Genomic DNA, 140,586 nt, shown 5'->3' on the forward strand with positions numbered 1-140,586 from the left:
AAATACAGTTCTATTGTAGAAACTATTAAGGCTCGTGGGGGAATAGGTGTAAGACATAGTGACCACACTGAATGTGCTTTCAGCACTCCTTCACTTTCCACAGTACTTACCCTGAACGCCGACATTTGACTTGGCAACATCAGTGCCAATATCACAGGTATATAAACCTGCATCTGACTTCTCGAGGTCATGGAGAAGGAGACATAGGGTCTTCCCAGACTGTAGCAGCTCAAACTTATTGCCAGAAGTGAGCACATCATCGTCCTTTTTCCACACTGGTTTGACCTTCTCTTTAGAGACTTCGCATTCCAATTTAATCACACCCCACTCCTCAACAAAAGCATCATTCAAACACTTCATGAAGACAGCAGGCTTCTCTGCAATTAAACAGGCAAAACAGAACAACGTGATACAGAAGTTGAGACATTTCCAGTTGTGTTCAGATTTTTAAAGAGGTATCAATAAATCTTTACCATTACTGACGACACCAGTATAGAACCTAAAGTGGTTTCATGTCTGTTGACTGAATACACTTTAAGGAATTCTGAACTAATCAGTAGGAGAATACAGGGAACAGGAGGGACAGCCTGCATTGCCGTGGGTGGGACTGATATCATATGAAAAAATTGGGATGTAGCTCTTCTAAAGCTGGAGAGCTGGCATTGCCCTCACGTGGAGCAGAGCTCATACAGCAGGCCACAGGATTAAGAGGATAAGCTGCTGAACACTTTTGATTTTCCTCTTTATTGACTCCTTTTATCTATCTTCTATTTCACACATCAGAGGTTTATACTGGGGAAAAAAGATCCACCAAATGCAAAAGAAAGGAGAAAGAGGAAATCCTTCAAACACTGAGCGCGTAGAGTAAAAGAGCTTAATTACTGGGGAGAGCAGATTAGAATCACAGTATCCTTAGAATTGGAAGAGACCCTTAAAGGCCATCTAGCCCAGCTCCCCTGCAATAAACAGGGACATTCACAGCTAGATCGGGTTGCTCACAGCCTGGTCATTAGTCATTCCAGAGGCAAAACATACACTGAATGATCTCTCCCTGCAGTCATAAATCCTTGGAGACAACAGCATTGACACTGCATGGCACTGAAGCAGTAAAAAAATTTGCTCCTGTAACTCTCCTTGTGTTAAGTAAAATGATGATAAAAAGCAATGGAATGCTTTGGCAGGACACCAAAACCATCCTCTTTCGTTAATATCTGCTGCAATGGAACCTTCCACTGGAAGAAAGCCCCTGATGACTTGTCACCCAGAGAGGTGAGTTTTAGAAGCAGGATTGCTGCACAATAGAATGAACTGGAGCTCCTTAGCATCTCTTACATCCAGGAGGGCTGTGATCAGACCCACCTCTCACCTTCAGGCGCGCGCTTTCTGACACCTTGTCTGACTTCACTGTCACTGGGCCAGCATCCTCAGGCTTAACCTGCTTCACTGTCAGTGTGCAGCAATTGCGAGCGTTCTTGATTTCATTGTAATTGTTGGTGTAAAGGTGGTTGCCATTCAGGAACCATTCCACGTCCTCGTCATCATGGGACAGCTCGCAGGAGAAGACAGCAGAGCTCTCTTCTTCAATTTCCACATCCTGCAGGTGCTTCGTTACTTCTACATTGCGGGCTGTGGGGAAACAAGGTGAACTGTTACCACTGTTACTATAAAGCATACTGGGATGTGGTAGAATGGCTGGACTAGATAATCTTTGTGTAATCTTCTCAGTGAAGTTTATACATTTGCAAAGTTAGCAGGAGAGAACGGCAGAAATCAACCTCAAGAAGGGAAATCTGAGGTGAAATAGGACATGGAAGAGGCCACCCTCCCTGCTCATACCTTCAGCTGTCAGCGTGGCCTCAGTCTCTGCAATTCCCGCCTTGCACTTGTACACACCAGCATCATCGGGCTTCAGCTTCAGAATCTGGAGCTCTGCTGAATGCTTATCCCTCTTGATCTTGTACTTCTCAGAGGGCTCGATGGGTGTGTGCCCCTTGAACCATTTCACAACCTTTGGAGAAGGCCTGAAGTCACAGGACAGGATGACAGAATGACATTCCAAAGCTGTCTTGTCCTCCAACTTCCTGGTGATTTGTATATGGTAATCTGAAAAGCAGGGGTGGAAGAGAAGAAAGGATGAGGACAATTGGAAGAAGAGGAAAGTCTCTTGCAACTATTCCATTCCAATTAATTTCATGTTCACAATGGTTCTTTGAACAACTCTAAAGATAAAACAAATGATTGTCTATAGGGAAGGCCATTGATTATATTTCTATAAAGTAATACTGTATAGTATCTACCAAATGCAAGCTCCAGCTCTTGCTCTGTGCTTATTAAATTGCTCCCAGTTGAGGCTTTTATTCAAATAAGAGTGACTTGAAAATATAATAAGTACTTTAGGATGTGAATGGAGACTCTTACGCTGGGGACAACAGGAGATAAAAAGCCTGCAAATTTCTTTCAGATAAAATCAATGACAAACTGCATCAAATTTAGGTGCTACCAAACTTAAACTTGTCTACTTCAGAAATACAATTAATTTCACCTGATTTGACTTCTTTGCTATAGCCAAGGACAAAACCTCAGCTCTGTAGATCTGAATAGTAAGCACATCACAACTATTCATACAGATCTTTTACTAAGACGCATCGGTCTCATTTAGTGTCCAATGACTTTGAACTGGAAATGGAGCAGAACCTCCAGACACACACACAATATTTCAAAGACCCCAGTGAAGGAAGAGTGGACATTAATTAATTCTTCATCTTCATGATGTAAACCAAGCCAGGATATGTTACCTCTAACAAGCAGATTGGCTGTGGATTTGGATCTGCCAATTGAGAACTGAATGGTGCCTGTCATATCAGTGGTGGTTTTCAGTATGGTCAGCTGGTGGATGGTGCCTTCTTGCTGCATAATCAAGTTTCCGCCAGCCTGTAAGACTTCCCACTTAGATACCACCTGCGAGGTTTCACAGAAGGAATGGATACCTCGCATTCAAATTTGGCTTCTTCAGGCTCAGTCACATCCTCATCACACAGCTCCTTTACTAGATTAATGGATTGCTCTTTAAGAAAGATGGAACAAGAGAAAGCAGAGATTTAGAAGGAATGTAAAAAACCCTTACATTATCACCCTACTTACTCATGTCAGCATTACTGCACATGAACACTACACCTATCAGCTCAAAATGCCTTAAAACATCATTAAAAAATAATAGAAAGAAAGGAATGTTGTTAAGAAGTCAGACAATAAGATTGACAACCTGAAGAGAGCCCAGATCTTTTGATTCTTACTCCAACATCCAAATCAAACTATGACCTTCCCATCCCGATATCAAACTCCTCGCATTACAAAATGGAAAAGAGGTTCAATGAAACACGGACATTGATAATTACTTTGGTTAAATACAGCAACTTAGCTCTGAACAACAAGTTTTCTCCTAGTAAAGGTCTCTGTAGCTCAAACGTAATGACTCTACTTAAGAGAAATTCATTTTCCAGAATGTTCTTGCCCTTATAATTGTAACAGTGGCAAAGCTGGGGACTGAACTCTTGAGTAGTGTGCTAACTCAAATGTCTCCCTCTTCTTTATCACACTTAACATCATATATATACCCTAACATTGTATATATTAAAAGAAGAACCCTGTGCTCTTTTCAAATTGACAGAAAAAATGAAGAAAAAGTCAAGCTATGTTTTTTATCCCTCAACGTTCAAATACAAATCTCAAGTCTAGAGGTAGAAAATCAACCTCCTAAGAAAATAATCTGTTTTACTTAGCAAAAGTAAATCCCAAAAGACAAGGTGGATACTTTGTGGGCAGAAAGGTAGGTAGGTAGGAGTTTTTATTTCTGTGAAAGGTCCTGGTGGTGTTTAACTTCTTAGACATTAAAGCAAAGGATGTTAGCTGGTTTATAATATAAGATAATTTAAGCAAAATCGTCATCAGAAGCATAATTACCTTTAACTGTAAGATGGGCACGAGATTCTGCCTTTTCTGATACAGATTTGATTTCTGCTGCATCCTTGACTTGGACACGTGTGTAAGTCAGAGAGCAGGTCTTTCCTGAAGCAGAGAACCACAGAGTCACTAAGGCTGGAAAAGACCACTAAGCTCATCTAGTCCAACCGCCAACTCATCCCTACCAAACTGTGCTCTTGAGAGCAAACCCACAACTACACTTGGCTTCCTTGAGCAAAGAGCTCTGAGGCACATGGCCAGGCTGAGCATCATCCATCTGGTTTCACAGCATCACTGCCTCTTCTCTCATGTCAATGAAACCACCCATTCCACCCCAACCACATCCCACCAAAGCTGCTTAGTGCTCCCAAAGCGAATGCTCACCAGTTGATTCCAACTTGAAGGTCATCTTCTGGCCAGCAGCCTCGCAGATGTATTCTCCAGCATCTTTCTTCTCCAGCTGCTCCACAACCAGATGCCGTGTTTTGCCCACAGATTCCACTCTGAACTTTCTGGAGGAGGCGAGCAGTCTTCCATCCTTGTACCATTTTACTTCGCTTGGATCCTGTGCTACTTCACAGCTGAGGGAGGCACTTGCTGCCAGGGCAGCACTCACCTCTTTCTGCACCTTCTCCTGGTTTATAAACACAGGTTTTGGCTCTGAGGGAAGAAAAGAAAAAGTATTGACTGAGGGACTGAAATGAGACCATCTTGCAGGTTTGTATGTACAGGTTGGAACAGGTTTAGGTTACCACTTGTGCCCAAACTAATAGCATTCACTAGAGAATATCAGCTCTTCTGTTGAAACTAAGTGTCAAATCTAGGCAAGAAAGAACCTAGGAACTGAAGGAACCAAGAGGGTCCTTGAACACCAGTCCCATGGTTGCAAGTCACTATGCAAACATATTGAACCCAAAAGAACATCTGTCCTGCAGGCAACCAAAACCTGAGTTCCTTTTACTTCAGACCCACTGTGAAACATCAAAACATATAAACATGTGATAGTCAAACCACTGGCTGCCTTTTCATGACCCAGAACAGTACTCCTGGCTTCCTGAACAGACTCCTCATGGCCTCTACCATTGCCACAACTGTGACTGTCAAAGGCACAAAGGAAATATGCTCACCAACGCAGTCCTTTGTTCTTTGTGTGTGATTTCCAGATATCTATCTTACTTTGAGCTCTGGCAATAGTCAGCTCTACCAAGTCTCTTACTGGGAGTAGCAGACTCACCTATCCAGATGCAGCCTCCAACATAAAGGCATAGTAAAAAGGCAGTGTACTACTAGGAGAAGTTCCTGCTTCTCCTGCCATGAAAGGCTGCATGCACAACATGCACTCCAGCCTCACTGCACATACTTAGCTTAGTCAAATGTTTCGGTGAACAGGAATTACAGTTTGGGATCTCAGGCACAGGAGAGATTTGAATAATATCTTGAATATTGCTTCCATTGTACATATATCAGTAATTATTATTCTACAGACAGACTGAAACAGCACTTTGTGCGAGACTAAAACCAAATACTTTCTACAAACCCAGGCAATCAAGTATAGGGAAAAAAACTCAGCACAGACTACTGCATCTGGATCACTGTATAATAGAAACTAGATTTTACTTTACTGTTCTCTGCTGTATTTCAGACAACACCTGTCTTACCTGTGACATGAATCTTGAAGGTGAGGTTCTGGCCAGCAGCCTCGCAGCTGTACTCCCCTGCATCTTTCTTCTCCACCTGGCTCAGCACCAGCCGACGCTGTTTGCCCTCTGACTCCACCTTGAACATCTTGCTCCAGGTGATCAGTTTCCCCTCCTTGTTCCACTTCACCTCCGTCTTCTTCTGGGCCACCTCGCAGCTCAGCTTGGCATTTTGAGTCAGTACAGCCTTCACCTCCTCTTGTACCTTGTCCTTGTTTGTAAACACGTCCTCTTTCTCTGCAGGGACATCACAACAGCCACACCGTTTTGCTGCAGTCTGCTGCAGAGCTTACTCCAGTTCCCCATTTTCACTGTACTTGCCCTTCACAGGGAGCATCGTGATGCCTCATTATGACAGGAAAACACTTTTCTCTCTATTTTGCCTTGGGAAATGATAGGCATATCATTTCATATCATTTCATATCATATCATATAATTTCATATCATTTCATATCATATCATATAATTTCATATCATTTCACATCATATCACAAAGCTAAAGATTTTACAGTCTGACAGCAGATTTGGACATGAGATTTAGAACACCTGCATGCACTGCTGAACCTCCTCCCTTCTCTTTTTTTCTTCTCGTGTCTCTCTACATTTCCAGTAAATCAGAAGGGAACAGCCCTCTAGAACAGGTTGCCCAAGGAGACTGTGGATGCTCCATCCCTGCAGGCATTCAAGGCCAGGCTGGATGTGGTTCTGGGCAGCCTGGGCTGCTGCTTGGCAACCCTGCACATAGGAAGAAGGGGGCTGGAACTGGATGAGCACCGTGGGCCTTTGCAACCCAGGCCATTTATGAGTCTGATTATTGGCATTTTCCACCTCATTGTGTCATTCAAATTTTGTAACCAGATCTCTTCAACCACCTCCCCTTTTCTCACTCCTTGCATGCCTGGTGTGCTCTTGCACTGTAACCCTGCAGACAACAGCTGACTACAAGAGCTGTACAAGTTACCCTCCTTGCCTATGGTTTGTTGCAGGAATTCATTCCTGGATGGAAAAGCACATGTAGAAAAGTGTTGCTATGACACTAGTTGACCAAAATGTTTTGCACCAGAGGGGCGGCAAGTTGATCCTACAAATGCAAGACACACAAAATGAAGCGTTCCTTTATCTCTGGGATTCCAAGCATTTTCTCACCTCTGACTTTCACTTGGAATGTTGCTTTGTCATCTTTTGTTTCACAGCTGTAGCTCCCTCGGTCTCTCAGGGTCACATTTTTGACCATGAGCTTGCGGTGCATCCCCTTGGAGATGATGGTTGTCCTCTGGTCCTGCTTCACCTCTGTTTGATCTTTCTTCCATACGAAAGCTCCGCTTGCAGCTGACACCTCACACACCAGCTCCAGGTCTTCAGAAGGACTGACTGATATTTCTGGAGTCGTTTTGGTCTTTTTGACAAAATCAATGGCTTCATCTGAAGAAAAAAAGAGAAAGTGGTTTACATCCTGACTCAGGCTTCTTCAGTACAGCATTAAGATACAGTTAGAACTGATTGTAATGTCTCTGCTCATTACATTTGGGTGATGGAGTTTCACCTCTGGAGGTACTCACATACAAACGTCTGCTTGATTCTCCTGTGTAAAGGAAAGAGTAAGTTCTATGCAGACAGTTCTTATTTCTTTTAATCAATTCTGTATTCTGCACATGTTCTTCTGAAGCTAAAATGAAGGCAGCTAAGTAACGTGTTTGCAATACATGAACAAACCTATTCAACACCTTGTCTCTAAGCTAACAAGCAGCGTTTGATGAGCACATCAGTATTTCATGCCCTTCATTCCATCCAGACAGAACCTGCCTGAGGAGCAAGCTGATGGCTGTCAGCTACAGGCAGACCTAGCTTAGTATTGCATTTCTTAGAGCAACAACTGTTGCTTTCAGTCACTGAATATACCAAGGGCAATTGCTATGCCAGGCACATTTATGGCATCAGTGAACAAATAATGAGTTAAAAATTGTAATAGACAGGAGCCATCTATTCTTTTAAAACTAGGTGACCAAAGAAGAATGGTCCCTCTAGAGTCAAGCTGTTTAGAACTAATAGCATCAATCAGTATCACATAGGTAGATTACTTCCCTGCCCTAAGACCAACTTGTGAGCATTTGGTGCTCCTAATTAAGCCCTCTTGATGGCATTTTTGTCAGAGCCATGTGACATTTTGTGATAGGAGTTACTGCTAGTGTTCCCTTAGCCCTACACCAAAGTAGGAGGTATCCATTCTCAGGGAATCATGCAGGCTTCCTCTGGATTTGATGCTCAGAGACAGCCCCAGAACTTTTTAAATCTTAGCTTAGCTCTCATCCAATAATGTTCATCAAACAGTGCAACTTGTCCTTTGGGGATGCCTTTGTTCTGCATCAACCAGTTCCAACGGAGTCTTCTCTGCTTGTTTTAGATCAGTTTTTCAACAGATAAAGCCAGGGTCTTTGAATTACAAAGTGAAATTGCAGAATGCATGATTCTCAACCAAACAGAACGGGAGGTGGAATGCAGGGTGAATACCTGAGCCAACACCACCTGCAAGCAATCCTTCAATATCTTAGGAATCTCTAGCCATCCCAAATCCAGTGTTGTGCTTGATCTATCATCTCTGCTGAGTTTTTAGCTAGCTGATGGTGAGCATCATGGTGGTGATGGGTGAGCAGTCGGACTAGAGGCTCTCAATCAACCTTAAGGATCCTGTGATTAGAGGAACATGAACGTGCTGTTAAAGGTCACAAGCACTGCACTGCAGCATGAACATACACAGTGAAAGGTTTCAGTAGAGCTTCAGTTCATAAATGAGGACTGGGTTATGGATAACAGGATCAAGATAGAAACCAGAAAACAGATCTTAACGCCAGGTTCTGTGAATGCAGCCAGCTGAATTTCACAGATATTGAATTTCAATGACAATTTCTTGTGTTATTTTACCCTCCAGCTCCACCCTGAACTGGAACAGGTCAGTGACAAGCATTACTCCTCCAGGCTTGACCTGACAGTGCTTTACTTGCACTATGAGCTAATGGCTGTGCTTACAGCACCTCAGGGAGACACCTCAGAGATCACAATGTCCTTCGGGTACAGCAGGAGACACTCAACTCTCCAAATGTGGAGTTTAATTTGTCAAAAGAGGAGACAGGATTCCCATGCTAAGAACTTAGGACCATTTCAGTCAGAGGTTTAAAGATGATGTAAGTGCTGAGGCAATTCATGAACTAGAAGAATGAAGCCCAGATGTCAGGGCTCAAGTCATGTCTCCAGCCCCAGCTGGAGATAAGGCTGTCTTGAATTCATCACAACACAGTTACATTATTTGCTCATACTGTGGATTTGCACAGGGACAACAGTAAGGTCAGAATTGCTTCAATAGAGATATGCAATCTTTGTCCTAAATACTGGAAACCCACAGGGTTGGACATATAAAATGAATTAAGTCTGAAGTGCTTTGCATGGATTGCGATCCCATGTTTGCCTCACAAACTTACCTGAGACTTTCCAATCAAAAATCAGAGTGTCATCTCCAATTTTGCAGAAGCATGTTCCCTTGTCTTCTTTCGTTACAGCTGAAGCCACAAGCTTACGCACTTTCCCTTTATCTTCCATTGTGAATTTCTTACTGGTTGTGATTTCTTTGCCATTTTTGTACAACTTCACCATGACACTGGCTTCAGAGGTCTCAGAAACAAATTCAGCTTGTTTTCCAGCAACGGCCCTGATAACTCCTCCAGTTGTCTCTTTGTTTATGAAGTCTGCCAGTGCTGAAACAAAATATGGACACACAAAATATGTATGATGGTAAAGAACTGCAGGGACATTGCTGACCATGAGGCATTCATTTATCATAAAACCAAACGTACACGTTTAATCCCAGTTCTAATTGCTGGATTCTAATTCAGAAGCTGGCAAATTGGCAGCTTTTATAAACCACGTACCAGATTACCTTATATCCACAAGTTGAAGGACATACACTGTACAGGGGACAGAGCCAAAGGAAGAAGCCCAAGGCTTCAAGAAAATGTTTAAAATAGGAAAACTGAGGAAAGAATTGGAACAAGCAAACTAGAAGGAAATCAATGGAGGGGGTTCTATTACTGCATTGTAACCCCCTGGCAAACAAAATGAGCCTAAAAGATGGTGATATCACTTAGGACTGAAAAGAAAATCAGAATTCCTTTATGGAAATTAATTGGAGCGCAAAAGTTAGATGATGAAACTGGCCCCTATTAACACACAGTGGAACAATTGACTTCAAAGATTCAAAATCTCACCACTTTCTTAGCCAAAAGTTTAAGCCTATGGCCACGGTCCTATTTTACTCAGGGTAATGGAGTTTGTTTTCCAACTTGTTGTTAACATATCATTTCAAAACAGCGCACACAACTGAGTTGGGTCTGTTGAGACAGCGCAGTCAGAGCTGCTAAAATCAAAGTCTGGATTATGCATGCATTTGTTCTGCAGTTCCAAGAACACACATGTATAATACAAATTCAACAACGTTCTACAGAACGCCTGTCTTTTAGGAGCTCGAGAGCCAGCTGATGGACACTGGGATGCCTGAGATCCTGTCAATGCATTTAACTCCATCCTATCATACAGTCAAATTTCATTCATTTTTTCAGCAACTGTCTCTTATCATTGTAGTTCCCTCACCACTGCTGGATGTGAGCCCAGCCACACAAAAGCAGCTGCTGGTTTTCACTGCAGATACTGCAGGAAGGAGGAACAGCCTCCGGACTGGACCAGCTGAGCGTGGCCCTATCAGGATTTGCTCCAAAGGTCTTATTACCAGTAGTGCTTCCTGCTGAAATACATGGGGGTCCTCCTTTGATTCCAACCCCAACCCACCTCACCATGCCCCCTGATAACATCCATCAGGGCCACATCTCCACAGTTCCTGAACACCTCCAGGGATCCCACCACCTCCCTGGGCAGCCTGTGCCAGTTAATTCTGTGGGCAGACCTGCCAGTATGAAATATTATGCTAACATGACAAAGAGAGAGAAGAAAAGCAAAATTAAGACTAGCTGACAAGTCTTGGCAGGAAGTTCTGCTCTCCATAAATTCAGTCCCATTATTCAGTTCTCTTTGGAGATGTCTCCATGCCTCTCTGGAGTTTGTTCTTTGAGAAGAAGCAATTAAGTAAGCTCTCCAATGCCAAAGTGCATACACTACTCTAGGGCTTTCTCGTCTCTCCATGGATCAACAAGGGTGACAAGCCAGCAGAATATGATGAAGAGCCTCATTCATATTCAGTGTAAAAAAAAAAAAAAAAAGGCAATTGTTGCTGGGAAGAAGGTGCATTTGCATTTGTGTCATCCGCAGAGGGTACTGCAGAAATGGAAAGTCTTCCACTGGAGCAAACAAAGGGCTCTCATTTATTGCAATCAAGGCCCAGCGTGTGGATCTCAGAGATCAGACCTACACCCTGCAGCAAAACAGAGACCTGCGTGGGAAAGTTCAGTTTCTCTCTACATCTGTGTAAGAAAAAGCCCACCATGGAATGACAGCTAAGTAAACATCCCTGTGACTCTTCACAGGTCTCTTCTACATTTGGGATCACTGCTACAAAAAGAGATGTTGACATCATCTCTCGTGGCCACCCTGAGAGAAGAGCAGGAAGGCTGGGATGCTCTTTTTCCTCTCTTTCCCTTGATTTCCTCTGGATCTTAGGGACAAATCACAGGACTGAACACAGAAATCAAATGGCTCTACAAAGCAGATTGGCCAGTTCAAGTCAAAACAGCCACTGAAAACACCCCACATGCTGTCTGACAACAGCTGGACTGTCGGGGAGTCAGGTGAATGCAGTCTGCTGGCCCTAGGCAGGAAGAGGACAGCCCAGACTGTCACATACCTTTCACTGAAAGCTGATAGAGCATTTTATCCCCCTCACAGATGCACTGACAACTTCCAGCATCATCCATTGAGACGCTGTGAATTTTCAGGGTGTGTTTCTTCCCCACAATTTGCAGTTCATAATTTTCACTGGCCTTGAGCTCCTTCCCATCCTTCATCCACTCCACAGTAGCGCCTGTGTCTGAAAGCTCAGCCTGCAATTTGGCTTCCTCATGCAGCCGAGCGGAGATCTTTTCTACATCTTTGCTCTTATTGGTAAATCTCACTGCAGCACATGTCAGGAGCAAAGGCCTCGTTATTTCAATTTAGATCAGGCTAACGTGGTCAATGTTTGCTGCAACATCTCTGAAAAAGTATCACCTTCTGTTCCTGCACTCATCATTGTGTCAGTGCTGAGCAATTCAAGATATTTCATTTGGTCTTCTTGCCGGATTTACTAAGTAAAAATCAACCAAACATCTCCTTCTACTGATTAAGAATGCTCTAAACATGCTTCTGCAGAGGTTTCCACCCAATGACAAACAGGTCCTTCCATAATGAATGTTTATTTGTTCTATTTTGTCATGCAAAGCTGATTGATAGAGATATTATTGGAATGATTGCTCCCCTACTTCTAAACTATTCCAGTGCAATCAGAAAGGCTGTCTGAACCTGGAGCTGAAAGTACTGCTCTATGGTGATGCAGTGGTAAACCTGCTGACTGAATGCACTGGCCAATAGCTGTGAACTGCAGACATTCATCAGCTGGCATGAAGCAATCTGGTTCAGATACCAAGCAGCTGGGTAGACTGGCTTACCCTACACTCAGTGCTATCATGTTTAGGTCATTACCAGGACTCACGTCAGTCCATGGGATGCAATTTCAGGTATTTGATACAGTCAGTGAATGCCTGCAGCCCCAGTTCTAATCATCAGACCACAGCAACTATGCCTTGACTGGAAGAGGAAAGGAGAAGGATCAAAGCAAATACCTCTCACTCTCATCTTGGTGCTGACATCAACATTTTTGGTAACAAATTTCACTTCTGCTCCATCATCGTTCTTGGTGATGTTCTTTATGATTAGGCTGTGAGTAGTTTTGGTTCTCTTGATGATGCAGGTCTCGCTTTCCTGTAAGACTTTACCATTGAGTTACCAAGTGCCGCAACACGTTGTTGTAAGGTCAATAGTAAACATGGCATCCCCTCCAGGTACAGCTTCACCAGTTGTTAGGGGGGATTTCACAGCCAGGACTGGTTCTGAGGAACAACAACATGGATGTCTTAATGCTCTTGAGATGCAAGTCTGGTATCTCATCTAAAGATGGAAGATTAAATCATAGGTACATTTCTACTTCTCCCTTTGCATGAGTGCTAGAAGAAGCACTTCTGTGCTTAAGATCTGTTACAGAAAGTTCTGCCTCTTGCACATGTGAGATATCAAGAGATAAGGATTTTCATGTCTCTGTCACAGAAACAGAACTTGTATCACTTTAGTGGTAGCTGGAGGTTGATAGGAGAACTAGGAAGAAGGGAAAGCCTTTGGTGTGTTAATGCACTACTATCCTTAAAGTCAAAGGAAACATCTTTAGGGAACCAACACAGCTGCTCAGCACACACTGACCCAATTTCCATTGGGGTTTTTGTGCTTACCAAGGTGCACGCTCCCTGGGAATTCCAGAGACGGGCTCTGTCCATGCGCATTGACTGCAGACACTCGGAACTGATCATCAGCCTCTTCAGACAGATTGCTCACCGTGAACTCTGGGACGGGGACATGAGACTCGTGGCACCTCACCCACGTGAAGCCAGTTAGTTTATTGCCTTCCACAATGTAGCCATCGATTGGAATGGGGCGTTGCATCTTCGGAGGGGACCATGCCAGCGTCACTGAGGTTTCTGTTTTATTTTTCACCACGGGGTCAGCTGGGGGCTGGGTGGGAGGTTTTCTGGGAGCTGAACAGAAATAAATACAGAAATATTAGCATAAGGTCATTTAGGCTGGAAAAGGCCTTCAAGATCAGCAGACTCAACTTTCAGCATGACCTACTGAGTCCCACCACCCACTGTGGTACCTGAGGACATACATGACAAGCTTATTCCTGCAGGTATTTGCATAGTGAATATATTCACCCTCTGGCTGATTCTGAACATTTTAGAGGTTAAAATCCCATCAGACTTTTTCACCGTGTGCAGCCACTGATACAGGCAGGAGGCTGGGAATTACCTGATGGGCTCTAGTTACAGACTACTGACACAGTCAAGGATTGATTTCATTTCATTTTGGCCATCAGAAAGTTTGGTGTCTGGTTTAAGTCATCCATCTAGACTCCAATTATCATCATATGGAGAACAGCGCATTTAGGAGAACTCATCTCATCTTAATAAACCTGAATGAAATCACAGAATCATAGGATCACGGGAGGGCTTGGGTTGGAAGAAACCTTCAAGATCATCCAGTTCTAAACACCCTGCCATGGGCTGGCTGCCCACTAACCAGCTCAGGCTGCCCATCACCCATCCAACCTCGCCTTCAACACCAAGGACAGGCATCCACAGCTTCTCTGGGCAGCCTGAAATGGAAGCAATGAGCCACATGTTGAAGATACTCAAACATTCATGACTGTAGAGAGAGCCAAATACTCCATACATATTGCCTGCCTGGTCAGTGGTATTAAAATGCCAACAACAGACTCATCCAGCTCATTGAAAATGGTGTGAACATGGCGTACAGGATTCTTCCAGCAGCTAGTTAGATCTGCAAAGAGTAAAAACTGGAAATCTCAATGCGATACAATTTTCCCTCATAACATAAATAGACACATAACTGTTTTGGGGTGCACTGTTACCAGCCTGTCAGTTGCTGTTGGTCAGTGCTAGATGCCAAAGGTCCCACTAACATAGCATGAAGCCGAAAGCTAGACGCTGGAATCAGATCTCCTGACCTTACCATCAGAAATCGAGATGTCATATTTTGCTCAGAGGTGCCTGCTTGTAGGAGGGACAGCTTCCGAGCTTTTTCTGCTCCAGGAACCAGCTCGAGCTTCAGAATTTAAACAGCAGTCAGAAATTAAACTGAGCTTTGTCACCTCCATCAAATAGAAGGAGTGGTTGGGTGGTACAGCTTTCCAAATAACTTAGAAACTGTCACAACAATCAGATGCCTACCTTTTCTTTTTGAACTTGTTAATACATAGAGCTTAATAGCATCAGAATGCCCCAAGCACTTCAGATAACACGACAGCTGTAAACCCTTCTTTAAGGATTCCTTTGTTTAACCACTGAGTAACTGTAATTCAGTGGTGCTGGTGGGAGAAGGGAAGTCCTAATCTTCCCAGATGGTGAATAGAGCTGATGTTCACATGCAGACTGGTGCTGCAGCACAGCCAGAAACCACTCATTTGGGAAACACAGCACCAAGAAAATAATGGGAATAGCTTCATAAAATCAGGCAGCTTCACCCAAAATTTCATGTCAGGTCCATTATTCTTCCTATTTTCAGGAAGAAAGTTTTTCCCTTATTCTTGTAGTTTTATTTTCTTTTCCTTTCATGCAAGCAGCTTTGTAGCTTACAAATTGTTTTCTAATCACCTCCTGGTGTGGACAAATCACACAGGTTTGACTCCATGTTTTACATAGTTAGCATTTTATCTTTGTTCCATTATGGAACTGTACAGTCATAGAATGGCCTGGGTTGAAAAGCATCTCAAAGATCATCCAGTTCCAACCCCCTGCTATGTGCAGGGTCGCCAACCACCAGACCAGGCTGCCCAGAGCCACATCCAGCCTGCCTTTGAATGCCTGCAGTGATGGAGCACTGCAAGGCTGGGCTGAGGGCACAGCCCTTCCACTGCAGGGTCACTGGGGAGCCCTGAACAAGGGCCAGGACTGGGGGCCTGGATGGGGTGCTTGGGCTCTGCACACCAAGCAGGGCACACTGCACCATCCCATCCCATCCCATCCCATCCCATCCCATCCCATCCCATCTCATCCCATCCCATCCCATCCCATCCCATCCCATCCCATCCCATCCCATCGCATCCCATCCCATCCCATCCCATCCCATCCCATCCCATCCCATCCCATCCCATCCCATCTAGCTCAGCAACAGCTAGAAACACTGCTGCGTTACCAACACTGTTTTTCTCCTAAAGCCGAAACAGAGCACCAGATGCCAAGAAGGGAAAATCAACTCCGTCCCAATGGAGACCAGAACATGGTTTAATTTGACAGGGGGGGATGCGGGGATGGACTGAAGAAGGACTCCCGGATCCCAACACTGCAGCTGTGGCAAACACACACAGTGAATACAAGGGCTCCTTCCAGACCGAACCTGCCCAAGGACAGGGACGGCTGTGGGGCTCTGGGGCGAGCCCAGGGCAAGAGGAGGGGTTCTATGTGGAGGCGGATGGAACGGGGTGAGATCACAGCCCCGTTACAAGGGGCTTTGACCACCAGGAGGCAGAGCTGGAACACGAGGCTCATTCGCCGCTGTTCCTCGCTGCGAGATGGAGCAGAGACCCCCACTCCGAGTTCGAGAGGCTTGGCCAGAGAGGCGCGGAGCATCCCGCACCCCCACGGCCCCGCAGGGGCCCGGCGAGGTGCATGGGGTGCAGCCCCAGCAGGGGCCCGTGGGCTCAGCTGAGGATCCTTTTGCCTCCGTCGTGTCACCTCAGGACGAGGATCCCCTGAGCTACATCGACGCCTGCTGTGCATGCAGACCGCAGGTAGTGTGCACTCTGTGCTTCCATGGCTGCCCCTGCCCGGCTGTGCCCAGAGGGTGCCGGGGTCCCCCGATGCCAACCCCTGTAACTCCCCTCCTGTCTCAGACACAGGAACAGAAGCTGCGCTTTCTGGCCTGCGTCCGCACTGCCTGCACAGCTGCCATCACGGACAGCGTGGTCCACAGCCAGCTGTGTGACTACGTGCTGAAGGTGGTGCTGTGCATTGAGGTAATGGAGCACTGCAGGGCTGGGCTGAGGGCACAGCCCTTCCACTGCAGGATCACTGGGGAGCCCTGAACGAGGGCCAGGACTGGGGGCCTGGATGGGGTGCTTGGGCTCTGCACACCAAGCAGGGCACACTGCACCATCCCATCCCATCCCATCCCATCCCATCCCATCCCATCACATCCCATCCCATCCCATCCCGCTGTGCCCACAGGCGCTGCTGCAGGAGGAGCCCGCCGAGCACCTGGACACGGAGCTCCGGCAGCAGGCCATGAGCACCATCGCCGCCATGAGGTACCTCCCCAGCACGGCTTTGCCAGCGTGGAGGCATTGGTCCCAGCCGGGGCCCTGAGCGGGACAGGCTGCAGGGCACAGGGTGCTGAGCGGAGCATCACACCTCTGCCCACTCTCCCCTCGCAGTGGAGCATGGCTGCTTCCAGAGGAGAAGAACGGTCTCCTGCGTGCCTGCCTCGGCAGCGTCCTCCACCTCCCTCGCTACGAGGACGACGCGGACCTGGATGCGGCACTCTACGTGGAGGTGCGCATCAGCTGAGCCCTGGGGACGCTTCCTGGGCACCAGCACCCGGGATGCCCCTCTGCTGCCAGCAGGACGCAGCAGGGCAGGCCGCCCTGACCCCTGTCCTCCTTTGCAGACCATGGAAGCCCTGCACCACCTGCTGCAGGTGCTGGTGAGCAGCGCTGGCCGCTTTGTCCTCGTGGAGCTGCAGAACATCATGGAGGTTTGGATGTGGCAACGCTGGGGTTTGCGGGGATGGTTCAAGGCCACAAAGGAGGGATCCACACGAGGTCCCCCCAGGGCCTGCTGCGGGCAGGGGGTGCTGGCCCAAAACTAGCCCGTGTGGTGTTAGAGGGATGGGTGGGGAGCAGCGGGAAGATGGCAGGGCTGCAGCAGGACAGGGACGCAACCACCCACCCCGCTGCAGCTGGGGAGCAAGGGGAAGGACGAGTGCCCCGTGCTGTGGGCACAACAGCAACTTTTCTCTCCACAGCTCCTGCTGCCCTTCACCACGTGCCAGCTGGCGGCCGTGGAGGAGAGGGCTGTGGTGTGCATTGCCAGGCTGCTCGCCTTCAGCAACACCTGCGTCTTGCCTGAGGTAGGGAGTCCCGGCGCGCTCAGCTCTGGGACCACATCCTGGCTCCCCAGCCAGAGCCCACCTGTGTCCAGGCTTGCACAGAGCCTGGGCTGGGCCCTGCTGCCCACTCAGCCGTGCTGCCTCTCTCCCCAGCTGTGCACCTGCTTCGTTGGAACCGCGGTGTTCCAGCACAAGTGCCAGGAGAACCAACGCTTCCCCGTGCTGGGAAAGCTGGTCGGACACCTCATCCTGTCCTGCACTTCCACGGATGACAGGACCAGAGATGAGGCGATTAATGCTGTTCATCAGCTTTTCATCTTCATCGCTGCCCCAAGTGAGAGGAGTTGTGTTGGGCTAGGTCCCTCCAGATGCCCAGACCCCTCACTGACACCGTGTGTGCTCCTGTCCAGGACTGCCATGGCAACCGGAGGAGCGCACAGTACCACAGCTCTGGGACAGCCAAACTTCGCTCCACCAGGAGGTTTCCCGTGAGGACAGAGCCAGAAATATCTTCGAGGTACAAAGAGCAAACCCTGAGCCCACAGGAGAACCCAGGCCTGCAGTGTCAGGAAGAGTGCACGCACTGTCCCCGAGCAGCCCTGGTGCCTTTGGGGCCCTCACGCTTCATATCCCTGGCATCACCCAGCACAGCCTCTGCTCCCAGTTCTCCTGGGACACCTGCACAGCTGAGCAGCCAAGCAGAGGATAAGTCATCCCTCCTCTCCTCCCTCCCACAGGTCCTTCTGAAATACCTCCTGTACCCTGAAAAGGTCAACATTTTACTCACAGCCATTGAGAGCATGAAAGCACCGAGCCTCCACAGCACCCAGCTGGCTGCCCACATGGTGGATGTGCTCGCAGGAGAGGCTCGCTTCCCTCCACAGCAGGTGGGAACCTGCTGCTGCCTCCGCTCCAGCCCTGGGGGCTCTGCTCCATCCCTGGCACTGCGCTTGGCCGGCAGGCAGCAGTGGGGATGGCAGCAGGGCCCTGCTCTGGTGCCATCCCATTCTCACCCATGCTCCCCCCCTCCAGGTGCAAAAGATTGTGAAGGCGATCCACAGCAGCCTGCCTTCCATCAAAGCCAAGCCAGCTCTTGAAAGCCTGAGCAGGGCCTTGCTTGTGCTGGCCAGCAAATTCCCAAAGGAGATGGTCAGCAGCCTGCTGGTCTGCTCTCTCACCTGCTCCAGGTATGGGGCCACAGCCCTCAGGGCTCCTCTCCCCCCCCCTCCCCACCCCACGGCCATCAGCCAGGCAGGAGCAGCCACGCTGACAGCCCTGGGGACCTGCAGAGTTGCTGTCACCATGTGGAGGGAAATGCTCTCGGAGTCTTCAACCGTGAAGACGGTGCTGCAGGAGGTGTTCCAAGTGCTCATAAACCACACTCTGCAGCACACCTCCCCATTCATCAAGGAGAGGCCACGTGTCCTTGCCCTGGCCGTGAGTTCCTCATTCTGCCAGCTGAACCCCAGCTGAGTCCCCACTCCCCTTCCCTGTCCACCCCCGAGCCTTCTTCCTGCCCTGGGATGCATCCATAGACCTGCCTGGGGCTCTGGGGGTCTCCCTCCCCCCCCCTCCCTTTCTCCATCCCTACACTTCTAGAGACGGGGTGGAAACCCAGGGGACAGGGCAAGAATCATATCCGGGTGCTTTCTGCAGGCAGCAAGGATCCTACCAGAGATACTCCAGCTGCCTCTGGTCCTCAAGGAGGCTGAAGCCATCTTCCCCCAGCTCTTCCCAGCCCTTCTCCTGCAAGTGTCCTTCACCACGGAGCTGACGCTGCAGGAGGTGGAAATCTTCTGGGAGGGGCAACAGCAGCACCAGCTCACTCCCATCAGGTGCCACATCCCCGTCCCCCTGCTGCACCCAGGGACCCGGTGCTGGGGCTCCTGATGTGACTCGCACCCTTCTCCACCTGCAGGTCCGCGGTGCATTCCTTGAAGGTGCTGCTCTGCAGCGTGGGCCTCCAGAAGCAGATGGAGGCCATCCAGGAGCAGGGGGTCTGGGACGCGCTTCTCAGCACTGTGACCCACCTCCAGGGTGTGCAGGTGGTGGCCAGGTGGGAGCCCTTCCTTGTGGTGTCACGGGGGTCCCCAGTTCTCAGCCAAACTGCAGCCACAGCACCAGAGCCTGTGGCCCCTGCAGCAGTGGCAAGAGGGCTGCACAGCCAGAGCTGCGTCTGCCTGGTTCAGGGCTCACGGTGCCTTCTTATCCCTGCAGGGTGATGAGGGAACTGCCTGCTGCTCTGCGTGACCCCATCTTCCAGCAGCTGGTTGAGCTGCTCAGCACCAACTTCTACTCCTGGGATATGGTGGCCATGGTCTTCCTCGTTGAGGTGAGCAACAGCTGCAGAAGCAGAGAACACTGGAGGCTGCAAGGCCACTGGCAGCACGAGCCCTGCTGCCTCCCTCGGGGCCTGCTGTCTTTCCCCAAGCTGACTGTTAGATCCAGCACTAAGAGCCACGTGTGTTGTTGCAGATGCTGGAATGCATGGACCTCAGCAAAGAGCTGCACCGCATCATAGGAATCTTTGCCCACTATCTGCAGAGCAAGAGGGTGGGCATGCAGCAGCTGGTGCTCAGGGGCATCCTGCAGCTCAGCAAGAGGCAGGACACGGTGAGCAGGGGTGGCCAGGAATGCCACAGGTTGGGCTGGGCCTGCCATGGGGCTGTAGCGGGGCCATGTACAACTCGGCAACTCTTCAGGCAGTGAGGAGCTGGTGCGCTCTGCCCACCCCATCACTGCCTGCTATTCAGGGCTGGTACTGGAGTAGCCTTGCCCTCATTACGCTTGCTGCCGTACCTAAAGGATGGGGTGTTTTTCCCCACAGGCAAGGACAATGATCATCTTCCTGCCGTGCATCATGGAGCAGCTGCAGGATGCAGATAGTGACATCCGTGCCACGGCCCTACCAATATTCAGCAACCTGCTGCACCTCCTGAAGGAGGTTAAGCTCAGCGTCATGGCTCTGGAGCTGGCCGGCAAGCTCCCAGCTCTGCTTAACGATGTAAGGATGATAGGGAGTCCAGCACACGAGGGATGTGGCTGCCAGCCCAGCGTGCCCATGCCTGCTGCCTTGTGACAGCGCACCAGGGGACTTTCCTGGCCGCTCACCAGGTTCAGGCACTGCGTGGTCCTGGGCAGACTTTCCACTGGGCAGAGCTTGCACACTTTGGAGCAGTTCTGAGGGCATCCTCAAGATCTGCATCCTCTCAGCTCGGAGATTTTGCCCCCACTTCACTGGTGGTGCTGTCCCTGCTTGCCATGGACTTGGAGCTGCTGACACAGATGTCCTTCCTTCCTCCTCCACAGGAGTCCGGCACGGTGCGTCAGCTCTCCATCGACTTCTTCCTCAAAACGCTGAGCTTTGTGGAGGGCCAAGAAAAGAGGAAGATGCAGAAGACGGTGTGCAGGAACCTGGTCCTGCTGTATCTACACCTGCACGATGAGGAAGAGAACGTGTCCAAGGTGGGAATCAGGTTCATCTGGGGGAGGGTGATGCTGCTCCCGTGGTGCCCCCCATACATCAAGAGTACTGCAGCCCACAGCAGCATCAGCCCCTGCTGCTGCATCCTCCCTGCAGAGGGGCTCTGGGGACACGGGCTCTGCGGCTGCTCGGGCTGCGGTGCTATCTCAGCTCTTTGGCAGGCCTCCCAGAAAGCCCTCCTTGGTGCTGCACGGTTCCTGCGCTGGAGGAAGCTGGAGCACCTGGTGCAGACAGAGCAGTTCTGGCAGATCAGCGACTGCATGGTGTGTATGCGCAACAGTATGCCCATTCCCACACCTCAGGACAGGGTCGGGACCAGCCTGCACTGACCTCACATTCTTCCCTCTTCAGCTGACCAAGAGGAGGAGACAGAGTGCAGCGCAGGACTACCTGGGCGACTGCCTGCTCTACCTGCAGAGCCTGCAGGAAACCCTGCGACTGGAGGCCGTGAGGTTCATCGGTGAGCCACGAGGCTGAGCTTCCCCCATCCCCGGCCCTCCATGCTGCACCCACGGAACAGCGGGGGTCGCTGACGGGGCTTTGTGTTCGCAGGGCTCTTAGGGCGGCACATGAGGGATGAGCAGCGGGCTGACAGAGAGCACATCTACCAAAGTAAGCCAGGGAGTGGGATGTTGGGGCAACCAGCAGGTGACATGCCTGTCCCTCGCTCCCTCCTGCCAGAGGGGAGAGCTGGGTCATCATGCCTCTCTGTTCCTCTTATCGCAGGCCTTCAGGGAATGAAGCATGACCCCAGTCCAGCTGTCGCTTCCTTGGCCCTTCAGACGCTGAAGATCCTGAAGGAAACGAGGCCACATCCACAAGGAGCCATTGGGCAGCTCTCCACCAGGCTCCGTGGCACATGGAGGAGGTGGCGCTCCTCCCGGGCAGACAGCTGAGCGCCCTGCAAAGCTCCCAGCATCTCCTGCCTGCTGCTCAGCCCCACTCCTCGGGCACATCACTTCCCTTTGCCCCATCGCCCGCACAAATTGTGCTTTTGGAAAGTAAATGGGAGTTGTTAGGACTGGCCCTAGTATCCAGTTTTCATAGTGACTGGGCCCGTGTGCTGCTTTGTAACCTGTTATACTGCAGATAACAGCGGAGCGACATAATGGGAGAATTTCTAGCATTTCCAATGCAGTCTCAGGAACTGCAATTATTAGGCATTATCCAGGTTATTATCCAGTGTGCTTCTATTTTATTAATAAATTGGATGTGAATCAAATAGGATCTAATGTTACCAATGCTGGAATCTATGGGAATAGGCATTTGATGTGTTAGTAATGCTGGTTACAATGCTGTTAGCCTACCAATGAGCCTTTTCTAAATTGGAGAAGACAAAACCTGGACAGAAATCTCGGGTGAAGGGGATGTTCCTGTATCATAGTGTGATCACTTCCTTTCAGCCCGCTCATCAGGATTTGTAAACTATGACCGTGCATCACTTGAGACAAAGCTGTTGGGTGCACCTGGGCTGGAGTCAGGGAGGTCACAAGTACCTGATGGGGGCGGTCACATGTACCGGTATATACTATTTGTTGCAAGGCATTAAATTCGTTCTTTTGGCATTATGCACTGTGTGTGAGTCTCATCTGTTCCCCATGTGCGGAGGCACGGTACTTTCACACGCAGCCTTGACTTGTCGCCGGATTTGGAGGCGACAGTTAAGAAAACATTTCTAACAGAACCAAACATTTCTAACGGTACCACAGTGATACCAGAAAGCATTTCACCCCGTCAGCTCTGTCCATTGGTACCAACTCCTCACTGCCATTGGAAGTGAAGATGCTTCTAGAGCTGTCTCAGGACCTGTGGAGTTTGCTATGTGATGACAGTGAAGTCTTCATGCTGTACGTCTCAGCACACTCGGCATTTCCTGCTCCACTCAAACCATGTGAAGGGAATGCTGGTTGTTACAACGTGCTGCTCGTATGCTCTGAAGTCACATCTTAGACCAGCAATATGACATGGCGCCCTTAGGAAACAAAATTCAATGCTTTATTGCTTCTGAGCATTGACATTTTCAATAAATTAAATCAACACAAAGGTTTATAACAAACACAAAAAGGAGCAACCAGATGAAAAACCTCGTTGTAAGAAAAAGCAGCATTTTTTTAATCCAAAAGCAAGAGATCCAACACGCACAAACCCAGAAGGAAATCTCATTCAACATACACAACGTTCCACTTTGCAGAAAGGCGAGACAAATCTGCTCATAACTGCACTGATCACCTCAGGTAGGAACAGAACAGCAGTGAAGTCAATGATATTTAACTCTACCTTCTGGAACTTGGACGTGACTGTAATTCACAGCTGTTGTTCGGCACTGCTCAAAAACCCACCACACTTCTGTCTAGAGAAAAGCTTCAGAGCATTTCTGACAAGCTAATCGATTCTCTCCTTACATGAATGATGCTGACAGAAGTAAACTCACACAGCCAGCTTGGACTTGGACACGCTGCATATTCCAGTAGCTTCCCTGCAAGTACCAGAACTGTCTGTTTAATGCTTCTCACTTCAGGGCACCGATAACTCAGGTTTTTCTGCGCTGCATTACGTTCCACTTTGGTACTGGTTTCGTGCTTGGTCCTCGCTCCAGTGTTTGCTTCAGGTTTTGGTTCTGGTTTTTGTTTTTCAACATCAAACCATTTCTTTGCTAACTTTTTCAACAGCCCACCATCCTCAATAAGGGTATTCTTAATTACATGTTAATTAAGACGTAAGCCATACAATGCCTTCATATATGTCTCCCTACCAGTAAGAATGGGAGCTCCCCACATTAATTCTGGCCATCAGTTCATGTCAGGCAGGTGCACTACAGACCTTCATCACCAACGAGGCTGTTGGAAGAAAAGCTAAGAACGAATGATGCATGAAGAGAAAATTACTCGGCTCTCTTTCACTGTACAGAGTAGTTTAGTCAGCAACCACTTATACTGTCACTATCAATACTTCCAACAAACTCATGTGGAAACCTTTATCCAGGCAGACCCGTGCAAAGAATACAACCCTCCATAATTGCAGCCACGAACAAGAATTATTCTGCCCACGAGCATTTCATGTTCCTTTCTTCATATACTGGGAGAGGAACTGGCTTCTGACAAAGTGGACCAGCTTGGTCTCTGTGCAGAACATGGTAATGGTGGTAGCTGCAAAGCACAGCGCCCCAATGCTGATGTGAATCAGCCTTGACATCCAACCCTTATCGCAGCAGAAGAATGCCTAAAACAAAGGGAACCAGCAACTGAAGGAAAACCAGTTGGCACAAGGTAGGCCAGCTACATACATGATAGATGTTGTTGTTTTATTCCCCCTGCACTGCTTTTTTATTTTTTTAACCGAATCTTTAGTGACCATTTCTTTGCACTATCACCATCAATTACCAAGAACTAAGAATGTGGATATACAGATGGCCAGCAGAACTGTCTGACTCATTAGGTACACAGTTCTCTGCCACCTGGAGAAGGCAAGCAGGCACACATCTGAAGATCAATATAATTGCATGTCTTTGTTTCATTTTTAATAGATCTATACGCAGCCTTGCAAGATGTAATGGAAATCTCCAAGGCTATGGTTGTAAGCCTTTCCTGTTGATAATATTTCTTTCCTTCTGGTAATGAAGCCATCTGACAAACCTCCGCAGTGAAAGGAACATCCCGAGGCAGATACTTACCTCTGAATAAACAGTAATTCCTCCACTTATGACATAAGCGAGTATTAAAAACGGTGAGGGAAGCAAGCCTGTCAAAGGTCTGTAGGAGCTTTCCTTGAAGTACTCATAGATGTACTGGATGCTGTGAGCAATGCGAATACCCATATTAAAGCAGTTGGCAAGGATGAAGCCAACACTTCCGTGCCAGCGGGTCAAGAAATAAGAGATGCACAGGAACACGAAGGACAAGGCCAGCATAACAAAATTGTACCTAGGAAGAAGAAACAATATAAACAACATATGCAGTTGCACCTTTTAATTACTAAACTCATTTTCAGAAGATAAAAATCCATTCGCTTTCTAAAACATGGGAGCAACAACTCCTGTCATCTGCTAACAGCCGGCAAGGCTGAGAAAAGAAATGCAGCACAAGAATGAAAAATACGTTGAGTAAACTAAACCAACAACTACTTTAAGTGAAGGAAATTCTATCCTACTATTCACCTGTGCATTCACTTCAGAAAACCTACTAACAATAATTAGCAGTATCAAACACTGAGGACTTTTTCCTTCTCTATTCGGTACTGAAGAACAATAACGCTCAATAGGGTGACACTTAGTCCTGCTCCAAACAGTGGCTTTAAAGAGAAGATCACACTTGGAAAGGGAGACAAAAGCAGTCCTTGCACATCTAAAAAGAATTGCTCAATTGCTAAACTGCTAAAAGAGGATCTCTTTTAATTAATGACCTAAAAAAAATAAAGGCCTAATTAATTTGGAACAGCGCTGTAATAGACAACAGCCACAGAAGTGAAACAAGTCCGATGGCAGCCATCAGGTTGCAGTGCCAACACACCACAACAGAGAACCAAGAAAACATCCAGGCTGCAAAACATCACAGGAAGTCATCTTGTCCAGAGCTCTCCTCAAGGCCGATAAACCACTGAACTCATGTCATCCCAAATGTGATCTATAGAAACTGTGACTGAGAAGTTTTAACAGCTGCAAGACTTTAAGGAGTTTAACATAACAGTCCACCTTAAAAACTGAAGCTTCTATTCACGTACATGTATTGAAAATAAGACTTCACATTAAATTACTTTCCCAGTTTGCTGTGTATTAAAGCTAATAACCTTGTCAGTTCGGATCCTTTTTACCCAAAGGTTTAAACTAAAGCTTTTACATCGAGGTCTGCACACAGTCCTTAAAACGACTGCAAAAAGAAACTGCCTTCTCAGTAACAGAAAAGCATTTCCAAGCGAATATCCAAGCAGAACAATTGTTCCCCATTTGCATGCTTAACTCCATGCAAATCACACACAGATGCACTGGGGGTACTCCTCACCTGTCCACTTCTTCTTTGCACATCGAAGCAAACGTGAAACATTCTGTTACTCCATTGACAGCAAGAAATAGGACATACAACGAGTAGCACCGGAGAAGATCGGGACCTACAACAAAATAAAGACAGAAGCATTACAAGGATAAAGAGATCATTATTTCTTTTATAAAGCCACAGTTTCATACTCCACAACAGAAGCTGTAACATTATCACCGATGATAACAGCAACTTCTGTGTCCCTTTGAGAAGCTTCTGGTCTGGACATCTTGACAAGATGACAAACAGAATAAACAAAGCAAGGGGAACCCAAACTCAAAGTACAAGGCGGAAGCAGCTATTAATGTAACAGACAAGATCTCCTCCACAAAAGTGGTGGTTGTATTTATTGGGCCATAAGCTGGTACACGTGACACAAGTCAGGAAAAGCCAATGCTTTATCCTTCCTTCCTTGTAAACCTCCTAATATTGTTAAAACTACTGCTGGGCTACATTCCAGCCTCTGCAAGCATCCCTGCAGGTAACTTTGGGAGCTGTGGTGCTACAGTTGGAATATTCTAAATGCATGCATCTACAGGAGGGCAAAGCAATCAAATAATTCTACCAGAATGAGGCTACTTGAAGCTCCTTTTAACCTGAGCTGATTTTTTTCAGACAGAAAGCTGACCGAGCCAAGAGCTCAGAACAGAGCTGAGAAACAAAAAACACAGCTAAAGCTTTTTACCTGTTTCAGAACTGAGCATTGAACCTCCATAAATATCCAGAGCCAGCTGAGAAAAGGCACATCCAAAAACAGCAATGGTAAGGCCAATCAGAAGCACCAGCTTCAACAGCAGTTCTAACACATTCGAAGCCATAGCAACATCATCCTGGAGAAAAAAACAGAAACAAAACAACAAAACCCAGCAGTCAATTACACGAACTAGAACCAGCACAACTGCTGCTGTCACCAAGAGAAACTGTTCCAGGGGGAAAAAGTCCACTGGCACAATGCAAGGCACAGCCAAGACTATTTTTTGGTATTGACACACCTACACACTTGGTCCTGGCTTCCAGCTGTGCTCAGGTATTCTTATTCTCTTCCGTATTATATGCAGAACTCTCAACAAAGATCAGCCATTGACAGCTCTGTTTCAGGGCTTAAGGAAAGGGGCAAACAGCAGCCAGTAAATAGCAAAGAAAAGCACAGCATTTGCCCAGGGCCACAGCCTGAATCACCAAAAGGGCCACGTCTTCATTGTTACACTGGACTACAAGTTTCGCCACAGCATAAGGAGCCACTTGTGAGTTCTGTACATGGTAAGATGCAGCTGCCCACACCCCTCATGAGGAGTCAAACCTCCTGCCAGGTGCACGGGATAAGCCCACACACAAACACACCATGAACACTCCACGTCAAACACACACACAGGTACACCTCTGTCAGCCTACCATTAACGTGAGACACGACACTTGGCTGACTGGGACCTTCCTATCTGACCAAGAATTTCTTCTAGAGCATACAGAAACCTCTCCTTCATGTAACCATCGTTACTGCGCAAACAATCCCAAACTTCAGCCAAAACACAGCTGTCTTCCTCTGGAAAGGGCACCCTCTGAAGCGCTCAATGCTTACCAGCCTGTTGTATTTTCAAGTCAGTCAAATATTGTCAAGTGCCACTTATTTGCTGGAAAGAGATTGAACCTACAGTAATTGCCTCAGCACAGCTGCACAGACATGGTGCACAAGCACCATGCTGTTGGAGTAGAGGATTTTAACTTCAATTACCAGACAATGCAGCATTATGTCATTGCACCTCGTAACTCCTACTTCGCTACCTTTTTATCCATTTGCTTTTTGTCCAGACTCCTTCGGCATGGTCTCCACTTCAAGTTTCTTTCCAAATATCTTTACACTTAGTAATTTAAACACACTTCAGTCACACTCCTGATACAATTGATCTCCAACAGAAGGTAAGCATTTCATGTGGAACCAATACTAACAAACGTACCTGCTTCTGATCCTTTACATTCTTCCCTCTTTCCAATACTTGAGCGAAAAAGACATAAAAACTCTCTTCAATAGGCAAAAAGATGAACCTGGCCACCAGCGACCCGAGATTATTCACAATATCATACACACCTTCACAAACAAAACACACCAACAAGCTGTCACTTTTTTTCTGGCACAAATTCCTATTCCACATTTCTGATAAACAAAGAGAGAACCAGTGGAACTTAATGCAGCATTAGAGCAAATCTAGCAATAGCCCCAGACACCCCCAGGCAGCCCCTTCAGTTCTTACTACAGAGGAAGATAAAAGATCCAGATGCAAGAGAATCAGCCTGTGGCGCAGCCAGTGCTGTCACCTGAACTGCTGCTGCCATTCATTACTCTGTAAGGACACTGCTTTTATGGAGCACATTCAGTTGGAGATGTGATGCTACAAACAACAGTGTTCCTGCTGTAACAGCTAACAGACTGCAAAGGAAGACAACAGGGCCAAGAAAATGAAGAGAAGGAACTGCAATGTATCAGATACTATGCTGCCTCCTTCCAAGTTTTTAAAACAGAAACAAGACGCACAGCAGAAGAGGCACAACTGCCAAGTTTTGATCCAAGGGAGAAGCATTCCTTAAATCCACGACCCTCAAACAAGTTGCTCTGGTTTTGTTTCTTGTTTTTTGGTGTGTGTTATATTTAATAACCATTTACCCATCATTCTCTGAAATGCACCTCAACGTCCCAGCGCCACTGAAATCCTCCAACATTTTCATGTTATTTTCAAATGGTTTCTAATATTTTCAGTATTTTCAGAAGCAGACAAAAAGGAGCAACTAGAAAATGATGTCATTGTTGCACAGCATCGCCACACTCACCCTGATCGCCAAAGTTTATCACATTCAGAAAAGTCATCACGTATCGCTCACCTGAAGTTGAAAACACAGAAGTAAGGACAAACCCCCACATCTCTCCCCGTGTGTGTCCAGGCCCTGCTAACAGGACGCATTCCAGAGACATGTCCAGCAGGACGGTACAGTTCTGATCCTCCACAAACCTTTCGTAACTGCACCTGGGTTGCCAACACCTGCTGGTGCCGCTCTGACCACCATCCCCTCCCAGCCTTCCCAGGCTCCTTGTCCATTTTGTGACCTGTATCCACTTTCCTTCCCCCAGCATTCCCACACATCGAGCCTCACCCTCTGTCAAAATCTGCTTCAGGAAGGACTGTTTGAAGAAGCTCCAAGTCAGCCATGCTTCCTTCCAGTTAAGGAAAGCCTGCAAAATCAAAGAAGCAGCGTCACCCTGGTCTGGCTGACTTTCTCCCTTGTGGAAAATCACCATCTTTGCAGATACACAAAGGAACTGCATAAGTTTTCTACAGAGTAAATCACTCAACAGTAACCAGAGAGGGGGAAAAGTTGTTTAGCAGACCAATATAACTCTGCCCCTCACAGTACTGTACATCTTTCAGTGCTCTTCAAAGCACTCCTGCAAGCCTCACAAGACAGAACTGCCTTCATGTCCTCAATCTCTCAGTCTCTTCCTCATCTTTGCCTTTTCATTTCTTTCTTTGCCCCATTTCCTTTTTGGAGGACATCAGAGATCTGAGTATCTGCAGGACGCTGTGCACCACCACGTTCTGTCTGAGGAGAAGTTGAAGTACCAGCTCTGTAAGACAACCCTGGATTCTCTTCTACCTGATACCAGCTCACTCCCTTTAACACTGTAAATGTTCCATCTCCAATCAACAGATGAGGCAGCCAACGAGGCCCAGAAACAAAGAGCTCCAGGTTCACTGTGGTTTTCTGACAAGGATTTGAATGCAACAACTGTGAATGGAATTTTATGCAACCATGCTTCCTAACCAGCCATGGTGTCCAGGAGCAGAAATAATCTCTCAGTCACTCCATCAACTCCAGTTTTCAAAGCGCTCTCGTCAAAGACTTAAGAATGAACTGTGTGACCTACCTTATCCGCCATCCAGTTAGGTAACAGGCCTTTCATTCTTGTAATCGGAAATGACTTCTTTGTTGCTTCAGGAGACCCCAAGAACTTTGCAAAACAAACCACATAGCACAGCACCAGAACACTGGTGTACAAAAGCTGGAAAGACAAGGAAGGAAAAAAACAAAGAATGAGTGAGAACTCAGTGAGAAGTGAAGGCAGTTCTTCCTCCTGTCAACTCTGAACCTAGCTGAAGGCGTTACTGTAACTCCCCTCCCCACACACAGAGTACTGTTGATTTAAATTCATTTTAATCAGCAGATCAGCATCACAGCCCTCTGCCCTCAAGAACAGCTAAAGCACACACAACGTAACAACCTTATTCACAAAATGTACCTTTAGGCACACAACAAAGGTGCCCATTAAACTGACTGGGCTCAACGCGCCAAGTAACGTCTATCACCAAAATCCTTCACATTTAAACCCTCACCTCGGAGGAACATTCTCTCACCTCCTCAGTGTTATCTAGCAGGTTAAATGTCACAGACAGCAGCAAAGAACATTTCAGAGCAAGAATTTATATACAGAATACAGGAAACTTACCTGAGCCAAGGAAAAAATGTGAAGGCCCCATTGCGGATAAAGGATGACTAAGATAACTGTCAAAGTGCATTTTGACACTATCGAAAGGCTTTCAGCAATTACCTTCAAGAAAGAGAAAATAGACAACGCTCATTTTTGCCAGCTTAACCACCTACAGGAAGGCAAAGCACTCCAGTTTCACACACACAACCCACAAAGGACCTGTAAGGCATTCACAGTCAGTGTGGCTACCACAGTTCTGCTGCTGCATTGACCACCTCACGCTGCAGCATCTCTGCACATTCTCAAGTCTTATACGGCACTTTTCCCCCATCACACTGCCCCGCTCCCTTGTGTGGGACCCACATGGGAGTAAATCCTGCTTGGCACAATCGTGACCCCAGCTGCTGCATTTCACAGCCTCACACCGACAGTGAAAAGCAGAAGTGTGGAAGGCGTCTGTGCCTCCCTCTGAGCAACACTTGTGATTATACATTTAATGAGCATTAGGGAGGTAACTTCTAAACAAATTAACTTCCTTTTTTAAACAGGAGCAAATTAACGTTACAAATACATTATGACTACATCGTGCAGCACGAAGCAACCCATAGCTTCATTTGTTTTTTAAGCACCCCTGAACATGCACAGATCCAGTTCAGGAATCTGGTCTTCATTTCCATTACGTCACTTTTTCAGCACGAAGTTTCTCCGTCCCACACAGCCCTATGCTCACAGCTTCCCTACTAACCTTAAGCCTTACAAACAGGTGAGCCTGGGCTAAAACCCAGAATGGCTCCCCTAGAAGCTCAACAACTGCAGAGAGGCCAAACGCCACCACGCCAGCCTGATAGTGAGGAACCACGGATGGATCCGGAACTTCAAGTACGTGCAGCCAGACGAAGCCCAGGAAAACAGACCAGAAGACACCAAGAGGGACTCTAAAAAGTTAATGTAAAAACAGTCAGGTTTCCTTCAGCAGAAAAAAGAACAAGAGAAAATCTGATTCAAATTTCCCACGCTGCTGTACTTTACGTATGTCGAAAGAGATCAGACAAACTCATTGCTATTGTAGCTACAAGTTTTGGTGTAAAACCTGTCAGTGCGAGCTACTACTTGCAGCTATGAGTCTGATAGCCCCAATGTAACTGTTACAGTGAGCCTTCCAGGCAACGGCAGTGGAGTCAGCAGAAGAAAACATGCACGGCATGCAGTGCAGACACGGGCTGCAGACACGGGCCGCCTCGTGCAGGTCCCGCTGCAGGACCCGCCGCCTCCTCCAGCCGGAACCAGGAGTGAGCTCTAAAGCAAAGCGGAGCCGCTCTCACGTCAGCCACAGCAGGTTGATGGTCGCGGCCCAGCTCCGCTCCGCGCCGCCGCTCAAGCAGGCCCTGCGGAACGCCTCCCTGGCCAGGAACACCGCGGTGGAATAGAGCAGCGTCAGCCTGCGGGAGACACGACGGGACACGGGGTCAGCCCCGCTCCGTGCCAAGGAAACCCGGCCACCAGAGGCGGTTCCCGGCGGCTCCCATTGCCGGGGCAGCGCGGCGTCACCTCACGCTGACGACGCCGAGGAGCTCCCTGGACAGGTAGCGCAGCGTCAGCGCGTTCAGCCCGAAGGTGACCGCCCGGAACAGCACCTGCGGGGGAACGGGGGAGGAAAGCGCTGCCGGGGGGCCGGGCCGGCTCCCGCGGGCGCCGCCCAGGAGGGCGAGGAGCGGGAGGAGGCGGGGCCGGGGGTCCCGGGTCGGCCCGCACCTGCAGCAGGGCGCTGGACGAGGCCAGGCGGGCGGTCTGACGGAGAGCACCGACGGCCGCCATGACACCGAGCGACCGGCCGGAAGGACAGCGTCGCGCCGCGATGACGTCACGAGGGGGCGGACGGCAGCAGAGCTGAACCCGACCCATGTGGTGCCTGTCAGCAGGTGGCGGCGGGGTGACACAGTGGGGTGTGCAGCGATACAATGTACGGCCTCAGTGTGCGGGGAAATGGCAGCCAGAGGCGTCCAGCTCCACTTGTGAATGTGGATGGAGCACAAGCAGCACGTGTGAGCGCAGTGATGTGGTGCATTGCAGCACTGGGGGCACGGACAGGAAAGAAAAGCCCCAGATCTGGCCATGCAGCTTTTAGCAGCGCCGCATTCGGCTCTTGTTCTTTGCTGGCCAAAACACGGAGCTGCTGGTAGTGACAGTGCTGAGACACGGCGCTTTGTAGCTGACACTGCTCCACACAACTGTGCTGTTGTGCTCTTTGCACCCGGTGCAGTTCCCATGGAAATAAACGGCAGGCATTACTTTTGGAGCAGCCCGTACAATACAACTTCACCACCTCATTTTATCTGTGCCTTATCATCCTACCTAAAATGTAAGACTCTTTTCTGAGAATCCAATAGTACCGAAGGTTCATCGTAAGAGACACTTCAGGAGTCACCTCAGGCTGTTCTAAGCGGTAGAACACTCCCATCGCATCCTGAGGAATGTGGAGAGGTTCAAAGAAGAGGCTCTGACCCCACGTCTGAGGCTAAACCAGCACTGACATCCTCCGTGCACACCATACTCCTAACATTCCATGTCTGATGTGGAGCAAACTCCTGTCCATCCGCACACAAAACCTGATGCGATCAATTATGCTGAAAGCACAATACAGAAAGCAAAAACCTGTTCTCTGTCTGTGGCGAACCTGAAATCTTTCCAACAGAAACAGAGCCCCACAGCATCCCTATGGGAGCAGCAAGGCACAAATGCCACTTCTGACTACTGCAGTGACACCATACCCCGAGCCTGTGACTTGAATCACTTCATCCTCTCACAAACATTACATTGTACAGAACGAAACCCCGTAATGTTGTCAGTAACGTTTCCGAAGGGTATATGCAGGTTCACTGCAGCCTAGGAGAGAGCTAGCCAGGAAACCATGAAGTCAGCCTTGCTTTTTTATTGAATTATGGCAGTTTTCCAGACCTTTGTGTGATTATTAAAACAAAAGAGAGAACTGTGGTGCTTAACAATGAGATCAGATCAGCGGTACAGAGAGTGGAATGTGTAATTTGCAACAGGGGAGGCCCAAAATCAGACTTGCCTTGTTAAACCATACAGATAAAAGGGTGAGCAGCCCTTTTCACTGTGCAACACTGGGTTTTTCAACCAAATCCATGTGAGGCTGCTATGAGCTTTGCGTGTCATTTTCTTGAAGCACATGATGACTCACCAATAAAAAGTGAACTCATTCAGTCTGCTGGCTGTTTTGCAGCCCAGGCTTACATTTGGTCCCTTTTTACCTCTGAGCCAAAGTCTAGCATCATTAGCAAGAGGCCAAGCTAAGACATTTACTTACACGCAATACCATTTAACCACGTTAATAATGCAGGACATCAGGTGGTTCCAGCTGGGTAGTGCAGTGAAGACATATCAGCTATTTGCTCAGAACTGAACTGAGAAAACAGAACACTTCATCTTTGCTAACACCATCGTTACTGTCCGTGTTCTACACACAGAAGGTGTGCCCACGTGAAGAACACGCTCTGTGCTAACTGTGGGGCACAGCACACTCCTCGGTGGCTGCTCCTGCATTGCTGAAGGAAAGCAGTCTTTGTTAGCAGATCTTTTGCTTGGAAGACAAACCAAACAGTTACTTACACCAGAACACAGTAAAGCAAAAAGAATAATAAAGTTACTTGAAAAGTGATTGTGCAGAATGGACAAGGGAGAAATGCTCAATACTTGCAGAAGTAGAAAGAAAGGTCCTGAAAACAAGGGAGAATTCTGGCATCACTTATTTTAAAAGAATGGTGACTCAGTATTTAGAAAAGAGGTCAGCCACTGGATTTCACAACCACATGTGGAGAACACTACAGAGGAAACTGGATGGGTCTGCCAAAGCAGTCAGTGTAGGGCCGAGAGCTGCCTCCCCCACACACACCGAGGTGGATTCAAAACAAAAAAACACAGAACTCTCCTCTGCAACTATTTCTGAAGTGTTTGACCAGCAGAGTGCAAAAACCAGGAGCACTGAACTGCTACAGGGACCGAAATGTGCTGACATCACCAGAGCCAGGTGGGCAAATCCGAGACAGCTTCGTGTGTTACTGCCCATCCTGTACCCAGCTGTGCATAAATAGGAAATGTCAGTCTAACTATTCCAATGCAGTCTGTAAGGTGAACAGACAACACGTGGAAAAGAAGGACTTCCCAGTCTTCTCCTGGAAGTGAATGAGAGGAATTTTATGGACAACAAGGAAAGCATATTGATAGTCAGAATGCTTGTACAGCACATGCGTGCTATAAACTGCACTGTATTCCACGATACTGTCTCATCCTTGTTGCTCTCCTCTGGTGTTTTCAGCCTGGGTAACGTCAACTGAAGCAGCACACCTTACAGCACACACCGACATAACTAAACACAAGTCACAAATAAGGGAGAAGTGGAGCAGATCATTCCTTTATAAGATTAAAAAACCATCCTGGGGATTTTCTTTGAAACTTACGCCATGCGGTTCCTGAACTTCCTTTTCATCCCAATGGTTCCCAAACACTTTGTCCTTCACAAGACCGTCTTCCCCCCCTGGGGAAAACACAGCATTTCCACTGCTCAAGCATTACAGCTGGAAGGCACAGGACAGGAATTAAAGCACACTTCACTAAGTGAAACTGTTAACTGCATTTAGAGACTGAAATAATGCAGAAAGCCTAAAAGAATGAATGTCCTCTCCTTGCAGAAATGGATGGAGGTTTCAAGAACCAAAGCTCACCATCTGTCTCCCTTTCTGTCACTGAAGGAGCACGCCAGCTCCTTCATAGCATGCCTCTGATCCTCTCGTTTTCCAAGGCAAAAACCTAAGAATGACTCTCACAGGACTCATTAAGGCTGCTCCCTCCTCCAAGCAAAGAGTAAGCACAAGTAGAACTCTGCACAGTGCTCCCAGGAGATGCATGGGAAGACATGTACTGAGGCAGCCAACGCAGCTACTTTCACCTCTCTGGGAAACAGACTGAAAAAGCTGAGGCTGAAAGGACAAATGATGTTTTCAGTTTACTGCTTTAACTTCTCAGCTAAACAGCAAGGATGAGCTGTCCACAACTACGAGCAGTTTTGCTAGTAATTCACATGGCCACTCACTGGAATGAGGGACGCGCTGCTTAGTGACTTGTGTATAGAAGCAGGGAGCACACACATGTCATACAGCACAGGGGTTTAACAGCCAGTATCCTTACGGTGCTTTTTGAAAGCAGCCAGGACAGTCAGGTCACAAAGATCACAGCAGTCTTGACTGACTGATCTTCACTCACAGAGGGGTTCTTGAGATCTTTCCTGTTGCATTATAAAACGATGAGCATCAGAGCTCACACGTACACCTGCACAGTGGAAAGTACCCAACGTTCATTGAAGTCATCCAGGATGCACGCAGCATTCAGAGATTCCTGGTCCTTTTACATACCCACAAAGCACTGTGTACTTCGAAGACAAGGAAGTGGTGTACAGACACACACCTGTGATTGCTTGGCCCCACTGATGCTGTTAGCAGCCAGGTTTGATCAGAGGCTGAGCAGTCAAAAACTCTTTCAGAATCTTATCCACCATCCTCTCTTCAGCTCCCCTGCTGGAGCTGTTTTCACATCCGTGAAAATCTATTAAACTCTAATGTTTGCTTTTGTAACAAAGTCCTCCAAGACTGCAAACAGCCTTCCTTTTCTCTCCCTTTTTACTGTTTAATAACTTGTACAGAAATAGCCATGCTGCAGATCTGACCAAAGCCAACCCACCACAAACCGTGAAACAAACATGCACATAAAAACTTGGGGCAGGGGAGGAAACCCTCCAAAAATCCACAACCTATTTGAGACTTTATAAAGACTCCTCCCAGCCTCACCATGGGGTGTTTGGCCTCAGCCCACCCCCCACAGAAAATATTCTCTTTTTTCCCCTTGTGAGAATACTGACAAATGTGGGTGGCAGCCTGGGGCTCTTCTCCTGGCTCACAGCATTGCCCAAACACACACAGCCCGCCTCCATGCTAAAGTAAAACTGCAGCATTAAAATATTTCTGCGTGCTGCATCTGTTCTCACCACCCACAGTCTTGCTCCTGCCTTGCTGCTCTTGCCTACTGGCGTGAGTATTCCAGCTTTAGATAGAACTGTTTTAGGGATACAGGCCAAGAAGGTTAACGACAGTTAGCTTTTGTTGTTTGGGTTGAATATGGTTAAAATCTGTGCCCACACCCAGTATTAATAAACAGGCTCAGTCCGTGGCAGTGGACAGGTTCATCCCTGCAGAAGAGAACTGCCAAGTGAGTGCCAGCAACTACTCCAAGTCTGTGCAGCACCGCCTGCAGAAAGTGCTCTGTACTCTTCCTTACTGACGTTCTTGGGTTGGATGTCTTTGGGAAAGCTGCCTGTTTTCTGTGCTAGGATGACCGAAATCAAGCAGCTTTCGACTTCCAAATCCATCCACAGTCCAACTAAATCTTGACAATGAGAAGTCCCTGTTCTATAGCTCTACTACATGGACACTCCGCTGCTGGTCCAAACGTGGCACTCTGAAATTATGCAGGTTCTCAAGCAGCTCTACAATTACTGGAAAGTTAATTCCAGAACTGCTGCAGTGAATTGTTTTTAGCAGCTATTAACCTATGTAAATGTCCATCTGTTCTGATTCCTTTCCACTGCTGAGTGTCCAGTGTCTGTTTTGTGATTTGAAGGTGACTGAACGTTACAGTCAGCTGTGAACAGGAAAGGTAACGGGTCACTAAAGCACACAGAAAGTCAGCATCGTTTGTAAGGTGGAAATGAAAAACCATAGTCTTCATTCTGATAGTCCCTCTCGCTACCAGCCTTTATTACTGCTGAAATGAGAAAATCAGACTAGAGGGAAAGTTGTAATTAATGGAGTGGAATTAATCCAGGTCACTCTATTACTCTGGCTTTGCACAAGGGTAACTCTACTCCAGTAACTTCAGCTGAGTTTTTCTGGCACAAACCCACTGTAAGCAAAAGCAAAATTTAGCCTCTCGTTTGTTCTCATTAGGCTCCTGGCCCTTAAGCATCAGACTGACTGGAAACAGTTTACAGCCTTCAAGTTAGAAAGGAGAAAAATCTGACTAACAAGAAAAACACAAGTGTGCCAAATAAATATGGTACTGTTTTATAGACTACAGGATCAAAAAGATGCAGAAACACTTGTCTTAAAAGAAAGGTGACAGGGCTTAGCAAGAAAGCACTCTTAATGGCTATAGCTGCTACTGAAACTGCTGCCTCTTGTCACTAATCTTGGGCAAACTGCTTTTTTTTTCTTTCCTCTTAAATGGAAACCATAATCCTGCTATGAAGCAGAGCAGCCACGAATTAAGAGTTTTGGTAGCTATTATAAAAGGTTAGATTTTATGACAGATAAGACAATATTTCTGAGGTTTCTTAAAGCATGACTGTGATGAGAATGACGATAAAAGCACCCCGTGTATCAGGGTGAGCACAGGAGACATTACATATTTTGCAGTCTAAAAGTAGCAGAAAGCTTGTTAGTTTTGAAGTGACTTGGAAACAAGCTGGCTCCATTTTGCAAAGGTTCCTCCCTGTGCTGCCAATCACAGCCTTAGACTCCTTTTCTAGGTCTCTGTCTCTTTATTAGAGCAAATAGGAAGCGACAGTAATGACACCAATGATGGATGCAGTATCTGCGATACAGTTTTCTCCCATTTCTCTCCAGGGATTGGGCTGATTAACAAATCTGAATTTGTGTTTGCAGTCACGGACTATTTATGGGGCTTGAGAACGTCAGCAGTCATGGAACTTCATACCATATATTTTTCATCACCCCTTTTTTTCCCAGAGCAAACAGCCTGTTCAGGAATGACCACGGTTTTGACTGTAATCATTCATCTAACTGCTTATTTGTGCCTATTTGTCCCAGACACATAGAAAGGCTTGGATTGGAAAGGACCTTAAAGATCATCTCGCTCCAAACCTCCTGCCATGGGCTGGGTTGGTCTCCACCCCTTAGTTCAGGCTGCCTATCCAACCTGGCCTTGAAGGCACCATTCGCCTCCAGAGATGAGGCAGAGATGTGGGACGTGCAGAGGCCAATCCTCACCTGCATCGGTTAGGGTCAGTTCAACTCTTGCACAGCAGCCAAATCACTGGTTCTAAGATACAGACTTGCTCTTAAAAAAGCTTGTCTTGCCACAAATCTTTAGTTCTGAATAAATAGAGAAGCTATTTAGAGCTAAAACTAGCATTTGCATAGCCCTGCAAAGACTTCAGCAGAAGCCGGTATCTGAGAATAGGAACAAAACGTAAAACATGTTTGAAAGAAGGATGGCCATTCTCAGAAATAACTCAGCAGAGAGCTAAAATAAACCACACCCCATGGCAATGGTTAGCTAAAATATTCTATCCTATCTTTTATTAACTGTAACAAGAACAGACTAAGAACTGCTGACAATACACACATTTTACAGAGAAAACGGGTACCATGAGACATAAAGGACAGTGACGCTGCAGGCCAGGACAGCACTTGTGCTGTTCCTGAGGATCACAGCTCACATGGTTCTGTTTTAGTAAGGCTATAAGTCACTGCATCTCTCAAATCTCTCTCTGCTGGACTGCGTTTCTATAGAGGATTCTTTGTTTGCACCTGGATGTGTTTAAGAGCCGTCTGGATGTGGTGCTCAGGGATATGATTTAGCGGAGGGTTTTTAGAGTTAGGGTACTGGTTAGGCTGCGGTTGGACTTGATGGTCTTCAAGGTCTTTTCCAACCTGGGTCATTCTATGATTTTCTGGAGAAGCGTGTTTGTCCCAGCTGAACTTCACATTCATTTAGTCCACTTCCCCGTTCCTATCCAAGGAAGGAACCATCGAGTGTCTTTAACTGTTCTACCCCAGTGCAGCACCCAGGGCGCACTCCCAGGTGGCTTATTTCACTGGTAACCTTACACCTGCTGAAGATCTTGTTGATACGGCAGCATTCCCTGTATTTCCTTTTTCTGGAAGAACTGGCAGAGTGAAACTAACATAAACAAACTCTTGCACCGAGACACCGGCAGACTGGCTTAGCCTGTAATTTGTTTTCTTGCACTGTTCCTCCAGGATGACTGCATAGCTATTTGCAATACCATAAAAAGGTACAAGAGACCAAGCCCTGCCCTTCTCGGTCAGTCATGACCCAGTAATTTGTGGTGGCAACTATCCTAGTATAGTAGGAGGGATGCAACGGCACCATGCTTAGGTGTTTCATGTGTGCCAATAAAATGGAGCAAGCATAATGTTATCTGGAGCAGGAATAAGAACGGTCACTGTCAGGGCTCAGCTCCAGCAAGTCTTCCAGCTCATTAATCACGTGCTCCCAACCCCACTGTAAAGACAGGTTCTTCCCCCAGTTATTCTGCATTTAAATGCGGCCTTGTCTGTAGGTAATGTACAACCTGGGACTGTTCTACATGACGGAGATTTAGATACTACAAGGAAATTGTGCTTCTAAGACGTTTTCTTCTGCAAAACCATTAGCATGATTAGCATAAAACCCGTATGAGACCCCGCATAAAATCCAAAGCAAACATGTAGGGCAAATGAAATCAGTGCAGTAATACCACGGCTTACGTTTGCCCAGAAGGATTTCATTTTCTGCACCCTGAGCTGATGGGGCCGGCCCAGAGCAGGGCCATTGGGATGCTCAGGGGGCTGGAGCACCTCCCGGGTAAAGACAGGCTGAGGATGCTGGGCTTGTTCAGCCTAGAGAAGAGGTTCTGGGGAGTACCAATACTGATTTGCATACCTTTTAAGGCCTAAATCAGATGCTAAACACTACTGAAGTGCTGAAGATCTAAGACAACATCCCAAAAGTAGTTACTACCATTCATATGACTGAGAACAACTATTCTGCCAGGCAGGTGCTCAGTTGTTTTTCTTATTCTTCTTAAAAAGGGGAAAGAAGTACAAACCTTACTGTGAACACAGTGCTCCACTTCTGTCTTTGCTTCCAAACAAAGTGAACTTTATTTCCCCGGGCAGTTGATCTATCAAGCTTCATAGGTTCTTAATCGCACGTTAAACAGATGCTCTGTGATGCACTCTGCCTGGTGAAGCAGAACACCTACCCACTGTGGAATGTTCTCACTATATAGAAAGTGCTGTGCTAAGTAACCCGCTGGTTATTACCTCTGCAAACAGCAAGAAGCTGCTCCCTAATGCCAAGGGAAAAGATAGAAAGGGAAGAGCTACGTGACTATATAACAGAGAACCAGCAGAAAGCCATTAAGCCCCCTCACAGAGCTCCTGAAGCAGAAAGCTCGCTCAAAAGATGCAACAAAAGAAAGCACATGGAAGCCCCCGTTTGTCCTGAGCACACCTTGCACACTAACGTGTCACCCCGCTGACACACTGACTGAGCTTATGATCTCCAAGTGAAACACGGCCCTTCTATTCACATTTCTGTACCATCAGAAATGCCGATGATTTGTGTTACTTCTTAATTTCTGCCTCAAGCTTCTTCATTTATACTCTAAGCCGATGCAAGTTTTCCTTCCAGAAGGCTGTAGGCCACATTGTTCTGTATTAGAAGAGCATGATGAGTTTTATATGTTTTTATTCCAGTTACTGCAGAATATTAAGAAGGGTGAGAGCAAGAGGGCAAAATTCTCCCACCCAAATCTAAGCTGTCAGAATGGAGGGAAAAAAAAGGAGGAGGGGGGACTCTGTGATAATACTGTATGACTCAGAGGCTTTGCAAACCACCTTCAGAAATACGGCTGGGCAGGATGAAGGCTCCCTTCTCTTTCTCTGCTCCATTTACACATTCCCAGGACTTGCTGCAACAGGAAACACCAACATTTTCCTCCAAATCTTCAGGGAAAAAGTTTCATGTTTTTGCAGCTGTGCTGGTCAGAATGCCGCTCCCAGCAGCCCCTCAGCTCCCTCCTTAAACGTCCTCCCACTGCTCAGATTTCTTTTAAAATGATGGTGGAATCCTCACACAGGTTCCCAGCAGCACACACACACTGTTGTGATCCAGCAACAGGTAGCTCAGCTCCACCGCACCATGCTCCACTCCTCAACAGAACAGGGGGGAAATAGGATGGAGGAAAAGGAATCTCACAGGTTGAGGTAAGGACAGGGAGGTCAATCACCAGTTACTGTCACCGTCAAAACACTCAGCATAGACTGATTGCTGTAATTTATTACCGGCTGGTAACAAATCAGAGCAGTGAGAGCTAAAGCAAATGCAAACACCTTCCCCACATCCCCAGAGCATAGACAGCACTGCTCAGGCTCAGCTCAGGCCACCAGCACCACCCTTCTAGTCCTGGGTGGATCTGGCTCTGAGCTGAGCTGGGGCAGCTGCTGGAGACCACCAGAGGTCACTGCTGCAGCTGCCATCAAACCCTCGTCGTGCAGACCCGACATACAGACACAGCCCCATCTTTAAAAAGACACAACTTTGCTGTCTTGCAGTTGACAGAGCAGCTGCTATACAGCATTGCCAGAAGGAATCCAATGCAGCTCAGTGACTACAGCAAAAGACTGAACTTTTTTTTTTTTTTCTATTTCTTTGCCTGTTTCAGGATCTGTAAGTTGCTGCAGTGCACGTGATCTGTTCAAAGCTGCAGATGGGAACAAAGGCTTTTTAATTTCCAGGTTGCTCACCTGGTGCAATCTACATTAGGAACTTTTAGAAGTTCCTCCGCAAAGCTGAGAGCATCACAGCAAATCTTCATCTCAACACCTACATAAAAAGAACAGTTTTCCTTTGCTCTCCCTGGCAACATTAAGCACATTTAAGTTGTCAGAGCTCACAAAACAGCCCTGAAATCTTCATCCAGCTTGTACTTTAATAAGAACAGAAAGACAGAGCAGCCCTATAAGTTCACTTACCTTGCCTGTAGCTGGGCACTGCCGCATACACAGCAAAAGGAAGAGGCTGGTCACTGGTTGAGAATATGAATACAGATGGGCTAAATTTAAGCAGAAGGGCCAATATTACAAGACAGCAGCAAGTGAGATACAAGTCCAGTTCAGCTCTTTTCCTGATAAGTACTCCAGCTGAATTAAAAAGACCAGCCAGCTGTATTATAGGATCACAATAGTGATGAAGTGCTACATGTGCATGTTAAATAGCTGCATTCGCACTTATAATGCTTGCCTAAGTACACACTTCCACAACAGTAGGGATACTCCAATATCTTAAAACATATGTACATATATGTTATTTTACAGCAATGAGACCGCACACAATATACAGTGCTAAGAACAGTAACATCCTTCAGTGCAGGTCTGCTGTTTGCAATGAACAGCTGGAAGCATTCCGCCTCCAGACTGGGCAGATCTCCCTTAGAAACTCTCACTGGCCAAGATTTGTCTTACAAGGGCTCAGAAACGAGAGCCGCCTGGGTTGGTTCTGTGTGTGAGCACAGCCCAGCAGCACAGCCCAGCTGTAACCTGAGGGCAGGTGTGGGACGGAACATTGCCCTCAGCAGCACAGAGCTGCCCTCACGCACCGATCTGCCTCACAGGTACTGAGACTGAAATAGCACACCCAGTATTTATAGGCCCACAGAGCACTCCAGGAGGGTTAGTCACCGTGTGTGACGATGGACACAGCCCTCCTCCGAGGTCTAAAAATAGGAGGCTGCAAAGGACTCCTGCAGCAGCTCTGCTGAGTGATGCAGTACTGCTCACCATCAGCAGGAACACTGATTAACTCGGGGTTCCCCTGCGGTTACTCAGTGATATTCAACTCCTGCACTCCTTGCACTGAGCACAGCTAAACTACTACGCAATTAATCTGCGCAACCCTTGATTCTAAACGAGGGCTGGTAACTCTTGCTGACAAATGCACTTGACAGAACTGCTTTACTGGCACCCCCAACGAGCAGAACACGTTCTTATAAGGCAGAGGTGAGGTCAGCTGAGCCTTTTGTGTCACTTCATTCTTACTGTACACTCACCCAGCGTCAACAGCAAAACATGGCTTTGCAGTCTTCAAAGCAAAAGTGAACTCACTGGATGTGAAAAGCACCTCTGCAGAAATCCCCAAGGCAAACAGGTCAGTGTTAAACAGCTGCTGTTCAGAAAGAAAGCAGGACTGACAGAATGCTGGAAGGTACCTGAGGCGGCTGCACTGAATCTGTGCTGTGCACAGAGCTCTGAGAAAGACAGCATTCGTTCTGAATCCCTTCCAGCACACACCTACACTGATGCATTTATAAGAAGGAATTCAAAAAACCCGACTTCTCTGTCCTTAACTTTCAACTGTACTTTTGAACTTTAGATGCTGGCTGAGGAAAATGCAGGTTTTCAGGACATTGCTCCACTCGGGACAGTGTCAAAAGGGCACAGACTTCAAGAACCTTTCCCACAAGGTGTGTCCCTTCCCGGGCTGTCCTCCGAAAGATGCACGAGAAACACCCACTGACCACAGGAGACAATAAATAGCCATAGGGACAAAGGTGACAGCTGTACAAACATACTTTCAATGCCAGGTTTATCCAGAGCAGCTAAACATTTGGTTCTTAGCCCTTGGGAGCCAACAGATACGGCCTGTCCTCACCATATCCAAGACTAATGAAAGGCAGAGCGCTCCAACATCTGAAAAGCCAAACACCGAGTAAAACAAAGAAGGCGGCTCCTGCCTGCGGCAGAGTTGAGGGAGCCCCGACACCGCTGGAAAGGCCGCGTTTGTTTGCTTGCTGTTTTTCCACCTCCTGGCACGTGCGTGCAAGCCCTCGGGCACAGCTCCGTTTTAGCATTAAAATTACAAAGCATCTGCGGCGCGTCTGACACCGCTCCAAGTCGGCAGCGGCACGCAGCTCTGAGCGAGCGGAGTGGGGCACAAGGAGCACCAAGGGCTGGCACCGGGCGGGCGAAGCGTTGCCTCTGCTGGGCATACAAAGGAAGTTCCTCCTTGTCCTATCACTTGTGTAAAAATGTTATTCCCCTCCTACTTATGTTTAAGTATTGTAAAGCCATAGCGAGGTCTCCTTGAAGCCGGACTGAAAAGCCCAGCTCCCTCAGCCTGTCATCATAGCAGCAGCACTCCAGCCCTCGAGCATCCTCATGGCTTCCTCTGGACCATCGCTAGAAGTTCACAGTTTTCCTGCGTTAAAGACCCCAAACCTGGACGCACTACCCCAGCTGGGGCCATACAAGAGCAGAGCATAAGGGGCCGTGCCAAAGGCTTTGCAGGATCCCAGGTAGATGCCATTAGTTGCTGTCCCTTTGTGCAGTGATGCCAACACTCCATCATAGGTCACCAGGTTGGTCAGGCACAATCTACCCTTGGTGAAGCTGTGCCAGCTGTCTTGGATCACCTGCTCAACCCTCGTGTGTCTTTTTATTCAGAGGGCAGTGAGGCCCTGGCACTGTTGTCTGGAGAAGCTGTGGGTGCCCAACCCTAGAGATGGCCAAGGCCAGGCTGGATGAGGGCAGCCTGTCCTTGTGGGAGACAACCAGCTGTTGGAGGGAGTTGGAAATTTAAGGCCCCTTTCAACCCAAAGCATTCTATGACTGTATGAATTTCTCAGCTAAAGGCACAAGGAAAACGTAAGTACTAACATACCTGATATTAACAGGCTTTCTCCTGTAACTGCCGTGTTGTCTGCATTGCACCTGAGTCACAGTATGTAAACCCATGACCAGAAGAACCAGTCCCTCAATAAAACAAAAGCATGAAAACAGGAACATAAAGAGTCACATACAAGAGTTATAACTGAGTCAGCATCAACCAGGCTGAATCACTGCCAGACAAACAAGGAAGTTAGAAAACTCTGCATAACAGGTATTTTTAAGGGGAGTTTCCTCTTTCAGATTGCCTGAAGCATTTCAAATGGAATTTAATTTGTGAAATATTTGAGGAGCACTATGGAACAATGGTATTGAAAATCAATTATTCTTCAAAGTTAGGTGCAATTACAGGAGCAAACTGACATGCTTTCTAAGTCCAGTCACCGGACTACTGGCATAGAGTGACAGAAACACTAACTTTATCAGTACAAAAAATCAAATTCAGACCATATCTATTTAATGGCCTAAGGCATAGTGACTTCCATCACAGAATGTGTCAGAAGCACATTGATGCACACACATAGCTCCTTCGTGGGTGGTGTGGAGGGCAGCACACTGCCTGTTTAGTGCGCAAAACAGCACTGCACAAAGACTGACACTGGAGACAGGATCAGCATGTTGGTGATTGGAATGGTGACCAGAATGGAAAACCAGGCCAGTAGCACTGTACTGTGATATGTTTTGGCAGTGTAACTTGAAATACCACTTCCACTGTCCTTAACTATTTTGTCTCAGAAATATTTAGGAGAAATGAAAATTCTGTTATTCGCCGTTTAAAGAGAACATGAGAATTATCCATCATTTCACTTGATTCATTCCTGAAGAACCCTGGAGCTGCACATTCAGTACTAAGGAGCTCAAAGTAAAAGGACAAACCACGGGCAGCGTAAAGAAACAAAAGGTTGCGCCTGGTTCTGTTTAAAAGCCATTCCACGAAGGAGATCCAGCAGTCTCTGTCAGTAGTTCTCACATCTGTGATATCATAATCCTGTGGGGTTTACAGTTATGTTTTGGGTTTTTTTTTCCCCTAGAAGGAAACTATTTTATTGCCAGGAAGAAAACATCTGAAATCTCTAGCCAGCAAAATCCACTAAGGAAGGAACTTACAGACTGCGATCATTCTAACTTGGGCTGGACTTTCTGTCCTAGTCCAAAGATTTCTTTATGCTAAATATCTCCTACACCCTCATCAATCTCTTCAATCAGCTTGACTCCTCACCAGCATCCCTCACCCACAGTTGCTCACCTGTTGATTGATCAAAGATCATCCTTCCCTTTTGATTTACGTAAGCCTCTCCCAAAATAAGCTCACAACCAACATTTAAGAAATTACAGTAATAAGCCACCTACTCTGTGCCACTGCCTACATTATTCAGTCATACATTCTACTTCTTCTTTCCCCCTTATGGCTGTCATGTTTGTTTTTTTTCAGATCATTCATTTTCTGAATCCACGCAGGGTTGGTGACAAGGGCTCCTTATCAGCTATAATCATAGTAAGCAATATTAATAACTGAAGACTTTTCTCCTGAAAACTGAGGTGTCAAATTCAGATGCCTGCATAAGAATGGCAGCTATCACGTAAGAGAAGTTTCTAGCTGCCACAGCTGAGGGACAAAAGCATCGAGCTGTGACTCAAACACACTCCATATGTTCAGAAAGCAAAGAATCCCTACTTTTCATAGTTCAGATAAGACTTCCAATAACTTGAACAGCAAAACCATCAGCTGTGATGCTGTGCCGGTTTGAAGCTGGAATTTGACGGTCATTCGATGTGAGCATGAGAGCAAACACAACAGGGAAGAATCACATGATGAACAATGTGTTCTTCCACACTTCTGCAAAGTTTCACCCAGTGAGAACACAACATCCTGATGTTTTTCCTCCTCTGGTCTCTCAAATCTACTTCTTCTGTTTACAGTAAAGCACCAAGAGAAAGTAAAAGGGCTCACATGACAAGTGTACTTGATAAAGAACATAATAGGATTCGGAAAACAGTAGCATTCCTTGTTAAACAATCGTCTTGCTCCCTATTTATGAAGCTCAGATTTTACTTGAGCTATTTAGGAAAGCACCTTACAGAACAGCAGCTGGTCACGAGTGGAAGGCTAGGACGCATAAATCAGGCCTCAAGTGCAAGGACAGATGAACTGCTTTAACCTCTGCTGTGCACCATGGAAAAAAATCCCACAGACATTTAAACTATTATTGTGGACTCACTCATGGAAAATATTCCACCTGATACCTGAAAACCTTAAACAACAACAGCAGAGAAAGGAATCAGACAGTAACAGAAGCACATGAGCCCTAGAAAGAACAAAAGACAAGGAAACAAAATAATATGGATGCAGAAAAAACACCAAAAGACCCCACTGACATTTAAATGAGATGCAATATTCTGATCTACCAAGTATAATGTACTTCAAGATGTCTAATTACCTTGATGGCCCTTAACTGGGAAACGAGCACAGTTCCTCGTACTTCATTCCTGGCATCAAAGACAGACTTGATCTACTTTCTCCTGCAGCTACACTTGCAAAATACAAAATACAAGACCGTTTTCCCTATGTGGAAATGAGGACTGTGAGCCTCAGCCTTCCTGTGAGACTGGGACGAACAGATTCTGCTTCAGGAGGGAAATCATCCTGATAGTGATGAAACTGACACCCTGAGCAATCAGATCTTGCCTGAAAAATAACAAACTTCAAGACCTTTGGAAGTGAACTCTGCACTATGTTCCCATCTGATTTGATTGTGTTTACAAGTACTAAGAGCACTGTAATACATGCCTGTGCACCACTGCCTGGGTATAATTCTCCTCTGGGAGTGTCATTTTAGATGTTTCACTTACAATGCAAGCAAACAACAAGAAAAGGTCTCTGATGCGTGGCCTTCTGCCTACAGATGCTGTTTGCCTTCACCGAGACCTGCATTCCTTCATGTCCCCTGGGGATTATTAATGTGAGTGGTTTTGTATTTGAAGATCCTTACCTGTACTTTACATATGTCTGAGCTGACACCGCACAGTAACTTAGTGAATTCTTCCAGACTTCAACACTTTGGAATGAAGCCTGCAGCAGATGCAGCTCAGGGTTCTGTGCTCTAATTGCTCTTTATAGTGTTTTTCCCACAGCGAAAAACCCTTCTGTTTCTCATTATGAGGAACACTGACCCTTGAAGGTAAAGCCTGATCAAGTACCTCAGCCATTTCACTGCAGTGCTCTGCAGTGTTGTGCAGTGCTGCATTAAGGTCCTGACAGAACAGTAAGAGCCTTTCCACAAAGCTGTGCCTTTCAGATGCTGCTCCTTTGTCTTGCACCTCCTCCAATCAAAGCCTGGGAAGCCAAGAATTTGAGGACTTATGCAAACAAGAAGGAAAATATCAATTTACTTCATGTTCTACAAAAGTCCTTCAAACATAACAGGCTATTCTGAAACAAACTGAACAAGCAATTAGGCATCATATCCTGCAAGCCTGTGCTCTATGGGTGATGCCTCCTGAGCAGCAGCAGCTGGGAACCTCCACTAATTCAGCTCCTGCAGACCCAGGTGTGGTTTCTTTGTCTTTGCCGTTCTTTCTACTTGCCCTGCAGATGAACTTAATCTATTAATATATAACAGTAAGGAAAGATTTCCCCTAGAGACAGCAGTGAACTTAAAACAACAGGTAACTGGTTTTATTTTCATCTTACAGAGAAAGAAGTTGAAGTAGTACTTCTAAAATCAAGACCTGAATGTTTCTGAATAGCAACAGCGCTTTGATATCTTTTGTTCCTCCCATCTCCACATCACTGGAATCAGAACTCAAGCAAGCTTGATCTGTAAGATGTTACTATTGACAGTATGTCTGATCAGCTTCAGGACCTACACACAGGGACACACAGACATGTTTACCTTCAAAAGAGCAACTGCAGTGTCCTTCATCGTACACTTACATACATTATGCTGAAATATTTCAAACTTAATTGCACGTGGTCCAGAAAAGACACAGACAAAATGCAAACTGCAACTCTTGAACTCCAAATGTGACTGCAATCACAATTAATTAAATCGCTGCACATCAGGCCATTTCATGCATGTTGGAATTATCACAGCTCCAGCTGCCAAAAGGCAGACCTTGTGCTGTTGTGCTCTTATCCTGCATCTCTCTCAAGCACAGAAACCCTTCACTGAGCTTATGTAATCTGAAGAAAAGAGGAAGAAAATTCATCGTGTTTATAGCAGATCGGGGGAGGAGGCCTACAAAGATAATCAGGTCTAACTGCATGACAGCTTCAGGGCTGAGCACAAGTCAGTTCACGTTGAGGACACTGTCCTAACGCCTCCTGGACACTGCTGGAGAGAAATTTCTCCCCAAATCCAGTGTGAACCTGCTCTGGTGCAGCACTGTGCTGCTTGTGCAGCTCTTCCTTCCACTTCACAAAAGCACCCCATTAGTTAAGTTCTGCTCAGCTGTCCACATCAAGGATCCACGTCAGAAATCAGCACCTACACAAACACATGGTCTCACCTTCAGCTGTGGCAGTCCTGCATACAGAGTGCTTGTCTACATAGCAGTGGCCCTGCTCAGACTTTCTGGCTGCTCCCAGTCAGTCCAATGAAACTGACATTACAGACATTTGGTAACAAACAGCTCAGGTGTGGTCGGGGTGGCGCTGGTTGGTTTTTCTCCCTATGGCAGCCATGAGGTCTTCTCACCATTTGCTTTTGGGTCCCTCTACAAAGTGCAAAGAAACACAGTCCGCTACAGATGAGTCAAAAGAGAAGTCTTGGTCAAGTGCTCTAAATTGCTAGTAAAGAAGCCCTGCTTTCTAAAGAAGCCTATGAAATTACTCATCAAAAGGAACCTGAAACTGAATATATCCCTACATCCCACTTCCCAACATGAAAGGCATTTAAACACCGATACATGTACGTGACATCACTGTATTAAAAATAAAGGAGAGAGCGCTGAATGCTTTTTTTCAGAGCTGCTAGGGAACATCAACACAACTGTCAGCATCATCCCTCAGGGCACCTCCAACAGCACTGACAACTTTGTACTTTACAGGCAGACATGAAGTGAGAACTGGGAGTGCTGTTACAGTCCCAGTACAAAGCAATTGCTTTCTAATTGTGCAGCAGCACGCTTTAAGCTTCACAACCAGATGAAACTTTGTTTTGTGTATGACTCTACGATGACTAAGACGAGCAATTCCCTCCTGGTCTTCTAGAAAACAGACTGAAAACCTGTAATTTATTGATACTAAAAAAAATGCAAAACAAATTCACATCACAAAAAACAAGATGCAAAAATGCCCAAGCCTCTTACCTGTCAAGATAGCAGAACAAATGAAACCTTGCAAAGGGAGTATAGATTTTAGCCAGATTTCAGCTGTGACAATTCAAGAAAACATCTTCCATCTCTTTCTGCTTATCCTGAGGCTGTAATTTTTCTTGTCAGTGAAAACACCCCCCGGAGAGCACGCCATGCTCAGGGCTCCCACATGCCACCTTTACCAGATTATCCTCAGGATGTCAACTCAGGGGGGACCCTCAGCTCAACTGCCTACAAGCAACTTTGTTAAGGGACAACTCTGCTATGAGCACAAGCAGGAGTTTGGTCCACTTATTATTTGGCAAGATCAACGTAGAAGTGCTATTCCCACCAAACGCTCTCTCAGCATGACACAGTTGGGAAGGAGAAGCATTTTGCCATCTCTCTGTGAAGCTGCATGGCTCAACAACTATGTTGTGACACTGTAAAGCCAGCCAGGACATGGAACTTTCCCTCTGTGCTTCAGCGTAACCATGACGTGCCTGGGGAGGGCAACTCCAGTCTGCCACTCCACCCTCGTCCTGTGCAAACACACACAAGCTATAGTTTAATTATGGGTATTTACTTTCATTTTAAAGGTTTACTGGGAGTTATCTCACATGCTACCTTGTTTCAACGATACTGTGCTCAACTTTTGATACCAGCAGTTGCTGTACCAATAAAAATAAATCCAACTAAGCAATTATCACAACACAATTATGGTCTAACTAGTACTTGCCAGAGTAAAGGCAAATAGAAGGATGAAGGAGTACAGCCTAGAAGAACGTGAAAACCTACGAACAACATTGTTAAGTATCCATATAGCAGGGAAAAATACCCAAGCAGACAAGAACCGATACACGAGAATTAAATGTTAGAGGCACCAGCTGCCAAGAGTGAGCTGTCTGTTCACAGTGGTCAAACTACACTTCAAAATGACGCCAGCAGACAACGAAACCAGGAATCAGGTGCTCCCACGTCCTCACACCAGGCTGCAGTAGGGCACATTTCTTCTTTCTGCAAACAAAGCCTTGTTCCAGTCACACCGTGAGACTGATTCATGTTATTGTTTGCACAGTCTGACAGTGGTTAAAGCACATTTAATAGAACAAATAATACTAATACCCTCGTGGTTCGCACATTTTACCAATAGAAGAAATTCTAGTTAATAACTTATGTCTGCATTAATCTGAAAATGATTGCAAAGAAAACCTATCATAAAGGAAAGCAGAACCTCCTTAGGTTGTTCAGAATGAACACTGACAGCCAGAGTGTTGGACCTGGGTGTTAAGGGGATGTGTGCAAAGTCATTCTTAACATAAATACTTCTGAAAGAACAGGTTTATGTGACAGCCTCACATGTTCAAGAATCAGTTATGAGCCTGCTATCCGCAGCACAAGGAGGCAGGAGGAATACTGATAAAAGTCTTCAGAGACTCCCTGGTTCCTTTCATTTGCAGCCCAATTTTGGGGGAAATGTAGGTCACATTTGCAAGTTTGCTATAAAAGCGTGTGAAATAGGTTTTTTTTTAAGAGGGAAAAAGCACCCAAGATTGTCACATAGTTTAAATCTACCTCAAGCACACAGGCCTTAAAAAACAAACATAAGCAAAGCTCTCTAGGCAGGAATCTCAGAGTGCCAGGAAGGCGTTTTCTTGCCTCATTTGTTATCAAGCCAAATACAAAAGTTTGTTCAGATAAGTAAAGCTGCAGAGCAGTTGGGACATAACGTATATCTCAGATTTAATCTCAGTTTTTAAGACTAACATCTGATAACCAAAACCACTCTGCTGTAAGTTGCAGACACAAATATGTAGAAATCTGCATGCTTTCCTCTTTCAGCATGCCACAGGACATGGGTTGCCTGGCTTATACATCTCATCCTCCAGGAAAAACAAAAGAAATCCATTCTTTTATTTCATCTATAGCAGGCACAGAATATTATGCAATTACAAGTTCTCAAAACATCATAAATTTAAACAAAGAGATTCTAGCACCTCCTACATGTAGCAGCCTAACCACAGCGTCTCACTCCACCCAGCTGCAGCTCTGCACGGGCACAGCAGCAAACCACGAGGAGGTAGGAAAGCCCAATTCAGCTGCACATCACAGTAACTGGCGTGCTGACTATCAGAGTGGTGGAATCCTTCCTCAGTACAAAAGCTAAAACGATCTGTAGAAACTGATTCATATTGCTACCAAAAGAATCTCTAAAGCTTCAGGACTTTAGAAAAGGAAGGTGAGCTCCTGTCTCAATAGGGCATCAGTCCAAAAGCGGACAGCAATCAGATGAGTTTTTCATAGCCCCGCCACAAGCAGAACAGATGAAACAAGGCTCAGGAAGGAGAGACAAGTGAAGTCCTCTGATAAGCACTGCTCTATGAAAAAGAAGTTGGCAATGAGTGCCATGATTGTTTTCTGTTCTGCATGTCATAGAAATGGAAATAATGCTTTGGCACAAATAGCCATCTCTGAATCAATCAGCTGTCCACCACCAGAATCACAGCAGGTGCCGCAGATATGGCAGCTCAGCCTACAAGAGGTGATGGCATCCTTTTTGAGAATAGTTTTGTACTAATCTGACTGTGAAGCCCCACGGGAGCTGGTCTTACCCTCCACTATTGGTATGACTGAAGCTTTGCTGAGGAAATTTTAATTTCTCACTTTCCTTTTTACTATACGCTCTGGGTGTCTGGATGAGGAGCTATGAGATGTGGTTGTGGCAGCAACGGCGATGGGAGGGCGGTTGGACTGGATGATCTTGTAGGTCCTTTCCAACCTTGTGATTCTATGATTCTATGAGAAGCAAAATCACAGAAGATAAGCAGGCAGCAGGAGGGTCTCTCAGTGCCGTGAAACATCCCAAGTTTCTAAAGCCATCTTTCTCTAGCAGATGAGAATATTCTCCATTTCCTACAGGCCAAACTTAGTTAGGACTGAATAAAGAAGTTGAACCCACTGAGAGACCAGGCAAAGGCAGAAGAGGCAAAACTTACACGGTGTTCACAGTCCAGAACAGGAAGGCCTGTCTGTTTCAGAAAGACTTTGGCTAAATGACACTCTAAATGGATACATATAATAGTCATTAAGAACCTCACGTTAAATGAAATCCAGTGAACCCTGGCAAAACAGAAAATGGAAGCATTAAATGAAGAGAATCACCCTGCCACAATTAGCTTCTGCTTCTTCCCTCTCATTCAAAGTAGTTTCAGGTTTGCTGTTGTAAACTCAGCATTCACGAGCTGCTTCTGCACATCAAGTTCCTCAAATTTCAGAAGCAAGGTGTGCAATTTAAAGTTTGGTTCCATTGCAGTTCATTCAGTGCTGTTCTGTTCCAACACATACAAACCTTACTCTTATTTTCGGGCAAAAACCAAAGTGATGGGGTTTGCTTGCTGCTTGCTGTGGCAGATGGACTTACTGACTTTCTGTCTTTGTTATCTCATGGATTTCACTGTACAATGGAATTTTATCTCTCACTGTCTTGTTTGTAAATAGGTGATAATTCTTCCACAGCTTCCAAGTGAGCTGTTAAAATAAATGGAGAGATTTCTTGTAAAATATTTGGATTATCTTCTAATCTACAGGTCATATGCCTTCCCATTCTTGATTGGATAGAACAGCCAGCTCCTTTCGACTCCATATGAATATTCCCCCAAAACACACTTCTTGTGAGAGGTGGTAGAGGTGGGTGAAGCTCAGAAATAAAGGGAGGAACAGATTCTCCTTCAGGAACAGCAATAGTAGAGGCTACACGGTGTCTGGGTTAGTTCACTCAAGAAACTAACAACTATTCCCTCCATGTTGTTCTTCTGTGTTTGCTCTTATAAATGAAGCTTATCGTTCGTGCTTGCTTGTGGATTTGACCAGCTGCACTCTTAGATAGCTGAGAGAATTTCTATCAAAACACTATTTAAAAGCTCCAGCCATTCAAGGAACTTCAGGCTTAAGGTCTGGGATTTAAAAATACATATATATAAATATATATGTTACATATGTTATAGTTATTTGACTACCTTCTATATTTAGTTTACATACCACCGGGTCAGGGAAAGTATAAAGTCCTCCCAGCTCCCAGTCTTAGCCACAAGTTACCTAGAAAAGACAAAGCTTTCATCCTCTGCCTTGAGGATTAGATATAAAGGATCCTGACACCTTGCGAGGTATATTCTTTTTCTGTCAGCGTTTTCTGCTTGTATGTTTCTTTCTTTGTTTGTTTTGTATATGATTTTATTATTATTGTTCTGTTTTTCCTTGCTTACTATGGGAGTTGGAGAAAAGTACAAGGTATAAAACGTCCCATCAACTCTAAAGCTTAATGCCCTTCTTAAATGGTTTAATATGTTCTGAATTGGTCAACAGGGAGAAGTGTTTGGAGGCTGAATGAATGTCTTGCATGTTGTTGTGTGTGCCCTTTATTGCTGTACACAGTAGTCTGTGTAAGGACTTGTTCTCCAAACCATCTGAATGTTTGTTTGCCATGATGCAGCAGCTGTCTCCTTCGTAAAGAAGGAAGCACGAAAAAGACCACATTAAATTCATTCATTCTTAGCAGAAAGGAAACAAAGAAAAGAATTTTTAACCTGCTGTTAGCCATGTTTGGAAATAAAAAATCACTGTTTAGAAATACCTGGAAAGTAAGTACACCATTCTGGAAAGTCAAATAAATGTGGTGCAAAGCAAACTGTCTCTGGCTTTGCCAAATCAGGCCTTCATTAGCCAAAGGATCCCTCCCTTTTTCTCGTAGTGATAAAGAAATTCCTTTTATGGTTCTACTATTTTCATTAGTTATTTTGGGAAGATTATCTCCAGTCCAGCAACTCAAAGGTTTTGGGATGTACCTCTGGTCCCAGTTCACCTTGCTGAACCTGTCAACAAAACTAACATCACCTGTCACAGAATGATAGAATCATGAGAGCTGGAAAAGACCACTTAGATCATCCAGCCCAATCATCAGTCCATCACCACCATGTCCACTAAGCCTCCTCTCCTCCTTCTTCACTGACCTTGGTGACTGCAGGGCTGTTTGTCTCACATCATTCTTGCTCATAGCTCTCACATATGCTATGCAGGGGTTTGAACCTTCCTTAACAAAGTTATCACAGAAGTGCCAGCAGCATCACTCCTTGACTCAGCTTTGGCCAGCACTTGAACTTCTGTCTGACATGGGGCAACTACTGGCCTCTTCCTACAGAGAACAACACTGCAGCCTCTTTGCTGCCACAGTCCAGACATTAGACACACATGTGTAACCCCTTCCTTTCACTCCCAAAGTGCACGCACACACCGGTACCACAATGTCCTTGTGCAGCTCCAACACTCTGCACACCCCTGTGCACACACATATATGTGCATGCTCGTCCTTGCACACATACCCACAGACCTATACACACCTGAGCAACCCCACTGGTTTGGGCAAAGGACATCTGAACATCAAGACAGTAGTTTCGGTCTCTGAGTTTACACTTAGAGAAGTCTAATCTGGGACAACACAAGTCAGTGAATATTGGGCCAAATCCTTCTGTACTTAATTTTCTTCATCATCATTGTGAAGACGAATAAAACAACAGCACGTTTCTCATTGTTTTTAATGTTCTTTTATTTCTATTGTACAATAAAATTTACATATAAATATGTTCAATATAAATTTATTTTTCCCATGAAACACCTAGACATTTTATAGTTTGAATAAGAACTGCGTCTGCTTTGTGTTTCTTTCCCATTTACAAAACTCACTGCTTTTAGGTTTATGCAAAATTGTTGAGGATGAGATCACATTGATCTGCTTGGTTCATGCAATCTAACCTGGATACATATGACATAGGAACGTGGTCATCCAAGAAATTCTCAGGAATCAGAGAAGTAAGATTTAGGGTGATTAGGCCCTGGAACAGCCTCCCCAGATTAAGTAGTCACAGCACTGAGCTTGCCAGATTTCAGGAAGTATTTTGGACAGTGCTCTCAGACACAGGGTCTGATTTTTGGGTAGTCCTGTGTGGATCCAGGAGTTGTACTTGATGATCTTTTTGGGTTCCTTCCAAACTGGGATATTCTATGGTTCTATGGTGCTAAAAGTATGTTTAGTCAACAATGCAAACCATCTCTCATACTCTAATAACAGAGCATAAGATGATTCTGTCTGTATTAGGTGGGATGAACTCAGGATATATTCTGAAGTAGGAGCAGTGTTTGGTCATGTGTTATTTCACTCGGAAAATCTGGTAAGACCATACCATAATTCAGGGCAGACAGCAGGCCAAATCTTCACTGAGCTGAGAAGGTAGCAGGATCTTTGGCAGGTACAAGTGGAGTTCAGACACAGTATTCATGTGAATGAATCATCACATCTTTCTGCTTTGCAAAAGGTGATGTTGATCTCTTAAAAGAGGCCTACATATGCCACAAAGACTTCTGACCACATTTCTAGTGCTCCTACCAGGAAGTTTCAGAGAAAATATCAACTCGTTGTTCCTGTAACATTTCCTCTGAATCTTGTTGGATTTGATGAACTTTGCTGAATTCAAATCAGGGTTTCCAGGGGAACTCTGCCAGTTTTTCAGCAGTGCACTGTGACGTTCACAGCTCCGAGGCAAATCAGTTACATGGACTAACTGAGGACCAAGGATTCTTTTACTTCAGGGTCTCCAGCTCAGGAAGATGCCCTCTGTGATGACAGCTCTTGAAATGAAGAAAAGGGTCTGGGGCCATGAGCTGGCACTCAGGGTGGTATTTTTAGTGATTGGGTATATCCATAAACAGTTATTTTCTGCTCTTATCCAAGTTTCCTCAAGATGGACTTTCCCAAAATTTGATGAGGTGCCCTTTATCTGTCAACATCTGCTTATTCTATCTTCTTCTCTTTTTAAAAATGCCATATTTTAAAATGAACACTGGAAATTTTCTCTTCTAAGCATTTCTTCTTCCAACACCCCATCCCGTTGACTGAGCATGAGCGTGCCTTTAGTCACTTGGAAAGACAGGACTCATCCTTTGCTGTTGAGGAGAGAGTGGCTCGGAGCTCGTGCTGCTGCTGGGTGCCTGGGACTGGAGGCCTGACTCCAAGTCCCCCTCCAAGAGGCTCGGCTGCTCCTCAGTGACAGTGACTTCGTCCTGCTTGGAGGTGCCACTGTTGGGGCACTCGGGTTGTGTTTGGTCTGGGCTGCTCTGCAAAGGCACCAGGCCACAGTCCAGGCTGGTGACTGTGTTTTCTGGCAGGCTCAGATCAGCCCCTTCAGCAGAGCTGGGAGAAATGAGTGCCTGAACAATGACCTCCTGCTCTCCGTCGCTGCTGGCACACGGGAGGCTCTCATTTGAATTGCAGCAACTTGTGCTTCCCATGAGGTCGCTGTTGATGGAAGCACTCTCTGAGCAATCAGCACTTGACCTGGCTCTTCTGGGTTCACAAGAGCTCGATTCACCTAGGAAGGAGTGGATACACAGGGGTTAGCATCCAACTTCCTCTGCCCATGGAGGCAAAGGCTTCAGAGAAAGCCTTTTTCATCCTTTGGGAAAACAGGGGTCAGCTGAAGATGTCAGGTATGGGCTTGAACGCCAGAAGGAGGTACAAGCCCACTGAAAGCATGAATTCTACCCATGTTGCTGACAAGCAGTGCTTTGAAAGCTGGATTTGCACCCTTACCTGCCAGGACCACGCGTTCTGCTTTGGAAGGCTCCCTGGCACTGCTCTGCAATTGGTGTTTGGCCATATGGGATCGTTTGCGCAGGCAGAAACAGGAACACCAACTGCCAGCAGGTGATTCCTTCCTCTTGCCGGGAGAACATGGTCTGCAGAGAAAACAGAGCAGTCGTGGTGCAGGGTGAGGGAAGAGCTGCACCGAGCCCTTGCCAGCAGTTCCCTACTCCTGGCACTGCCTGCTTACTGCTGAAACACAGCTTAGAAACGCGCTCTGTTTCAAACAGCAGAGGATGCTTCCATTCCTACAGCTCAGCCCTCAAGTCCTGCTGGCTACATTCCTCTCAACCGTGTCAAGCAAGATGCGGAGCATGTGAGCAAAGGCTCAGCAGCAGGACAGGAGCTGGCAGGCGTAACTGCTTTCTGAGAAAATGGTGCAGCCATAAGGGAAGCTCAAAAGCATCTCTGACTCTTACGTTAACACCTCCTTGGCCTCAGCTCACTGCCATCTTTAATTTCTAGTGCCAGCAAGTCCGACCAACAGCTCTGCTTACAGGAGAAGCGCAATTGGTTTCAGGTGCGTGGCCCTGAAATCTGGAAAACCCCAGTGTTTCCAGGTACAGGCAGCACAGGCCAGGATAGACACCAGCGTGGCTTTCTGCATCTTGTGACTGCCTGCCCAACCAGGAAGGAAAGGCACCTTGTGTGGCTGAACTGAGCCCATAGTGCAACTGTTTTTTAGTTGAGTGCTTGGAGATATAATGGACAAAAAATAAACCAATAGAAATCACCTGAACAATGATGATAGGGGCTGGAAAGGGAATTCCTCTTTCTTTACCTTTCAGATGGAAAATCAATGATTGCGTTGAAGTTCCTCAGTACAGCTGCAGGCCCTTCCTCCACTTGTATCTTGCTGCTCCGTGTTGCAACAGGAGAGCTGCTCTGGCCTCTCCTCTCAGCCTGTGCCTCCTGCAGTGTGAGCAGCTTTGTGGATGGAGACACCCACACAGACTTGGGCCCAGGCAGAGAACTGTGCCCTGCAAGGGAAAACCACAGGTGAGATGGAGGAGGAAGCAGCAGCACAGCCATCCCAGTTCTGCATTTCTCTCAGACTTGCTTATCCGAGACACTGGAAGAAGAGGAGCTCAAAATAACCGTGTGCTCAGAGGTATGCTCGTGGCAAAGGACACAGCCACAATTAAGAGCAGCTCACTGTATCAAAAACAGGCAAACAAAAATCCTAGAAAAACTAGGGGTCTGGGATTTCAGAAAGCTTTGCTGCCACATTTCAATCAAGCTTCAACTGCTTGCAAAAAATCTTAACAGCAGTGATGGTTTTCTCCATGTAAGGTTTGTGTTTGGACACACTAAGGATCCAGGAATGGGGCACCATATTCTAATCTAAGCCCAGAAGCCTGCTGTCTCCTCAACAGTAATAGAATTTTCAAAGGTCTTGGAGAAGCCCTGGATTGGATGAAGCTGTCAGATCAAGATCAAGCTAATGGAGGAAGATGCTCACCTACTCCCTCTCCCATGGCTGGTGTGGATTTGGAGCAGAAGATGACATCTGTGTGGCTGATGAGTAATTCCACAACAGCTGACTGTATCTGCAGCTCCATGCAAGCAGCTTTTCATGCGCAGGAAGATTGGCTCTGCTGGGATCTGAAGAAAAGGCAGATCTTACAAGTCATTTCCCCGAGGTCACTTCCCCAAGTCTGAATTTCTGTAGCCAAAAACTGTCAAGCTGGGCTCTGGAGACTTCCGCAGTGGGCAAACAGCGATGCCACTGATGTGATGCCACTAATTCTCCTGGATGATCAGAGACACAGCAGTCCCAGCTAAACAAGTGAGTAGAAACTGTCATCTAGAAATTGTGCACCTGGGTTGGGGGACAGCAGAACTAAGCATCGTGTTGAAATGGAAAAAGAAGTTTACCTTAAGAGGTTTGGAGCCCACACTATCGCTAAGTTCTTAGCATGCATGTTTATCACCGAGCAGATCCCTGCCAGAGAAATCAAGTGTCTTATTAAGTCCCATGGGGACAGTGCACTGGTGGTCAGCACTGAGGCAGACTTGATGCCTTCCAAGAGGCATCTGGGGAACACAGAAACACAGAATGACCCGGGTTGGAAGGGACCTCAAGGATAATGAAGCTCCACTCCCCCTGCCTGGCAGGGCCACCTATCTTCCACATTTACTAGACCAGGCTGTCCAGGGCCACATCTAACCTGGCCTTGGACACCTCTACGGATGGGGGATCCACAACGTCCCTGGGCAGCCTGTTCCAGGACCTCAGCACTCTCCTAGTAAAGAACTTTCCCCTAACATCCAACGTTAATCTTCCCTCTTTCAACATAAAACCATTTCCTCTTGAACTGATATTATCGGCCCTTTCAAAGAGTTAACACCCCTCCTGATTATACACACAGCCCGTGCCATCAAGGCCAAGCGGTGCAAGCACTGGGCAGCTTTACAGCCTGATTGCACAGTGCAGCTCCTCGCAGCAGGCATTCGTCTCCAAGTCCACTTTGCTATTAACCCCATTCTACCAATAGCAGGAGAACAGCAAAGGAAAAGGAATTCTCACAACCATTGTGAATAGCTTAAATAAGCACCTCCTGGCACCACCACAAGTGCCATCAGTGAGAGGCAGGATGTGGCAAAGACGTGACTCATGGGGCTAACAGAAAGAAGACCTCAGAGCTGGGGCACTGCTACAACCACTAACCAGGATGGCCACGGAACTGGTACGTGTCATTTCCAAGACATTGCCCTGAGCTTATAGAGATCCTGGCATACAGCTGCTCGGTCAGCAGAGGGTTCAGGAGCTCCCTGAAATACATCTTACACAGGGAGCTCACGCTGTGAATGTCTTGGACGCTGAGCTCAGGAACCTGCTCCATATTGAATTCATGGCTGCAGAGAAGGACACAGAATTGGGCAGAGGGCTTTGAGGAAGATGAAAACAAGTCCAAAGCCACACAAAATACAGTCAAGAAAAGGAAGGACTTCTGCAGAGCCTTCCATACGGTCTCACATCACAGTTAGAAGCAGGAGAGCTCTTGTGGCACAAAGCTTGGAGCTGGAGAAATCAAGGCTGCCTCTAAGATAGTGCTTGCTAAAAGACTTGTGCTCTAGACACCTCACACCTTCAGTGTTCTTCTTTGGACATATCCCAGGATTTCGGTGTCCTTCTTGCAGTGAGGGGCCAAGAACTGAACACAGAACTCAAGGTGAGGACTCACCAGTGCCAAGTACAGGGGGATGATCGATTCCCTGCTCCTGCTGACTCCAACCTTCTGCATTCCAGTTCCAATCTAAACCATTCCTGCTGTGGTAGTACTTGAATCCTCATTTGGGGCTGGACCTCAACAGGTCAACACATCAGAAATAACACAATGTGCATCTTGAAGACGTGTCTCAAAGCCCAGAAAATCCAACTCTCTGACCTTGGCACAACTCACCAACCAAGAGCCAGGCCTTGACAACTTGGCTGATCTGAGCACATAGGAGGGGGCCAGACAGTGGACCAGAAGTGTCCATTTCCACTGAAGCTCCTTGTAGAGAACAGCACCAATCAGCAGGCGTGAATCAATTCATTCACAGGCTTCACAATGAGTCTGTTTCTTTATAAAAGAAACCCACATCGATTCCTAATCAAAAAAGGGAGGAGTTAATATGGACCAAAGAAGTTTCTGTTCCTACGCTTCATCCCTCACCCCAACTTCCCTTGCCCCATCCCCAACTCCTGGATGATGCCCACAAGCTTAAAGGCAGGTCTCAAACCCACAGGGCTCCGTTCACAATACTCCATCAGAATGGATGTTACACTTCTTCTATACACTCAAACAGACTAAGCAGTGGTATCTCAGTCACTTAAAACACACAGAAGCATCCAAACCCAGAGCACACACATCCCTTCCTGTGGTACTGCAGCCCACAGCTCACCTTCACACCTCTGTTGATTCCTGGTGTTTTACACACATGCAGCCTCGCTACGGTTCCATGGGTGTCACACAAGACCTGCAGGACCTCTTTCTCCGCAAACCCCACCTGTTGGGTGTTTCCTGTTGGCACTGAACATGAACAAATCTACCGCTGAGCAACAGGACGTGAGACAAACAGCAGAAAACAACCAACCTGCAGAACTAACTCGTTTGGGTTGGCCCAGATGTTAGCATGCTCCCTTTCCATGGCCCAGGCCAAGCTTGATGAGCTGCTCCTCGTTTGCAGAGGGGGAGAACGCTGCAGATGGGATGTGGTGGCTATGCACACATCATGCCTTTCTCTTGCTTTTCCTCTCTCCATCTTCCATTAGCAAACAGCATCTATAAGCTTTCCTTCCTGAAAAAATCACTGGTTAAAAACGAATTGGTAAGCTTGCTTTTAAAACTGCCTTCTTTATGCAGCTTGATGCTTTAAAGCAGAAGCTCACCTAGCAATGGTGGGTCAAGTACAATTTGCCCTTGGTCAATCCATGCTGACTATTCCTGAAGATTCTTCCTCTTTAAAGCTCTGTGTACATCCAACCTAACTCCAAAATCTTATCAACTGTGCCTTATCACTTTCCATTGCGTTTTAAAATCCTCACTGACTCCTTTACTTGTTCCCTTGCTTGCTATTTCTGTGCAAACCAAACACTGGAGTTAGGGTTCTTGTAAAATGAACCATGGCCTACAGGTAGAAGGCACCAAAATTTATGCTTAACATACTTTGCTCAATCTGTATCTTACTTCGGTCAAGGTTTACTAGATACTGAAGTATGGAGTAAGCACTATATACAATGAGAAGTAAATTTCTGGATTAAGTGCTATATTTTTTCTGTAAGAAACTAGCACTACATCTTTACACACCTGCTTTGTTCTCTGAGTATTTAGATCAAGCGGAGATTCTTCAAACACTGAAGCTACATCAGAAAATTCCATGGATCCAAACACATCTGGCACATGGCTGCAGTCTGGCACATCTTCATTATGTCAGAGCCTTTTCAGACTGAAAAGAAATGTGCCATTGAGATTCTTTTGCAGAATTAAAAGAAAGATTTCATCAAAAGATTTCATCACTAAAATCTAAATAAGATTGCTTTGCAAGTTCCAAACTATGGCTAAGAGCTAATGCAGGTCCACAAGCCAGCAGCAAAAACTTTTATATTATGTTCTTAATACTGTAATTTTGGATTTGACGTTCATATCAAGAGCAGAAGGGAAATTACTCTTAGAGCTCAAGTCATCTTTCACAGCCTGTGTCAACAAGAGCAGCACCTCATAGCCTTTGGTTTGAAGACCCGGACCACAAGCTAGCTAATGATTTTACACAAAATTCCAGAGTTCAAGTCATTGTTTCTATTAGGGCTGCAATTCTACTGAAAGCCTTCAATTTCATCACACTGAATTATCACTGGCACCACACATAACTCCACGTTACATATGTGATCACACGCAACCTGGCAACTTCAGACAATTCCAAAGCACTCCACGTGTACTTTGCTACTAAAGTACAGAAAAAGGAATTAACATCAGAAATAGCTGCAGTCAAAACCATCTAAGAATCCAAGTCTCCAGGAAACAAGGAAAGCAAATCCTCTCCAGGACTGTCTTCTAAAAGGAAACAGATCAGAAAGGTGAGATCTTTCCCCCTTTGATCACCCACTCATGTAACGTCCATGTCATTTCTAAGTATGCTGCCCAGACCAAGACTGAGGATGCTTCAGAAGAAGACCTTCCCTGCTAAGCCAAACAGAACAAGTAAGGTACCAAAATATGTAGAGCCAAACATGGAAAGGTGCTCTAAGAAGGTAAGCATCACAAGAGACCAACAGGAATGCTTACACAATCCAAACAATGCACAATGTCTGTTCCACAAGCTGCCAAGAGGAATGTGTGCAGTACTCACAGCGCACCATGTACATTGCTTACTGCAGTCATACAACTTCGTAGGACCAGACCAACTTACTGAAACATTTTAATGAACAGACCGAACTGTATGGAACTAGGAGGACAAGTGGTGAGAGACCACAGGCTGAATGCAAGCCAGCAGTGTGCTCTGACAGAAAAGAAGTACAACACGATCATCAGCTGCATTAAAAAGCAGCACAACCAGACCACGACAAGTCATTCCTGCTTCAACACTCACTGGACCACATCTACAATACTGTATCTGGTTTTTGGCCAGGAAGGATAACAACCTGAAGCAAGTTCTGGGGATGACCTCCAGCCTGTGCAGGGGGCTGAAGCTCCCACTCAGAGAAGAGAAGCTGGGGAGAATGATCTTTGTTCAGAGTGCCTTCCAGTAGCCTTAGATAGAGGGATTTCATAAGATGCCTAGGAAAATGCTCGTGCTGTAATGATTTGCTTTACTCCGAGATACCAGCAGCTTACAAAATGCCAAGCTCTAACCTATTGGTGAGGAAATATTCAAGCCTTCCAGTACCTAACCTGTGCTTCAAGACTTCAGTGACAGAAAATCCATTGGATGGGGCCAGAGGAATGCATCTCACCCCATACCCTCTGTACAGCCACCATTTGTTTAAAGGATCACTCTTCCTTGAGGCACAAAACTAGAGCAGGTTACACAACAGACTGACACCACAAGGGCTTCTCTCTAGATACAAACTGCAGCAAAGAGCATCACAAAAATGTGAAACCAACACTCAGATCAGATCTGTGTCTCTGCTCTGCTCATTAGGAGCATCATGTTTTACTCCCCTTTCAGAGGAAGATACTTCTTCAAGGATAACAAAATCCAGCTCAGCTACACAACACAGTACCAAATAGCAATAATTATCTAACATTTCCTGTAGGGAAAGAATCCTAAGCACAAGTTATTCTCTGAGTTTCAGCTGGAACTGAATTATTTTCTTCAGTGTCTGATTTAATACTACGTTTTCATTCTAGAGAAACAATGGAGATAGCGCAGTGATGCTTACAGTTGCTGCCAGGCAGCGTTGTACAGAGCCACAGTCAATCTCAGCTGAGAGCCCAAGGAAGTGAGAAGGAACAGAACTAGGACAGCTGACTTAAACTGGCCAAAGGATATTCCATACTATATGACATATTGTGGAAGGAGTTTTGAAGGGGGTAGAACTTCATGTCAATCTCTTCCACTACTAGGAGGCTAACTGGACACTGATTGGTAGGTGGTGAGCAATTGCTTTTGCATTCATCATAACTATTATCCTTTATCTCAGTAAATAATTCTATCAATTCAATCAACCCATTAGTTCTACTTTGTGTTACTTCTCCCGCCTTAAGTTCTCTCCTGCAATCCACTGGAATGGAGTGGAGTACTGTAACTTTCTCTCCCAACAGAAAAATAAAAACACATTCATTATTATTTATGGAAGACTGACTACAGTTCAGGCTCACTGGTTTGAGGTCTCTAGGCATAACCCTGACTGTGAACATAAGCAATTGCTGAAACAGTCTGTCAAAAAAAGACTGGAGCTTCCTCTTCCAAAAGGCGGTCCTTAGAAACAATGCAATCAAACAGCTTCCCTGTAAGATAAGGTTATCTGAAAATGCATTTAGAGAGTATCAGAGAAAGGTAAGTAACAATGACAGCACAGAAAGCAGAAACTATTTCTTACCTCTATGACTATAAATATTTCTTTGGTGTCTCTCTTACGTGATCCAATGGGCAAACATGTTGATGACTTCAGTTCTTCATGGCATCAATTTCTGTTTTAGCATGAGGCAAGTCATCCTTAAGAGACCATAAAAGCAAGCGATGAGATTGCTAACTACTGTGACATACCAGGTACCACATCTGACTGCTGTGAAACATAACAAGCACATACAGGACAGTACACAATTCAACATCAACTCAGCAATGACTGACATCACTCCCATAGAAATTCTGAAACAGAGCTGTGAAAAATGAAAAGTAAAACATTCAGCATTTTCATTGGCATTTTGGTAAAGTTGCTGTAATAATGTAACAATAATGTAATGTAATGTAATAACGTAATAACTTCCTCCATTTTACAGCCAGAGAATACTGCCCTCTGAACAACGAGGAAGAAGATTTGTGGTGCTCTGTTAAACTTTTTCCAGCTCTACAGCATCTTTCAAAAGGCAATGGGACCAGTAGGCTGCATTCGTATGTACCATCCCACCTGCCCCCGTGTTCTTGAGAACTCCACAACTCCAACAGAAGATATTCTCATATTTAAATGCCTTTTGGCTTACCCCTACAGTAACTTGCTCCATGATTTTTAGTGCAACTTTTTCACCAGTAAGAAGATGCCGCATAAGATTTACGTTTGCAAAACCACCTACAAATCAAAACACAGATGCTTAAAGTTGAGTGTGAATTCTTCTCTAATATAATATTACAATTTCCAACTGGTTTAAAAAACGAATTTCAAATTTATACAAATGAAACCTGACTTAGAGAACTGACAAGAGCTGTTAATCTATTCTCAGATTAATTCTAGAGTGGTGAGACAGACTGTTAGGCGTGCTGTTTCTGTACAAAGATGACACTTACCCGTTCCAACTGTTTCATGGAATTCCTAGTACTTGAGAATTTCCTCGTAGTCACTGACAGACATCCTGAATGTGCAAGAACTGAAGATCCTCCAAGCACGTGCAATGAGGAAGTGCCAGCAGTGTTCACATCCTACTTAGGACATATTCTTAGAGGCAGAAGGGACACTCGTGGCAGATCCAGCAATGCTCATCTTCTCACCAACGTGCATCCCCCTCTCACCCAGCAACAACAAAACACAGTGCATGAAGCTGGCTTCACTTAGGTTAACAATATGGAACATCCCTCAGGGCTTTGTGCCACAGAGCAGTAGCAGGGCTGGACTACAGCTTGAGGAAGCAGTGGAAGCCTTTCCCTGTATGGTTACAGTGTCCCTGCACGCACCCCACAGCCAGAGCGTTGCAAGCTGAGCTGTCTTGCTGTTTCTTGTACTCATCCCAATCTCTGCGAATGAAAACTCAGAATTCAGTCAAGGCGTTGATTGAGCACGAGCGTGCCTTTATTCAATAGGAAAAAGGAGGGGGTGTGAGGTCTGGAGGAAAGATGGGACTCATTCTCTGTTGTCTGACGAGAGTGTCTCAGAAGTCGTGCTGTTGCCCGGAGCCTGGGACTCTTGGCCTGATTCTACCTCCCCCTCCAAGATGTTTGGCTTCTCCTCTGTAATGCTGACCTGAGCCTGCATGGTTGTGCTGCTGTCGGGGCACTCGTGCTGTGCTTGGGCTGGGCTGTCCTCGAAAGGCACTCGGTTCAGGCTGGTGCCTGAGGAGTCTGGCAGGCTCAGGTCAGCAGCTTCAGCAGGTATGGGATGAACGAGAGCTTCAACGATGATGGCATTCTTCTCTTTATAACTGATGTTATACGGAAGGCTTTCATCTGAACTGCAGCATCCTGTGCTTAGTAACAGTTCTTCATTGATGGAATCACAGGAAGCTGCATCGTAACATGCCCGGCGTCTTGGAGATATACAAGGGCTCGGGTCACCTAGGAAGGAGTAGATGCACAGCAGTTAGTGTCAAAGTTTCACAAGATGAATCATGAAACAGGTTCTTGACATTTGGCTATGCAGTGATGGTGGGCAGAAGCAAATAGGCTTCTAGCAACAGTGTCACTGCCTTGAAAGTGATCCTCGTGCAGGTCCAGCTCTTGTGTTGACAAGAGACTCATTTGGGAAAGACAGGAGTCAACTGAAGATGTCAGGCACAGGCTTGAATGCCAGAAGGATGTACAAGCCCACTGAAAGCATGAATTCTACCTGTGTTGCTGACAAGCAGTGTTTTGAAAGCTGGATTTGCATGCTTACCTGCCAGGACCAAGACTTCTGCTTCAGAGGGCTCCCTGGCACTGCTCTGCAGTTGGCGTTTGGCCACAGGGGAAGGTTTGCCCAGGCAGAAGCAGGAACGCCAACTGCAAGCTGCTGACTCTGCCCTCTTACTGGGAGAACTCATTCTGCAGAGAAAACAGAGCATGCTGTCAGTCATGGTGCAGGGTGAGGGAAGAGCTGCACCGAACCCTTGCCAATAGTTGCCTGTTCCTGTCAATGCCTGGTTTCTGCTGAAACACAGCTTAGAAAAGCCCTCTGTTTCAAACAGCAAAGGATGCTTCCATTCCTACAGCTCAGTCCTCAAGTCCTGTTGGCTAAATACCTCTCAACGATGTCAAGCAGGGACATGGATCCCGAGAATGTTGGAGGCTCCGGCTGCTTCGCTCTCCTGGGGCGGGCCTTCAACGGGCAACGAAGGCAGGAGATGAACTTGCCCCGTTTCTTTGGCTCTGTGCAACAAAACAAAGAAACAAGTTCATTTCAGGCTTGGCTCGGTTGGATGAGGCCAAGTGCAACGCATTCAACAGAACACGTAACAACAGAAAGCATGTTCCCAACAAGGACACACAAGAACGGATTTTCCCCATCCCTGGAGGTGCCCAAGGAGCTTAATGCAGTTCTCTTTCTAAGCTTGCTCAACTCGGGCATTAATGAACCCCCTGAAAGCCACCTTCAGACCCCATTTTACTAACCCGCATTGTCAAATGTAAAATACGCACCTGGCTTTGGCAATGAATGTAGGATGGACTCGGGCAGTTTTCCCCTGATGAGTTCCACGCACTCACCAGGGAAAAAACCAACCTGTAATAAGAACAAAAAGTCAGTTGGGCATTAGCCCAAGCCCAGAGCCAAAGGGAAGGTCCTCTGACACCGACACAGGGCAACTGTTTGCATCCAGAAGCCATCCTGTGCAGGCAGAGCAGCTCCAACCGGAGATTCTAGACACTACTGAAGCTGTGCTCTCTAGTCAAAAATGTGTGCCTACCTCAAAGCCACGCTTGCCTCTCCACCAGGGGCTCATCTCCTTTGGTGGCATATCAACAATGCACACGATGTCTCCAACCTGCAAAAGATTGAAACATCAATCCCAGCTTCAGCACAGCTAAAACAAAAGCCTTCTTCTACGACACAAAATATGAGAGTATTCCCGAGGCGTTCACACTCTATACTACTCTCTGTGCACAACAACAAGGAACGCCTGGAACTGCTTACCTCCAGAGAGAGCTCATCCGGCCCCTGGGCGACGTGGCTCCTAATAACATGGGCTGCCGCAATCGCTGGTACGTTTAAAGATGACATAGCACACACCAGCTGCGGCTTCCGCATGTTATCAGCCTGCAAAACAGAGCACAGGCCGTGGTCAGGAGCTGAGGACAAACCAGGAGGATTTCAAGGTGAGGAGCACATCTGCAAAGAAAGCTGCAGCAAATGCGCTCTATCCTTATCAGGAGCACTTCAGAAGGAGCTGCACGTCTCATCACAGTTATTTCCCTTCCTGGTGTGCATTGCCAGGCCATGCAAAGATGCATCTCTCTCTACCCAGACTCATCAGCAATGGCACTGGCGCAGACAGCTGGCCAGGCCCTTTTTGGCCCATTCTTTCCTGCAGGAGAGTACATCTGCAGCTCCTTCTAATGGTTCAACACAGGGAACAAAGACCGGCCAGAGCTTCATACTGTACCTCCGTCGCCGCCACCTCAGGCTCACGGCTGATCTCACTGCACGCAGCACCCATAACAGCAAGTGTGAAGAGCTGGAACAGAGCAGAAACACACTTCTGTTTTCTCTATTCACACAGCACAGTATGGACAGACTTCTTCAGAACTACATTCACATACCATGTGGCAAAACCATGTGGGGGGACAAATCATGGCACGTACCTGGCAGTGAGATCACCTCAAGCTATCTGCAGCAGTTGTCGCTTTGCTCGGATGGAATGAGAGCAAAAGCTGCACCGAGGCAGTGGGCGGAGGGTGAGGAGAGGAGAGAGAAAGAGCAGGTCAGTGAGCAGGGCTAAGACATCCATGGAATAACACACACAGCACAACCGTCCCATCCACTTGCTGCAAGACATGCTGAGTCTCAGGCTACGTGATGCCTGTCCGCCCAGCAACTTTACAATGCTTCCACTACTGAGCAAAGACAATGGAAGAAGCACGGGACAGGTGCCAACTTTACGGATACCCCCTTTGGAACGTGTGTACCAAGGGAAAATTATGTCTGATGGTCAAGAGTAAGCAATACGGTGCTGTGAGCTCCGACAGCCAGCAGTTCTCAACACCTCACTGCCCACCCATCCATCCCACGCCAGCTCAGCTTACCTACAAGCTGCTGCGCACGACGGTGAGAAGAAAAAGGCAATAAAGACACCAACTGCCAACTGCCAACTGCCAACTGCCAACTGCCAACGCCAACTGCCAACGCCAACTGCCAACGCCAACTGCCAACGCCAACTGCCAACGCCAACTGCCAACGCCAACTGCCAACGCCAACTGCCAACGCCAACTGCCAACGCCAACTGCCAACGCCAACTGCCAACGCCAACTGCCAACGCCAACTGCCAACGCCAACTGCCAACGCCAACTGCCAACGCCAACTGCCAACGCCAACTGCCAACGCCAACTGCCAACGCCAACTGCCAACGCCAACTGCCAACGCCAACTGCCAACGCCAACTGCCAACGCCAACTGCCAACGCCAACTGCCAACGCCAACTGCCAACGCCAACTGCCAACGCCAACTGCCAACGCCAACTGCCAACGCCAACTGCCAACGCCAACTGCCAACGCCAACTGCCAACGCCAACTGCCAACGCCAACTGCCAACGCCAACTGCCAACGCCAACTGCCAACACCAACTGCCAACACCAACTGCCAACACCAACTGCCAAACGGCACTAACGACACTAAACGCACAAGAACAACAAATCAAGCAACCACTCCGACCACTAGCTCACCCACAAAGGAACACAGAACGCACCGCTCCTCCCCTCATTCCAGACGCTTATGACATCACCAACGGCCAACAGCCTGGTCCACCATGACCCCCCACAAGGCGGGGAGCCAAGACCACGTGGTCACATCTGATTCCAACACGGCACCACAACATTCCAGGACTCAGTGTGGGCTTGGAATTCTATCCTGGTGTGGCAGCGCAATGGGAGGTGTTAGGGCACAGCTGAAGAGCTGACAGACAACGGACGTTTCCAAAGGAGGGTGCCAGATTAACTCTCAGCATTCTCTTGCAGGGCTCTTAGGAATGCTTCAAACCCATTTTCACTGCCTAGCTCATTTCTAGAAAGTCCAGTTGAGAAATGCTCACTTTGTCTGGGGAACGCCTCTATGCATCATGAATGAAAAAAAAAATAAAATGGGCATGCGACCCTATGAAACTTACCTCTCTGCTCTTGCTGTCAGCCAGACACCTCAGATGAGCATGACATGTCCCTGCTCCTGAATGAAGATCCACCCAAGTCTGTGTTCCTCTCTGCTCCATCTCTGGCTCTAAAAGAAACACAGACAGAGATGATTACAAGATCCTTTGTGCAGATGAAAGCACAGAGTGCACACGAATTCTCTTTAGAAAGAACTACTACTTGAGAATGCATAGAATCCACACATAAATTTACTTTCTCTTTAACCCTTTTTCCTTTGTACATGATTCCACTATTTATACCCTCAATTAATGATTCATACTGCACATGATGTTATGATGTAGTATATTGACAGCAACAGCACAAAACTATGACAGAATCCACAGACAGTTTTTTGAGAGGTAGTATGAAAGATGAACAGAAAGGAAATAGATTCATTAAAATAACCTTGTTAATCCTCTCCCCGTCAAAAAAGGAAGACTTCTGGGCACTGTTACCAGCAGCTCCTAGAACACCTTGCACCACAAACTGCGGCACATACATTTTCTTCCCACAGGTCCCTCACCTCCCTCATTAGTGTCAGATTCACTCAGGTTAAAATACATGGATCAGAACAGCCATTCAGTTCTGCTTAGGCAGGATCCCACCGCCGGGATGTCTCCCAGTCCCATTCCCTGCTTTTCCCAGCACCAGTTGGGGAAAGGAACAGCAACTGACATCACCTACCCAGACTTCTGCAGGGCCTTCCATTTGGTGTCACATCACAGCGAGAAGCAGGAGAGCTCTCGTGGTACAAGAGAGTGGTGGGCTGGAGAAATAAAGGCTGCCTCTAAGATGGTGCTTCAAACAACATGTGGAACTGGACATGAGACATGAAAGACAGGGCTACATGCCCCAAAAGGGGGGAAGTTCCAGTTGCTGCAAGCCATCGAGGTAACCAATAGAGGGGCCCTGACTACAGCCTGGGCGGGGAAAGGGACAATAGAGTATACTGGGCTGTGTGGATTAGGTGGCCTGGCACATCTCAACCACAGAAATATAAAGCCTTGGTGGACACTGGCGCACAATGCACCCTAATGCCCTCAAGTCACCAAGGGACACAACCAATATAGATCCATGGAGTGACTGGGGGTTCCCAAGAATTGACTATGTTGGAGGCCGAAATAAGCCTCAATGGTAAAAACTGGCAAAAACACCCTACTGTGACTGGTCCAGAGGCTCCATGTATTTTGGGTATTGATGACCTTAGGATGAGATATTTTAAGGATCCCAAGGGCTATCGATGGGCCTTTGGGATAGCTGCTGTTAACACAAACTGTGTTAAGCAGCTGTCAGCTTTACCTGGTCTGTCAGATGATCCTTCTGCTGTGGGGTTGCTCCAGGTAAAAGACCAAGTGGTACCAATTGCCACCAAAGTGGTACAAGACAGCAGTTCCGCACCAATAGGGACTCATTGCTCCTCATTCACAAGCTAATTCGCCAATTAGAGAATCAGGGATTGATTAGCAAAACTCACTCGCCTTTTAACAGCCCCATATGGCCAGTGCGTAAAGCCAATGGAGAATGGAGGCTGACGCTGGATTACCGTGGCCTGAATGAATTCACACCTCCATTGAGTGCTGCTGTACCAGACATGATAGAACTCCAGTATGAACTGGAGTCAAAAGAAGCAAGGTGGTTTGCCATCATTGACATTGCTAATGCCTACTTTTCCATCCCATTGGCTGCAAAATGTAGGTCACAGTTTGCTTTTACCTGGAGAGCTGTTCAGTATACCTGGAACTGTTTACCTCAAGGGTGGAAGCACAGCCCAACCATTTCCATTGGTTGATCCAAGCTGTCTTGGAACAGGGTAATGCTCCCGAACACTTGCAGTATATTGATGATATTGTCGTGTGGGGCCATACAGCAGCAGAGGTTTTCAAGAAAGGAAAACAGATAATCCAAATTCTTTTGCAAGCTGGTTTTCCCATTAAGCGCAGCAAGGTGAAGGGGCCTGCCCAGGAAATCCAGTTTTTAGGTGTAAAACGGCAAGATGGGCATCGACACATCCCAGCAGATGTGACTGACAAAATCACTGCTATGTCTCTGCCCACCAACAAGACAGAGACCCAATCTTTCCTGGGAGTAGTGGGCTTTTGGAGAATGCATGTCCCAAACTACAGCCACATAGTGAGCCCCCTCTATCAGGTAACGTGGAAGAAGAATAATTTCTCATGGGGTCCTAAGCAGCAGCAGGCTTTTGAGCAGATAAAACAAGAGATAGCCCATGCCGTGGCCTTGGGGCCAGTACGGACGGGACAGGATGTGAAAAACATAATCTACACTGCTGCTGGAGAAAAAGGTCCCACTTGGAGTTTGTGGCAAAGAGCTTCAGGAGAGACCCAAGGCCGACCCCTGGGATTTTGGAGTCGAGCATATAAAGGGTCTGAGGAGCGCTATGCTTAAACTGAGAAGGAGATCGTAGCCGTGTATGAGGGGGTTTGGGCTGCTTCTGAAGTAGCTGGGACTGAGGTTCAGCTCCTTCTAGCACCTCGCTTGCCTGTGGCCCCCCTGTCACGAACACAGGTAAATTTTTGTTTAAACCGTGACAACTACACAGAATGCTGCATCAGGGAATTTTTGCCTAGAACTTTAGAGAACTATTTTTAACTTAGAAAGGTCAGAGATAGAAAGTTCACACTGATTTCTGGGTCACCAGCCTCACCGTACATCAGCATTTTTGGTTTTTAAATGATACATAAAGTTCTCAATGGCACTGCTCTAGTTGGTAGTTCTTTCCCTTTCCGTGCAGCTCGCTCTGTGCATGGCTTGTGAACCGCTATTCAGGCCAGACAGCTGCAGCCCCAAAGACCTGCCATAAATGTACAAATTCTACCAGGATAATGTCTTGGGAGTGGAGAAACAGGATGCGCAGTCATATGGCTCTCACACATACCTTGTACAACCAGCTTGGCTCTGGACTGGGCATCACCAATGTCACAGGTGTACACGTCACTGTCACTTTTCTCCAGATTTCTTATGCTCAGCTGCAGGTCTCGTCCTTTCTGTGCCATCTCGTATTTCCTGCCAGGCCTGAGCTCAGCAATGCCTTTCCTCCATATGACGGTGTATGAGCATTTCTCGCACTGAAATGAAAAAATTGTAGTTCCACTTTCTTCAGTTTTCAGATCTGAAAGTTCCTTGATAAAGTAATTAGGTTTTTGTGGAAGGAAAAGAGGGGGATGAGGGTGTGGGACAAAGGGATTTGTTACCCGAACAAGTCTCAAGCATACAGAGGTGTCCTGAATCTCCTTTGCCCTCACTTCTAGAACATCACATAGAGATGCAAAGAATCTAAGAAGTCCACAGAGTCCACCCATTTACATAGGTTTGATAATTCCAGTAGATATCTGGAAAGTTCAATACCATTATACATGCGCTGGTAGGATCTCATCTGATAAACTGCATATAGTTTTGATTACACATATTCAATATAGACTAATTCAGATTGCCATCTTTTCTTGGCTCACTAACAACCAAGATCATAGAACCATAGAATGATCACAGAATCATAGAGTGGCCTGAGTAGGAAAGGACCTCAAAGAGTATCTAGTTTTAAACCCCCTGTCAAGGGGCCACCAACCACCAGACCAGGCTGCCCAGATCCACATCACACTGGAGAATCATTCGGTTTCCAGATTATTTTAAGGAAAAGATTTTAATCCATCGTATTTTCTGAAAACTAAGAATTGATCCTGCTCAAGGAAACAGAAGAGAAAAACATCACCCACAGGCTGCAGATATTTACCTCGACTTCTCTACATGCCATCCCCAGTGTGCTTTTCAACTCACCTTGCACAGTGACCCTGGCTTTTGTTATGGAGTCCTCTGTCTCACAGGGGTACTCCCCACTGTCCTTGGCAGTAGAGTCATGGATGATCAGAATGGCCCCACTTCCCTCCTGCTGCAAGTCGTACTTCTGGCTTTTTCTGATTGCTTTGCCATCCTTGTACCACCTGATGTTCAAATCCGGCTTTGACAGCTCACAGCTCAGGCTGATGTCCTGCCCTGCTGCTGCTGTCTTATCCTCCAGCTGTTTTGAAACCTCAGTAGGTTTTCCTGGAAGAAAACATTGCTTTTTGAGTAACATACACTTAGGGTAGGATGCCTCTCTCAAAATACATGCATCTACATGCTGGAGATAAGTTAGAGAGGCACTTGCAACAGACGCCATCCTACAGCCAGCAGTAATCTGCAAAGTACAGACAATAGAATTCCAGGCAGCATTTATTCTCTCTTAAATCTACCCAATTGAGGATGATGAACCATGTCTGAAAACTGCCTCTCTCTTCTCTCCACTGATCACACTGGGAGCCTCAGATGATGCTCTCAGATGCACATGTTCTAGATAGGAATTTGTTGTACAGCTAGATGATGTGAAGGCCATCCCTTCAGCTTATACTTAGAGGATATTTGCTCCCACAGTTCCCTCAACAGATCATTTCTGATTTACTGTTAATGGAACAAGCTGTAGTGAGATGCCCATTTCCAACACTACCCCAGTGCTTTGGGTAGTTCTCACATTTGTGTAAAATGTTTTGTCCTTTTACTTATTTTTAAGAGAAATTCTCAGTGCTTCGAGGTTTAAGTAGAAGGTTGCTATTCACTTTAACCATATTATGAGTTAGCTCTCATGACAATCTTATCAGAAGACAGTTGAAGGAATCAGACCCCAGAATCTCTCCCATCTCATTACCTTTCACAGACAGAGAGGCTTTGGAGGTTAGACCACGGGCAATAAAAACGACTTCCCCAGCATCAGTAGGAGTCACACTTTTGATAATGAGAGTATATTTCCGACTCACGTTAGAAGCTTTAAATCGCCCACCATTTTTCACTCTGCTTCCATTCAGTGTCCAGTTGAACTCATCAATGCTTTCATGGGACAGAATGCATTCAAAAGTACAATCTTCTCCCTCCTGGATTTCAGTGGTTTTCAGCCGTTTGGTAATGCCACTATTCAGCTCTGGAAGGTAAGAGATACGTTAGTATGAGGTTTATATGGAGAAAAGGCATTTGTGACTGACATGAGTAGCAGTACTGGTGTTTTAACTTAGGATTTGCAGAACATGGCTGCATTCCTTACTGATGTATTCTCTAAGACATTCTCCACTCAGAATTACCAGAAAGCTATAAAAAAAAAAGAGACATGAATCTCTTGTCTTTGCTCTGGAAGAACTACAATTAGAGCAGCTCAGTCCATGGAGCACAATGAAGATTCAATGAGCTACAGAGGGAACAACCTAACAGAGAGGACAACTCTAGGATGCTGCGTGAGAAAAAGGGTTTTGCCTACGACAAGAAATTAAATGTTTCTATTAGCTAATTTGTTACCATCCTACCCCTACTGGTGTTCAAACCATTTCTCCATTTTAGGGATGTTTAGAAAGGAAATATTTCCAGGACATTCTTGATGTGTTTGGTGATTTTCATGGCAAAATGAGATACATTCACATCAAAAGCAATGGGAATTTTCCAGACATCACTGCGCTAAATTGCAGTAATACACTTCTATTGTAGAAACTATTAAGGCTCACGGGGGAATAGGTGTAAGACATAGTGACCACACTGAATGTGCTTTCAGCACTCCTTTACTTTCCACAGTACTTAACCTGAACGCCGACCTTTGATTTGGCAACATCACGGACAATATCACAGGTATAGAAACCTGCATCTGACTTCTCGAGGTCATGGATAAGGGGATATAGGGTCTTCCCAGACTGTACCAGCTCATACTTGTTGCCAGAAGTGAGCACAACACCGTCCTTCTTCCACACTGGTTTGACCTTCTCTTTAGAGACTTCGCATTCCAATTTAATCACACCCCGCTCCTCACCAAAAACATCATCCAAGGACTTCATGAAGACAGCAGGCTTCTCTGCAATTAAAAGGGCAAAACACAACAATGTGATACAGTAGTTGAGACATTTCCAGTTGCTTTCAGATTTTTAAAGAGGGATAAATAAATCTTTACCAGTACTGACAACACCAATATAGAACCTAAAGCGGTTTCATGTGTGTTGACTGAATGCACTTTATGGAATTCTGAACTAATCAGTAGGAGAATACAGGGAACAGGAGGGACAGCCTGCATTTCCGGTGGGTGGGACTGATATCATATGAAGTAATTGGGATGCAGCTCTTCTAAAGCTGGAGAGCTGGCATTGCCCTCACACGGAGCACAGCTCATACAGCAGGCCACAGTATTAAGAGGATAAGATGCTGAACACTTTTGATTTTCCTGTTTTATTGACTCCTTTTATCTATCTTCTATTTCACACATCAGATGTTTATACTGGGGAAAAAACTTCCACCAAATGCAAAAGAAAGGAGAAAGAGGAAATCCTTCAAACTCTGAGCGCATAGAGTAAAAGAACTTAATTGCTGGGGAGAGCAGATTAGAATCACAGTACCCTTAGAATTGGAAGAGACCCTTAAAGGCCATCTAGCCCAGCTCCCCTGCAATAAAAAGGGACATTCACAGCTAGATCAGGTTGCTCACAGCCTGGTCATTAGTCATCCCAGAGGCAAAACACACACTGAATGATCTCTCCCTGCAGTCATAAATCCTTGGAGACAACAGCATTGACACTGCATGTTACTGAAGCAGTAAAAGAAACTGCTCTTGTAACTCTCCTTGTGCTAAATAAAATGATGATAAAAAGCAATGGAATGCTTTGGCAGGACACCAAAACCATCCTCCTTCGTTGATATCTGCTGCAATGGAACCTTCCACTGGAAGAAAGCCTCTGATGACTTGTCACCCCAGAGAGGTCAGCTTTAGAAGCAGGACTGCTGCACAATAGAATGAACTGGAGCTCCTTAGCATCTCTTACATCCAGGAGGGCTGTGATCAGACCCACCTATCACCTTCAGGTGCGCTTTCTGACACCTTGTCTGACTTCACTGTCACTGTGCCAGCATCCTCAGGCTTAACCTGCTTCATTGTCAGTGTGCAGCAATTGCCAACGTTCTTGATGTCATTGTAATTGTTGGTGTAAAGGAGGCTGCCATTCAGGAACCATTCCACGTCCTCGTCATCATGGGACAGCTCGCAGGAGAAGACAGCAGAGCTCTCTTCAATTTCTACATCCTGCAGGTTACTTCTACATTGCGGGCTGTGAGGAAACAAGGTGAACTGTTACCACTGTTACTATAAATCATACTGGGATGTGGTACAATGGTTGGACTAGATGATCTTTGTGTAATCTTCTCAGTGAAGATTATACATTTATAAAGTTAGCAGGAGAGAACGGCAGAAATCAACCCCAAGAAGAGAAATCTGAGGTGAAATAGGACATGTAAGAGACCACCCCCCCTGCTCATACCTTCAGCTGTCAGCGTGGCCTCAGTCTCTGCAATTCCTTGCACTTGTACACACCAGCATCATCGGGCTTCAGCTTCAGAATCTTGAGCTCTGCTGAATGCTTATCCCTCTTGATCTTGTACTTCTCAGAGGGCTTGATGAGTGTGTGGCCTTTGAACCATTTCACAACCTTTGGAGAAGGCCTGAAGTCACAGGACAGGATGACAGAATGACGTTCCAAAGCTGTCTTGTCCTCCAACTTCCTGGTGATTTCTATATGGTAATCTGCAAAGCAGGGGTGGAAGAGAAGAAAGGATGAGGACAATTGGAAGAAGAGGAAAGTCTCTTGCGTGTATTCCATTCCAATTAATGTCATGTTCACAATGGTTCTTTGAACGACTCTAAAGATAAAACAAACGATTGTCTATAGGGAATGCCATTGACTACATTTCTATAAAGTAATACCGTATATTATCTACCAAATGCAAGGTCCAGCTCTTGTTCTGTGCTTATTAAATTGCTCCCAATTGTTGAGGCTTTTATTCAAATAAGAGTGAGTTGAAAATATAACAAGTACTTTAGGGTGTGAATGGAGACTCTTATGCTGGGGACAACAGCAGATAAAAAGCCTGAAAGTTTCTTTCAGATGAAATCAATGACAAACTGCATCAAATTTAGGTGCTACCAAACTTAACCTTGTCTAGTTCAGAAATACAATTAATTTCACCTGATTTGACTTCTTTGGTATAGCCAAGGACAAAACCTCAGCTCTGTAGATCTGAATAGTAAGCACATCACAGCTATTCAAACAGATCTTTGCACAGTGCAGTGTTTTCAAAGCCTGGATATGTTACCTCTGACAAGCAGATTGGCTGTGGATTTGGATTTGCCAATTGAGAACTGAATGGTGCTTGTCATATCAGTGGTGGTTATCGCTATGGCAAGCTGGTGGATGGTGCCTTCTTGCTGCATAATCAAGTTTCTGCCAGCCTGTAAGACTTCCCCACGTAGATACCACTTGGGAGGTTTCACAGAAGGAATGGATATCTCGCATTCAAATTTGGCTTTTTCAGGCTCAGTCACATCCTCATCACACAGCTCCTTTACTAGATTAATGGATTGCTCTTTAAGAAGGATGGAACAAGAGAAAGCAGAGATTTAGAAGGAATGTAAAAAACCCTTACATTATCACCCCACTTACTCACGTCAGCATTACTGCACATGAACACTACACCTATCAGCTCAGAATGCCTTGAAACATCATTAAAAAATAATAGAAAGAAAAGAATGTTGTTAAGAAGTCAGACAATAAGATTGACAACCTGAAAAGAGCCCAGATCTTCTGATTCCCAGTCCAACATCTAAATCAAACCATGACCTTCCCATCCCAATATCAAACTCCTCGCATTACGAAATGGAAAAGAGGTTCATTGAAACACGGACATTGATAATTACTTTGGTTAAATACAGCAACTTAGCTCTGAACAACAAGTTTTCACCTAGTAAAGGTCTCTGTAGCTCAAATGTAATGACTCTACTTAGGAGAAATTCATTTTCCAGGAAGTTCTTGCCCTTATAATTTTAACAGTGGCAAAGCTGGGGACTGAACTCTTGAGTAGTGTGCTAACTCAAATGTCTCCCTTTTCTTTATCACACTTAACATCATATATATACCCTGACATTGTATATATTAAAAAAAAAACCAAAACCCTGTGTTCTTTTCAAACAGCAAGAGAAAATGAAGAAAAAGTCAAGCTATGTTTTTTATCCCTCAACGTTCAAACACAAATCTGAAGTCTAAACGTAGAAAATCAACCTCCTAAGAAAATAATCCATCTTACTTTGCAAAAGTAAATTCCAAAAGAGAAGCTGGATGTTTTGTGGGCAGAAAGGTAGGTAGGTAGAAGTTTTTATTTCTGTGAAAGGCCCTGGTGGTGTTTAACTTCCTTGACATTAAAGCAAAGGATGTTAGCTCGTTTATAACATAAGATAATTTAATCAAAATCATCATCAGAAGCATAATTACCTTTAACTGTAAGATGGGCACAAGATTCACGAGATTCTGCCTTTTCTGCTACAGATTTTATTTCTGATGCATCCTTGACTTGGACACGTGTGTAAGTCAGCAAGTAGCTCTTTCCTGAAGCAGAGAACCACAGAGTCACTAAGGCTGGAAAAGACCACTAAGGTCATCTAGTCCAGCCACCAACTCATCCCTACCAAACTGTGCTCTTGAGAGCAAACCCACAACTACACTTGGCTTCCTTGAGCAAAGAGCTCTGAGGCACATGGCCAGGCTGAGCATCATCCATCTGGTTTCACAGCATCACTGCCTGTTCTCTCATGTCAATGAAACCACCCATTCCCCCACGTCCACATCCCCACCAAAGTGTAATCTAAACATGGCTTCTACAAGGACTGACCGAATGTGGCCGTCGTCACCTTCAAAGTACCTGATACAGAAGGATCACACTCACTGTCAGACAAAACCTCTTTGGAGAGGTGAACTGACTGCCCTGTTCACCCCCACGTTGGAAATAACTGCACTCATTTCCTACCTGCTCCCAGCAGTGTGGGATGGTGGGATAGCATCACACTTCCCACACTAAGCTTCCCACCTGTCACTTGTTCCACCTAAACCTCAGTCCCAAAACAAAAGGGAAACTCGCTTCTGAACCCTCTTCACTTCATTTCAGATGTCTTATATGCTTGATCTCCAACCCACCCCCCACTCAGGAGAAAGATCCCCCTCTTACACCCTACCACCTTGCTGCATTCTAATGTTGTCATCAGCCTTCAGCTTGTTGTCATCTTTGTACCACTGGGTCTGAACCTCATCATGTGAAATCTCACAGACAAAAGATGCACTCCCATATTCATTCACTTCCACATCTTCCAGTGGTTTAACAATCTTGATATCTCCAGCTGTGAAATACTAGAGACATATTTGTCAGGGTATTTCCAGAACTGAGTGCAGCATCTTTTCCTTACACATATTTGCATAGAAAATAAGTAGGATTATGTTTTATTCTAAACCATCATCCATTCCTGAGTCATTTCCCTTTTCAACACAGTCAATGCATTGTTGCCCTTGAACTTAAAGATAGACTTACTAGCTACAATGGAGCTCCCTGCAAACAGTTTTCATGGAAACCAGAATCTCATTTATTCTAAAACCTTTCAAGCAAAATTAAGGGTAGAAAAACAATAGAACTGACTGAATCTTTAAGGTCATTTAGTTCCAGTCCCCCTGCTATAGGCAGGGACACCTCCCTCCAGACCATCTCTTCTCCTCAGGGTCAAGGCTTCTCTCAAATCATTCTCCTCTAAGCCTGTGCCTGTGCTTGGGATTGCCCTGACCCAGGTGCAGGGCCTTGTACTTGGCCACACTCAAGTTCATGAGGCTGCCAAGGGCCCACCTCTCCAGCCTGTCCAGGTCCCTCTGGGTAGCATCCCTTCCCTCTAGCACATCAACAGCACCGCTCAGCTTGGTGTCATCTGCAAACTTGCTGAGGGTTCATTTGATTCCACTCTCCATGTTGCCTACAAAAATGTTAAATAACACTGGTCCCAACACCACCCTCCACCTGGACACTGAGCTATTGACTGCAGCTCTCTGAGTGTGACCATCCAGACAGTTCCCTATCCTGCAACTGGTCCATCCATCAAAACCATTTTTCTCCAGTTCGGTGACCAGGACGTCATGCAGGACAGGATCAAATGCTCTGCACAGGTCCATGTAGATGATGTCAGTTGCTCTCCCATTATCCACTGATGCTGTTACTCCATCATGAAAGGCCACCAAGTTTGTCAGGCATGGCTTGACCTTGAGGAAGCCCTATTGGTTACCACCATCACCTCATCTTTATTTTCCAAACTATGCCAAGGAGAACTAGACAGAACTCTACAATGTCGTGTCACTACAAACCTGTCTGAACCATTGGCTTCTCTGCATGCTCATCACTAGTCTCTCCTTAGCTTGTGTGCCCACAATGTATGGGGAATGTCAGCCACAAATCTTACCTAGGGGACATCTTTGCTTCAAAGTCCCTTGAACATCACACAATCCCTTTTAACTCTCTAGGTCTGCACTTATTTATGTCAGAATCAGACCATATTTCTGTGCTGCTATTTCCCTTTCCTTCTGAAGGGCCTGGATACAACTTGGATTAACCTCAGGAGCAGAGTTCCTGCATAAAACAGCCAGTACTGAAACAGCAACCCAGCCTGGTTGCAGACTGAGAGAGAAAATGAGAGTTCACCGCCTGTGAATAATGAGACTTCTCTTATTTCCCTGGGAAGTAATGCCCACTTTTTTACTTTGACAGAGCTCCTTCCCATCCTAGAAGGGAAAATATCAAGTCAAATCTACATTAGTCCTTCCATCTCTGCACTGGGCAAAGGCAGCCTTCAGATCTATGCTTAATTCACCCAATTCCCTAGAATTAATGGAACTGTACTTACTGGAACATATGTTGAAGCTTAAGCACAGTGCAGTGTTTTCAACATGTAGGAATGGCTATAGAACACGCATAAATTCTGGCTGACATATGACAGCTTAAAGCACTGCAGAGGACTGTTAACAAGCCCGTTTGGACATCACCTTGAATAAATGACGTTATCCCCAAGTAAGGGAAGGAACAGCTGAGCACCGGGGAGGTACACAAAGGGCCAGAGCAAATTCTCACACTGTCAGGTGCAAAGAAAACTGAGATTTCACCCTAAAACCCAGTTCAAAACAAGGCTACAAAATCCTGGCTGAGAATTTCTGAATGCTCACCAGTTGTTTCCAGCTCGAAGGTCATCTTCTGGCCAGCAGCCTCGCAGATGTATTCTCCAGCATCTTTCTTCTCCAGCTGCTCCACAACCAGACGCCGTGTTTTGCCCACAGATTCCATTCTGAACTTTCTGGAGGAGGCAAGCAGTCTTCCATCCTTGTACCATTTTACTCCAGTTGGATCCTGTGCTACTTCACAGCTGAGGGAAGCACTTGCTGCCAGGGCAGCACTCACCTCTTTCTGCACCTTCTCCTGGTTTATAAACACAGGTTTTGGCTCTGAGGGAAGAAAAGAAAAACAGAAGGACTGAAATGAGACCATCTTGCAGGTTTGTATGTACAGGTTGGAACAGGTTTAGGTTACCACTTGTGCCCAAACTAATAGCCTTCACTAGAGAATATCAGCTCTTCTGTTGAAACTAAGTGTCAAATCTAGGCAAGAAAGAACCCAGGAACTGAAGGAACCAAGAGGGTCCTTGAACACCAGTCCCATGGTTGCAAGTCACTATGCAAACATATTGAACCCAAAAGAACATCTGACCTGCAGGCAACCAAAACCTGAGTTCCTTTTGCTTAAGACCCACTGTGAAACATCAAAACACATAAACATGTGATAGTCAAACCACTGGCTGCCTTTTCATGACCCAGAACAGTACTCCTGGCTTCCTGAACAGACTCCTCATGGCCTCTACCATTGCCACAACTGTGACTGTCAAAGGCACAAAGGAAATATGCTCACCAACGCAGTCCTTTGTTCTTTGTGTGTGATTTGCAGATATCTATCTTACTTTGAGCTCTGGCAATAGTCAGCTCTACCAGGTCTCTTACTGTGAGTAGCAGACTCACCTATCCAGATGCAGCCTCCAACATAAAGGCATAGTAAAAAGTCAGTGTACTACTAGGAGAAGTTCCTGCTTCTCCTGCCACGAAAGGCTGCACGTACAACATGCACTCCAGCCTCACTGCACATACTTTTCTTAGTCAAATGTTTCGGTGAACAAGAATTACAGTTTGGGATCTCAGGCACTGGAGAGATTTGAATAATATCTTGAATATTGCTTCCACTGTACATATATCAGTAATTATTATTCTACAGACAGACTGAAACAGGTCTTTGTGCCATACTAAATCCAAATACTTGCTACAAACCCAGGCAATCAAGTATAGGGGAAAAACCTCAGCACAGACTACTGCAACTGGATCACTGTATAATAGAAACTAGATTTTACTTTACTGATCTCTGCTGTATTTCAGACAACACCTGTCTTACCTGTGACATCAATCTTGAAGGTGAGTTTCTGGCCAGCAGCCTCGCAGCTGTACTCCCCTGCATCTTTCTTCTCCACCTGGCTCACCACCAGCCGACGCTGTTTGCCCTCTGACTCCACCTTGAACTTCTTGCTCGAGGTGATCAGTTTCCCCTCCTTGTACCACTTCACCTCCGTCTTCTCCTGGGCCACCTCGCAGCACAGTGTGGCATTTTCGGTTGGTGCAGCCTTCACCTCCTTCTGCACCTTCTCCTTGTTGAAAAAAGCATCTTCTGCTTCTGGAATTGAAGGCAAATGGGCACATTTAAGACATGAATCTTTTCTACACAGCCTTCCCCAAATTCCCAAATTAGTCTTTGGACTGTACCGTTGAGGACAGCTTTCCCACTCACATTTCCTGACAGTGCTATGAACTTGTATTGGCAGTAACTATGCTGGTACTAACAAGGATAGCAATTACAAGCAAAATGGTAGAAATACAGAAGATATAAGGAAAAGCGAACTCACCAGAGCTGAGACAATCCTCCCTGGCAAGCGATCTCCACAAGATGCTGCCTCAGTGAGGGTCAGCCCTTAAATGAGGTCTCAGAGGAGGTGGAGTTGAACTCCACCCCTTTAGGGAGCACAGCTACATAACTTTCACCTGTGCTCCCACAGCTGACCCCACACTTGCCTCAGCTGATCAATCAGTGGTTCACATTGTGATCTCCCATACAGAACTGAATGCCAACATCTGAACTATATCAATTGCCAGTGAAGAACTTCCTCCCTGCCAGACCAAAACAGTTTAGATAGCCCTAAACTTGTTTTCATTTCCACCAGTATCATGTTCCAAAATCTTCAAAAATTAAAAAACACCCCTTTCCCCACTGTCCAGCAGCACACCAGCATACGCAGTCATTGAAAAGTCTGTTTCATACAAGGGGACAGGCATTAAATTGTCCAAACAAGCTGACAGCTGTAAGTTGCTTTGCCAGCAAAAGCCAGGTGAGGGTCAAGATTAAATTCTGTTTGTGATTAAGTCATAGTGAGGAAATGTATTTTTCTCACCTACTTATTTCTGAAAACAATTCTAATATCTCCTGAGTTTTCAGAGGCAGTAATAAAATGGTTTCCCCTATGGAATCATAGAATGGTTTGGGTATAGAAGGAAGCTTTAAAGATCATCCCGTCCAACCTCTTGCCGTGGTCAGGGACATCATTCACTAAATGAGGCTGCCCAGGGTCCCCATCCAGCCTGGCCTTGGACACTCCAATGATGAGTCACCCACAACCTGCACTGGACAATCTGTTCCAGTGTATCACCACCCTCATCATAAAGAACTTTTCTCATGTCCAAACTGAGTCTACCCTCTTCACTTTTGAAACCATTGCCCTTTGTTATGTTGCTATAGACCCTGGTAAAAAGCCTTTTTCCACTTTCTTATCAGACTCTCCTAATAAATGAACGCCTGTCTTCCTCCATTTCTGGAAAGAAAAGCACCAGCTTGAAGCCTTTCTATTTTTAAGCATTTCTTTTGTACCTGCTATAGAGAAGAAAACAAAAGAAAATACGGGAAAACCTTTTTAGTTGCAGGTTTCTTTAATTTAATAGAAACCACCAATGCTGCCGTCTAGCATTGTGACCAAATGCTGTCTCTGAGACTATTTAGGAAGAAGCATTTGCAGGGGTGTGCTTGTGCCATGAAGATACCTTTAATATTCTTTAATTTCCCCTGTAATTATTGACTTCTCATTTTGCTATCATTGCATCTACTTGAGATCCCCAGGGAAATTCCCGAATTATTTCCAGCCTGTCTTAAGCTGAGGCTACCCAAGTCCTCTGTGTTCATAGCTTCAGAAGGCAAACAGGAATGTACACAAATTAAACAGAATTTAAGCACCGTCTACATCACTGAATGCTGGGGTTGAATGTGTCAAACCACTTAACTTTCCCCTCCTTCTTTGCTGGGGGGTTCAATACAGTCAAAACAATTTCTCTCACCTGTGACATCAATCTTGAAGGTGAGTTTCTGGCCAGCAGCCTCGCAGCTGTACTCCCCTGCATCTTTCTTCTCCACCTGGCTCACCACCAGCCGACGCTGTTTGCCCTCTGACTCCACCCTGAACTTCTTGCTCGAGGTGATCAGTTTCCCCTCCTTGTACCACTTCACCTCCGTCTTCTCCTGGGTCACCTCGCAGCTCAGCGTGGCATTTTGAGTCAGTACAGCCTTCACCTCCTTCTACACCTTCTGCTTGTTGATAAAGGCATCCTCTGCTTCTGGAACTGGAAAACACTGGGTAAAATATACATTACATATGAACAACTTGTGACTGGAAGACATTAAAAGTTGCTTCTATGTTGTATTGGACCATTTCCTGGAGCAACACTGCTTCACAGTGTTTATCACACATTATAATGCATCCTCAGCACAGTCCCTATGGTCATCCCATCCCTCTGGGTAATCTTTACTATCAGCTAGGACTCCTAATTTTCAGATTTCTTTTAATGAAGACAATGACAGATCTTCATCTGTGTGTCTTTTTGATATTGCTCCACTCTACGCTGGAGAGCAGCCAAATACAGCTCAATTATGAAGACCTCAAAATCAGGAAACCATAGAAATTTAAGAGCAGAAAACCATCTTTTGACTCTACCATATGGCAGTGATATAGCCCTTAATATTGTGAATACTTGGCCTACATTAGGTTTTGTAGCTCGGTTTTATGCATAAAGCATGGTTTTCTACTCTCAGCAACCCCTGATTCTTCAGAGAACTGGCTGAGGTCATCTCCTCTTAATACCTAACACATATAGAAGAAAGTGTTTAAAGCCCACCTTACCCTTTGTGTCAACAAATGGAGTTAGCATCAGAAAGATAGCAAGTATAATTAGTTAGGCATACACACTTCAGTTAAGGGGATTCAGTTAATCACTTTGCTAAGTGGGATCGATTGATACATTGAATCTTTTATTGATTACTTTAATGACTGTTTTATCTGATTCTCCTTTTACCAACAACTGGTCGCTGAGAGCGTTCATGCTAGCTCCTATTTGAGGCGTGGGAGAACAGATAAACCCTAAATAAATGGGCTTCCATTTCTATTCCATGGTTTGCCCTACAAAAGGCTGTAGAAGTGCAGAATATTTATGATGCACTTACATCATGGACTTCTCTAGTGCTAGCCAGCTTCTAACAGCAGAGCAATTTTGAATAAGCTTCCTATGCTTGTTTGGGTCCCAGGAAAGATCCCAGGGTCCTGATGTTGATACCAAGACAGAGGCTCCAAGCATGAATGCAGGACTAGCAGGTGTGAGGGGGATTGACATTGCCTTTTATTTGCAGTGGAGACATGGAAGACCACTCATTCAGATCATTCATGCAAGCATATTCAGGCATACCCAGCTCAGGTGACCGGGAAGGCTCCTGCTCCCCAGCAGTCATGGCAAACCCTTCCATGACCTGTCCCCTATCTCCTTCCTCCCCGCTGTCACTCTGTGAAGCCTTCTGCTGCCATCCCTTTCCCTTCCTTCATGACTTTCTCCTCTGCATGCTGTCTGAATTCTGAGTGGCAGCAGCTGCCCAGGAGGGTAAGTTCAGCTCAAGTTCCTGTGCTGCTGACCGTTGCAGTACGTGCAATCCCAGGATTCACACCACAGCTCTACCACCAGCACTGCAGTCCACTGAAGGCGAGGGAGCAGGGCAGCAAGCCAATGCAAGAATGCAGTTGATACACTCTACATTTGATCTCCCTGCTTGTATTGACTGTAGAAGCATCATTCTCTCCGCCCATCTTCAACAGCCCCTGTTCTGACTGATGATTTTCAGGGAAGGTTCAAGTTGGATGTTAAGAAAAACTTCTTCTGAAGAGGAATGGTGATGTGGTGGCACAGCTTTGCAGGGAGGTGGTGGGGTCACCATCCCTGGGAGTGTTCAATAACCATGGAGATGTGGCACTGAGGGACGTGGGCAGTGTGCATGGTGGGATGGGGTGAGGCTGGATGTGGGGATCTTTGTGGTCTTTTCCAACCGCAATGATTTGATGAAGATCAGAAGGGTTGCTTATTAGCAAGACAACAAACATGGCCTAGACCAACCAGGTGATGCAAAACTTCTCACAAATGCAATGGAGCTTTGGCCCACTTCAAATAAGGATTTCAGCGTGCACCACAAATACTGAGATAATTAGATGGCAGAATCAGCCCTTTTTAGTCTAGTTTTCTATAGGTTTCCAAGGTGTACAGCACTTGTTTCTTTTAAGCAAGAAGGTCTAATCTGCATCCCGTAATGCTCAACACTCAGCACCTAACATTCAACATGTCCTTAAAATGGGATTGTTCTGTGCTACCAGTGGAACCCTGGGGTAGAGGAACCCTGAAAATCTTTCTGAGTGCAATGGTAAGAGGACAAATTAAGACTCAGGAAGCCATTGCACTTTGGGAGAAGCTAGTAAGATGAGGATTTCTGTAGTGAAAGAGCCAACCACTCCAAGAGTACTCATAATCCCTCCTGACTTTCACACCACATCATTTTGCAGTGAGTGCTGGACTTGCACGTCATGTTACGGTGGTAAACATGAGAAATACAGCAACGGTAGCTAAGCAAGCACTCCCCACGTATGGCAGAGGAGGAAGTATTACATTACCCTGTGCAGCCATGAGCTCATCCGGTCTGAAAGAGAACAGAAAACCTTTGGTTTCTGAGGCAAACAGCTAATAATAGCCCTCAGCTAGCAAAATTAAAGTGTAAAAGCACTACATTGCTGGGTTTTCTCCCTACGCCTCTGCAATAAGATGTGGGCTGGCTTTGGCTGCTGAGGATTAACTTGGTTGATTCCAGCTGTTGCCATAGTCTTTCTGTAATCGTTCATATTTCATTTTCTCTGACAGATACCTCCCAAATCTACCCTTTCTGTAATCCACTCTTTGCTGAAACTGCCAGTTTCCTGAGCCAAAAGCATGAGCTACACAACTCACGGAACAGATCCAAAGGCCCCAGAATCACATCCACATGGTGTGGGAAACGTAAAAGCTGATAGTTTAGAGTCTACACCACAGGCAGCAGCAAAACTGTCTACTACAGGAGCAGAGATATATTGCACACCAGGGACTGAAGGAGCAGAATGCCCCAAGATGGAGAGAGCAAAGACTGCAACCTTTACAAGGGAACAGAACGCAAGCTATGCCCTGCATGGACACCAGGTCTGCGTGAGCAGAAAGGCAGTAGACTCCCAGTACAGTTGCTCCTCCACATAGCTGATCAAATGCCAAACCTTGACCAGGATTAAGCTCCAATGTGTTCACTGCCATAAGAAAGAAGAGGAGAAAACAGATTCCCTGTCCTGATCAGCTCAGAATACAAGACGAGAACTGTAAAGTTAACAGAGAACAAGTTGACTTATGAGCAAAAACCAGTAGAGTGCAGCTACAAATAAAACAGAAGACAAACCCTCGTCATCAGCCAGCTCACTAATGGTCACTCAGAATGCAGCTGATGTGCCCATGGCTATCTGGAGTCTAAGTTAAAATTTACTGGATCTTGTGCAAAATATACTGACACCAGAGCAATCTCTACTGCAGCTGGAGTGAGAGATCTGCCTCTGTTCTAAACCCTCAGACTAATGAGAAACGTACAATTAGAAAGGTATCAATTGATTCACGACTGATCATTACATTTACAGAACATGGAATGAATGGTTGTCAACGTGGGATTCAACAAGCCAAAGGCAAGTGCAATGCCTCTGACTAAAAGTTCTTAGGACACCAACAACCAAACCTTCTCAGTGCAGCCACAGTAGAGATCTGTAACTACTACTGTTGAAATATCAACTGGTAGAGCAGTGTTGCACATTGTACAAATCACAGTTGGACATCCATGGACAGCTGATGATAAAGTAGTTGTAGGGGAAGAGCTGGATGAAACACTGTTAAAAACAAATAATCATTTTAGTTGCACGTTTGTAAGCATTTCTTTTCATCCTCCCCAAAACAGTTTCATGGCAGAATCAAGACACATTCACACAGACGTTTCCACAGCCAGACTATGGAATAATCAAAGAATATCAACCAAAATGTGTTTCCTACCAGTTACATGAATCTTGAAGGTGAGTTTCTGGCCAGCAGCCTCGCAGCTGTACTCCCCTGCACCTTTCTTCTCCACCTGGCTCACCACCAGCCGACGCTGTTTGCCCTCTGACTCCACCCTGAACTTCTTGCTCGAGGTGATCAGTTTCCCCTCCTTGTACCACTTCACCTCCGTCTTCTCCTGGGCCACCTCGCAGCTCAGCGTGGCATTTTGAGTCAGTACAGCCTTCACCTCCTTTTGTACCTTGTCCTTGTTTGTAAACACGTCTTCTTTCTCTGCAGGGACATCACAACAGTCACACCGTTTTGCTGTAGTCTGCTGCAGAGCTAACTCCAGTTCCCCGTTTTCACTATACTTGCCCTTCACAGGGAGCATTGTGATACCTCATTAAGACAGGAAAATACTTTCCCCTCTATTTTGCCTTGGGAAATGATAAGCATATCATTTCATTTCATATGATATCATATCATATCACAAAGCTAAACATTTCGCAGTCTGATAGCAGATTTGGACATGAGATTTAGAACACCTGCATGCACTGCTGAACCTCCTCCCTTATCTTTTTTTCTTCTCATGTCTCTCTACATTTCCAGTAAATCAGAAGGGAACGGCCCTCTAGAACAGGTTGCCCAAGGAGACTGTGGATGCTCCATCCCTGCAGGCATTCAAGGCCAGGCTGGATGTGGTTCTGGGCAGCCTGGGCAGCTGGTTGGCAACCCTGCTCATAGGAGGGGTTTGGAACTGGATGAGCACTGTGGGGCTTTGCAACCCAGGCCATTTATGAGTCTGATTATTTGCATTTTCCACCTCATTGTGTCATTCAAATTTTGTAACCAGATCTCTTCAAACACCTCCCATTTTCTCACTCCTTGCATGCCTGGTGTGCTCTTGCACTGTAACCCTGCAGACACCAGATGACTACAAGAGCTGCACAAGTTACCCTCCTTGCCTATGGTTTGTTGCAGTAATTCATTCCTGGATGGAAAAGCACATGTAGAAAAGTGTTGCTATGACACTAGATGACAAAGAAAGTCCTATAGCCAAAATGTTTTGCACCAGAGAGGCTGTCAGTTGATCCTCCAAATGCAAGACACACCAAATGAAGCGTTCCTTTATCTCTGGGATTTCAAGCATTTTCTCACCTCTGACTTTCACCTGGAATGTTGCTTTGTCATCTTTTGTTTCACAGCTGTAGCTCCCTTGGTCTTTCAGGGTCACATTTTTGACCATGAGCTTGCGGTGCGTCCCCTGGGAGATGATGCTTGTCCTCTGGTCCTGCTTCACCTCTGTTTGATCTTTCTTCCATATGAAAGCTCCGCTTGCAGCTGACACCTCACACACTAGCTCCAGGTCTTCAGAAGGACTGACTGATATTTCTGGAGTCGTTTTGGGCTTGTTGACCGAATTAATGGCTTCATCTGAAGAAAAAAAGAGAAAGTGGTTTACATCCTGACTCAGGCTTATTCAGCACAGCATGAAGATACAGTTAGAACTGATTGTAATGTCTCTGCTCATTACATTTGGGTGATCGAGTTTCACCTCTGGAGGTACTCACATACAAACGTGTGCTTGATTCTCCTGTGTAAAGGAAAGAGTAAGTTCTATGCAGACAGTTCTTATTTCTTCTAATCAATTCTGTATTCTGCACATGTTCTTCTGAAGCTAAAATGAAGGCAGCTAAGTAACCTGTTTGCAATGCATGAACAAACCTATTTAACACCTTGTCTCTAAGCTAACAAGCAGCGTTTGATGAGCACATCAGTATTTCATGCCCTTCATTCCATCCAGACAGAACCTGCCTGAGGAGCAAGCTGATGGCTGTCAGCTACAGGCAGACCTAGCTTAGTATTGCATTTCTTAGAGCAACAACTGTTGCTTTCAGTCACTGAATATGAATCCTTGGGACCTGATGAGGTGCACCCATAGGTGCTGAGGGAGCTGCTGGAGGTCGTTGCTGAGCCGCTCTCAGTAATCTGTCAGAGGTCTTGGAGAACTGGGGAGGTGCCTGAAGACTGGAGGACGGCCAGTGTCACTCCTGTCTTCAAAATGGCAAGAAGGAAGACCCGGGTAATTATAGGCCGGTCAGCCTCACCTCTGTCCCAGGGAAGGTGATGGAACAGCTTGTGCTGGATGCCATCTCCAGACAACTGGGAGAAAAGGAGGTTATCAGGAGTATTCAGCATGGGTTCACCAAGGGGAGGTCATGCTCGACCAACCTGTAGGCCTTTTATGAAGATGTCACTAGCTGGGTGGACAGGGGGAGAGCGGTAGATGTAGTCTACCTTGATTTCTGTAAGGCTTTTGATGCTGTCCCCCTTGACATCCTTATAACAAAGCTGAGGAAGTATGGGATAGATGAGTGGACGGTGAAGTGGGTCGAGAATTGGCTGACTGGCCGAGTGCAGAGGGTTGTCGTTGGTGGTGCGGAATCTGGCTGGAGGCCTGTAACTAGCGGCGTCCCCCAGGGGTCTGTGCTGGGTCCGGTCTTGTTCAACATCTTCATCAGCGACCTTGATGAGGGGATAGTGACCACCCTCAGCAAGTTTGCTGATGCCACGAAGTTGGGAGGATTGGCTGACACGCCTGAAGGCTGTGCTGCCATTCAGAGAGACCTGGACAGGCTGGAGAGCTGAGCAGTAAGAAACCAGATGAGGTTTAACAAAAGCAAGTGTAGAGTCTTGCACCTAGGGAGAAATAATTGCATGCACCAGTACAGGCTGGGGGAAGAGCTGCTGGAGAGGGGCTCTGCTGAGTGGGACCTGGGCGTCCTGGTGGACGACAGATTGACCATGAGCCAGCAGTGTGCCCTTGTGGCCAAGAAGGCCAATGGCATCCTGGGGTGTATTAAAAAGAGCATGGCCAGCGGGTCGAGGGAGGTGATCCTCCTCCTCTACTCTGCCCCGGTGGGGCCTCCTCTGGAGTGCTGTGTCCAGTTCTGCGCTCCCCAGTACAAAAAAGACAGGGATCTCTTGGAAAGAGTCCAGCGGAGGGCCACTAAGATGGTGGAGGGCCTGGAGCATTTCCCCTATGAGGAGAGATTTAGCAAACTGGGTCTGTTTAGCCTTGAGAAGGGAAGGCTGAGAGGGGATTTGATCCAGGTTTATAAATACCTGAGGTGTGGGTGCCATAGTGGCGTGGCTGGTCTCTTTTCAGTAATGTGTAGGGACAGGACTAGGGGTAATGGGATGAAACTTCAGCATTGGAAGTTCTGCACGAAGATGCGGAAGAACTTCTTTACGGTGAGGGTGACGTAGCACTGGAACGGGCTGCCCAGGGAGGTGGTGGAGTCTCCTTCTGTGGAGATATTCAAGATCCGACTGGACGCCGAGCTGTGCGACGTGGTGTAGGGAGCCTGCTTTCCAGGAGGGTTGGACTCAATGATCTCTAGAGGTCCCTTCCAACCCCTGCAATTCTGTGATTCTGTGAGGCAACCACAGCCTCACTGGGAAGACTGTTCCAGTGTTTCACCACCCTCACAGTAAAGTTCTTCCTGGTATGTATTCTAAATCTACCCTCTTCCAGTTTAAAACCATTTCCCTTCATCCTGTCACTACATGCATTTATAAAAAGTCCCTCCCAAGCTTTCCTATGCACTCCCTTCAGATACTGGGAGGTTGCTATAAGGTCCCCCTGGAGCCTTCTCTTCTCCAGGCTGAAGAGCCCCAGCTCTCTCAGCCTGTCCTTCTAGGGGAGGTGCTCCAGCCCTCTGATCATCTCCATTTCCCTCATCTGGACCTGCTCCAACAGCACAGTGTCCTTGTGTTGGGGTCCCCTGAGCTGGACGCAGTACTCCATGTGGGGTCTTACGGGAGCAGCGCGGAGGGGCAGAGTCGCCTCCTCGACTCGCTGGTCACACTTCTCTTGATGAAACCTGGGATATATTTGGCCTTCCAGGCCGCAAGCGTACACTGCCACCTCGTGCTGAATCATCTGAGACCCCCAAATCCTTCTCCTCGGTGCTGCTCTCAAGCCATTCTCCACCCAACCTTTATCTGTGCTTGAGATTTCCCCAACTCAGGGCACTTGTCCTTGTTGAACTTCATGAAGTTGACATGGGCCACCAAGTTTGTCACGTCTGACTTGCCCATGGTGAAACCATTTTGATTACCACCAGCCACCTTGTCTTTATTTTTCCGTGTGGTGCAGTAGGGCCTTCAGTTGGATCTACCCCGCGATCTTACCAAGCACAGAGGTGAGACTGACTGGCCTGTAGTTCCCTGGATCTTCTTTTTTCCCGATCCGGAATAGGGGGGTTATGTTTCCCCTTTTCTGATCAGTGGGAACTTCGCCAGACTGCCATGACCTTTCAAATACGATGCACAGCAGCTTGGCAAGTTCATCCACCAGTTCCCTCAGAACCTGCGGATGGATCCCTTGGACTTGTGCAGCTTCAGATTCTTTCGATGGTCTAGAACCTCATCTTCACTTACAGCACTTACAGATCCACCTTCTCCAAGTTTTACTGTTGCTTTCTGCAGTTTGGGCTCTGGGCCTAGAGCACTTGCCAGTGAGGCCTGAAGCAAAGAAGTCATTGAGCACCTCAGCTCTCTCTGTATTCCTCATGACCAGGCCTCTAGTTGCCTTCCAGAGAGGGCCCACATCCTCGCTTACCTTCTTTTTAATCACTGATATACCTGTTCCCCTTTCTGTCCCCAGCTAGATTTAGTTCTGCCTGGGTTTTAGCTTTCCTAACCTGATCTTTGAGGTTCCCATACTACTTGGAAGAGGAAGTTATCATCAGCACATTCCAGAAACCTCTTTGATTTCTGGTGCAATGCTGTGTTGTCCCTCCCACAGATATCAGGGTGGTTGAAGTCCCCTGTGAGGACCTCATCCTCCATGTCCTTCTTGTAGTGAGGAGCCCAAAACTGAACACAGTACTTGAGATGCGGCCTCACCAGAGCTGAGTACAGAGGGATGATCACCTCTCTGCTCCTGCTGGCCACACTGTTTCTTATACAGGCCAGGATGCCCTTGGCCTTCTTGGCCACCTGGGCACACTGTGGGCTCATGTTGAGCAGAGCATCGACCAACAGCCCCAGGTCCCTTTCCTCTTCACAGTCATCCAGCCATTCTGTCCCAAGCCTGTAACACTGCATGTACCCCCAGCAGAGAACAACTACATCCCCCAGAGGATTGCTTGCTGCTCTGTCACCCTTTATGTTCAGTGCAAAAGATAAAAGCCATCCGTATATCACTTGATCTCCCCTTTCCTTTTTGATCCCAGCAGCACGAGAACTCCCTGGGTTGTCTCACCTCGGCTTTAGAATAAGGACTTCAGTTTTCGGACACACTTTGTAATGTTATTTTTTTAATTTTTTTTATTGGTTTTAATTCTAATTCTGATACTAATTATGATATATTGTACTGTAGTGTGTTATCTTGCATTCTGGTATCATCTTTGGTCAATTAATTAAACAAATTAAAACGAATTAAACAAATTAAAATTAATTAAGCCAATTAAAACTAATTTGTTGCCACTGTTTTGGTTTTTGGCCAATCTCTCTACTTGTTTTCCCCTTTTTTTCCTTTTCCCTTCACTGGGGCCTGGATGCTTCTAGGGACTCTGGAGTTTGTTTTTGGGTCAGAAGCAGTACGAATGCTTCTGGGGAGTTTGGAGTTTGTTGTTGACGCAGAAGTAGTCTGGATGATTCTGGGGACTCTGGAGTTTGCTGTTGGGTCAGAAGCAGTACGAATGCTTCTGGGGAGTTTGGAGTTTGTTGTTGACGCAGAAGTAGTCTGGATGATTCTGGGGAGTTTGGAGCCTTCCCTGCCCAACGCAGGTTTGGGTGACTTCTCAGGCAGCTTCATTGCACGCCCTGTGCTCCATGAGTCTCCCTGAAGGCCACGCTCCATCAAAGCCACATTCCTTCTGCATTGTCCAGACAGAAGATTATAGCATGAAGGAGAGGGGCCAGCTGGTTTATGAAGCATTGTGGGTCTGATTTTCGAACCCGCAATGTAATCCACGGTACCGGGCTGGAACTTGTCCCTGGCCATCTGTAGTCTGTGGATCGATTTCTTCAAATTGGAAATCTCCCGAAGAAGCTCATCCTGGAAGGGAACAGAGGGTTTATGCTTGGTCTTGTCTTAGAGAGTGCTTCCCACCCTAAGTACTGCTGCTTTACGCAGAAGAGGGCAAGCACACTGCTTCAGCCTTGCAATGAGGGCAGAAGAGAACGGCTGCCACAGTGCTCTGCTTGTAAGCAAGCAACTTTCCAGGCTGCCTTCACACCAGCACGCTGTGCTAGCTCAGCTCTGAGCTGAGCTGTCCTTTCCATGCCTCAATGCCTAGACCACCAGCCCGCCCCTCACCTTTTCTGCTTTCCCCATCTCCCTCAGATCCATCAAGTAAAGCCCGTGCCCTCAGTGCCATGCTGCTGACACGTGCCTACCAATACTGGGCTTTGCCTACCTCTTCTCGCCTCTTTGCTTGCTTTTTCTCCAGCTTCAGCCTGGTCAGGTACTGCCTGTACTCGTTGAACTCCTTCAGAGTGCAGACAACCTACAGAAGAGACAATGACAGATGGCTGTAGTGTCAGGCCCCTGCCTGGCAGACTGGAAAGCCCTCCTGAGGAGACCCGTGTTGGTCAGCCCAACAGCCAAACTTACATCGCCATCCTCGGTGACCAAGCCCCGTTTCTTCAGGTTCCGCAGGTTGTTTTTGCGGTTGTGGAACTCCCGCAGATGCGGGTCATGCAGGCTGTTGTACTCTGTGCACAGATTGCGACTGTACGGATCTCTCAGGTCAAACTGAGGAGAAGGCTGGTGGAGCTGGAAGAGATGTGTTGTAGAGTGTGAATGGGGAAGGAGAGAGCAGCAAAGAGACAGAGACACTTCCAAGCTGCTCACACCCACAGGCTGGCCTCTTGCCTCTTTCCCAAACAGTCATGTCTGGGTTTTCCTAAGTCCTCCAAGAGGGAGAGCAGAGGGTTGCACCCTCCTCCAGGAATGACCCGGTCTCCACATTTCTGTGCCTGATGGGTGCCTGGCCCCAGCATCCCAACACATGGGATTGGCATCCCAACACAAGGCCTCCTTGGCATGGCGGCAACCCCAGGAAACAAGAGCCCTTTTTGACGCTTCCTTACTCCTCTCACCTTTTCCCCCAGATTTCTCCTGGCGAAAAGGAGCTTGGTGCCGGGCTGCACAGGGATTTTAACCCCGAGTGGAAGGTCCAGCAGCCAGCTACCTCCTGCTCCAACTTCCTGTCCTCTGGGTCGGAGCTAGAAAGACAAAGACACGCTTGGACACTCAGACACTCCATTCCCCTCTCCAGCCCACCTCCGCTCCCTTTGGCAGCTCCCTCCCCACTTCTGTAACCGATGCTGGGATGTGCAGAGAGGTGCGATTCCCTGCAAGCCTTCTCCAGCACCAGCATGAGGAGAAGTGTCCCTCAGCCTCTGGAGAGCATCTACAGCCCCAGAGCAGCCCTGCATACCCCAGGCTACTGCACTCAGCCCTCTCTTGATGTAGCAGCGCTCACCTTTCCGCTCTTCCCCGCTCTGCTCAGAAATTCATCTGGATTTCGGAATCCAGCACTGCAACAGCACTCCATGGCTCCTAGTAGGAACTCTCTGAGAGCTGCAACCCTCCGCTACCACCTCTCGCTCCAGCAGCAGCGAACTGAGGCCACCCCAGCCGGAGTTCCAGCCTGCAGCTTTATGTCACGCTCACCCACTGTTGCATCACAATGACATGCAATGACATGCGGCAAGCCTGCAGCTGCATGGAGGCCCTTCTGGGTGCACTCGTGGTAAGCTGCTCCAGCTGGCCCTGCTTTGAGCCAAAAAGGCTTGCTGAGTCCTGAGGCCTGCTGTAGGCTTCCTTGGTTTCTATCACAGGTGATGCTGCACGTGGAACAAATACCTTCTCGGGTTGTCCCAGAGCTTGTTTTATAAGTAAATGACACTGAAACAATGTGGGAGAGCTGGCCTGTTTTTCTGTCCTAGAATCGTAGAATGGTTTGTGTTGGAAGGGACCCTTAAGATCACCTCGTTCCAACCTGCTATAGACAGGGACACCTCGCTGTAGACCAGGTTGCTCACAACACATCCAGCCTGGCCTTGAGTTCTTCCAGGGAGAGGAGGGATGCTGAGGAGGTGGAAATAGTGAACGCCTTTTTTGCTTCTGTCTTTAGTGAAAGGGCTCTCCCTCCGGAATCCCAGGCCCTGGAGGTTAATGAGAGAGTGTGGGGAATGGGAGATTTCCCTTTAGTCAGGGAAGAGGTGGTCTGTGAGTGCCTAGGAAACATTAAGGTCCATAAATCCTTGGGACCTGATGGGGTGCATCCACAGGTGCTGAGGGAGCTGCTGGAGGTCGTTGCTGAGCCGCTCTCTGTAATCTATCAGAGGTCTTGGAGAACTGGGGAGGTGCCTGAAGACTGGAGGACGGCCAGTGTCACTCCTGTCTTCAAAATGGCAAGAAGGAGGACCCGGGTAATTATAGGCCAGTCAGCCTCACCTCTGTCCCAGGGAAGGTGATGGAACAGCTTGTGCTGGATGCCATCTCCAGACAACTGGGAGAAAAGGAGGTTATCAGGAGTACTCAGCATGGGTTCACCAAGGGGAGGTCATGCTCGACCAACCTGTAGGCCTTTTATGAAGATGTCACTAGCTGGGTGGACAGGGGGAGAGCGGTAGATGTAGTCTACCTTGATTTCTGTAAGGCTTTTGATGCTGTCCCCCTTGACATCCTTATAACAAAGCTGAGGAAGTATGGGATAGATGAGTGGACGGTGAAGTGGGTCGAGAATTGGCTGACTGGCCGAGTGCAGAGGGTTGTCGTTGGTGGTGCGGAATCTGGCTGGAGGCCTGTAACTAGCGGCGTCCCCCAGGGGTCTGTGCTGGGTCCGGTCTTGTTCAACATCTTCATCAGTGACCTTGATGAGGGGATAGTGACCACCCTCAGCAAGTTTGCTGATGCCACGAAGTTGGGAGGATTGGCTGACACGCCTGAAGGCTGTGCTGCTATTCAGAGAGACCTGGACAGGCTGGAGAGCTGAGCAGTAAGAAACCAGATGAGGTTTAACAAAAGCAAGTGTAGAGTCTTGCACCTAGGGAGAAATAATTGCATGCACCAGTACAGGCTGGGGGAAGAGCTGCTGGACAGGAGCTCTGCTGAGTGGGACCTGGGCGTCCTGGTGGACGACAGATTGACCATGAGCCAGCAGTGTGCCCTTGTAGCCAAAAAGGCCAATGGCATCCTGGGGTGTATTAAAAAGAGCATGTCCAGCAGGTCGAGGGAGGTGATCCTCCTCCTCTACTCTGCCCCGGTGAGGCCTCCTCTGGAGTGCTGTGTCCAGTTCTGGGCTCCCCAGTAAAAAAAAGACAGGGATCTCTTGGAAAGAGTCCAGCGGAGGGCCACTAAGATGGTGAAGGGCCTGGAGCATCTCCCCTATGAGGAGAGATTTAGCGAGCTGGGTCTGTTTAGCCTTGAGAAGGGAAGGCTGAGAGGGGATTTGATCCAGGTTTATAAATACCTGAGGTGTGGGTGCCATAGTGGCGTGGCTGGTCTCTTTTCAGTAATGTGTAGGGACAGGACTAGGGGTAATGGGATGAAACTTCAGCATTGGAAGTTCTGCACGAAGATGCGGAAGAACTTCTTTACGGTGAGGGTGACGTAGCACTGGAACAGGCTGCCCAGAAAGGTGGTGGAGTCTCCTTCTGTGGAGATATTCAAGATCCGACTGGACGCCGAGCTGAATATACCAAGGCCAATTGCTATGCCAGGCACATTTATGGCATCAGTGAACAAATAATGCCTTAAAAATTGTAATAGACAGGAGCCATCTATTCTTTTAAAACTAGGTGACCAAAGAAGAACAGTCCCTCTAGAGTCAAGCTGTTAAGAACTAACAGCATCAATCAATATCACATAGATAGATTACTTCCCTGCCCTAAGACCATCTTGTGACCATTTGGTGCTCCTAATTAAGCCCTCTTGATGGCATTTTGTCTGAGCCATGTGACATTTTGTGATAGGAGTTACTGCTAGTGTTCCCTTAACCCTACACCAAAGTAGGAGGTATCCATTCTCAGGGAATCATGCAGGCTTCCTCTGTATCTGATGCTCAGAGACAGCCCCAGAACTTTTTAAATCTTAGCTTAGCTCTCATCCAATAATGTTCATCAAACAGTGCAACTTGTCCTTTGGGGATGCCTTTGTTCTGCATCAACCAGTTCCAACGGAGTCTTCTTGGCTTGTTTTAGATCAGTTTGTCAACAGATAAAGCCAGGGTCTTTGAATTACAAAGTGAAATTGCAGAATGCATGATTCTCAACCAAACAGAACAGGAGGTGGGATGCAGGGTGAATACCTGAGCCAACACCACCTGCAAGCAATCCTTCAATATCTTAGGAATCTCTAGCCCTCCCAAATCCAGTGTTGTGCTTGATCTATCATCTCTGCTGAGTTTTTAGCTAGCTGATGGTGAGCATCTTGGTGGAGATGGGTGAGCAGTCGGACTAGAGGGTCTTAATCAACCTTAAGGAGCCTGTGATCAGAGGAATGTGAATGTGCTGTTAAAGGTCACAAGCGCTGCGCTGCAGCATGAGCATACACAGCGAAAGGCTTTCAGTAGAGCTTCAGTTCATAAATGAGGACTGGGTTATGGAAAATAGGCTCAAGATAGAAACCAGAAAACAGATCTTAACGCCAGGTTCTGTGAATGCAGCCAGCTGAATTTCACAGATATTGAATTTCAATGACAATTTCTTGTGTTATTTTACCCTCCAGCTCCACCCTGAACATGACCATGTCAGTGACAAGCATTACTCCTCCAGGCTTGACCTGACAGTGCTTTACTTGTACTATGAGCTAATGCCAGGAAGAGCAGGAAAAGAGTTTCATCCACGTGCCTTCTCCTTCCTTAGTAAAACCAGTGTGAAACTGCAGCCACGTCAGGCTGAAGGAGACGTCTCAGATGTCCTGCCTGGATGCAGGAGGTCACGTGTCAGAGGATGTCTGGCACGTCAAGTCTCATGGCAGTGCAGTGCATGACAAACTGCAACAACACTTTCCTGTGGGCTCCTTTGGGCACGAGGCCCAGCGGGTGACACACCTCTGGCTGCAGCTCTTCAGAGCCTCCCAGCAGCCACGTGATGCCCATGGGAGAGACACAGCTGACCCGCACAGCAGATGATTTACCAGCTAGCTCTGATTTACAGCAAGAGAAGATACAAGTGGCGATGCTGAATGGTGAAATACTGCGAGTGTGTGGCATGGGTATAAGATTGGTGAGCCTGAGGATGTTCAAAGTCAGGCTGGAGAGGGCTCAGAGCACCTGATGGAGCTGCGGTGCCCCTGTTCATTGCCAGGCAGTCCAACTAGCTGACCCTTAAGGGTCTCTTCCCTATCTATGAGATACACGAAAGCTGATTCTGCAGTAACCAAGCTACCAACAGCAGTTGTTTGTCTTACAGCTTGCCAACACAGGTTTTAAAATAACAGCATTGATTACTCATTTGATAGTCACATTACAGTGCAAAGCACATGGAAACGTCCATCAGCTAATTCAGTTAATTCTGGGGGCAGACCTGCCAGTATGAAATATTATGCTAACATGACTGAGAGAAGAAAAGCAAAATTAAGACTAGCTGACAAGCCTTGGCAGGAAGTTCTGCTCTCCATCAATTTAGTCCCATTATTCAGTTCTGTTTGGAGCTTTCTCCATGTCTCTCTGGAGTTTGTTCTTTGAGAAGAAGCAATTAAGTAAGCTCTCCAATGCCAAAGTGCATACACTACTCTAGGGCTTTGTTGTTTCTCCATGGATCAACAAGGGTGACAAGCCAGCAGAATATGATGAAGAGCCTCATGCATACTCAGTGTGAAAAAAAAAAGGCAATTGTTGCTGGGAAGAAGGTGCATTTGCATTTGTGTCATCCGCAGAGGGTACTGCAGAAATGGAAAGTCTTCCACTGGAGAAAACAAAGGGCTCTCATTTATTGCAATCAAGGCCCAGCGTGTGGATCTCAGAGATCAGACCTACACCCTGCAGCAAAACAGAGACCTGCGTGGGAAAGTTAAGTTTCTCTCTACATCTGTGTAAGAAAAAGCCCACCATGGAATGACAGCTAAGTAAACATCCCTGTGACTCTTCACAGGTCTCTTCTACATTTTGGATCACTGCTACAAAAAGAGCTGTTTACATCATCTCTCGTGGCCACCCTGGGAGAAGAACAGGAAGACTGGGATGCTCTTTTTCCTATCTTTCCTTTGATTTCCTCTATATCGTAGGGACGAATCACAGGACAGAACACAGAAATCAACTGGCTCTGCAAAGCAGATTGGCCAGTTCAAGTCAAAACAGCCACTGAAAACACCCCAGATGCTGTCTGACAACAGCTGGACTGTCGGGGAGTCAGGTGAATGCAGTCTGCTGGCCCTGGGCAGGAAGAGGACAGCCCAGACTGTCACATACCTTTCACTGAAAGCTGATAGAGCATTTTATCCCCCTCACAGATGCACTGATAACTTGCAGCATCATCCATGGAGACGCTGTGAATTTTCAGGGTGTGTTTCTTCCCCACAATGTGCAGTTCCTATTTTTCACTGGCCTTGAGCTCCTTCCCATCCTTCATCCACTCCACAGTAGCACCTGTGTCTGAAAGCTCAGCCTGCAGTTTGGCTTCCTCATGCAGCCGAGCGGAGATCTTTTCTACATCTTTGCTCTTCTTGGTAAATCTCACTGCAGCACCTGTCAGGAGCAAAGGCCTCGTTATTTCAATTTATATCAGGCTAACGTGGTCAATGTTTGCTGCAAGATCTCTGAAAAAGTATCACCTTCTGTTCCTGCACTCATAACTGGGTCAGTGCTGAGCAATTCAAGATATTTAATTTGTTCTTCTTGCCAGATTTACTAAGTAAAAATCAACCAAACATCTCCTTCTACTGATTAATAATGCTCTAAACATGCTTCTGCGGAGGTTTCCACCCAATGACAAACAGCTCCTCCCATAATGAATCTTTATTTGTTTTATTTTGTCATGCAAAGCTGATTGATAGAGATATTATTGGAATGATTGCTCCCCTACTTCTAAACTATTCCAGTGCAATCAGAAAGGCTGTCTGAACCTGGAGCTGAAAGTACTGCTCTATGGTGATGCAGTGGTAAACCTGCTGACTGAATGCACTGGCCAGTAGCTGTGAACTGCAGACATTCATCAGCTGGCATGGAGCAATCTGGTTCAGATACCAAGCAGCTGGGTAGATTGGCTTACCCTACACTCAGTGCTATCATGTTTAGGTCATTACCAGGACTCACGTCAGTCCATGGGATGCAATTTCAGGTATTTGGTACAGTCAGTGAATGCCTGCAGCCCCAGTTCTAATCATCAGATCACAGCAACTATGCCTTGACTGTAAGAGGAAAGGAGAAGGATCAAAGCAAATACCTCTCACTCTCATCTTGCTGCTGACATCAACATTTTGGGAAACAATATTTCACTTCTGCTCCATCATCGTTCTTGGTGACCTACTTTATGATTAGGCTGGGAGTAGTTTGGGTTCTCTTGATGATGCAGGTCTCACTTTCCTGTAAGACTTTACCACTGAGGTACCAAGTGCCACAACACGTTGTTGTAAGGTCAATAGTAAACATGGCATCCCCTCCAGGTACAGCTGCACCAGTTGTTAGGGGGGATTTCACAGCCAGGACTGGGTCTGAGGAAGAACATGAATGTCTTAATGCTCTTTAGATGCAAGTCTGGTATCTCATTTAGAGATGGAAGATTAAATCATAGGTACATTTCTACTTCTCCATTTGCATGAATGCAGGAAGAAGCACTTCTGTGCTTAAGATCTGTTACAGAAAGTTCTGCCTCTTGCACATGTGAGATATCAAAAGATAAGGATATTCATGTCTCTGTCACAGAAACATAACTCGTATCACTTTAGTGGTAGCTGGAGGTTTATAGGAGATAGGAGAACTAGGAATAAAGGAAAGCCTTTGGTGTGTTAATGCACTACTATCCTTAAAGTCAAAGGAAGCATCTTTAGGGAACCAACACAGCTGCTCAGCACACACTGACCCATTTCCATTGGGGTTTTTGTGCTTACCAAGGTGCACGCTCCCTGGGAATTCCAGAGACGGGCTCTGTCCATGCGCATTGACTGCAGACACTCGGAACTGATCATCAGCCTCTTCAGAGAGATTGCTCACCGTGAACTCTGGGACGGGGACATGAGACTCGTGGCACCTCACCCAGGTGAAGCCAGTTAGTTTCTTGCATTCCACAATGTAGCCATTGATTGGAATGGGGCGGTGCATCTTCGGAGGGGTCCATGCCAGCATCACTGAGGTTTCTGTTTTATTTTTCACCACGGGGTCAGTTGGGGGCTGGGTGGGAGGTTTTCTGGGAGCTGAACAGAAATAAATACAGAAATATTAGCATAAGGTCATGTAGGCTGGAAAAGACCTTCAAGATCAGCAGACTCAACTTTCAGCATGACCTACTGAGTCCCACCATTAACTACTGTGGTACCTGAGGACATACATGACAAGCTTATTCCTTCAGGTATTTGTACAGTGAATATATTCACCCTCTGGTTGCTTTGGAACATTTTAGAGGTTAAAATCCCATCAGACTTTTTCACTATGTGCAGCCACTGATACAGGCAGGAGGCTGGGAATTACCTGATGGGCTCTAGTTACAGACTACTGACACAGTCAAGGATTGATTTCATTTAATTTTGCCATTAGAAAGTTTGGTGTCTGGTTTAAGTCACCCATCTGGACTCCAATTATAATCATATGGAAAACAGCACATTCAGGAGAACTCATCTAATCTTAATAAACCTGAGTGAAATCACAGAATCATAGGATCACAGGAGGGCTTGGGTTGGAGGAAACCTTCAAGATCATTCAGTTCTAAACACCCTGCCATGGGCTGGCTGCCCACTAACCAGCTCAGGCTGCCCATCACCCATCCAACCTCGCCTTCAACACCAAGGACAGGCACCCACAGCTTCTCTGGGCAGCCTGAAATAGAAGCAATGAGCCACATGTTGAAGATACTCAAATATTCATAACTGTAGAGAGAGCCAAATACTCCATACATATTGCCTGCCTGGTAAATGGTATTAAAATGCCAACAACAGACTCATCCAGCTGATTGAAAATGGTGTGAACATGGCATACAGGATTCTTCCAGCAGCTAGTTAGATCTGCAAAGAGTAAAAATAGGAAATCTCAATGCGATACAATTTTCCCTCATAACATAAAGAGACACATAACTGTTTTGGGGTGCACTGTTACCAGCCTGTCAGTTGCTGTTGGTCAGTGCTAGATGCCAAATGTCCCACTAACATAGCATGAAGCCGAAAGCTAGATGCTGGAATCAGATCTCCTGACCTTACCATCAGAAACTGAGATGTCATATTTTGCTCAGAGGTGCCTGCTTGTAGGAGGGACAGCTTCCGAGCTTTTTCTGCTCCAGGAACCAGCTCGAGCTTCAGAATTTAAACAGCAGTCAGAAATTAAACTGAGCTTTGTCACCTCCATCAAACAGAAGGAGTAGTTGGGTGGTACAGCTTTCCAAATAACTTAGAAACTGTCACAACAATCAGATGCCTACCTTTAATTTTTAACTTGTTAATACATAGAGCTTAATAGCATCAGAATGCTGCAAGCACTTCAGATAACACGACAGCTGTAAACCCTTCTTTAAGGATTCCTTTGTTTAACCACTGAGTAACTGTAATTCAGTGGTGCTGGTGGGAGAAGGGAAGTCCTAATCTTCCCAGATGGAGAATAGAGTTGATGTTCACATGCAGACTGGTGCTGCAGCAGAGCCAGAAACCACACATTTGGGAAACACAGCACCAAGAAAATCATGTGAATAGCTTCATAAAATCACCAAAATTTCATGGCAGGTCCATTATTCTTCCTATTTTCAGGAATAAATGTTTTCCCTTATTCTTGTAGTTTTATTTTCTTTTCCTTTCCAGCAAGCAACTTTGTAGCTTACAAATTGTTTTCTAATCACCTCCTGGTGTGGACAAATCACACAGGTTTGACTCCATGTTTTACATAGTTAGCATTTTATATCTGTTCCAGTATGGAACTGTACAGTCATAGAATGGCCTGGGTTGAAAAGGATCTCAAAGATCACAGAATCACACAGAATCACAGAATCCTTCTGCAAAAGAAAACACAAAAGCTACAGGGACTTGGAACTACTTTGTATATTGAGATCAGAAGGAACTGAGAAGTTATCAAGTACAAAGAACTTACTTTTCCAGATTGCCTTTTCCAGACTGCTGTTCCAGCAGTGACAACAAGCGCAGGCAGCCCAGAGGACATGGCAGACATCGATGATCGGCTGGCATGGATCAGCGAGGATGAGTTTGGGCACAGCAGAGCTGGCAAGGGATGCTGGGGTGGCTGCAGCAAGACAAGAGCTCCTCCAGCCTGAAGATATCCATCACCAGAAGAAAAAGGACAGGGTGAAAGTAAGGAAGACGCGCAGACGAGAAGAGCAGAAAGGGAGATGAGGAGGGAACTTGGTGCGGTGGCAATTCTGGGGGAGAAATTGTACTCTGATAATGTTACACTCTGAAATTCAGTGTTGCAATTTGGAGGAAGGAATTATTGGGGTGGGAATCTGGGGGGCCGTTGTAATACCAGAAGAATTTTACAGAGCAGCAGCCATGCATCAAGAGAAGGGCTTCACAGAGCAGCAGCTGTGGAGGGAGAAACAGCATGAGAACCAAGGACACCTCTAGGAAAAGAATGAGTAGCTCGGGGCTTTCAACGGGGGTTTTAGGGTTGTTATTGCAATAGCTTTCCTTCAATTAGTGTGTGTGGTTTTTAAATGCCCTCGTCTGTCTGCTATAAAAGCATGGCTTTTCGGGCAGTCGATGGACGCAGCCATATTTAACCATACTGCTGTCTGGCTGTTTGTCCTAGCACGCTGACCTTTTGCCTTCAGGTTCGCCAACTACTGTCTCAGGAACCAGAGTTATTAGGCATTATCCAGGTTATCATGTGCTTCTACTATGTTAATAGATTGGATGTGAATCCAATGGGGTCTGATGTTACAAATGGTGCTGGAATCTGCGGCAATAATCATTGAATGTATTAGTAATGCTCGGTTATGATGCTATTACCTCTCTTATATCCAACTAATTTGGATTTTTCAAATATGACTACGCATCACTTGAGAAGAAGGCGCACGCTCATAGAACTGAATGGGAGAGTTGATTTCATTTTCCAAGCAGGTGTTCCACTTGGGCTCTATATCACTCACTGGCCACGCGGATATGGAGTACAACTGGAAGAAATCCCTCAGACCCTGAATGCAGGAGAGAATGTGTGGTGGGTGAGAGAGGAAAGGTGCACTTTGAAGCAGGGGACGCCCTGCTGGCACTGCCTGTCGCATCCACCACCAACATGGTTTGCTCTTTATCCTGCTCCACAGCTGCTGCTCTGTCACGTCCTTCTCTTGATCCATGGCTGCTGCCATTCTTCTTGGATTACAACAGGGGGCTGGGAGGTTTTTTTGCACAGGGAGGGAAGTCGACTGGGGGTGGGAATTTGAGAGGGTGGGATCAGAAAGGATTGTTAGGGTGGGAAATGGTTGGGAATACTGTCATTTCTTGACTGTTTGCTATGTTCAATTATTAAATGTCTTTGCCATATTTCTGCCTGCCTGCGGCCGTTCCTTCAGTTACAAAGCCCACCTCCCCAGGCCCCCGGGCCCACCTTCAGGGCAATGTGAAAGGGCAGCAGAAAGGGCAGTGTCCCAGATCTGCCACCACCATTGGACCCATCCCTCCCCTCCTCAGTCAGTTCTGCGTGGGAATGGAGGGATGAGAAAGGGGGATGGACGGGAATTCTGGGAGAGCTGAGTGGCTCAGCCTGGAGTGGAGGAGGCTCACTGCCATCCCAGACACAGCCATCAGTCCCCAGGTGCAGAGAGGACTGAGCCAGGCTGCACCCTGCAGCACCCAGCAGCAGGATCCCAGTCTGAGGCCTGCCTAGGTCGTGTGGCTGCGCTGCAGGCTGAGCTATGGAGAAAGCCCCACTTGGAGATTTCTTCGCTCCCTGAATGTTCCCCCCTTTCTCCATCTTGCTCTGCTCCATCCCCAGCCGCAGCCCGGCGTCCCCGACATGTTGCTGTGCTTGCAGAGCTGGACTTGGCCCTTGACCTGTACAGGCCCCTGTCCCCACCTGTCGGATATCCACCTTGCCTTCTCACCCCTCTCTCTAGATCCAGTTCATGCCCCATCTATCTCACCTCCATGTCCCACCTACGTCCTCTCTACGTCTTTTGGTCTCCCCCAAACCACCCTCACGGTGCCTTACCTCCTGGCAGGCTCAGGGAAGGAGCACCCGGTGCCCTGAGCCCACAGGCCCAGCCCTGCACAGCACTGCACACAGCACTGTCATGGCGGCGCCCGGTGCTGCCGCACAGCATCCTGGGAGTGGTAGTTCCTGCGGGGCCTGCAGCTCCCAGCAGGCCCTGCAGCTCCCAGCAGGCCCGGGCGAGGGCAGAGGGGAGCAGTGCTGTCAGCCGGGAGCTCGCCCAGAGAGCCCGATGTTCGGAGCACTTCACACCAGGAACTTTGGACTCGGCTGCTTCTGTCCACAACGTCCCTGAGCTGCTCAGGAAGCACAACTGTCTCACCCTCTGAGAGCTGGGCTGTGCAAAGGAGGCTGCAGTTGCAGGCTCAGCTCTGCCCTGTTCCAGCAATGCACTTCCTTACAACTGGAGCACTGTCACACTTGCTTCTTGCTTCAACGGAGCAATCGCCCACCGCTTTGCACACCTCTGTGCTCGTGCAAATGGCCACCACCCCATCCCTGCACACACACACACACACACACACACACACACGTACCACCCCATCCCTGCACACACACACACACACACACACACACACATACGTACCACCCCATCCCTGCACACACGCACACACACACACACACACACATACACATGTACCACCCCATCCCTGCACACACACACACACACACACACACGTACCACCCCATCCCTGCACACACGCACACACACACACACACACACATACACATGTACCACCCCATCCCTGCACACACACACACACACACACACACGTACCACCCCATCCTTGCACACACACACACACACACGTACCACCTCATCCTTGCACACTCTCCCACATGCGTGCACTAATGGACTCACCCATGCACACCCACATGTGTGCAACCCCAGCACTGTCCACAGCTCCGTGCACGCTCATTTGTGCATGAAGATGTGCACAGCCTTGCTCACAGCCATGTGCATACACACAAGTGGGCAAGAACACACAGTCCACTGGCGTCCCTCTGTCTGTGTCTCACCGGCTGTGTCACCAGAAGAGAATTCAACTCTCAAGAATGAAGAACTCACATCTGGCTCCAAGGAATGTAACTCTCCTGTCTCACAGAGATCTCCACTGTCTCACCTGGTCGTGAGCGTCCCTCACAGCCAGCCAGAAAAGCAAGCAGAGGCTGAGACCAAGAAACCCCTCCCTGATGTGCAGCTCTCTGACAGTTTCTCCTTACACAGAGTGCTGGCCGCAGCCGTGTGCATTATCACACGCACTTGTATGGGCAGTTGGTGTCTAGACGTGAAGGAGACTTGCTAATTGCCCTGCTGATATATAGGGAGAGACAGAAAATTTCAAGCAGGAGGTGGAGCATGTATATAAAGGATGTACAGACCTACAGTTAAGGATGTGGATTTGCATCTGAGTCCGTGCCCGCAGACGATGCAAGCACTATGCATTGTCACCCAATGGAAATGATCAAACAGCTGCTTTGGGACAGACTGTCTGTAGGGCTCAGGAAGTGCGGCCTTCCAAGGTACTTCAGGTGTCCCAAAGAACAGAGGCAAGCAGTGATGATTCCTTTCGCTCTTGATTCTAATACTTGTAGGTAGAGCACTTGAGAAAGACTTTGGAGGCTTTCCTCAGCCTCTACCTTTCCTTGTACCTTTACAAAAGCAGACTGTCTAAAAACAAGAAGACTGGACACACATTTTGGGCTTGGTTATTTTTATTAGTTTTTTAAAAATATTATAATATATATAATATAATATTATTTATTATTGTATTTATTATATTATATATATTATGTATATAATGTATATTATGTATATTATAATATATATTGTGTAATCATATATTATATATAATATATAAATAATATATAATATAAATTTTTTTTAAAGTTGTTTTGGTGTTTTTGGTGGTTTTTGTTGTTTTTTGTTGTTTTAGTCCAGTCCAGTGTAATAAATTCTCAGTCTTACAAGGGATGAATTTTTAAGGCCTTCCTGCTGATGGACCACACTCCACTTGAACATCAAGTGGAGCATGAGGTAGCCTTCATCCAGAAAGGTGGAATCTTGATGGGATGTTGCTGTCTTATGGAGAGGAATCTCGGCGTCCCCCAGGCTGAGCCAACACACGGACACAGATTTCTGGATGGTGACCACTTTCTGCCCCTGCTCCTGCTGCCTGGTCTCTCTTCGTCATCGGTATCCAGCAGGAGATCACGAAGCCCTGGAGGCACGGTGGTATCCAGGTCATCATCTGAAACTTCTTCCACCAGATTGGAAGGGACCAGTCCTCTTGTGCCGTCCGTCAGCTCTCCCAGAAACCAGCCATCCTCATCCATGTCTCCACAGATGTAAATGTATTGTCCAGCTGTCAGTGGAAGCTCGTTTTCTGGGTCCTCATTAGGGCCCTCATAAGGATTTTGTAGCTGTGACGAGCTAAGAATCTTCATTTTGGTGGTGATGGTCTGCGAAAATGTAGATGCAGACTGCCACTGGCCACACTTTTGACTCCCCCGGCTTTTCCTGGGGATTGGGGCATTCCTGTTTGGGATTTCTGTGTGGCCTCAGCTTTTTCCCCATCTCCTGGAGCTGTGTGCATTTTTCCTCCAGACGCTTGCTGAGCGCTCCAAGCTTGACGTCGGCCTGCTGGAGACTCTGCAGCTTCTGGCACGCTTCTGGAGAGCGTCCCTCTCTCAGCAGGTGGTTCTGGGCCTTCAGGGCCTGGCACTGCTTCTCCAGGTTCCTCAGGGCTTGTTGGAGGTAGCTGCACTGCTCCAGCAGCTTGCTGCTTGTGCTGCCTGGGAACCCCGGGTCTTCCTTGGCCATCTCATTCTCCTTTTCCAGATGCTGTCCCTGCAGCTGGTTGACGTCCTCTGCCTTCTCTGTGGCCTCTTTGGATGCAGAAGAGGCCTTTTTGAGCTGCTGGACTATTTCCAGCAGCTGCTGGGTACGGAGGCAGAGCGTACGCGTCTTGTCCTTGAGCCGCTCCACCTCCTCCCACATCTGCTGAGAGCTTCTGCTCCTCAGCAGGCAGCACTTCTCTCCAAGGAGGCTGCACTGTCTATGCAGCTCCTTTAGCTTCCTCAGCAGGTGGGTGTTCTGCTCCTGCTGCTCTCTGTGCTCAGGTGGGCAGGCCTCTTGTTGCTCTGCAGCCTCCTTTTCCACATGCTGTCCCTGCAGCTGGTTGACGTCCTCTGCCTTCTCTGTGGCCTCTTTGGATGTGGAAGAGGCCTCCTTGAGCTGCCAGACTATTTCCAGCAGCTGCTGGGTACGGAGGCAGAGCGTACGCATCTTGTCCTTGAGCCACTCCACCTCCTCCCACATCTGCTGAGAGCTTCTGCTCTTCTCTTCAAGGAGGCTGCACCATCTCTGCAGCTCCTTCAGCTTACTCAGCAGATGGGTGTTCTGCTCCTGCTGCTCCCTGCGCTCAGGTGGGCAGGCCTCTTGTTGCTCTGTAGCCTGAACAACCACCTCTGCTACAGCCCGATGGCAGGCCCTGGCCCTGTTGAAGAAGACGCGTGGCTGCCCCTCCACGTGCTCCAGGATGTACTGCAGGAAGCGTCTTCTCTGCTCCTGCAGCTCACACTGGAGGCGCTTGCTCTCCACGGCCTGCTCTGCACGGGACTTCCAGCAGAGCTGCCGCTGGACTTCCTGCTGCATTCTGCGGTCCGCTCTGCTGCTGTCACTCCTCAGCAGTGCCTCCACCAGCTGCCGCTGCAGTTGCCATGCCTGGCGGATGGTGTCGTTGCGCCGCTTCTGCAGCAGCTCCTGCATCTGGTGCAGCTGGGCCTCCTTCTCCTGCAGCAGTTGGCAGATCTCTGCTTGCCACTGCCTCAGGCTCTGCTCCCGCAGGCGCTGCAGCTTTGACACCCGCACCCGCTCCCACTTGGAGCACAGTTTGTCGGCCAGCAGCTGCCGCTCCCGCTCTGCCGCCTCCTGCTGCTCACGTCTCTCAGCAGCGCAGCGGCGCTGCAGCTCCTGGGAGCGGAGCCGCTCGCCCTCCAGCTGGGCCTGCAGTGCCTTCAGCTCCTGCCTCTTCTCCTCCCGCTGCGCAGGGCAGGTGGGGGGCTGTGCCAGGCCCCGGCGGGGAGAGGGCCGGCTGCCCGGGAGCCCCAGGTCTTCCTTGGCTGTCTCTGGCACCTAGAACCAGAAAATCATAGAATAACAGAATGGTTTGTGTAGGAAGGGGCCTTCAAGACTCTCCCATTCCAAGCCCATGCCAAGGGCAGGGACAACTTCCACTAGGTCAGGTTGCCCAAAGGTGCGTCCAGCCTGGCCTGGGGCACTGCCAGGCGTGTGGCAACCACAGCCTCTCTAGGCAGCCTGTGCCAGCACCTCTGCCCCCTCATGGTGTCCCGTCTTCGTATACCTCATCTAGATCTCCCCTCTTCTACTTTCAGGGCGTTGTCCTTTGTTGTATCACTACCCTCCCTTACAACCAGTACATCTCCAGCTTTCCCCAGTTCTCCTTCAGGCACTGGATGGCCGCTCTGTGGTTTCTCCAGAGCCTCCCCTCCCCAGGCTGAACAATCCCCACTCTCTCAGTGTGTCATCTTACCTGGACGTGAGCGTCCTTCATGGCCGGTTGACTGGAGCCCTGCTCTGCACGGTGGCGGTGCAGAGCTCCCTGTTTTTCCTGGGAGCAGGACATTGCGTTACGGAGCAAGTCTGCCCAGCTCCCCACGATGTAAAAGGTGAAGAGCCTCCTCTCCAGCTCCAGCTGACGCTGGAGGTGGCGGATGCAGGCGGGCTGCTCACCATCCGTCTCGCATCGCAGCTTGCTGAGGACGTCCTGCAGCTGGGCATGGGCCGCCTCGCTGCTGGGGGGGTTCCTCAGCACCTTGGCCAGCTGCTGCTGCAGCTCCCGAGCCTGGCGCAGGGCTGCATCGCAATCACGCTGCAGCAGCTCCTTTGTCGCGCGCAGCTCGGCCTCCTTCCAGAGCAGCAGCTGCCGGGTCCCCGTCACCCGCTGCCGCTGCACCCACTCCTTCAGCTGCTGCTCTTCCTGGGCCTGCTGCTTCTCCCAGGCACAGCGCAGTTGGTCGGTCAGCAGCTGCCGCTCCCGCTCTGCCGCCTTCTGCAGTTCACATCTCTCGGCAGCCCAGCGGCGCTGCAGCTCCTGGCAGTGGAGCCGCTCGCCCTCCAGCTGGGCCTGCAGCACCTCCAGCTCCCAGCTGTTCTCCTCCTGCTGCACAGCGCAGGCTGGGGGCTGTGCCGGGCCCCGGCGGGGAGAGGGCCGGCTGCACTTGGCTTGTCCCCGTCCTGCAATGTATCGCAGCATGGCCATGGGAATCTGAATAGACCTTCAGCTTCCAAAAGCTGTAGCCAAAGGCCACCAACAATCACTCTCACTCGTGGGATCTGCAAGGACAGATGCCCCTGACCCCGTAGCGCCCACTGCCTCTCGTCCCTGTCGCAAGGGTGTGCAGACAGTGAATGCCTTGGGGGTGCTGCGCCAGCACCTTCTGTGCTGTGTGCTGGCCCAGCTCATAATGGAGGGCGGGGCAGTGACCTTCAGTGCTATTGGACAGTGGGGCCTTCTGGCCCAGCTCATAATTGAGGGCGGGGCAGTGGCCTTGAACGCTATGGGGCAGTGAGACCCTGTGCCCCCTGCACATCATGGAGGGTGGGGCAGTGGCCTTCTGCGCTGTGGGGCAGTGCGGCCTTCTGGCCCCAGCACAAAATGGAGGCTGGGCAAAGTGGATTGAAGCGGTGTTGGGAGGAACCGCCTCCCACAGTGCTGGGCTACGTGGACTTCTCTGGCACTGGAGAAGAACAGCAGCAGGCCATCCATCTCATTGTGATTTCCATTTAGATGGCAATAAAGGAAACATCTCACCATACCTACGAGCTAGTTAAGTTAAAAGAACCTGGTTGTCGGTGTACCCTGCTCAAGGAGCTGCTGGAGCAGATGGCCAGGCTGCTGCAAGAAATCAGCAGCCTGAGGAGCTCTTGGGAATCTCTGAGGGAGACAGGTAGGGGGAGGTGTGAGCCTACTTCCACCGCAGACAAACAGCCTCATCCTAAGTCCCCGCGAGTGGGAGGAGCCAATCCAGCTGCTCAGCTGCAGGTCAGAGACCTAGACAGCCCACGAGAGGAAGGGGGCTGGGCCCTCGTATCTGCTCAGAGCAGAAGGAAGCGTCTTCCCCCAAGCTCCACACAATACTGCCAACCTGTGCAGTGTCCCCTACAGCGTCCCTGAGTAATAGATTCCAGGTGTGAGAGGTAGGTTGTGTTTTTGCAGCATAAATTGTCAGTATTTCTGTATGTAGCATAGGAAAAATTGCCTTTCACAAAGAAAGCTTCTGAACAGAGTAAACTTGAGACAAGGGCATTCTGACCACAGTAAAATTGGCATAGGCACCAGGTGAGGTAATTATGTAGGGCAGGGGCAAAAAGACAAAAAATGGACACAAAATGTACACAAATCGGACAAAGGATTAGACAAAAAATAGAGAAAATAATTGTATTAAGAAAGTAAAAAGGAAAAGAATTGGACAAAAAAATTGGAATAAGAAACTTAAAAGGACAAAGAATTGGACAAAAATGGGAGAAAGAACTTGAAAGGAAGAGAACTGGACCTGCAGCTTCATCACAGAATCACAGAATTGTAGGGGTTGGAAGGGACCTCTAGAGATCATCGAGTCCAACCCCCCTGCCAAAGCAGACTCCCTACACCATGTTGCACAGCTCGGCGTCCAGGTGGGTCTTGAATATCTCCAGAGAAGGAGACTCCACCACCTCCCTGGGCAGCCTGATCCAGTGCTCCATCACCCTCACCGTAAAGAAGTTCTTGCACACATTAATGCGGAACTTCCTATGCTGAAGTTTCAGCCCGTTACTCCTAGTTCTGTCCCCACGCACTACTGAAAAGAGACCAGACTCACCACTATGGCTCCCACACTTCAGGTATTTATAAACCTGGATCAAGTCCCCTCTCAGCCTTCTTTTTTCAAGGCTAAACAGACCCAGTTCACTTAGTCTCTCCTCATAGGGGAGATGCTCCAGGCCCTTCACCATCTTTGTGACCCTCCGCTGGACTCTTTCCAAGAGATCCCTGTCTTTTTTGTACTGGGGAGCCCAGAACTGGACACAGCACTCCAGATGAGGCCTCACCAGGGCAGAGTAGAGGGGGAGGATCACCTCCTTCGACCTGCTGGACACGCTCTTTTTAATGCACCCCAGTATGCCATTGGCTTTTTTGGCTACAAGGGCACACTGCTGGCTCATGGTCAATCTGTTGTCCACCAGGACGCCCAGGTCCCTCTCAGCAGAGCTCCTTTCCAGCAGCTCTTCCCCCAGCCTGCACCGGTGCATGCAATTATTTCTCCCTAGGTGCAAGACTCTACACTTGCTTTTGTTGACCCTCATCTGGTTTCTTACTGCCCAGCTCTCCAGCCTGTCCAGGTCCCGCTGAATGGCAGCACAGCCTTCAGGCGTGTCAGCCAATCCTCCCAACTTCGTGTCATCAGCAAACTTGCTGAGGGTGGTCACTATCCCCTCATCAAGGTCATTGATGAAGACGTTGAACAAGACTGGAGCCATTACAAACCCCTCAGGGATGCCGCTAGTTACAGGCCTCCAGCCAGACACCCTACCACCAAGGACAACTCTCTGCGCTCTGCCAGTCAGCCAATTCTCGACCCACTTCACTTTCCGCTCATCTATCCCATATTTCCTCAGCTTTGTTATAAGGATGTCATGGGGGACAGTATCAAAAGCCTTACTGAAATCAAGGTAGACTACATCTACTGCTCTCCCCCCGTCCACTCAGCTAGTGACATCTTCATAAAAGGCCACCAGGTTGGTCGAGCACGACCTACCCTTGGTGAACCCATGCTGGGTACTCCTGATAACCTCCTTATCACCCAGTATTAAACCAAATACTACTCAATAGTAAAGTCTTACAGGAAAGCGAGACCTGCATCATCAAGAGAACCCAAAGTACTCACAGCCTAATCATAAAGAACATCACTAAGAACGATGATGGAGCAGGAGTGAAATTTGCAGCCATCCCCTGCCATCATGGCAGTGAATCTCAGTTTGGCCCCAGTGCACACCCGTCACTCACAACAACCAAAAATGGCCTTACTGGGAATGGCAACCACTGTCACCTAACCAGACCAATGCATTTCTTTCAGAAATACAAGGTCTGGTATCCTAACAGTTTTATGATCTTGTATCTTTCCCAGTTTTTATTTTAAAAAACAACTAAATAAATTGTATTACTCATATAAACCATATATAATGTTGTATATGATGATTTGTTCCCCCTCTGCCCCATCAACATAAACTACCTGTAACTACCCTTTGCTTTGGTTTCTATGAGGCCCCCTTTCCCTTTCAGTAGCAAAGTGCTCCCTTTACATTTATTATGGGGTCCTTTCGGCTCTTCATTGTGGCCCATGACAATTCATCTTCACACAGTGCAAACCAGATATGCCATAAGGTTGAACAGCTCTGTTGCACTAGAAAGCAAAGCACTGGCTTGCAACCACCATGTTCACCCATCTGCAGGGCTTACACCAAGACACCCATCATCTCTCCTCCCTACTTTGACGACTTGCCACTGCTGTGAGGTACAACGACATTTAATTGCAAATGATAAACAAACATACTGAAAAGATCTCTCATGCTGCTTAGGCTGACCCCTGCTTTGTGATGCAACTCCATCCAGTCAGATCCACCACCATGACTTTGACGGCTAGGAACAGAACAGCCTAAGACTGTCAAAAAGAAAATGATTCAGACACCCAGGTGCCACAGCTTTTCAGCACTTTACTCCCAGAACACTGAGACTCCAAACCCTCAGATGGATAACACTGAACTGGGTGCCAGCACTCTATGTAAAATGGCCTGCGTGGAGTTAGTTATTCTCAGCACCATCAGACCATCAGACTCAACTCCTCCAATAGGAACCCTTCCCTGGTGCCCATCTCTCCCCTATGCCCAGAGCCCCCATGTTGGGTGCCAGCTCTCCGCCTGCTGTTGCCCTGTCGGGGCTGCTGCTGCAAGCAGGGCAGTGTGGGGCTGCCAGGGAGGTGGACCTGGCACGGCCAGAGCAGAGGCTGCCACAGGAGGCTGATAAGACTGAACGTGCACGAGTCTACGGGGCACCACAGACAACAGGCATCCCAGGGTCCCTTCCAACCCAAGTCAGTCGGCAGCTCCCAGCAATTCCAGTGTTTTGTTCAATGCCACATCTCATAAGCCAAAGCGTCAGCGAGGATGGAAGCAGCACATTTGGTAATGGACATTAAGCTGGATGACAACAGGTTACACCCAGCTACAACACAAATGATCAGATTCAACTTCAAGCACACTTTTTGGTTTCTACAACACTTCCCCTGTGCAACCAAACGAGGCCGGGTGGCCGGAGCTCCCACCAGAGGCAGGCTGCAGTGTGATTGGTTTGCCAGGCCTCAACTTTTCTAATCTGCTGCAGACAGGAAGTAAATACAGCTGCTCTTGAATTAAATACACACACTGAAATGGCACAGTGAAGCACCATGCTGAAGACAGAGCGGGTTTGGTGTGTACATGGCTTTGTGCAGCAGCACACGGAAAATTCAGTGACAGTAATTCCCACCATCGCTGTAAACAGCTTCCCTTTTGCATTGCAACCCACAGCCACACAGCCCAGCCCATCCTGCAGCCATCCCCTACCATCATGGCAGTGACTCTGCCCCACCAAGCGGCTCATTACTGCCTGTAAGGCTCACCTGCCCATATGCTTACAAGCAAATCTCACACCTCTTGGTTCTGGATTCTAAATCAACCAGCACTTAAAAGGAGCCTAACAGGAGGGAGAGCAACATTTACCACTGTCAGGACAAGTGGAAAGAGTTTTAAGCAAAACAAGGGACAATCAGGTTCCACACAAAGGGAAATTTCTTTACTCAGAGGGCGGTGAGGCCCTGGCACTGCTGCCCAGAGAAGTGTGGGTGCCCCAACCCCAAAGGCTTCCAAGGCCAAGTTGGATGGAGCTCGTGATGCCTGAGCAGCTGCACGGAAACCCTGGCCATGGCAAAGGGCTGGAAGTGAGTGGGCTTTAAGGTCCTTTCCAACCTAAGCCATGACATGAGCCCAAGAATACAGAGAGATGCAGTTGTGCTTAGAATTGTTACCAGGAAAGTCTGTTGGGATTGGAAATATTAAAGCCTCAAGCAGTTAATACGTAGCAATTCACAAGATCAGGCCATGGGAGTGAAACATGAGTTTGTGACATGAGGCCGGATCCTGACCAAGGGAAACGAAGCTCAGAGACAGGGCTGCAAGCTGAGCGACCACACTCAGATGGCAGTATGGGATGTTTACATGCTAGCAGTGCCATCAGCAAGTGCAGGCGTTAGTGACAATTGTAACTGTGCCATGAAACAACTTCACCTGCACCTGGAAAATGACTCAGGGCAACATGCAGCCAATGAAAAGCAGAGGCACCTGTTTCTCCTCATAACTCTACACCTCTGCTGCTCTGCCTGAATGTGGGAGAATTGCAGCCACCCTGCAGGATCATTGCAGGAGACAAAAGTGGGTCCAGACCCATAGAAGAGCCCCAAGGATGCTCTGGGTGATGGAACACAGTACATCACTGGGTGATGGAACACAGTACCCTCACAGGGCAACGCAGAATCCCAAATTGGGAGCAGCGGCTGATGCAGCAGAAGGCCGTGCAGCCAGAAACAGCTTGAGGGAAATCTCAAGATTGCACCAAGGGAAAGGGCAAAGTTCCTCCCCTGGGGAGGACCTAAATGAGGCACCAGGGAATGTGGGGAGTGACCAGCTGGAAAGCAACCCTGTAGAAAAGCCCCGGGGAAGCAACGTTGGCAAGGGACACGGAGACAAACAGAGGCTACCAAAGTACATTGGCCAGAAAAGGGAGAGGACAGAAAATATTCAACCCACATCCCACCAACAAACAAGACAGGGGGACTGATGGCTAACAAATGACATGCAGGAGGCAGAAGTGTAATATTAAAGAGCAAAGCCCTGAGTAGGATCACACAATCCATAAGAACATGCTATAAACATGAGGCTGATGTTCACAACTCTCCATCCAAGTCATGTTAAACATCACCCAAAAAGGGAAGAGAGAAGGCTGGGATGTGAGGGATAGTACAGGAGGGTGCAGAGGAGGGGCGGGATGAGAGATTAAGGAGACAAGAGAAACCAAGAAGCTGGGCTGCGCTTTCCTAACCAAGACATGGATCCCTTCTTGGGGATTCTGCCCCTTCACTTCCTGGTGAAAAACACCCAGGATAGCATTTGCTTTGCTAGCACTGCTACCAAATACCAGCACGATCACAGCTACAGCACTGAGCAACAACATCCACAAATCTGTTACATTTCTAGCTTCAATAGATCATTTATTCTCACTGTTAGTGAAACTGTCCCAGTTAAAGCCCTAGGGTGGACTCTGGCTGGAAAATGCCACAAATATCAACGCCACAACCACTGGACAGCAAACCTCCACCTATCTGTGCAGTCTGTGATGGCAGCGCAGGGTCACAATTGCCCCGTGACCTCACAGTGGGCCGGGTGCCTACCCATAGCCAGCGGGCCCAGCCCGCATTGAGTCTTGCTGGCGACTCTCGAGGTGTGAACGTCTCCTGTGGGAGCACGAGACACTGAGACCTTGCCAGTGCGAGAGACATCAGAGTCCTGCGAGACGACTGCGAGTCACTGAGGATCCCATTGGAGGATCCCCAGAGCTCAGAGCTTCTGCCGGTGGCACACGAGCTGTCTGCCACAGGTAGGACGCCTGACAGGCGCTGAGGCCTGGAGGCTGCCGACTGCTCTGCAAGAGGCAGCTTCATCCAAATCCATCCTTGGAGCCACACAGCGCCAGGGCAGCCGCAGCCATGAGCCGGGAGGTGGCTTCCAACCGGAGGAGGAGGGAGACATGGACGTGGCCGGCAGAGGCCCACGAGGAGCCGTGCCCCATCTGCCTGGGCCCCATGGAGGATGCCGTCCGCGCTCTGCCCTGCAGGCACATCTTCTGCAGGGAGTGCATCCAGCACTGGACGGCCAACACGCCCAACTGCCCCCTGTGCCGGGGGTTAATCACCGGCATGCTGTGCCTCAGCTGGCGCCCCTCGGGTCGCCCCCCGACCCGCCGGCCCCGGGGAAGGCTGCAGCGCACCAGGGAGCGGCGGCAGACGAGATCAAGATCTGCCCATCGCTCCCGCAGCGTCCCAGCACGGCGCACGCAGCGCAGCCCCTCCAGACCCCCCGGCCGCTGGTGCGCAGCAACTCCTGGCACGGGGACCCCAACCAGCACAGCCGCTTCGAGGAGCCACCCCGCGAAGAAGAGGACGGGGAATGGCTGAGGCGGGTGGCCCAGGAGCGGCGGATGGCCGCCGGAGACCACGCGCGGCGCCACGACGGGCCCCAGGTGTGAGCGGGCGGCCCAACCTCAGCCGGGAACAGCAACACCCAGAGCTCAGAGCTGCAGCTGAGAGCTGGAAGAACAGAACATCATCACCACGACCATAGGGCTGGGATGGCCCTCCTGCGACACACAGGGTGCACGGGGAGCGGGACACTGTCAAGAAATTAGAGTGCACCTGAAATGGGACATAAAGCTCCCCTCGATTTTTGCCACCAGAATCTAAAAAACAAAATCGCCATCTCTTGCATTAATCCCATCCCTGCTGTTGATGCAACACCTGGAAGATGTATATAGCAAGTGCCACCCTACACATGCTATGGACTGAGCAAATCTTCCTGGATTTTATTGGCAACAAGAAATCCTACAGCTCTGCCAACTTCTCATGCTGCATTCAGTGACAGTCATTCCCACCGTCACTGTAAGCAGCTTCCCTTTCCTATCCCAACCCGCAAACAAACAACCCACCCCATCCTGCAGCCATCCCCTGCCATCATGGCAGTGAATCTCAGTTTGGCCCCAGTGCACACCTGTCACTCACAACAACCAAACATGGCCTTACTGGGAATGGCAGCCACTGTCACCAAACCAGACAGATGCATTTGTTTCAGAAAAACAAGGTCTGGTATCCCAACAGTTTTATGGCCTTGTATCTTTCCCAATTGTTGTTTTGTTTTTTTTTTTTTCCTTTAAATATATACTAAATAAATTATATTACTTATATAAACCATATATAATGTTGTACATGTTGATGTGTTCCCCCTCAACATAAACTACCTGTAACTACCCTTTGCTTTGGTTTCTATGAGGCCCCCTTTCCCTTTCAGTAGCAAAGTGCTCCCTTTTCATTTATTATGGGGTCCTTTCTGCTCTTCAATGTGGCCCAAGACAATTCATCTTCACACAGTGCAGACCAGATAAGCCACAAGGTTGAACAGCTCGGTTGCATTAGAAAGCAAAGCACTGGCTTGCAACCACCATGTTCACCCATCTGCAGGGCTCACACCAAGACACCCATCATATCTCCTTCCTACTTTGTTCCACTGGGCACAGACTGTTGGCTGCCCATCCTTCTGCTTTTCGCTCCAAGTCCTTACAGTGTCAGCTTCAACTTTAATTGCAACCAGTCAAAAGTAGCCACGAGTGGTACAAGAAGGAACCACAGGAAGTCCTATGGCTGGGACGAGCACATCTGCAGCTCGGGGCCTGTGTGAGCCCTGAATGCAGAGCCCTACATCTTTGCAAAGCCTCTGCCAGGAGCTGAGGGCAACAGCAGTGACTTGCAGATACAGGTGTGAGGGTGATCTTACCCGTCAGTAACAGCTTAGGTTAAGACTCTCTCATGCTGATTTACGTTTGACAGAGTAGTGATAAATAAGAAGCATGTAAATTTATCTGTTTGCTGCAAGTAGAAGGCATTTACACTTTTACTGATTATTAGAAATAGATAAGATGTGCTGAGGAGGGCATTGCTCCCTACCCTGTGAACGTACCGCCTTGCCTCCAAATACCTGTGCTGACAGCATGTATAGCTTATCCTGCAGTCCATGGAGATAAAGGTAGCATCTGCTGTAACACAACACCTGACCCTTTTAGGGGGCAGGTTTGCTTTCTAACACGCTGCAAGGAGTTCCACCAGCAATTGTGCTACACAACTCCTTACATTATGGAGCCACTGATGCTTTTAAAGAAGTCAGGTTGCAGTTTCACAGCTCCTCTTGCAGACCTTTCCATGGCACCATCGCAGCCACACACAGACCATTTTCCACCGCCCAGCTGACGTGGTGTTGGATTCCCTTCTGCCTACAGCCTCATAACAGAGAGGGCAGGTAGGGAAGATGACTTCAAGGAGAAGGAACTGCTGAAACTGTCACTGAGGTCCCCATAAATATTCCCCATGGACCTCATTACACATTTGAGCAAACATTACCTTCACTCACACAGCTAAATTTCCTGTTTGCTTGGCTGATCAATTCCTCATCAAATTTTAATGCGGGGTTCAGGCCGTCTGCGGCGTTTTAATTAGGCCTAAGATTGCACAGCATTGGAGGCAAGCTCAGAGCCACCCAGACCCCCTCTGCCTGTGTATTCAGGGGGAGGGGAAAGGGGACAGGAGGAAATGAAGAGGCCAGGAACTAATTAACTCCTGTTACTAGGCTAAGTCTGCTCTCTAGTGGTCACATCGCTCAAAACACAGTGCATGAAAAGGTTATGCAAAAGAAAACGTATCCAAAAGTAATCGAACTCCTCTCCATCGAATAGAGGGAAAAGGAAATAAGCAAAATCTATCGTGCTTATTGCAAATGGGAACATTTACTTCCCCTGCAAAGTCTTATCTTTCCCCCCACTCCAGAATTCATACTCCTATAGGCACAAGAGCAACATGAGATTGTGACCATGTTCAAGGAAACTCTTCTTTCTACATGGTTGGAAACTGTTCCTGATGCTCAGAGCACTCTATACGTCCAGCTATCCATAACCATGAGCAGCTGCCTTCTGTCCCTTCGATCCAGAACACACGGACTGTGGCACCTCCAGCCTCAGGTTTGAGGAGTTTGCCAGTAGCATCCAGCCAAATTCCTTCCGAGTCCACCAGAATGATTAAGTTGTTAAAATCTCTATCTATTCATTGAAAGAAAATGGGCTGGAAAGAAGCGAAAACAAATCAAACACCTTATTTTCCTTTGCAGTTTGGGAGTGGTTGTTTAAAGCATTACTCCGCAGGGTGCAAAAGCATCATATGTATTTAAAACAGCTGTTTATTTCATAGAGACTCTACTCAACTTGGATTTTCTTAAAATCACAGTTTCTTTGAGAAGACATTAATAATATCAGCATCTGCAAGAGCACCAATTCACTGCTGAGTGGCATTGCAGCACGTATAGCAGTTGGTGCCTTAAGGAATGCAGTACTGTGTGCAGAACAGATCCCAAAAGTCACCAGGCAAGCATATTTTCAGGCACAAAATCTGATTCTTAACTGTATCTCTCTCTTAATAGATGTCAAGATGGCTGTCTTAAATCTGAAAGACACGAGATCTAAATTTCTTCACAGCAAAGACCAAAATCAATAGTTAACCTGAGTGTAACCTCTCTGCTTGAAACCCATGTGCACTTAATTTAGGAATTACAAATTAATTAGTATGAATTATTATAATACAAATGATCAAAACACCATTTAACATGAAGAACAAGCATAGCACAGGGCTTAAAAAAACAGCACAGCTTGTCAGTGAAGTATCACAAGGCTTGAACCATCCAATGCTTTTTTCCTGCACCAGGAGCTACGTCATATTGTAGGTCTGCAAAAACCAACAGTGCAGGATCTTACTCCAGAATGCTGAGGGGTCTGAGCAAGGACAGACTTGCATCCTACATTTAGCATGAAATCACATCAGTTTAGAAGAAGAGCAGAATCAAAGAAAAACGACTGAGGAGGAAACAGTTAAACAAGATTCATTTATAGGACAAACATATTTAATACGAAAATGCAACAGGAAGGGTTTTCTGCCTCATTTCTAATTCTCTACTATGATTCTAGGATCTCTTCTGGTTACAGACTATGTCAAGCCACAGCATCACCTTCTCCTCCTCCTCCCCCAGCCCAGACTGAACAGCACTTGGCCCTTTGCTTGATGCTTCTTTCCCACCTCAAATGCCACCACAGCTCCTTCACATCAACACTCAGCAGCAATAACGCGAGATGCGGAAGCTCAGACTCAGAAACCCATTGATCCTGGAAAGGCAGAATGCTTTGGGGGTTTCAGTTCATGGATATGCAGTTCCTCCTTCCTCCAGCTCAGGCCTCAGGTGCTGGCAGGACAACAGAGCTGAGATTCAGCCCACAGACCCAGAACAACCATTGCTCCAGAGGAGGTGTCACTTACCACAGGCAGCTTTTATTTCCAAAGGGTTTCCACTGTCAGTTGTTCTCCCCAAATCAATGTTATCAATCCCACTTGTAATTTTACAAACTTCAAAGGGTTAAGGCAGCAAGCGCGTTTATTGACTGGTGCTTCTTGGTGGGACCAGTAAAGCATGACTGATTAGAGCCCAGTTCTAAAGAGCCCAGCTTTGTGAGGCTGGAATAAATAGGAGTCTGTCAATAACTCAGATCCAGGCATATTGACATAGTTTACAGCCTCAATAGGCAATTAACACTTTACAGTGGATATTACCCAGTAGCCTCCCCATGTTTTACTGCACATTTTCTGCCGTCAGCTGCAATATTGAAGGTTTTGAATAGAAATGATATTGGACAGACAGCACCTTTGTTCAGCTGCACAGAAATTTCTTTAACATCTGGGAGACATCACAGTTTTGTTCCTCCCTCTTCACTCACACCCACTGTCTCAGTTCCTCCATCATTTACAGTTTTTAGCCTGCACTGGAAAACTCGAGAAACGCTTAACTGAGTGAATTCAATCTGTTGCATGCTGAAAGCCTTTAGGTGGGTGACAACCTCAGCCTCTTCTCCTAGCACAGGAGAAACTAAGGGGAGAAGCTAAGGTGACAAACAGATGTCCCTTCGGCAGACAAACTACCCTGATAAATAACCGAAACTTAGCCAGGAGCAACTAAAGCTGAAATAGCTGATACAAGTTACATTCCGCTCACACTCATCTCTCATCATCAGGTCCAAGCCCACACCAACACAGAACTGCAGCAGCGCTTCCCAGTAGTCTCACACAGAGGGAAGGAAAAAAAAGTCTACAACAAGATGGATCCTTTCTTGGTTTTCCAGCTCACTTGCCCTAGAGAAATAGGCTGGAATAGCAGCTTGATGTGACCATCATGATATTTTATTCCAACACCTCTGCACCAACAACATCAAAAGACAAAGCTGTGCAAAGCAACTGAGAACTCCTCCCAGGCTCGCTGGTGTTGGCACACAGCAACCTGCCCTACCACTGCATAGCTGGGAAGGCCAAAGCAGAACGCTGAACCAAAGCAGAGCTTACAGCATTTTGCAACATCTACCTATTAAAAAAAACACATCTCTTTTCCTCATTAGCAACAAAAACAATGTTATGTACTTACCACAGAACAACAAACTTGAGAGAAAACCTTCTCAAACCCAACAGCACTCTGCTTATAGCTCAGAACAGACCTGCCTTACCCAGCACGTGCTCCTTTACAAAGCGGCTGCAGCTGCTGCTGGTTGCCCTGTTGCAAAGCAGGTGGCAGGGCCCATCGCCCCGGCAGAGCAATGGGCCACGGGACCGGGGAGCAAGGGGGAGGGTTCTGTCCTCCTCGACTTGTGATGGTTTGGAAGTTTTAATGATTTGCTGTCAAATCATTGATTTCCTAGGTGTGCTGTTGAGGTATAAGGGAGGAGAAAGCTTCCCAACGAGACTGCGGTGTTCTTTAAGGCTGACACGTGAAAATGAAGAGGTTTTTGCTCCTTAAAGCTACACAAAGTTACAGGTTCTGAGTGAGAGAGAAAAGGCCTCGTTGGTTCAAAGGCCCAAGTGAAGTTACACGGAGATCAGCAGCACCATTAAGCACAAGCCATAGAACTCCCATGGCACCATTTTCAGCAAGAAAAGGAAATCATTTGCACTATTTGCCTCTTGCAGAGGATTCTCTCTTACTTCCCTTTGCTTTAGAGTTCTGTAGATCACAGATTACATGACTGTGAGGGGCGATAGGGGATTGATCTTTATTTATCCCACGTTCAGCAGCAAAAGACACCAATGGAATATCCAGGAGCAGTAGAAACTAACCTAGAGAGCAGTTTTTCACTTCTTTAGAAACTGTGGAATGCTTGTAGACAATTATAATATTAGTCATGTATTTTTGATCCTTGCTTTTTTGACTACTGAAGCATTGCATTGGTTTCAGCTTGTTTTGGGCAGAATGAATGTATCAAATAATTGAAATTGGTATCCTGCATTTACATGCATTGGGTGGGTTTGCAAATACGTTTGCTATGAGCCATTCACCTTTGCCTTGAAAATTAAGAATTTGGAATTATAATCTGTTTAATGTAAACCTTGGATAAATGTAACTAAGGACAAAGTTATCAGGATTTAGAGGAGGGAGAGCACAGTTTCCAAGGGTGCCTGAACTGCTATGGATCCTTTACTCCCGTATCAAAGAATACCCATTGGGTATCTGTTCCTGATGCTTGAATACAATTATCCAGCTAAGCCAAGGATAAGCAGAGCCAGAAGCACACGGGCAGAACCCCAATTGTTATTTTGATGATGATTTCTGCTTTTACCAGAGTAGAAATCTGGATCCAGAGACCAGCGACAGAAAGGAAACTTTGTGCTCCTATGTTAATCATGTGTCTGCTGATCACAAATCTCAACAACATGAAAGAAAACAGTTAAAGAATAGCAGCAAGATCAGAGATAACAGCTGGATATGTAGTGGCTGGCCTTCCTCTTGGTGTTTCTTTTGAGAGAGAGAAATAGCATCGTTGCTTTCTTCCCTCTCCCTGCCCCTCCACATGTGGGACCTGTACTCTCAAGCCATTCTTGCAGAGGCCTTGCTGGGACCTGCTTCCTCCAGCAAAAAATAAATCTTAAGTCACCCTTCTGAAGGCAGAAAAGATAAATAAGCACAGTCCCAAACATGAAACCAACCATTTCTCTCTGCCATTTCTACAAGTTCAAAAGAAAAAGCCTCCCTAACAGAACTGCTGGAGACATTGCCAAAGGAGACAACATGCAGCCTGGTCTTGAGCGGGTACCTGAAGGAAACGATCACTTCAAAGCCGTTGCCATTAATAACTCTTACTGACACTCCAAAGAATGGACTACATAAGAACAAAGTGAACCACACACTAACAGAACATTTTCCCAAGCAGGAACAGTCCTGAAGGTCTGAGTTCTGGACTTGAAATTGTAAACTGCACCAAGGGGCAAAGGGCTTGTCAGGAAATAAGGTGATGTTCAACCAAAGCACAGATGGGCAGCTCTGGTCTTAAGAAATTCTGGGTGTTAGTGCCTCAATTAAAGGGGGAAAAAAGATCCCAGCAGTGAACTCGGGCAATCCACAGGTATTACTCCGTGCTTGCACTAAGCTTGTTTCCTCTGTGGCCCCTTTGCTGGGTGCTGTCCCCACCGTGCCCCATGGATGCAGGAAAGCCTGCTCTGTTAGCCATGACCCTCATACAGTGCTCTGCCAGGCGAGGACATCTGGCAGCTCCTCTGATCTGAAGGCCTTTGGTTTCCTTTGTGATGTGGCAAAGCACATGGCCCCTAGCACATCTGCATAATTAATGAGAAGGGAAAATACGAGCAACACCAGAAGAGAGAGAGAGAAATAAAAGAGCTCTTGAAGAACAAAAGTGGTTCGGGGTTTGAGAGCAAAATGATTTCTGTGGCACAGAACTACAGCAGGATGGTTCAGCCTCCATGTGTTGGGGTGTCTGGGAGATGGGAAGGGCGCTGCTTGCACCACGTGCTGCTGAACAAGTTTCTTCGTCTCTTCAGATTTCTGAAGTTTCACCAGTTTCTGACCTGCAGGGCTTGGACACTGTAGTTACATGTAAAACCGTGGTCTCAGCTGGACCCAATAATAGGATAGAAACAAGGAAAAAATAGTCATCTGCCTATTGCAACAGGGAGTCACTACCACATCTGCAACGCATTTTTAACACTGCTTGTTGTGTTTTGCTGCACTGTTGTTTTTTAATGAGGGGACGTGTGGTATGATGAAGGGACAGCAGAAGGTTTGGCACAGCTGGCACCTGTGTGCACACAGCAGCAGCACCAAGAGCTGCACGATGCTCGGCAGCTCCACGTGGGGCAAGGATAGGTCAGCACCGCTGGGACCTCTGAAGCCACTGCATCACCTCTGAGCCTTTTCCATCCTTTGCAACAGCGTTATCTGGAAAAAAGAAGAAACAGAAATGAGCCTTTTTTTCTTAAAGGAGAAAATCTGAAAATTCAAAGGAAACTTTTGGTGTGATTTATATTTATCAACACCTGTAAGCAGGGAAGTGTCATATTAATTTCTGCCCATACACGTGACCACAGGTAGGGGCTGAACTCCCATGTTCATATTACAGATGTTCTGCTCAGAGGTTCGTGGTGGCACCCTCCTTCATGGGACTTTGTTTCTCTTTGCAGAAGCCTGAGTGTCATTCCATTGCATTAATGGATACTTAACGTGGTACCAAGTATTTTTAGGTGAGCCTTTATTTTAGATTTCCCATTATTATGAATTCATTTTACATTGGAAGTGGCAGTCCAACTTCTAATTAATTCACCTGGTATTAACATGGCTCTCGCAAGTGCATCCATAGGTGCTCAAGTGCAGTCTAGCATCAGTTAAGTGAGAGTTAATGGACACTAAAAGTGCCACTTATTTTTCCAAGTGATCCATTAGGTAAAAAGAAGAAGAAGATAAAAGGCAGCGGATTCCTTTCATAAGATAACACAGAGATCTGTTCTGCACATGTCAGGTTTGTTTGGATACCAAGGATGGCCTTTAAAGCACACGCTGAGTATATGCATATCTGAGGTGTCAGAGTGCAAGGAGCTGATGAGAGAAAGGTGAAGATAGGGCAAAAAGTTGCACTGAGGATATGGAGGAAGGCAGGGAAGCTCAGGAGAGAAGGCAATTATTGATTGGTGCCAGACAGACAGAGGTGATGCAGCCACTGTTTAGGCAGCAGTTCTGAATGAGCAGTAAACAGCAGAAGCTCATCAGTGGCTGCTTAGTAAAAAGTCTCATACAAGTGAAATTAGTTTTCCCTTTAATTAGAATTATCTCTGAGCAACTGAGAAAGCAATAAACACACACTAAACCCATCTAAGATTTAGCTTCCTCTTTCATAAAGATGTCATTAGTGATTTGAAATATCTCAGTCTTAAGGTAGTTTTAAGATTGTTAATACAAAACAGTATTTTCAGCAAGGTGAGGAGCAAGAAAGGATGCTTTTCACTGATATCCAAATGAAAGTGAAGAGCTCCGAGCTTTCTGAATCATTCTAAAAATCACTAGAACAAACTTGATCATGGGGCAAAGTCAGCTATAAGCAGCATTCAGGCTTAACATCCAATAAGAGTGGGCAACAGCTGCTGTTTAACCTACTGGGTAGATTCACCTCCTTCACTTTATATTGTATAACTCTGCTTCAGAAGGTGAGACACAGGAAATCCAGACACACATATTATGCAGCAGGGAAGGTCTGGGTGCTGTATAACTTGCCTTAGGGAGCAATACTATCAATTTGATGCAAGCATTGCCCCAGGAAGAAGCACATACCAAGTAACTGTGTAAAATAGCAGATGTCCTTAATTATAATTTTACCAAATGATTACACTCTGTGAGCATTTTCCCTCCCACCCTCTCCAAACTTCAGTGTACAGCACTGAATGCTTTAAAATCCAAAGGTTTTGTTCAGTGTGTTAACACAGACATCCTCCCCATTCCCAGTCCTGCACCCAGGCTGATGAACTACAGCACTGTTTAGGCAGCAGAAGGCAGCACAAGGAGATGCAAAAGCAAAACCAGAGTTCACTTTCTAAAGTTTGCCTTAAGAACAGGAATGCTCAGAACTTTCCTGTTTAGATGTGATAGACAAGCATTAAAGCAGACTGATGGGTAAAACCATATGTACATACATACACACATGATACATACATCTATTGGAAATGGGTGCAGTGACAGCAGCAGCAGCCAGCAGAGGAGATGTGGCTCTCAGCAGGCCATGGGGAACAGATGGAAGGGAGATGCAAAAGCAGCAGAGAGCTGCATGAAGCAGAGCAAGGTGGGGGCAATGTGGGCAGCACATTTTGCTGCTTATTTAATTCTTCCCTCTGTTGGTGCCAGCCTCCAAAACGTCTTACTACCGCTCTGTTCCTCTCTCTGATGTAGGTAAGCGTAGAGCTCAACGGAGCATGCTAAAACAACTTCATAAAGCACCTGAAAAGCAAATTTAGGAAAGCATTTCACTTTTAAAAATCTACTTTCATCAGTTTAAGGTAATTAGTTCTGGGAGATGGCGATAGAACAGTGAAAGCTGCTGCGAGTGACAGTAGTGAAACTCCTGACACAGACGTGGTGCAGATTGCAGGACCAAATAACACTTCCTATGTTTCAGAAATCAGGTTGTTAACAGTGTTTCCAGGCCCTGAAATTAGCTGAAGTAATCAGGAGCTGTTGGCAGTAAGCAGCAGACAGCTTGTTCACTTGCTTTTCTTTTCCACTGCTACTCCAAGAACCTTTGCAGATAAAGAAAATAATAATGTAAAACCATATCTATAATAGCCTTTGGGTGAGTTTCCTCCTTCCTGCATCCATGGGGCGGCCTTCTATGAGTGAGTTTTGGGTGGTGAAAGAAGGATCACCTTTGAATTTGTTCTTTTGTCTTATTTCGTACAGCTTATTTGTGGTTCAATAATCACGACGTTCTCCCCATGGATGGGGCTGCTTGAGGAATCTGGTAATACCTAACAAAAATAAAAGTAATAAAAGGATCCTGTCTGCCAAGCAAAAAGTAATTGTTTTGCACTTAGGAACTCTACTGCTTGGAGAATGGCTTTCTTTCTGTGTTTGTCACTCTGCATTGGAGATCTGTTAAATTCTGACTGGCAAATACAGAATTGCCCCCACTTCTGACCTCTCTAACCAAGGTAATCACTGCAATATTGAGACGTCTTCTGTCGTCACAAGGTAGGAAGTGGTTATTTTTCCCACTTTACCAGACAAAGAACATTGTCTTGCTCAGAATCACATGGCAGGAGTGGAAACGAAGCCAAGCCTGCTGGCCCTCGTCATACGCTGATTCCTGATCTCCTTCATCATGACCTAAGGAATCTGGGGATTTTTTCTCCTTTGTTTCTTTTTCTTCCTGTACTCAGAATGTATTTATGTTTTATTTTGAACCTTTTCCGCCCAGCCCTTCAGGCCAGAACCACAACCACAGATACACAACTCCAGAAGTTAATGCTGCCCTGTGATTTCTTACCAATGGGTTTTGCACTGCTGCCTTTGTATTCCCTGACGATCTGAAATGCACACACAACAGGTAAAGTGCACAATAACTCAGACCCCTAGATTAAAATAAAACGGTTGTGGTCCCACCAAGGCCAATTCAGATATGCAGCACATGTTATTCTATCAGTGTTTAATTACACTTCACAATAGGGTACTTGAGTTCCCTATTTCCCAGATAGATGTACTTTAAAAGACCTGGCAAGAGCCTGCTTTCTGCACCTCCATCCAACCAACGTTAACCAAACTGTTTGCATTTATCCTTTTCCCACAGGAGCAGGTTTGGACAACTCCTGTTTTTCCAGAAGCATTTTTTCCATCTTATCCTAACACTTCTTGGACCAGGCAGCTCACACTGCACAGCCCCAACCCTTGCAAGATGTCTTCCCAGTTTATCAACTTTTCCCCTTTAGTTTCTGCATGCATGAGCTCCTCAACTCCTCCTGATACTGCCAGTCTTGGCTCAGGCCTTGGACCTCCCACTTAAAGTGGAACATGGCATTTTTCCACCTACAATGAAGAGCTGTCCATGCAAAGGGCCTGTCTGAATGCCACAGCTTTCCACATGGCAAAGAGATGGAAGCACAGCCAGGAGAAGGAAGAAATCCAATGTTTGGGAGACTGCACCTTTGTCTGAGTATATAAATAAAGCAGGAGTTTATCATGATTTATTTATAAAAACTATTTCTAATCTAATTCTTCACATATTATCTGGGGGCAAGAGAGATGAGACACACAAAAAAATGGCTCTTAATCAGGAGTTGCCACATGGAGGGGTTTTGATTAATATGCAAAACATAGATTATAAATAGATTTATAAATAAATGATCAACTACAGCTGCTGCTTTATTTATCTATGGACTTGCAGAAAATTTGAAGCTGAATTCTGATTAAGTGAGAATCACCACTAATGGCGCACTGGCTGGCTCAAAGGGGCCAGTAAAGCAAAGCGAGAATGCATTTGCATAGCACCTTTGATTCCTAAGAACTCCCAAATGCTTTGCAGAATTAATATTATGTTTTAGGGGTCACTTCATCTATTACTGAAATACAGCCTCTATGGAGGAAAGGTAACTATCTGCATGTATTCCCTCAAAGATCTCAAAGCACTTTGCACATTAATTAAACCTCACATTGTTTCTATGCAATCCATTCCCCTCCAGCAAATTGCTAAGCCTGTGCTACCTGAAGTACAGGGAATAAAACCAAGGAAAACTCATCAGCTCTTCCTTGGTCCGACTTTGCTTCACATCCAGATCATCCTGCTGATGTCAGTGGACACCTCAAGGCATTCCCATCTGGGTGAATGCAGATTCCAAAGAACTACATTCAAACAGCTCAGGAATTAGACCCCTTTTGCTCACTGTTAGCCTAACCCAAATTTCACAACCAGCAGCATTGTATGACCCTGCTTCAGCCAACCCTCAGCCCAAACATTTGCAGCTCTGAACTAGGAGTCCCCATTTCCAATTCCCGGATCACTCCTGCCACAGAGGTACACACATCACCATGAGGCTGAAGCTCAGCACAGCACCAGATGCCTCATTGCATCCAGCAGCACTCAGAGGGCACAGGAGATGCACATACCTGTGGAATGTGCCCACGACTCGATTCAGCCACTCCCATTTACAGCGCTTTTCAAAAAGAAGAAAGTCAAAGCATGTTTTTTTTCCACATGGCAAAGCTGTCCTGCCACGCAGTTTTCACAGCTGAGCACTTCCCAAGGTGCCAGTTCTGCAGTTCAGGGCTGGATGCGATCCCCTGAGCATGATGTGTAGCTGTAGGATGAAGACACAATGAGCAGTCCCAGCTGTGCAGGTACACACGGATCAGCACGGCTGTACCTCCCTTCGTCTCCCACACTGTGCCTGGGGAAGGTTCCTATAGCAGATGATGTGGGAGCCCATAGACATTGCTGGAGGCTTGGCTGTGCATAGGTCACACCTCACCCAAGTGTGAGCCTGTACTTATTGAGTCCAACAGAATTTCCTGTTATGTGGCAGGTTTGGGAGACTCTTCTTCCATCCCATATTTTGTGTCCATCTCATTTCTGATTTCTTCATCATGACAACCAGGAGGAAAAACAAAACAAAACACTTTTCCCCTAATAAACCAAGCCAACCTCCAAGCTTACCCCTCCCCTACTTCCATCTCCTTGTTTCCAAATGTCCCTACGAAGGGATTTCACTCCAAACCACTCTCATTATTGACAGTTTCCATGCTGAGCCCAGATTCTTCTTCCATAGTTGGACTCCACATGGAAGAAACCACGTGCTGACAGGGCCCTGCTTCCTCTCCACCCAGCAAGTTAGCAACATGGACAATCTATTGCCTAAACACAAAGAGTTCTACCACAGCAATAATTGTCTGGGGAGGACACTACCAGTCACTGCCCAATTAGAAGAACGTTGAATGCACGGAAATGCCTTTTGAATAAACACTTGAAAACCCTCAATAAAACTGTAAGAGAGAGTTACTGCAGATTTACTACCCAGGAAAGAAAAGCTCTTCATGGCACCACTAGGAGCTTATTGCTTCTGTTTAATGCTGATAAATGCAAGAGATTCACAGTTCCACTGCAACCTGGGGTAGACCAGCTTAGCAGGAAAATAAAATCAAGGTCTTACGATCTGCCCACAGAGAGATGGAGGAGAACCGCCACATCTTCAAGCTGCACATTCTGCATAGTACTGCAAGCAACATGGGACACATCGTTCCTCAGGAAGCCAGCAGACACATGGCTGGTACAGATGGGTTTGTCCCAGGCCCTGCCAGAGCATGGTGAGCTTGAGTGGGTGGGAGCTCCATGGGTGGGATACCCACCCCTTGGTTTCAGTATATAGGTGGAAAGTGAGGCTGTGGCACATCTGTAGCAGTGACAAGCCCTCTCCTCCTGCTGCCTCACCTGAAGAAAAGGAGCACCATGAAACGAGCCCAGTTTCATTGACCAGTTTCATGACCAGCCCTATTGCTTCTCTGCTGTGGGGATGCTCAAGAAACATTTAGATTTTCTAAACAAATGTGACTGGTAAGGAGGAAGGAAGGGGTTGGCTCTATTTATGCTAACCCACATTTCCCAGCTTCCCAGGCAGCAGTCCTTCCTGCATCAGCTCAATGGGAATATTCACAGCCCCAGGGAGGGCACCTCTGCATATTTGTTCCACAAATGAACCTTGACATAAAGGTCTTGCCCTTGCTGATGAGCACAGATGTACTGTTCTCTGTATTCACCGTTCTTGGCAATAGGGAAATACATATGGGATGTTTTTTTTTTCCCTTTCCTTAAGAAAGGAACAGTGGGGAACAGCCTAGTACTCAAAAACTAAACACCCAACCAAAATCATTGCCACTTATCATCATGATTTAAACACATTTCCTCCTTAGTGACCCAGTACATGTGTCTGACCCTCTAGGGAACACCCAGGGCTGGGTTGCTAGCTGTGCCCTGCAGCACCACCACCATCTTTAGCAGGACAAGGGGCATGCTACCATTTCCAAAGCAGTCTCTGAGATGGCACTGCATGGACAGAGTGCAACAGAACCCCACAGTCCACTTCTGTGTCCTAAATTTGCTCTGAAGTGCAGATTTCTTTTCATTGGGCATTTAAGCACAGGCATTGGAAAGATTTTGGTCTCCACCGAATCACTCATTAAAGCAAGAGATTAAACAAAATCACTTAGATATTCACCCTGCACAACTGAGAGGTCAGAAGCCCTACATGATGTGTCCCGCATACCTGTTGCTTGGAGGCAGATTGACTCTGGTGCTGTTCTTCCAGATCAGGGCTGGTTCTTTTCTAAGAAGGGGCCTTGTGACTGGACCAACAAAGGGCAGCCTCCAAGGTCCGGCCACTTGTGTATAACAGAGCCTACATGGCCTCTTCAGCTGATAGCAGCTCTTCCTACAGGACGGCTGACAGTGGCTGATGTTTGATTTATTTCAGCATTGGCTGCTGCAGTTTGGAGTTGAGCAAGCAGGAAAACTGTGCTTTGAAGACCTTTCCCTCCTCACATTGTCCGTGCTCCAGAAAGCAATCCCTGGGGTAACAGTAGAGGACAGTCAATGAAAATTTCCCTCCAGGCTCCAACGATTATTTGTTGACCAAAAATAATACTAACCGTGATCCGAAATTGTAGTAATTAAAGGAATAATGTCCAAATTTAATTATTGGGCCCCTCACACAAGTAAATGGAATTATCTTCAATGGTGTTCCAGTTACACTGCATAGCTGCAGCATTCATTGACTGGCACTGAGAGCAAATATCTGTGTACTTGTAAACGTGGCAGCATCTACTGCAGCTTTTTGGGGAATAAATTAGTGGGAGGAAGAAGTAACTTCCTTGGCTGTGCAGAATAGTATTGCCTTGGTGCAGAGCTTGTACCCCTTGAGCATCTTGGACAGGATCCCTGCGCTGCAGAAGGGCAATATTAGCTGCCCAAAGAGTCAGAATGATAGAGAAATCAGCAGCTCTTCTCAGCTCATAGGCTGGGCAATGGGGAAGAGGTTTGGTCTCACACACAAGGTCTTCAGGAGGGCTGTGGCAAAGCTGGGAGTGGGCTTCCTGTTGGCAAATCACAGTGCAAGCGTTAATTGCAAAACTGTCTATTTTAGGACTGTACACAGATTTTATTTGACAAGCCAAATTTTGACAGTTCACTCTTCATCAGCAGAGTTCCTGCTCTAAATTACCAAGTGCCAATGGCACTCAAGGTAAAGCAGTGCGATAGTAACCACGGATTGTTTGAAGGTCCTGCCTCACAACGTCTATTGAAAATTGAGCATATAGGGCAAGGAGAAAAGAAAAAGCTGCATCCGTAGGAATCATTTTGAGCTGACACAATGCACTGTTGTGGCTTTTTCCCTTCACAGCTTGCGTGCAGCAGTTCAGCTCGTTCTGTTTTCCCTACCAGCTGCTGTATGAACAGTGCCCCTGTCAGCAGGAAGTTACAAAGAAATGAATGAAGACTGATGATTAACAAAGAAAGAGGGTGAATATTAATCATGGAGTCAACATTTGATGGGAGCACTGATGGAATAGTGGTCCCACTGGAAGTTGTTAGGAGTTGATTTTTATGCCTCTGGGCAGTAGCTTTAAACCACGACTCATGATGGAAGAGAGGTAGCTCATAATGTTTTAAACAGGCCATGGTGGAAAACATACCTTCTCCCTCCCCTCCCCAGCTCCTCTCTTTTGTTGTGCTACAATGAGAACAGAGTTCCACCATGCATCCTACATTTGCCCAGAGCACCGAAACTGTACAGATCAAACCCTTAAGCAGGCTCAAACAGGGACAGGACATTTCCATTTTTCCTTGCTGTTCTACCAGAAGTCTACAAAGTCGTCTGTGACAACACACTTCTATAGCGAAATAACTGAAGTATGAATTTTGGTTGTTTGCAACCTGATTCAAACCTCTTTGAAGGCAATAGGAGTCACAGCTCCACTACAGAGCAAAGCTCTCCTAACCTTGGCTGGAATTTCCTGTACCACACAAATTAATGAGCATACTTGCAATCAATACTGCATATGAAGTGCACAGCTGATACTCTCTTTCTTTGATATTATACAAAATCATTCATTATACCAGACCATTCATTTTTCTGATGAAAAAAACCAACTTGCAGATGCTGCCTTCAGGCAAGCTTCATCCACTTCCCAGACCCAACCACTGATCCAAAATGGAGATATCAAATACTGTTTGGATACTGCAGATTTACTGCACGCATCAACTTTAATTGGACAGTCAGAAAAGACTTGCAAAGTCACTCGAGTATGGCTGCAGCCCAAAACTGAAGTTAATGTGAGTTGGACGCACACCAACATGCAGCTCTTCTAACAGTCCCATCTTACAAAATAAGCTGTTACATGTGTTTTACAATTTCTCCTGCAAGTGTTTCAGGGGGTGTTTTGGAGGGGTGGAGAAACAGCAAGGAAGGAAGAGCTGATATCAAATGCTGTAATTCTGTTGAAGCTAACAGGATACTGATGTGTCACTACGACAGTTTTCCAATGTTTCTGTGGTCCTCATTAATCTGATCAGCACTCAGAAGGATGCAGAAATCACTGCACATGGGCTCTTCCATGAACCCTGCTCTACAACTTAATCTGTGCCATAGGATGTTGTGTCCTCATTTGGCCATGCAACAGCAAGTGTGTTATTGTCCAGAGAAAGTTCTGGATTTCAAAACACAGGCAGCTTTCCTATTGCCTTTCCTATTTCCTACTTGGAGCACAATGTCAGGCAGATGACAATAGAAACCTGATAGGGTTTGCATGCATTTTTCTGGAGATTTAGGCTGCGATCTCTTGCCATTCAGCAACTATTCATCTCCCAGAATGAAGTGACTGTTCACAGGATGGTTACAGTTCCACTTATGTGTCCTACAGGAAGAAGGACAAAGCCAGAAGTGTCCCTTTAATTTCAGCAACAGTAAAGACAGAAGGGAGCCACAGCACAACTACTCACAAAGAGTCTGAGATTCAACAGAGAAAGTCTTACAAGTGCACTGAGGCCATAAAGAGCTGAACAGTAGAAATCATTTAATCCTCAGTGCTGCATTTTATCCACAACATTGGCCCTTCAACAGCCCAGAACCCTTCAGGTGCATTTCCAGAGCTGATTACTGCTGTTCCAGGCAAGTAATCTGCAGACACGCAGGTGATTTGCTGGGAAGCTGTCTGCTGCTGCTGCTCTCAGACCCTGCTCCCTTTTTTGCCTTTCAGTTTCCAGAGCATCCTCTGTGCACTAAAAAACGCTCCGTGCTTCTCCTCTTGCTTTCACAGCAGCTGCTTACAGAAAGCCAGCAGTACAAGAGGCAGCAGACACAGAGGCAGCCTTTATTCTAATACTCTTGCAAAACTGGGTGCTACCTTGCAAAGGGTACAATGCATCGCAGCTCCCCTACATAAATAACTTTTTAATGCACCTGTCATTTCAGATGTCACACCAGAGACAAGGTCAGGCTCGGAGAGAAATCAGCCTGCTCCATCCTTGACCCGTCATTCATCATGGCATTTGTCCACAGCCAAGCAGCCCAGCTGGTTAACAGGGAAAAAAACCTTATCTGAGCTCTAAAAGGGTCCCATTTCTGATAGGAAGAACTTATTAATAATACTCTCTGGAAAGCAGCGGGAGTTCTGATGGACAGCTTTGCAGGGACATTTTTCAATAGAGAAGCTTAAAATCCTATATCTATGCACCAGATCAGCAGGCTGGAGGAGATGAGAGGTTAATTTTGCAGACAGCAAATGGTGACTGTTTGTAAGTTATTAGAGAGGGAAATATGCCTTCAATGTTATGGGGATATACGAGCCTTGCCTTCACCTTTCCCCATGTATCATGCTGCGTGTCATCATAGGCACGTTAGCACGTTGTGCAGGTCCCCTCAAATCACCGGGCAATAATTAGCATTGCAAACTGCTGGTTCTTACCTCTTTTACAGGACCCAGCTCAGTTCTTAAAACACGCACCCCCTGAATTCACATTAACTTCAGGAAAAGATTCCTGGGTCCTGTGGAGTTAAGAATAAAAAGTATAAAAGCTTTAAAAATGGCAGCTTTATTCCTAATGCAGATAACTGCAGGCTTACGACAGCCTCAGAGGCTTCTGGCATTGGTGTGAGGGTTTGTGATTTGGGGGTGTGTGAGAGCAAGGAGAGAATGAGAAAAGGGAAAAGAGAAAGCAGGGGTAGATTCACAGTAGCTTAAAGAGCACTGACTGTGTGCTCGACAGCTCACTGACCTCGTTGGAGCGCCGAATGCAGGGCACAGGAGCCACATGGATTGGGTACGGACTCAGGCTGACCTCTGAAATCTGCACTCACAGCATTTTATGAGCTGATTGTTGTTAGACCCACAGACTAAGGCAGTTCATGGGCTCAAGAACACAGAAGCAAGTTCCCATGGCCTAAAGTTTCCAAATTGCATAGTAAAGACTCATGTATGAGCAATTAAGCCATCGCAGCTCTAGAGTTTTCCACTTAGTTCAGCTTTATTTTGTTGCAAGCTGAATTAAACTGCTATATTACATTAGCAGATATACCCCTAAGGAGCACTGCAGACCCTACCTACGGCTCAAAGAACAACACTGGGCTGGTTGGTGTCTGCTCTATCTGCCTTCTATCAGCTCTAGCATGGATTCTGATATGGATATAGAAACTGTATTTTGAGATACAGCACGACCATCTTTACTTAATGTCTACTTAATCTCTACCATGTCTACTTAAGACACCTGGTATGGGGATGTTACCTGAACTGGTGTTGCTCATATGCCTTCTGTTCTCCTTACTTAAACAAATTCTCACCTTGCCAATGCAGTGC

At 46.9% G+C, this 140,586-nt stretch overlaps 8 protein-coding genes and 2 long non-coding RNA genes across 23 annotated transcripts in view; 1 reads left to right on the forward strand and 9 right to left on the reverse strand.

Moving 5' to 3' along the window:
- Positions 1-2,786: 2,786 nt before the first annotated feature.
- On the reverse strand, positions 2,787-15,964 carry LOC146753178 (obscurin-like protein 1). The gene is made up of 4 exons (XM_085530810.1): positions 15,808-15,964; positions 4,345-4,620; positions 3,961-4,065; positions 2,787-3,064 (listed from the first exon to the last, which is right to left on the reverse strand). The coding sequence occupies exons 1-4, from the start codon at positions 15,962-15,964 to the stop codon at positions 2,916-2,918; spliced, it is 687 nt and encodes a 228-aa protein (XP_085386936.1). The 3' UTR covers positions 2,787-2,915.
- LOC146753179 (maestro heat-like repeat-containing protein family member 7) lies at positions 15,549-22,012 on the forward strand. The gene is made up of 21 exons (XM_085530852.1): positions 15,549-16,206; positions 16,309-16,431; positions 16,643-16,722; positions 16,849-16,966; positions 17,082-17,168; positions 17,439-17,543; positions 17,676-17,856; positions 17,933-18,039; positions 18,260-18,409; positions 18,555-18,709; positions 18,812-18,959; positions 19,179-19,357; positions 19,441-19,578; positions 19,740-19,854; positions 19,998-20,135; positions 20,350-20,526; positions 20,832-20,987; positions 21,168-21,269; positions 21,358-21,466; positions 21,559-21,618; positions 21,733-22,012. Exons 1-21 carry the CDS (start codon positions 15,988-15,990, stop codon positions 21,900-21,902), a joined length of 2,817 nt encoding a protein of 938 aa, XP_085386978.1. The 5' UTR covers positions 15,549-15,987; the 3' UTR covers positions 21,903-22,012.
- A 967-nt stretch (positions 22,013-22,979) lies between these two features.
- Positions 22,980-32,342, reverse strand: LOC146753180 (man(5)GlcNAc(2)-PP-dolichol translocation protein RFT1-like). 2 transcript variants are annotated; one of them, XM_085530851.1, is made up of 13 exons: positions 32,260-32,342; positions 32,056-32,141; positions 31,830-31,946; positions 31,253-31,442; positions 30,526-30,627; positions 29,947-30,081; positions 29,175-29,253; positions 28,854-28,904; positions 27,986-28,116; positions 26,719-26,863; positions 26,001-26,106; positions 24,677-24,926; positions 22,980-24,225 (listed from the first exon to the last, which is right to left on the reverse strand). In XM_085530851.1, the coding sequence occupies exons 1-13, from the start codon at positions 32,320-32,322 to the stop codon at positions 24,061-24,063; spliced, it is 1,620 nt and encodes a 539-aa protein (XP_085386977.1). In that variant the 5' UTR covers positions 32,323-32,342; the 3' UTR covers positions 22,980-24,060. The 2 variants fall into 2 exon arrangements, with proteins under 2 accessions (XP_085386977.1, XP_085386976.1); XM_085530850.1 differs by lacking the exons at positions 22,980-24,225; positions 24,677-24,926; positions 26,001-26,106; positions 27,986-28,116 and having other exon boundaries at positions 26,732-26,863.
- Positions 32,343-55,926: 23,584 nt separating this feature from the next.
- LOC146753181 (rho GTPase-activating protein 32-like) lies at positions 55,927-66,567 on the reverse strand. 10 transcript variants are annotated; one of them, XM_085530988.1, is made up of 10 exons: positions 66,466-66,567; positions 66,165-66,250; positions 65,564-65,679; positions 62,832-62,970; positions 61,927-62,322; positions 61,224-61,631; positions 59,498-59,857; positions 58,817-59,015; positions 57,985-58,130; positions 55,927-57,763 (listed from the first exon to the last, which is right to left on the reverse strand). In XM_085530988.1, exons 7-10 carry the CDS (start codon positions 59,595-59,597, stop codon positions 57,306-57,308), a joined length of 903 nt encoding a protein of 300 aa, XP_085387114.1. In that variant the 5' UTR covers positions 59,598-59,857; positions 61,224-61,631; positions 61,927-62,322; positions 62,832-62,970; positions 65,564-65,679; positions 66,165-66,250; positions 66,466-66,567; the 3' UTR covers positions 55,927-57,305. The 10 variants fall into 10 exon arrangements, with proteins under 10 accessions (XP_085387114.1, XP_085387113.1, XP_085387116.1 ...); XM_085530987.1 differs by having other exon boundaries at positions 61,927-62,602; XM_085530990.1 differs by having other exon boundaries at positions 62,414-62,970.
- A 269-nt stretch (positions 66,568-66,836) lies between these two features.
- LOC146753182 (rho GTPase-activating protein 32-like) lies at positions 66,837-68,062 on the reverse strand. Its single transcript, XM_085530996.1, has 2 exons — positions 67,766-68,062; positions 66,837-67,446 (listed from the first exon to the last, which is right to left on the reverse strand). Exons 1-2 carry the CDS (start codon positions 67,941-67,943, stop codon positions 67,016-67,018), a joined length of 609 nt encoding a protein of 202 aa, XP_085387122.1. The 5' UTR covers positions 67,944-68,062; the 3' UTR covers positions 66,837-67,015.
- Positions 68,063-68,108: 46 nt separating this feature from the next.
- On the reverse strand, positions 68,109-68,812 carry LOC146753183 (uncharacterized). The gene is made up of 2 exons (XR_014940138.1): positions 68,506-68,812; positions 68,109-68,235 (listed from the first exon to the last, which is right to left on the reverse strand). It is a non-coding gene; the product is annotated as an uncharacterized LOC146753183 (long non-coding RNA).
- Positions 68,813-69,220: 408 nt separating this feature from the next.
- On the reverse strand, positions 69,221-75,256 carry LOC146753184 (obscurin-like). Of its 3 annotated transcripts, none has more exons than XM_085530770.1 (5): positions 74,993-75,256; positions 74,097-74,286; positions 71,182-71,288; positions 69,667-69,735; positions 69,221-69,539 (listed from the first exon to the last, which is right to left on the reverse strand). In XM_085530770.1, the coding sequence occupies exons 2-4, from the start codon at positions 74,212-74,214 to the stop codon at positions 69,679-69,681; spliced, it is 282 nt and encodes a 93-aa protein (XP_085386896.1). In that variant the 5' UTR covers positions 74,215-74,286; positions 74,993-75,256; the 3' UTR covers positions 69,221-69,539; positions 69,667-69,678. The 3 variants fall into 3 exon arrangements, 2 of the variants coding, with proteins under 2 accessions (XP_085386896.1, XP_085386895.1); XM_085530769.1 differs by lacking the exon at positions 74,993-75,256 and adding an exon at positions 74,413-74,962; XR_014940140.1 differs by lacking the exons at positions 71,182-71,288; positions 74,097-74,286; positions 74,993-75,256 and adding an exon at positions 70,108-70,174.
- Positions 75,257-95,922: 20,666 nt separating this feature from the next.
- LOC146753185 (uncharacterized) lies at positions 95,923-97,495 on the reverse strand. Its single transcript, XM_085530858.1, has 3 exons — positions 97,229-97,495; positions 97,032-97,121; positions 95,923-96,670 (listed from the first exon to the last, which is right to left on the reverse strand). The coding sequence occupies exon 3, from the start codon at positions 96,614-96,616 to the stop codon at positions 96,122-96,124; it is 495 nt and encodes a 164-aa protein (XP_085386984.1). The 5' UTR covers positions 96,617-96,670; positions 97,032-97,121; positions 97,229-97,495; the 3' UTR covers positions 95,923-96,121.
- A 13,328-nt stretch (positions 97,496-110,823) lies between these two features.
- On the reverse strand, positions 110,824-114,628 carry LOC146753186 (uncharacterized). Its single transcript, XM_085530853.1, has 2 exons — positions 113,480-114,628; positions 110,824-113,061 (listed from the first exon to the last, which is right to left on the reverse strand). The coding sequence occupies exons 1-2, from the start codon at positions 114,206-114,208 to the stop codon at positions 111,358-111,360; spliced, it is 2,433 nt and encodes an 810-aa protein (XP_085386979.1). The 5' UTR covers positions 114,209-114,628; the 3' UTR covers positions 110,824-111,357.
- A 21,719-nt stretch (positions 114,629-136,347) lies between these two features.
- Positions 136,348-140,586, reverse strand: part of LOC146753187 (uncharacterized) — a 5,728-nt gene continuing 1,489 nt past the window's right edge. Inside the window, exons 2-3 of one of the 2 annotated variants that reach the window (XR_014940157.1) lie at positions 139,699-139,778; positions 136,348-136,827 (exon numbers count right to left, since the gene is read on the reverse strand). This is a non-coding gene — a long non-coding RNA (uncharacterized LOC146753187). Of the gene's footprint in view, positions 136,828-138,492; positions 138,649-139,698; positions 139,779-140,586 lie in introns of those variants that run through there. The other variant, XR_014940158.1, reaches the window with a different exon arrangement.

Source organism: Coturnix japonica, unplaced genomic scaffold (assembly GCF_054131305.1).
Source record: "Coturnix japonica strain WE unplaced genomic scaffold, WE-NBRP24 Scf039, whole genome shotgun sequence".
In the NCBI taxonomy this organism is placed as follows: Eukaryota; Metazoa; Chordata; class Aves; order Galliformes; family Phasianidae; genus Coturnix; species Coturnix japonica.

Bases quoted from the DNA above. Each gene is read 5' to 3' on its own strand.
- LOC146753178 (XM_085530810.1), bottom strand. From the start codon at position 15,964: ATGAGCCTCGTGTTCCAGCTCTGCCTCCTGGTGGTCAAAGCCCCTTGT. The intron at 4,621-15,807 runs GTCTGGAAGGAG...TTCTTCCCTCAG, and splicing joins CCTGTCCTTGGGCAGGTTCG to AGCCAAAACCTGTGTTTATA. The intron at 3,065-3,960 runs GTAATTATGCTT...TCTTTCTTAAAG, and splicing joins TGCCCATCTTACAGTTAAAG to AGCAATCCATTAATCTAGTA.
- LOC146753179 (XM_085530852.1), top strand. From the start codon at position 15,988: ATGGAGCAGAGACCCCCACTCCGAGTTCGAGAGGCTTGGCCAGAGAGG. The intron at 16,723-16,848 runs GTACCTCCCCAG...CTCCCCTCGCAG, and splicing joins AGCACCATCGCCGCCATGAG to TGGAGCATGGCTGCTTCCAG. The intron at 18,040-18,259 runs GTACAAAGAGCA...TCCCTCCCACAG, and splicing joins GAGCCAGAAATATCTTCGAG to GTCCTTCTGAAATACCTCCT.
- LOC146753181 (XM_085530988.1), bottom strand. From the start codon at position 59,597: ATGGAGCTGCAGATACAGTCAGCTGTTGTGGAATTACTCATCAGCCAC. The intron at 58,131-58,816 runs GTAAAGAAAGAG...TTTTCTCTGCAG, and splicing joins ATTGATTTTCCATCTGAAAG to ACCATGTTCTCCCGGCAAGA. The intron at 57,764-57,984 runs GTAAGGGTGCAA...ACTCCTTCCTAG, and splicing joins AGAACGCGTGGTCCTGGCAG to GTGAATCGAGCTCTTGTGAA.
- LOC146753185 (XM_085530858.1), bottom strand. From the start codon at position 96,616: ATGGCCAGGGACAAGTTCCAGCCCGGTACCGTGGATTACATTGCGGGT.
- LOC146753186 (XM_085530853.1), bottom strand. From the start codon at position 114,208: ATGGCCATGCTGCGATACATTGCAGGACGGGGACAAGCCAAGTGCAGC. The intron at 113,062-113,479 runs GTAAGATGACAC...TTCTGGTTCTAG, and splicing joins TGAAGGACGCTCACGTCCAG to GTGCCAGAGACAGCCAAGGA.
- LOC146753182 (XM_085530996.1), bottom strand. From the start codon at position 67,943: ATGACTGACAGCATGCTCTGTTTTCTCTGCAGAATGAGTTCTCCCAGT. The intron at 67,447-67,765 runs GTAAGCATGCAA...ACTCCTTCCTAG, and splicing joins AGAAGTCTTGGTCCTGGCAG to GTGACCCGAGCCCTTGTATA.
- LOC146753184 (XM_085530769.1), bottom strand. From the start codon at position 74,520: ATGGGTGGACTCTGTGGACTTCTTAGATTCTTTGCATCTCTATGTGAT. The intron at 74,287-74,412 runs GTAACAAATCCC...TTTTCATTTCAG, and splicing joins TATGCTTGAGACTTGTTCGG to TGCGAGAAATGCTCATACAC. The intron at 69,736-71,181 runs GTAAGTTTCATA...GCCTCGGTGCAG, and splicing joins CTGACAGCAAGAGCAGAGAG to CTTTTGCTCTCATTCCATCC.
- LOC146753180 (XM_085530851.1), bottom strand. From the start codon at position 32,322: ATGGCGGCCGTCGGTGCTCTCCGTCAGACCGCCCGCCTGGCCTCGTCC. The intron at 26,107-26,718 runs GTAAAAAGCTTT...ATTTTGTTGTAG, and splicing joins AATGCTCAGTTCTGAAACAG to GTCCCGATCTTCTCCGGTGC. The intron at 24,927-26,000 runs GTGAGGAGTACC...TCTTCTTCCTAG, and splicing joins TGCAAAGAAGAAGTGGACAG to GTACAATTTTGTTATGCTGG.